Source organism: Pleuronectes platessa, chromosome 1 (assembly GCF_947347685.1).
Source record: "Pleuronectes platessa chromosome 1, fPlePla1.1, whole genome shotgun sequence".
In the NCBI taxonomy this organism is placed as follows: domain Eukaryota; kingdom Metazoa; phylum Chordata; class Actinopteri; order Pleuronectiformes; family Pleuronectidae; genus Pleuronectes; species Pleuronectes platessa.
In genome coordinates this window covers 32,872,252-33,013,312 of record NC_070626.1, presented here as the reverse complement: position 1 = coordinate 33,013,312, position 141,061 = coordinate 32,872,252, and the positions used below count along the sequence as shown (strand labels likewise).

The window sequence follows — 141,061 nt, the reverse complement described above, 5'->3', positions numbered from 1 at the left end:
CACCTCGCCCCCCCGACATGGGCAACAGGTATTAGCAGCCTAATGAACTCGATGCTGATGAGGAGCAGCGGGAGCTCACACAGGAACAAGAATCAATGGAACTTCTCCTCATCTGTTTTCAACATCACATCAATATCAAATATTAATTACACAAGGTTCAATTAATCAGCGTCGCATGTTCGACACAAAAGACACAAACACTTGACAGCTCTGAACAGCTCATCCTGGAGCTAGTGACGGAGAAACCTCAGTTGACAACTCATTAACCTCCAGACTCAGGGCGGGGGGGCATGGAACAGGTTAACACAACCTTACACTACTAAACACAACAGTTTGTTAAACTCCAATCAAACTCATAAATATCCGTCCCATCAATGTGTCTGATTGATCAAGATACATACATTATTATGTAAATGTCTTAAGATAAAATGAATTATTTGTTGGCTTATTATGGGAAAATTCATTTATTAGTTTTTTAACTAACTAACTTACTAACTAACTAACTAACTAACTAACTTACTGACTACCTAGCCAACCAACAAACAAACAAACAAACTAGCTAACTAACTAACTAAGAAAGTCTCCTGTGAATCAGCTGTTTCACACTCGTGGGCTCAGCAGACGTTCGATTCCCTTCACACAGACTCAGCTACTTTATCAACAAGCTCTTCTAAACTCAACCTTCACTCAGAGCTTCACCCTGAGAGTCACTCTCAACCAGTCACCCCTGAAAACTGGAGCAGCCGGGGATCAAACCAGCGACATTCTGATTAGTGGACAACCCGCTCTACCTCATGAACCACAGCTAGAGTATTAACCTGTGATGACGTCACTCACTGGTTCCTGAGCCGCTGCTCTGAAGCCTCACTTTGACGTCGTGTTCAGCGCCATCTTGGATTGATGAAACCAGAAGTCACCATATTTGGAGGAGCAGGGGGTGGAGCCTGACAGAGCTACAGGACACGCCCACTTACACCTGCCACCTGCACCCATTGGACAGTGCTAGCCGTTAATCACACTGTGGTTTCACACCCCCAATTCCTTATGGTCTATTCGATTCTAAATGGACCATAATCCAACATTTTTATTTTATTATAATTATTATTATTATTAGAAGTAATAACAGTAGTGGTGGTGGTTGTAATAGTAACAGTATTAGATATGTGTGTGTCTGTTTGTGTTTGTGTGTCTGCGTGTGTGAGTGTGTGTGTGTGTGTGTTTGTGTGAGCAGCCCAAGAGGTGAACAACACTTAAATACAAAGTGTGACTTATTAAAAATCTGCTTGTTTGAGTGTTTTGAAACCACAGAGTTCAGGACGTGAGTCAGAATCTGGTTTTAAACTCCAGCAGAGTTCTTGTTCAGCTGTTTGCTGGTCGGTTCTGATTCCTCCACTCAGGCTTTCACTCGAGTTCTGACCTTGTCCAAGTCGTGAGCGGTGATAAAGACTCCAGGTATCTTCTCCCCTCTCATAATTAACTCTGTTTCATTACTCATTCACGCTCACGGCAGTTTCCAGCTTCCTGCTCCGTCCAGCTCTCAGTTGAAAGCAGTTTGGACTGGAACCTTCCGGAGGGAGTCGTCCTTGAACTTCACAACCTCCCAGACGCCAGGAACACTAAACAACAGGTGAGTGAGCCCCGGAGTCTGATTCTAATAAGTCATCTTCATGAGAGGCCACACTGCACTCGGCTCCCAGGGGCTCCTTCTCCTGTCGAGTCTCCATTAGCCAATCAGCTCTGACTGGGAGCTGAGTTCATCCTCTGCCCCCCCCCCCCCCCCGGCTCCAAGAGGACGGACCACCTTCCCATCGCACTCAGCCCAGCAGAGTCACTGGCTGTGTCCCAGTGGGGCTGAAAACTCATCTCTTCAAGAAACATGTCACGTCCGTCTCTGCCTCACCCCAACCCCCCCCCCCCCAACCCCCCCCCCCCCCCCCCCACAGACTCACAACTTTACTATATAATAAAATAGAAAGAGAACACAACATTGCAAACACACGTTTACACCCGGGCTGGTTTTCTTTAAAAGCTGTGCACACGTGATGAATTCCTATTTTAACATCATATAGTTCATTTGTTGGAGAAAGTTTTCAGCGGCGGATCAATACAGAGTGTTTGTGGCAGTGTTGTGTGTTTGTGGTGATGAAGGAACACATCCCATAATGATGTGTGTGTGATAGACTGGATCTTTGAATCAGAACATGGGAGGTTGTTACTCGTGGTGTGATGGAGCTGGTCAGGCGCTCTCTCTCTCTCTCTCTCTCCTCACGTCTCTGTTGGTTATCACTTTACACTTCACTGAAGTTACAGTTCTGTGACACAACAGACATGTGAGCACATGTTGTTCAACAATCTACCAAAGTCCAATTGTCACTTTCTCCTCCACAGGAAATGAAATCATGCTGCAAAGATCAATATGAATGAGTTCAGAACAAATGATTGTAAAGAACAACTGGAACCGAGTCGGAGCAGCAGCCGGTGAATTCAAGAGATATGAGCCGGGTCAGAACCTGAGTGTCGGTGTGGTCATAACTGTAGGAAATACAACAATTCAGAAATAATGTGCATATATGTTTAAATTCTCTGTGAGAATTCATTAGTGTAAGAATATCGGTATATTCAATTCTTTACTTGAGTCTGGATCCGGTGAATTGGACCTGAACAAGATGCAACGGCTGTAATCTGTGTTTCTGATGTTGTCAATGCAGAAAATATTTTCAATTATCCTCCAACTCTCACTGGAGCCGATCAAAAAACCAGTGAGGACAGAGTGAGACTGGAAACATCCACTGGTGAGTGAAGTCGGAGTGTCGGGAACAAACAGACACGAGAAGCTGAGGCCGAGTGGCACTGAGATGGATCTGTGTGGATTCTGTGGAGTGGAGCTGAGGAGTGGAGATAAGCTGAGAGGCTCACACAGATAAACAGAGAGAGCAGCAGCTGAGAGAGAGCAGCACGCTGCTGCTGCTCTGGCTCAGCTGCTGCTCTGGCTCTGCTGCTGCTGCTCCTTCACAAGATTTCACCCTCATTTCGCCAGCAGGAAACAAACTGGGAAATCTGGCTCCAGTGGGAACATGTGGCAGCGAGAAGAAGCAAAACCAAAACTGTGTGTGTGTTTGTGCGGGTGTCTGAGTGTGAGTGTTAGTGTTAGTGTGAGTGTGAGTGTTATTGTTAGTGTGATTGTGTGTGTGAGTGTGTGTGTGTGTGTATGTGTGTGTGAGTGTGTGTGTGTGTGAGAGTGTGAGTATGTTTGTGAGTGTGTATGTCTGTGAGTGTGTGTATGTGAGTGTGTGTGTGAGTGTGTGTGTGAGCGTGTGAGCGTTTGTGTGTGAGCGTGTGTGTGTGTGTGTCAGAGTGTGAGTGTGTGTGTGTGTTTGAGTAGGAGTGTGTGAGTGTGAGTGTGTGTGTGAGTGTGTGTGTGTGTGTGAGTGTGAGTGTGTGTATGTGTGTCAGAGTGTGAGTGTGAGTGTGTGTGTGTGTTTGAGTTTTAATGCACTGCTCCTTTTTGGAGATGTTGAGTTATTTTGAAAACATCCCATAAACCTGTTGAGATTTTATTTCACTTTAATTTCCTGTTTCCTCTGCAGATGAAATTCACAGAGACAAATATTCGAAGGTTCTTTTCTCAAAATGAGGTTTTTCTCTGACATTGAGACAAAAATCTCCTCTTGAGTGAAACTCACATTCAGTCAAACTCTCCACTTGAATTCCCATTAATATTCCGAAGGTTTTTACTGACGTGTTTGTTTATGTTTGATTTATTGAGCATTTCGTTGTTAAACATGGTGCAGATGGATTTTCTTGAAGCTGTTTACTCTGTTTGCTGATTTATAAAATCGCTGAAAAAAGGAATCAAGAGTAAAATCAAATCAGATTTGTTGACTGAATGCAACGAGGTTTATTTTTCCAATGTTCTGATTTCTGTTCTGGAAATGTTGGTTAATTAGAACATTTGTATATGTGCATATTGAAATACTCACGTGGACGTAACGTGATTTGAAATGTTTTCAGTTTCTACAGTTTGGTTTTAGAACACGTGCTTTTCTCCGTGTGATTATCGTCATATATTGAAACTGCGTCAAGCAAATATAAATACAAATCAGCAGGTTTTTAATAAGTAACCCGTCACCTCTGGAATCCTTTAAAGAGTGAAGACTGATGATTCACTTCTCAAAGTGCAGATGAAGCATTTTGCTTAACTCCTAAATCTCCCTCACATTAAACTCTTTGCAAAGTTCTTTCATGTTATCTCATCCGTCTCCTTCTTGATCATCTCGTCACAATCATCATCTTCACACGATAATTCTCGTCCTTATCTCCTGCCTCTTCGTTTGAGGCCTCGTCTTCGGCGTCTCCTCTGTTCGTCTGTGCCGTCACGTCCTCCTCTTCCTCCGCTGGCTTCTCCTCGCTCCGGTCCAAGCTGTTTACGTCTCCTGGCAGAGCAACAAAGTCCTTCAACTGGACTGAGGCTTGGAGAAGAGGCTCAAGCTAATCTGGTTAGCTGCAGCTGCAGGAGACAGGAGACAGAGGACGGACAGTGGACGTCTCTTCCTCTCCTGTCTCACGTACAGAGGTTCGAGGCACAAACAGCTCTGCCCACACCAGGCCTGTTCTTCTGGTTGCAGAGTAGCTACAGACTTTAATCAGGTAAAAATAGATCCAAAGATTCTTTATATTCAAACTCCTGCATGCAGTGGAATTGATTTGCCACTAAATGGTTTTGGGACTGTGCAGAAAATGTAAAAGCCGTGATCATGTTCCCTTCACATGAAGAGGAGACGCCTGGAGAGAGAGACCTGCTCTGTTCCTCTCAACACGTGCTTCAGGTTCTGAGTTTCAAACACTTTCCTTTACAGCCGTGTGTCTCAGTGGAGAAGTGGATCCATGTTCCTCTCGTTTCTCCAGCTCTGACGTTTCCATGATCTTATTCATGATGTGCTTGACACTGAGAAAGAAAATCGGAGCGAGGCCGACCAATCAGAGAAGAGCCTCAGCCACTGTCACCGCCTCAAAATCCAGAACCACTGGGGGGCAGCGTAGGGACGGACGTGTTCCGGGTGTGAACATGGAGCAGAAACACTCAACACCAACATGAAGGTAGTTTCACTGGTGAACATCTCACATTCAGACCAGAAGAGGCTCCAGGACCTGAAGCTTCCACTGATCAGGATCCAGAACGTTCTGAAGCTCCTCCTCCACGCTGCTGCAGCTCCACTACTTGTTCACAAGGAGACACGCTGCTCTCACCCGGAGCCGCAGGACATTAGAAAGACTACAGAACGTGGGACAGGATTCACGTCCTCTGTCCAATCAGCTGAGAGCATGAAATCAAACACTGGATAACGCTGCAGGACACAGAGTCCACTGTGCAGCGTCCTCCACAGAGCTGCTGCAGGGACGTGAAGATCTTCACACTGGAGAATGAATCCAACATGATTTATTATTGGTCCAGACGTCAGATAGACTTCTCTGACAGGCGTGTTGTCTGCAGAGAGGAAGCTGCTGCAGCCAATCAGATCCGTCTCTGAGACGAACAAGAGGGAGACAAGAGGTGGACGAGGAATCGATGGACACCAGAGGAGGTGCAGAGGAACCGAGTCACATCCAAGTTCCAGAGTGAAGCCGACACTGTTTACCACAGAGACGTGACTGAGCTTCATCCTCCTCTTCCTCCTCTTCCTCCTCCTCCTCTACCCCCCACACACACACACAGCTTCATGTCAGTGATGAAGATGAGTGTCTGTTGTTCTGCACAATGAAGCTGAACTTAATAAGAGTATAAATACATATCAGTGTGTGGACCCTGGGACAGTTAATACGCAGCATGTGAGGAGGACAGTTTATGAACCCAGCCTTCTCCTCTGGTCCCAGGTCTGCAGTGTCATGACCTCACTTCATTGAAGAACAACAGTGTGTGTTTCCAACCAACTGATCCGTGTCACTCAGTTTCCCATGAATCATCCAGACTGTGGCAGATGATCATATTCCAATGAGTCGGCAAAATAACGTTTTATCCTTTATCTCTAACTTGGTGTTTTGCTCTTCCATGTGCAGCTCTATGTATGTTCCATAAAGTGGGAACTGTCCACGCAGACAGTCCCACCTCAGTGTCACCAGCAGCTGTGGACAAACAGAGCAGATCTGTCCCTCACGTGAGGACGTGTCTTTCACTCTTCTGTCTCTTTTTGAACCTGTTACTCAGAATCTGTCGTGCACCGTCCCTGCTGCCACTGATTGGATGAACACCATGAGCCTGAAGGTTTGAAATCACAGCACGCCACCTACACCTGCTCCCATTGGACGGTACCAGCTGTCAATCACACTGTGGTATCCACCCCCCCGAACACATCCGGTGCTTTATGGTCTGTTTGACTCTAAATTATCACAATTCACTAAATGAACATCAGCTGTTTGAAGAAGACTTGAAACTAGAGACTGAGACGTGAGCAGAGTGTGGAGTCTCAGGTTTCAGTCACTTCCTGGTTGGCTTCACTTCCTGGTTGGCTTCACTTCCTGGTTGGCTTCACTTCCTGGTTGGCTTCACTTCCTGGTGGGCTTCACTTCCTGGTGGGCTTCACTTCCTGGTTGGCTTCACTTTCCGGGTGTAACTTAAACAAACTGCAGCATTTTGCTCTGAAGCTAAACGGGTGAATCTTTGTCCCTCTGTTGTGTTTCTGTGTGAGTCAGCCTGATGGGCCTCGACTGTGAAAGTGTGTTTTAGTTTCATCAGCAGGTGAACGTCAGAGGAGCCGAGCCTCCGTCACTGATCATCTAACTCAGCTGCAGCTCCACCGGTGGTCTGAGCACATGGTGAAGAGCAGGAGCTGCTGTTCACTGGTTCATCTGCAGCAGGTGTCGAACAACTACACCTGTTTACCTTTATATAAACTAAATCATTGTAGTGTGGGATCTGATCACATGTTGTGAGGGATCTGAACACACGTTGGGTACTCACCACTGGAGCAGTCCAGTCCCCCCCAGCCCGGCTCACACTGGCAGGTATCAGGAGAGACGCAGCGTCCGTGGGAACATTCGTCGGTGCAAAGCGCTGCAGGAGAAACAACTTGTGTTAATATCACATCACACAGAGGTTGTGTAGCTGTTCAGAAGTTGTGTAGCTGTGTAGCCGTTATTCACCTGTTCCTCTGCTTTTAATTTGGTTTAACCGGCTGGGTGGTTATGTTGTTGTATTTTGTATGTTTTTATATATACATATGCTTTTCATTTTATATTTTTATTATTTGGTTTGAGTATTTCATTTCTTTAAAGAACAAATCAGAGTGAAAGTTGCTTTATTATCTTGTCAGAGGACAAGTGTCCACAGACAGAGCAAGACCAGACACGATGGATGGATGATGGTTGGATGATGGATGGATGAGTAACTTGGATGGATGTATAAATTGATAATTGGCAGATTGATGAGCAGAAGTTCAGAGCAGGACCATGAAAGGACGGATCAGACTCTGGATCTGCTCGGGGGGGGGGGGGGGGGGGTGCTTCCTCCTCTCTTATGACGCAATGACGCAATAATTGAAAGTGAAAAGTCAAGTTTATATTATTAAAGTTATTTCTGAAGTGCCACCAGGTTAAACTTTGATGTTGTGTTCCTCTTTGAAGTCAGTGGGGGGGGGGACCATTTTCTTCCTAAATGTATTTATTACAGTGTCTCTTTGTTTTCCCTTTCTCTCTTCAGGTCTCGTCCTCCTCTTCCCTCGCTCCTTCTCGCCTCCACCTCTGAACTCTCGGCTAATCGCTGCGCAGGATAACGACCGTGTGAGAAACGCTGCATCGTTCATCAGGTAGTGATGGAGGCGTTTGTTTGGAACCTGCAGATAGTGTTTGACAGGTCTCCGCTGTAAGGTCGTGTCATATTGAAATATTACAGCCGCTGCAGAAGCTTAAGGTGAAAATGAAGATGTCAGAGCTGCGTTATCTGTGGTGTGTACGAGGGAGATAATGGAGCCTATCGGGCGCCGGCTCGTGGCATCGCAGCGGATCTGAGCCCCAGTGGATTCTTCTAAGGTTAGTGAATAAATAAATATAAACAGCAGGTCACAGTTTGTGTCTCGATGGATTCACCTCACTGGAATATGAACGTGTCAAACCACAAACAACTGAGGCAATGGAAGGGTTAAACTGACAACAGGTCACCGGGTTAAAACCTGAGAACACCAACTCCTTTATTTTACTATTCTCATTTTAAAATCTGTCGACTCAAAGACCTTTTGTTCTGAGTCCAGAGCTTTTTATTTAACTTCTACTAAAAAAAAACATGATGATTGATGTTCAGCTCTCAGAGAAAATAAAGCGAGAAATGGAAATTCAGCCCGGCGCCGCGTCTGCAGGTTTTTCATTCGATGCTACAGCTCGGTCTCAATTCAGGTTTGATCCTCAGACGACATCAGCTGCGTCTCCACCGGCTGCGCAGACAACATCTGCTGCGTCTCCACCGGCTGCGCAGACGACATCAGCTGCGTCTCCACCGGCTGCGCAGACGACATCAGCTGCGTCTCCACCGGCTGCGCAGACGACATCAGCTGCGTCTCAACCGGCTGCGCAGACGACATCAGCTGCGTCTCAACCGGCTGCGCAGACAACATCTGCTGCGTCTCCACCGGCTGCGCAGACGACATCAGCTGCGTCTCAACCGGCTGCGCAGACGACATCAGCTGCGTCTCAACCGGCTGCGCAGACAACATCTGCTGTGTCTCCACCGGCTGCGCAGACGACATCAGCTGCGTCTCAACCGGCTTCGCAGACAACATCTGCTGTGTCTCCACCGGCTGCGCAGACGACATCAACACGTACAGATGTCGCCAACCAACCAGGCTTCAAACGAGAACGTTCTCAGGTGATTAAAAACCGTGAACAGATGTTTTTTAAAATATGAACCATCAGTTGTTTGGTTGCATTTAAAAATACATCCCCTAAAAATAAATTATTCTGATGTTTTCACTTCACGTTTACAGCTATTGTATCTTTTAAAAAAGTTTATCACTGAAGCGCAATGAATCATGGGAAACAGAGATGGGGAAATGTTGAAGCATCGTACCAGAAGCTTAACATTATCGTATTTTGAGGAAAATTATCATACTCCAGGAGAGTAGGTGTGAGCCGTGTCGAGATTCTGAACTGATTTAGTTCCAGAAATATGCACAAGACTCTTATTTTGAAACATGGAACAGGAAAGACTGAACACGTTCATCATCACAACAACGATTGGCTGGAAAGATGACACGTGCGTTAACAAATGGTTAAAATATTACGGCTGATAATCAAAACTGAGAAACAGTTTTTCACTCCAGGAACCTCAGTGTTGAGTTTCATTTCTGTGAGGACACAGAAACGTCTTCTTGGATTAAAATCAGGACACAAACAATCCAACAGCTCATAAATAAAAAACTGTCATTTAACCAGACTCACTAAAAACATTAAACTGTTTAATGGAGAGTCAAAGTGTCTTCATCCGACTTGTTAGAGGAACTTTATCAGCTCCGAGTCCTTTATGAGCATCACATGAATCCTCCATCAGGCTGGGATGTGCCTGGAGGAGCCGGCTGACAGCTCGGAGACTTACTCCATCACACAACTGAATCCTCTGGTAACACAAACAGGTGGCCTGAGCCTGACGTACATAAATATGTGCAAAGGCACAAATGAAGATCACATAAATGAAGGAGAGGCTCCCTGTGGATTCACTGTGTCTGACGCACACAGCAGCAGATCCGTTCAGCTCAGGGAGGGTGGAGGTCTGAAAGGTGCAGAGACGTATGTGAGCAGCAGTGAAGGTGGAGGCCGTCCTCAGTGAAGCTTTATGGGTTTTATGGTGTTTTAGCCACTGAAGGGTCGTGCTGTCTAAATTTATAGTGGCAGCGCGTTAACGTTTTACAGCTTTTTCTTCCCCTCACACATTAGGACACGAATCCTCGCAGCCACAAACACTTGGCAGAGCACTCTGGGTAAAGATTTATCCTCGCGCAGAGGAGGTGGAGTTTCTGCCTGTTAAACAGAAAACAGCACATTAACTCTGGAAGACGACACTGTGAACTGAAACGTCTGTTTCCCGTCTGTCTGTGATGAGATGTAAGATATCAGAGGTTTCTACATCAAAAAACTGTTGAATATTAGAAATATTAACGAGTGAATTCCTTTTGTTCTGTGACTTTCGCAAAAGCAACGTTCATACATGGCATTGAAATATTAATGCTCCAAAGAATCTGCATTGAGACACGATGCTTGATGACAACAGAAATAAACAACACAAGCAGTTTGTGTGTCCTTCAGTGAAGCTGCTGAACACAAGCAGATGAAAACATGAGCTCCTCTGCAGACGTCACTTTAAACATCTGTCAACTCAGTTCTGCTGCTGATCTGAGATCAGGAGGCAGGAAGTCGAGCAGAGAAACGTTCAGCTCGTCCTGTGAGATCCTGAGTCGCCTGCTGAACGAGGCCTGAACAGATCCAATCAAAGCACCAGGACTCGTCTGGATCAGAACCTCCAGCTCAGCTGAACTCTGCCTCCGGCTCTCTGAGCGGCTCTGAGGCGGAGCTCCCCTGGACGAGGACACTCGTCTCATTCCCTTCAATCACTGATCTCATTCTTCCGGTCACTTCCCAAAGCTCATGGACGAAGGACGACTGGTGAATCAAGAACTTCCAGTCCAGTGCCCCCCCCCCCCCCCCGCTCAGTGATCCTCTGACATCGTGATGACATCAGAATAAGTTCACGAGGAACATTTCCAGACTTCAGGTCTGAAAAAGGTTTATTGAAAATCAAAAAGGCATTCCACTCTGAGTTTTGCTGGAAGCTTAATCATTTGATCTAAAACTGCTCTGGTAGAAGACATTTAAACTGCAGGTTTCACTTTGTGTTATTGAAACAAACACCTCAAGCTCCTTGTTCTGCTTCTTCACTGAGGATTAGGTGGAAGAACGTGTGTAGAAAGAGAACACAGTGAAACTTGACCGAGTATGCATGGAGCTTCCTGCAGTCGTTAAAAAGAATAAAGCCAGAAGATACACTTCTTCATAAACGTCTGGTCGGGACCTTTGTGTCCAGCGGAGAAAGAGAAAGAGATAAAACACAGGCTCAGATTTTAATAAGAGCCAAAGACACGTGCTCTTGTCATCCTGAAGGAGAGTTGATCAATCATTTAACAGGAGCTTCATCCTTTCATCCTGCGGATCGGAGCTGAAACGCTACGAGGACGATTACATCAGCAGCCGCTGCAGCCAGATTAATAGATATCAAATTAATAATCACTACCTAATTCCAGCTATTGTCTCAGCATGCTGAAGTAGTCTTTAGTGCCCTTCAAGCTCCTGATGAGCTGCTGGAAGAGCGAGAGCTGATGGAAGAGCGAGAGCTGACGGAAGAGCGAGAGCTGACGGAAGAGCGAGAGCAGAACTGACGGAAGAGCAAGAGCAGACGGAAGAGCGAGAGCAGAACTGACGGAAGAGCAAGAGCTGATGGAAGAGCGAGAGCTGATGGAAGAGCGAGAGCTGACGGAAGAGCGAGAGCTGACGGAAGAGCAAGAGCAGACGGAAGAGCGAGAGCTGATGGAAGAGCGAGAGCTGACGGAAGAGCAAGAGCTGACGGAAGAGCAAGAGCAGACGGAAGAGCGAGAGCTGATGGAAGAGCGAGAGCTGACGGAAGAGCGAGAGCTGACGGAAGAGCAAGAGCAGACGGAAGAGCGAGAGCAGAACTGATGGAAGAGCAAGAGCTGACGGAAGAGCGAGAGCTGACGGAAGAGCGAGAGCTGACGGAAGAGCAAGAGCAGACGGAAGAGCGAGAGCAGAACTGACGGAAGAGCAAGAGCTGATGGAAGAGCAAGAGCTGACGGAAGAGCGAGAGCTGACGGAAGAGCGAGAGCTGACGGAAGAGCAAGAGCAGACGGAAGAGCGAGAGCAGAACTGACGGAAGAGCAAGAGCTGACGGAAGAGCGAGAGCTGACGGAAGAGAGAGAGCAGACGGAAGAGCGAGAGCAGACGGAAGAGCGAGAGCTGAAGGAAGAGCGAGAGCAGACAGAAGAGCGAGAGCAGAAGGAAGAGCGAGAGCAGACGGAAGAGCAAGAGCAGACGGAAGAGCGAGAGCAGAAGGAAGAGCGAGAGCTGAAGGAAGAGCGAGAGCAGACAGAAGAGCGAGAGCAGAAGGAAGAGCGAGAGCAGACAGAAGAGCGAGAGCAGAAGGAAGAGCGAGAGCTGACAGAAGAGCGAGAGCAGATGGAAGAGCGAGAGCTGACGGAAGAGCGAGAGCAGACGGAAGAGCGAGAGCTGATGGAAGAGCGAGAGCAGACGGAAGAGCGAGAGCTGATGGAAGAGCGAGAGCTGATGGAAGAGCGAGAGCTGACGGAAGAGCAAGAGCAGACGGGAAGAGCGAGATCGGACGGAAGAGCGAGAGCAGACGGAAGAGCGAGAGCTGATGGAAGAGCGAGAGCTGACGGAAGTGTGAGAGCTGATGGAAGAGCGAGAGCTGACGGAAGAGCAAGAGCAGACAGAAGAGCAAGAGCTGAAGGAAAAGCGAGAGCAGACGGAAGAGCGAGAGCAGACGGAAAAGCGAGAGCTGACAGAAGAGCAAGAGCAGACGGAAGAGCGAGAGCTGACGGGAGAGCGAGAGCAGACGGAAGAGCGAGAGCAGACGGAAGGGCGAGAGCAGACGGAAGAGTGAGAGCTGATGGAAGAGCGAGAGCAGACGGAAAAGCAAGAGCAGACGAAAGAGCGAGAGCAGACGGAAGAGCGAGAGCAGACGGAAGAGCGAGAGCAGACTGAAAAGCAAGAGCAGACAAAAGAGCGAGAGCTGACGGAAGAGCAAGAGCAGACGGAAGAGCGAGAGCTGAAGGAAGAGCGAAAGCAGACAGAAGAGCGAGAGCAGAAGGAAGAGCGAGAGCAGACAGAAGAGCGAGAGCAGAAGGAAGAGCGAGAGCAGACGGAAGAGCGAGAGCAGAAGGAAGAGCGAGAGCAGACGGAAGAGCGAGAGCAGAAGGAAGAGCGAGAGCAGACGGAAGAGCGAGAGCAGAAGGAAGAGCGAGAGCAGAAGGAAGAGCGAGAGCAGACAGAAGAGCGAGAGCAGAAGGAAGAGCGAGAGCTGACGGAAGAGCGAGAGCAGACGGAAGGGTGAGAGCAGACAGAAGAGCGAGAGCAGACGGAAGAGCGAGAGCAGACGGAAAAGCAAGAGCAGACAGAAGAGCGAGAGCAGACGGAAGAGTGAGAGCAGTGAAAGAGTGAGAGCAGTGAAAAGCTATAAGAACAAATGTCAGTGTGACAACGGTTTTAAATCAGAGAATGAGGCAGTTTTAATGATTTCGGATGTTAATACAGATATCTGTGAAATAATCAGATACATGCTCTGTTAAAATACAGGCTCAACTGATTTAATATGGTTTTTTGTCTTATAGCACATGATAAAAGACCCCCCCCCCCCCCCCCCCCCCCCCCCACAGTTATTTCCATCAGTGGAGCAGTAGTGAGCGGCAGAGGGAGCTGAGGGGTTAAAGGTCGAGGCGGGTTGATGGCTGATGAGGTCACAGACGGCCGAGCTGCTCAGGATCAACGATCGGGGGGGAGGGAGGACTGAGGATGGAAAATGAAAAATGAAGACGAGTGGAGGAGAAATCGTTGTGACAACAGAAAACGTCCCGAGGCCGAGACGAACAGAAAAAGGATTCGACCGTCAGCGAGGCCCGAGCAGACGGTCGATTCAGGGAGTTTACTCCGGTTTGAAGAAGCAGAAAACACGTTCTACAGGTGGAACATGGAGAGAATACCGTTGAGCAGGAAATGAAAAAATGGAGGCTGATATAACAGCAAACAGAGAGAGGGAAGCCCTCTGATCTGATTAGCAGCCTCCGCTCTCGCTCGCTCTGCAGGACAGGAAACCTTTTATTTATCTCAAGCTGTGCGTATCACACAACAAAAGACCCGTCCGGGGCCGTTAGCCTGATCGGAGCAGGCGTCGCCTTCGCCTCCAGCGCTCACACGACTGTGTGTCGCTCAATGGAGGTCGTCTCCGCCCCCCGGGGCAACTTAATAAAGTTGTTTACAAGCAGATGTTGAATAAAGACGCACAATACACACCCTCTTTACCCTCCGCACCCCCGAGGAAAACCCATTCACCTCCTGTGTCCAATAAGAAAAGGCGACGCGGCTCTATAGAGTTTACCATCTAGAGTGGATAATTGATTTCTCTCGCTGGATCGGGGAGAGAGTCGGTCTCAACACGGAGAGTTTCTCTCATGTGATAAGATTCTGTTCCTGATCCTCACGTGTTCATCGCAGGTCGACTGTCAATTCTTTCAAAAGGATTTTCCTCTGAGCAACGTTCAAAATTTTTATGACAAAAACAATCTTAGTCCAAATGAGCATTTCAGCTCCGTATCAGAAACTAGAGCTTCACTCAGTGGAGCTCAGACCTGCACCATCACAAACCACATCTCAGTTCACTAGAACCTGGTTTTCATTTGGATCTGCAGCAAGTTAACGTCAGTCCTCTAAATATGTCCAGTACTTTTATCAAGATCCAGGAAATGTTCTCTGAGAAATCAGTGAAAATGTTGAGGGTGAAAGAAATTCCTTGATATATTCACACAAAGACTGAATTCCTTCCTGGACCCGTAACTTGGTGAAAGAATACATCTCAATAACAACAGGAGAATTGGGCCACTGATCCAATCAGAGCAGGCGGTTGACATTAGACCCCGCCTCCTGCTGCATTAAGGACCAGGCTACACTCAGCACGTACTTTTATTACAAGTAAGTACTTATTTAAATTCAAGTCCAAAAGTAAAGTGGTACTTTTACTAGATTACTTCTTTCGTCTCTTTCCTTCTGAGGACGTCCTCGTGGGAGATAAATGTTCAGTCTAATAAACGTCTGTGTCAAACATCTGTCCTCTCATCTGTTCAGTCCCACTCTTTTATTTTCTTGATCTGGAAAATCACCAAGAACTTCAAACTAAAATATATTGAGCTGAGAAATTATGTTTCTAACGTCTCACTGACTAAACTCTGCAGCCAAAGATCCGTCAGGAAACAAATGTCCACACGAGAGGTTCTGCTCCTCTGGTGTGAAACTATCACAGAGACACTTTCTCTCAAAGAAAGATAGAAGAGAGAACGAGTGTGATGGACGAGAGACATCAGCAGATTTCTGATATTAGCAGAAGTTCGATCTGATTCTTCTACTTTTCACCGTCTCTGTGTTCGTCGGGTTTTCAGCTGTTTGGTCAAAGTTGGAGCTGAAATCCTCGACTCAGTAACAGAGACGTGTTGATCAGACTCTTAACGTCTCGAGCAGCAGATACAGAAACCGCCTGGTGCAAGTGAAGAGATAACGACAGAGGTCCAATCACTGCTCCTCACCAGATGCTCTGCAATTTGAACCAGGCTGGACGCTCTGTGTGTGTCGGGAGGAAAAGGTTTGAAAATAACAACGCAGCTGACAGGAAAATTATTGTTTTGATGCACAGTGAACACAAGAGGACGGAATATTTCACATCCCAGAGAAAAGGTCCGTGCCGAGGAAACAACACTGAGATGGAACCCAGGATGTGATTCCTTTTATAAAACCACAGAAACCAGAGCAGAGATGAAATCTGTCTTCAGTCAGGAAGAGAAACAAGTCGATTCTCTGGTTTTTATATCATCCTCATATCTGATCGCTGAGGCTGTTTGTACAGTTTCTTCAATCGGCTCAAAAAATCTAATTTACTAAACTGATCGTAAAACAAAGTGTTTGTAAAAAACATGTAGAGAAAGAAAGAGAGAGTCTGAATCAGATTCAGGTTCCATAGTTTCATCTGATCTGTTAGTTCTGGTTTCACATCGTGATTTAGAGACTAAAGAATTTAATCTGACGTACGTCCTGTGGTCATCACCTACATGGGCGGAGTCTACCTGTCTACATACTGGACTCTGATTGGCTTATATATATATATTTGTATTAAATAAAATGTATTGCTTCATTCATCCAAAGTGTAAAGTTGTTAGAACTTACGAGCACACAGGTCTCCGCTCTCAAAGAAACCCGGGCAGCACTGAGAGCGACGTCTGTACATGGTCCTCACACCTCGTCTGTAGGCCGTCTTATAGCTGATCCTACTCACAGACACACACAGACACACACAGACACACACACACACACACACACACACACAGACACACACACAGACACACACAGACACACAGACACACACACAGACGCACACACAGACACACAGACACACACACAGACACACACACACACACAGACACACACACACACACAGACGCACACACAGACACACACACACACACACACACACACACAGACACACACACACACACACAGACGCACACACAGACACACAGACACACACACAGACGCACACACAGACACACAGACACACACACAGACACACACACACACACAGACACACACACACACACACACACACACACAGACGCACACACAGACACACACACACACACACACACACACACACACACACACACACACACACTCACACAGACACACACAGACACACACACAGACACACACACACACACACACACACACACACACACACACACACACACACACACACACACACACACACACACAGAGTGAGAAACAGCAGAAGCAGCAGAAATGTCACATAATCATAATAAGGATATTTTGGCTTCATTTCTTGAATGCATCGTTATTTACAGTCGGTGGCTTCCTGAGTTTTCTCGTTTGTGAATATTAATTGAAAAATGATATTTACTCATTTCACAAAGGAACAAAATAACCTCAACTCTACATCAGTGGTTTGCACGTCAGCAGACAGATTCACCAGAACGTGTGTTTCACCTGAAGAGATAAACTGAGAATGAGAGAACCGCTCTACACGTTTGTTCACGCCGCTCTACCTCCAGAGGACGAGCACCTCTTATGTTTCAGATAGTTTCTCCCACTCACTCAAGGACGCCCATGTTTTCCGACATTTCAGTTTAAGATCAAGGACTCAGCTCTTAGCTGGAGGAGCTAAACTGGTGCCCATAAAGCTTAATGGGCTCATTAAAGCCGATACGCCGACAGTCGCTCATCAGAACGACCACATCAGGCTGAGCTGCCGGAGGCGGGAGGAGACACCAGAGGCCTCCGACCATCAGCTGCTCAGGAACCTCCTCTATCAGAACTCATGACTCCAGAGGATTCAGATGATAAAACTCCATCAGTTTTATAATGTTCTGTTTATATGATCATCAAACTCAAGATTCCTTTTCTCCTCAGAACGTCTTGTAATAATAATAATCATTTTGGTTTAAAGGAGATTCACACTGATCACCTTCTGATCATCAACCGAGGATCAAAGGCAGATTTCAAACATCACAAACATTGCTCTCTCCCTTTATTTCTATTCCTGCATAACAAGAGAATAAATAGAGTTGAATTTGTAACCTGATCATTTCCCAGTTGTCCTGCTTCATGACAAACAGTCAGAAAAACAATCAGCTCAACATTTTGAAACCTGTGTGTGTGTGTGTGTGTGTGTGTGATTCTGTTTGGTTGTTAACTTGTGATCTTCAGCACGTAGATGAATGATGAGGAGGATCAGAGTCTTTCTCCTTCCTGTCTTCTCACCTGTGTCTGGTGCATTTGAACCAGTTGAGGATGTCGGTGCAGCGGGTGTAGTAGACCTGGTCGAAGGGATGAGCGTAGGACTCCTGCACCGTCACCGCGTAGCTGCAGGGACACAAACACACAACTCACTGTGCAATCCTTTGTTTCTCATCCAGTAAAGAAGCATCACAGGATTTCACTCTCCGGCCTTTGGAGGAAAACGCTGCTGGTGGAGGAGGGAACATTTCTAAAAGGTGAACTTTTCTCCTGAAGACACCAAATCGATAGCGTTTACTTTAAAAAACCAATCATCAGGATGAGGAGGATCGATCACAGGATGTGGAGCTGGGACACGATCAATTCTCTCAGAGACGATTGGATTTCCATACAAACTTCAGGATTCTCAAAAGTCATGAGACGACTCAACCTCTGAATTCTGTGTTTGTGCTGATTTGATTCTCCTGTCACAGTGTGTGTGTGTGTGTGTGTGTGTGTGTGTGTGTGTGTGTGTGTGTGTGTGTTTACTGAACACACTCTAACCTTTAGAGCAGTGAAAGCTCTAATAATCATCAGTGATAGAAACACATATGCAGTGAATACACAGAGAGCATCGATCACAGCAGCTCAGAGGAAACACGCTTCCACTCAGCGTCGAGTGCTGCGGCCAATCAGGCGCTCCGATCCGCTCGGCGCTGGATTTACAGCCGCAGAACTTCCCCCCCGGGAGTAAAACCCTTTTCACTTCTGATTATTGGAAACCCCTCAGTGTTGATTTGCGACGGGGACTCCATTAGTTCAGAGTCTGAGCTGAGTTATGTTTCAGGTTGAGAAGCAGAGGGGGGGCGGAGACTGACCTCTCCCAGTGGCTGCACACGTTGGGGTCGTCCGGGTTGAGGCCCAGAGAGGAGGAGATGAAGCCGAGCAGGTTGATCCACAGCAGCGCCCGAGGGGGGACACCGCCGGGCGCCATGGTCCTCCTCACCCGACCTGCAGGGGGGCAGAGAGACGTGACACCTCTGAGGCTCTGGTGATGGGTTCGTGACCCAGAGAAGAAACACGACAAGTCAAAGAAAAACCTGAGGAGGCTTAAAGAATGAAACATGAAACTGAAAAACAGAGACTGAGTGGATCTGATACCATCACAGTACATTTACTGGAGGTGAAGTACTTTAGACTGATGATACTGACCATCTGATTTCTACTGCACAGCTGAGTCTACTTTTATAATATAAATAAAAAGATTTTCATTTTGTATACAGACGTATAGAATAAATCAGTGACTTCCAATATCATTTTTTTCTTAACTGATATAAGAAACTTTATTGATCCCACGCTGAGGAAATTCACCTGCAGCAGATAAATAGAGGAAGACAAGAGATCGAGTGAAAGTACTAAATTAAATACAAATAGATGATAAAATGTAAAAATAAATATATAGATATGTTCATAATATACACATTAATGTTTCAAATGTTCCTGTTTCTATAAAAACTAATTTGATTTATTATCTAAAATTAATTTTATTTCAATATATTTAAAAGTAAAAACAGGTAAATTCACAAATAATTCACAAAAATAATAAGAGAAATGTTTCATTCGATTGGACATTTAGCAGCAGAGACCGGGGACGTGTGGAGCACGTGGATCGGTCTGTAGTTAAATGTCTGTAGCTGTTCATCCCACAGGAGGTGAAGAGGAGGGTGGACATGTGCAGGGAGGAGAGGAGAGTGATGAAGGCTCAGAGTGGATCACTGAGAACAACACATCAGAACCAGGGACCAAAGAGAAAAGTGACACGAGCAGTAAGAAGAACATCAGCAGGTTGAGTCACCGTCCGAGGACAAAGAACACGGAAGCAACAGGAGACGAAGACATCCGACAATATGGACATGTCTTCATATGTGAGGGGGGGGGGGGGGGGGGGGGGTCCTGTGTTATTTGTCAGGACCACGTGGAAACCCCCTGAACCTTATGCTAAATAGCAAAAGCAATCTCCTCCCCCCAGAACCCCCCCCCCCCCCCGCTGCTTTACATAAACATTAACCACAGTCACACAACCCCCCCCCCCACCCCCCACCCCCCCGAGCCGGCAGCTCGTTGCTCACAAAGACCAAACTGCTGAATCTCAGCTGCGACACGAGGGGAGAATTTAAGGCGACGCAGGTGGAAGCTTCTGGCAGATTTACCACAAAGACGTTTCTCAGTCTGATGTCTCCACTGAGGACATGTGTGCAGTCTGGATGTCTCCACTGAGGACATGTCTCCACTGAGGACATGTGTGCAGTCTGGATGTCTCCACTGAGGACATGTGTGCAGTCTGGATGTCTCAGGGACAGAAGACTCAACAGAACACACTGACATCCCTGCAGGATCATGGGGATGATGAATAAACCCCTGAGTGACAGAGGACAGACGCGTCCTCCCACTCCGTCCCGTAAAGGACTGACACCACGCCGGTGGACGACCGGTGGCATGTCCTCATTAGCTGTGAGACGAGGACGAGACGGACAGGCTGAGGCTTGGTGTTGGTCTTCGTCTGCTGTGAGGAGGCTGCAGACGACTCAGCTCATAAAGTCACAAGGAGGTTAAACACACAGGAGAGAGATGAGGGGGCAGATTCAGGGGTCAAGTTTAACATGTAGTTATCAATGAACTGTTGATTTAATACAACATTTTATCAATCTATTTTATTTATATTCACATTATGGCCCAAACAAAAAAATGTAACTTAAAGTAGAGAAAATGTCATCTTAAATTTCAAGATGTGGAAATGTTTGATTTAATAAATTCTAAGAAATGTATGAAAACCAGTTCGGCTGCAGGATCATTAGTGTTTATGTGTTTTATTTAATCATGTTTAACTGTAAAATATCAAGTTTCAATTAAATGTTTTGTCATTCGGGTTAAATTAAATATTTAGATTTGACCGATGATATTGGTATTGTTCCCAAAATTCAATATTGATTGAGCTCTTGTGCTTTTCTATGTTTCATAAATATTATTGGAAGAATTCAGGCATCAGAAATGTTAAAAAAAAAACAGTTTACCTGCAGCAGAAAGAAGCTGAACCAGTTTCAACCAGTCGTCAAACTGGATCTGAAGAAAAATCCACTCAGAGAAACGAAGGAGGACGAGCTGGACGTCAGGGAACCTGTTAGAACAGAGAGGAGGGACAGAGAGGACATTTACATATAACATGTACAAGTAAACAAGGTATACACATATAACATGTACATGTAAACAAGGTATACACATATAACATGTACATGTAAACAAGGTATACACATATAACATGTACAAGTAAACAACGTATACACATATAACATGTACATGTAAACAAGGTATACACATATAACATGTACATGTAAACAACGTATACACATATAACATGTACATGTAAACAACGTATACACATATAACATGTACATGTAAACAACGTATACACATATAACATTTACATGTAAACCTGTGTTCAAACAGGGGATGAACATATATAACTAAACTAAGTGAAGAGGGAGCGTTGTGTTATTTTCTCTTTGCATTGATCCACTGAATCACATTGAGACATTTTTCACGGCCGATTCTTTAGTTTTCTTCATCTTCTTCATCATCACATTTTACTTCGATGCTCCTGAGGACACAAAAACTGAAGAATCTCCTTCTACAGATTAATTCACCTTCAGCACAAACAGGTGGAAGCTTCCATCTGATTCTCCTCAGGATGAAACCGGGAGATAATTCATCAAACGCTCACTTTTACCTGAGCTCTGCCATATTTTATCAGCGCTTCACGAAAAGTAAAAACAGAACAGAATCTGTAATGTGTGCACGTGACGTGCGGCCACGTGCACGTGACGTGCAGGCTGTGCTCAGCTGAGGCCGTTTCTCATGAGCAGACACTCAGAGCGACAGTGAATCAATAAAAACACAGTTATTGTTAGTCAAACAATATTTAATCTGCTGAACGTGGTGCAGAGAGAAGCTGAAGCTCCACAGACCCACTGGGAGTTCACACTGGACGATGATGGGATGAATCACAGACCAGTGTGAAGCTCCACAGACCCACTGGGACTTCACACTGGGCGATGATGGGATGAATCACAGAGCAACTCAGAAACCATCAGATCAGTTTATCTTTCACTGCTTCGGACAAAGATCTCAGGAAATCAAACTTTAATTCACCGGAGGAAACAAGGCTGCTCTGGAAGTCTCCACTGGTTTCCAGAGGGAGTTCACACTGGTTTCCAGAGGGAGTTCATACTGGTTTCCAGGGGGAGTTCCCAAACCACTCGAAAGAGAAGAGGCAACTAACAGCCGTTTATGTTTTGACTGTTTCTTTCTTCTCAGGTCTCTTCATCTCTTCATCTCTTCATCTCTTCATCTCTTCATCTCTTCATCTCTTCATCTCTTCATCTCAATGAGACCGATTCAGTAAAGACTAAATAAATAAAATTATAAAGATGTCATTTATATTAGTCTTTAATTAACAAAGTTCTGAACAGATTAGCATCAAACTTGAGATCAGGGACTCGAGTCCACGTTGAACTCACTCAATGTTGGTTTGGATCCAGTAAAAAGAAAATCCAGGATTCTTCTAGAGTAAAGTAGAAATACATTTGAGTTTCACCTCATCAGACCTTTTGTTTTCTCTTCTCAGCTTGAGACGTGTTTCACTGAAGAGAAGAAGAATTCATGTCACTGCTCAGAATCCTCTCTGAGGTTTCTCCATTAGTAAATGAGAGCGTCTCACTCGGTGCTGTGTGAGAGCAGAGATGTGATTACTGTGTCTTTCACACCAGATAAATAACAGCCTGCTTCTCTTCAGGTTTAATTAATGTTCTGTCGTTGTTGTGGTGAGTTATCAGAGCGCTGCACGGCTTATTCTCTTCAGGAAGCTCAGAACCACAAATCACAGCAGGTGACAGCTTCTAGAGAGCGTGATTCTAGATATGGAACTTTAATCAAATAAATGTGGAAACTTCAGGAGACAGAGCTTCAGCTGCTGAGACACAAACATGAACAAATACCTGGGATGAAACTACGAGTACAAAGGAAACTCAAAGGAAGATTAATATTTACTACGTGAGAGAAGTCTCTGTGTGAACGTGAAGAATGTGGTTCTGGTTCTGTTTTCATAAACAACAGAATCCTGGTTGTCTCCTCAGCTCCAGACGATCTCCAGCTCCAGGACTTTGAGTGAGAAGCTTCACAGACTCTGAGGAAACGTCTCTTCAGTCGAGTGCGACCTGGTCGTCACATCGGGAGCAGGTTCTAAGAACTAAGAGTTTCTCAACTAGCAGATTGTTGAAGACCCTCATGCACCACTGATCAGTGAGTGATCACACACATGAAGGTTAAACTACTGAGCGACTCAGATCTGATCAGAGAACAGCAACAACAAACCAGTCTACATATCTCACCTCATTCTGTTGTAATTATTCTGTATTAATTTCTATAGATGTGATTTGACTCATGTTGGACCCCTGATGTGATGGGACTTTCAAATATCAGCCAGTTGTATGAGCAGCCTGACTGGTATTCATCAGCTGTGGTTCCCAGCAGGGAACTGGGCAGATTCAATGACCATTAGTTCAGAACGTTCTTAAAACAGGGGGGGGGGGTATAATGTACTCTAAGTACCAGAACCTATACTTGAGTATGACTTTTTCAGAACTCTTTTCACCTGAGTAAAGAACATATGAAAATATGATAAATCTGAATTAGACACTAAGTCACGTTAATTCGATTAGACTTGAATCTTGTTTTTAACTCCTCTACAGCAGATTTATGAAAACTGTATAAGATCTATAAAAGATTAAGCTTTCATCAGGCGGCCTGATACTTCAGCTGCAGATGATTGAGCTATGATTCATATTTTCTTTCATTTATCAGATCTCTGTCTTGGTTCTGAACCTTTCAGTTTGGACGATGTATATTTTGTCCGGTGCTCTTCACTTCAGATGTTCACCAGTGAAACAGATTAATAATGATGTTCACACGTGAAACAGATTAATAATGATGTTCACCAGTGAAACAGATTATTAATGATGTTCACCAGTGAAACAGATTAATAATGATGTTCACCAGTGAAACAGATTAATAATGATGTTCACCAGTGAAGCAGATTAATAATGATGTTCACCAGTGAAACAGATTAATAATGATGTTCACCAGTGAAACAGATTAATAATGATGTTCACCAGTGAAGCAGATTAATAATGATGTTCACCAGTGAAACAGATTAATAATGATGTTCACCAGTGAAACAGATTATTAATGATGTTCACCAGTGAAACAGATTAATAATGATGTTCACCAGTGAAACAGATTAATAATGATGTTCACCAGTGAAACAGATTAATAATGATGTTCACCAGTGAAACAGATTATTAATGATGTTCACCAGTGAAACAGATTAATAATGATGTTCAACAGTGAAACAGATTAATAATGATGTTCACCAGTGAAACAGATTAATAATGATGTTCACCAGTGAAACAGATTAATAATGATGTTCACACGTGAAACAGATTATTAATGATGTTCACCAGTGAAACAGATTAATAATGATGTTCACCAGTGAAACAGATTAATAATGATGTTCACCAGTGAAACAGATTAATAATGATGTTCACCAGTGAAACAGATTATTAATGATGTTCACCAGTGAAACAGATTATTAATGATGTTCACCAGTGAAACAGATTAATAATGATGTTCACCAGTGAAACAGATTAATAATGATGTTCACCAGTGAAGCAGATTAATAATGATGTTCACCAGTGAAACAGATTAATAAAGATGTTCACCAGTGAAACAGATTAATAATGATGTTCACCAGTGAAACAGATTAATAATGATGTTCACCAGTGAAGCAGATTAATAATGATGTTCACCAGTGAAACAGATTAATAATGATGTTCACCAGTGAAACAGATTATTAATGATGTTCACCAGTGAAACAGATTAACAATGATGTTCAACAGTGAAACAGATTAATAATGATGTTCACCAGTGAAACAGATTAATAATGATGTTCACCAGTGAAACAGATTAATAATGATGTTCACCAGTGAAACAGATTAATAATGATGTTCACCAGTGAAACAGATTAATAATGATGTTCACCAGTGAAACAGATTAATAATGATGTTCACCAGTGAAACAGATTAATAAAGATGTTCACCAGTGAAACAGATTAATAATGATGTTCACCAGTGAAACAGATTAATAATGATGTTCACCAGTGAAACAGATTAATAATGATGTTCACCAGTGAAACAGATTAATAATGATGTTCACCAGTGAAACAGATTATTAATGATGTTCACCAGTGAAACAGATTAATAATGATGTTCAACAGTGAAACAGATTAATAATGATGTTCACCAGTGAAACAGATTAATAATGATGTTCACCAGTGAAACAGATTAATAATGATGTTCACACGTGAAACAGATTATTAATGATGTTCACCAGTGAAACAGATTAATAATGATGTTCACCAGTGAAACAGATTATTAATGATGTTCACCAGTGAAACAGATTAATAATGATGTTCAACAGTGAAACAGATTAATAATGATGTTCACCAGTGAAACAGATTAATAATGATGTTCACCAGTGAAACAGATTAATAATGATGTTCACCAGTGAAACAGATTAATAATGATGTTCACACGTGAAACAGATTATTAATGATGTTCACCAGTGAAACAGATTAATAATGATGTTCACCAGTGAAACAGATTAATAATGATGTTCACCAGTGAAACAGATTAATAATGATGTTCAACAGTGAAACAGATTAATAATGACGTCTCTTCTTCTGCCTCCAACAGGTTCAGTGAAATCTGGGGTCGCTTGGCTGAACTCTGATTCTTACTCAAGTTCTGCGACAAATTGATTTAGAAAGAAAACACTTCAATGCAGAATATTTAAGTCTCATTGTTGCTGTTTATAGAAAATTCTCCCGGGACCTTTTATTATTTTATATCAATGACAAAATGTCTCCATGTAAATGAAGCAGGGATCCAGGAGGTTGTGTTTCTCCCGCGGGGACAGGAAACACTTTCTAATAACAAAATGAAACGCCAACAAAATAAAACGTTTTCTTATCATCTGACACTCATGAAACCTGAGCATCATAAAAATGACTGTTAAAAATCCATCAGTGCCACAGCACAGTCCACATAGTTTATCTATTTGAATTATTGTTATTATTAACTATTAAAGAAAACACAGCTTCTCTCTGCTCAGAGGGCACTGACGATATTTACACTATTAACAATATTAATAGTGAGCGGTCAGTTCCCACATTCAGCCCATAATCATGAGGCTGATCAGATGGACGCCTCGGTCTGATTGACAGATGATGTGTCATGTTTCTGAGCGTGAAGTTACGCAGCTTGTTTTAATGTCTTTGTTTTTAATGACAGTGCAGTTTTAGTTAAGTTATAGTTTCCACACCAGACCAAGGCAATTTCCTTTATGTGCAAATATACATGGCAATAAAAATAATTCTGATTCTGATTCTGAAGCTCCTGGTGTGTTTCTGCTCTTTGCACCAAACGGTTTGTGACGTTCTCGCTTTGAAACAGAGGAACCGCTGGTTGAGCTTTAAAGAAGAATAAAATAAAAACAGGTGGAAAGAAGAAAATAGAGTCGGCTCCTGGAGACAAAGGAGAAGGTCCAGGTTCATTACTCGACTCAATACAGACGAACAAACACATCTTTCTCCTGAAGGAGCGACTGCACGACACAAAGGACGTCTCCATCCCACGGGCTGCTTCCTGTAATGAAGCTGAGCAAAGGTCACCCCCCCCCCCCCCCCCCACAGTTTAATTAACCACGTCGATCTCAGGTTCATCCACACAGCAGCCACAGGAACCAATGATCACAAGCACAGGACGGAATGAGTCTCCTGCTCCTGCTCCTCCTGCTCCTGCTGCTCCGTTTGCTCCTGCTGCTCCTGCTGCTCCTCCTGCTCCTGCTGCTCCTCCTGCTCCTCCTGCTCCTGCTGCCCCTCCTGCTCCTGCTGCCCCTCCTGCTGCTCCTCCTGCTCCTGCTGCTCCTCCTGCTCCTCCTGCTCCTGCTGCTCCTCCTGCTCCTCCTGCTCCTGCTGCCCCTCCTGCTCCTCCTGCTCCTGCTGCCTCTCCTGCTCCTGCTGAGCCTCCTGCTCCTGCTGCTCCTCCTGCTCCTCCTGCTCCTCCTGCTCCTGCTGCTCCTCCTGCTCCTGCTGCTCCTCCTGCTCCTCCTGCTCCTCCTGCTCCTGCTGCCCCTCCTGCTCCTGCTGCCCCTCCTGCTGCTCCTCCTGCTCCTGCTGCTCCTCCTGCTCCTGCTGCTCCTGCTGCCCCTCCTGCTCCTGCTGCCCCTCCTGCTCCTGCTGCCTCCCACTGTGAGGACATGCAGAGGTTTAATATGAGACTCAGAGCTTCATGGACCAGAGGACGCTCCCTGTGGTCAACCCTCAGCTGCTGCTGGAGAGTTACAGCTCTGCTGACGCTCCAGAGGAGACCAGTCGATCTCCTCCGGTCTCCAGAGGCTGTTTGAGAAGCGCTCACTGCAGCTGACACAGGTTGAAGAGTCAGAGCTGTCAACACCGACCAACAGACCTGTGGCTTCCATTCAGATCCAGCAGAGAGCAGCTGGCTCCTCAGGAGACAGAGTCACAGAGCGGCTGATGTGGAAACATCATGAGAAGTGGGAGTGAGAGAGGAGTGAAACCTATCATGAGCAAAACTCTATGGAACTCAAATCATCATCATGTTCAAAGACATGTCAGAGGAGACATGTGAGTCTCTTCTGAAAACACTGAATCGTCCATCACATGCTTCCTCATCATGGTGAGGTCACATGACGTCACCGGAGCAGCATTCAGCCCAATCAAAACACAGGAACATGACACAGAGGCTGAAGAGAGGAGCTGACAGCAGGAGTTTGAGACAGAGGCTGAAGAGAGGAGCTGCAGCAGGAGTATGAGACAGAGGCTGAAGAGAGGAGCTGCAGCAGGAGTTTGAGACAGAGGCTGAAGAGAGGAGCTGCAGCAGGAGTTTGAGACAGAGGCTGAAGAGAGGAGCTAACAGCAGGAGTTTGAGACAGAGGCTGAAGAGAGGAGCTGCAGCAGGAGTTTGAGACAGAGGCTGAAGAGAGGAGCTGACAGCAGGAGTTTGAGACAGAGGCTGAAGAGAGGAGCTAACAGCAGGAGTTTGAGACAGAGGCTGAAGAGAGGAGCTGCAGCAGGAGTATGAGACAGAGGCTGAAGAGAGGAGCTGCAGCAGGAGTTTGAGACAGAGGCTGAAGAGAGGAGCTGCAGCAGGAGTTTGAGACAGAGGCTGAAGAGAGGAGCTAACAGCAGGAGTTTGAGACAGAGGCTGAAGAGAGGAGCTGCAGCAGGAGTTTGAGACAGAGGCTGAAGAGAGGAGCTGACAGCAGGAGTTTGAGACAGAGGCTGAAGAGAGGAGCTGCAGCAGGAGTTTGAGACAGAGGCTGAAGAGAGGAGCTGCAGCAGGAGTTTGAGACAGAGGATGAAGAGAGGAGCTGCAGCAGGAGTTTGAGACAGAGGATGAAGAGAGGAGCTGACAGCAGGAGTATGAGACAGAGGATGAAGAGAGGAGCTGCAGCAGGAGTATGAGACAGAGGATGAAGAGAGGAGCTGCAGCAGGAGTTTGAGACAGAGGATGAAGAGAGGAGCTGCAGCAGGAGTTTGAGACAGAGGCTGACAAGAGGAGCTGCAGCAGGAGTTTGAGACAGAGGCTGAAGAGAGGAGCTGACAGCAGGAGTTTGAGACAGAGGCTGACAAGAGGAGCTGCAGCAGGAGTTTGAGACAGAGGATGAAGAGAGGAGCTAACAGCAGGAGTTTGAGACAGAGGCTGACAAGAGGAGCTGCAGCAGGAGTTTGAGACAGAGGATGAAGAGAGGAGCTGACAGCAGGAGTTTGAGACAGAGGCTGACAAGAGGAGCTGCAGCAGGAGTTTGAGACAGAGGCTGAAGAGAGGAGCTAACAGCAGGAGTTTGAGACAGAGGCTGACAAGAGGAGCTGCAGCAGGAGTTTGAGACAGAGGATGAAGAGAGGAGCTGACAGCAGGAGTTTGAGACAGAGGCTGAAGAGAGGAGCTAACAGCAGGAGTTTGAGACAGAGGCTGAAGAGAGGAGCTGCAGCAGGAGTTTGAGACAGAGGATGAAGAGAGGAGCTGCAGCAGGAGTTTGAGACAGAGGATGAAGAGAGGAGCTGCAGCAGGAGTTTGAGACAGAGGCTGAAGAGAGGAGCTGCAGCAGGAGTTTGAGACAGAGGCTGAAGAGAGGAGCTAACAGCAGGAGTTTGAGACAGAGGATGAAGAGAGGAGCTGACAGCAGGAGTTTGAGACAGAGGCTGAAGAGAGGAGCTGCAGCGCTGACAGTCCGAGGAACGGGAGGTTTAATGAACATTAGAGCACGAGAATGTTTTACTGTAATAACACAAATTAACATGATGAACCTGAAGATGAACACAGTATGAATATCTCCCCACAGACACGCTGACCTTCAGCCGGAGCCATTTCTTTCTTCTGGAGTAATTTCAGTAAGAGCACATTTTTGATAATCAACGCAGTCGTTATGTTTTCAGCTGAACGCGGCTGACTCATCACCACTCGGCACATGGCCGCGGTTCAAAAACATGAGCAGCTGTTATTATAATGGAGGAGATGGTGGACTGTGACCCCAGTGACCCACAAGACCCCCCCCCCCCCACCCCCGTGTCTTTAACGGCTTCGCTCAATTGGCAAAGCACCAATCTGTGAAATCACCCTAATCCTCCCATTCCCCCTTCATCCCGCCCTGATCAATGGTCACCTGAGGGAGCGGGGGAGGCTGGGGGGGAGGCTGGGGGGGAGGCCGGGGGGGAGGGAGGATATTGATGGTCATGGAACCTCGTCGATAAATGATCACTTTAGTCCTTCTATCCTTGAGATGTGCTACTTTTCTTGATTAAGACGAAGGTTTCCAGATGTCAGCTCATATTAAACGTGCGATGAGGTTTGAGATCAGAACTCTCTGCACAGATCAGGAAGTGAGAACTTAATAATAATAACGAACGCTCCTGCAGAATCCATAATGAGCCAAGAGACTTAAAGGATCAGCCTCTGCCGACATTTCATTATCGTCAAACAAATCCCAGGAATAAAACAGCAGGTTCCTCAACGATCGTTCACGACACCGAGCGGCTTCTCCCCGAGTCAGCTCCTCGTAAATCAGGCTCCAGCCGGAGGAGATCACTGGACCGCTCGGTTCTCTAGAGTCTGGAAACACCTCAGAACAGGATCAGGTTCTAAAGTCAGGTCTCCACAGAGAGGAGGCCCAAACCCTCCAGATCCCTGCGTCGCCATCTTATCGCTCACTTTGGACACAAGCTGGAGAAAATTAAGAAAATGGAAAATATGGAGAAGCAATAATTGACTTCTTTGGGCCATTTCAGAAACTTATATTATGGAGGAGAACTTGATACTGATACTGAGTTATTTTTAAACACTTATAATAAGAAATGTGGATATTTTACATTTTAACCACACATTTTACTATAATTAACTATAAATAAAAAGAAAGCACATGCATCTAAATATATAAACCTTGAATTGAGGTAAATATATATTCTTCATAATAAGAGTTTTCTGAATTGCTTATTTTTGAAACTCTAAATTAAACGTTAGTCCCGATATGAACCTGTCAGTGAAAGCATCAGCTGACAGAAGCGACTCTGCTCATTGGCTCTCTGGTGTTCAGGAGATCAGTCACATGATGAAACCCGGCCGTCACACATCACCTCTGTTGTCTCCACGTCTCTAATATCCACGACCTTCACTTCTCAATAGAGACGTCGTGTTTACAACTTTTGTGTTGAATCAGTAAACTGCTGCACACTCTCTTTCTTTAAGGCTTTAACACAAGAGACAAACACAAGCCTGAGATTTAGTGTGAGGCAGAAATAATCTATATTTCAAGATGTAACGTTGAAGTCTTTTTAGAGGCAGACTGCCCCCCCCCCCCCCCCCCTCCTACAAGCCCTTGCTGTCTGTAATGTCTTTGGCTCCTGGGGCCATTTAACTTGAACTTAATGTATAATTATCTCCAGGAAAACCCGAGCTCTCCTTGTTCTGCCGCTCCCTCTTGGTCTCAAGGACAACCAGCTAATAGAGTTTTCTGGAGGAGCTGAGGAAGCAGTTCACAGGACAGACGTCTCTGTGAGGACGCTGGGGGGGCCATCCATCATCCATGTAAACATGCTACGCTACAACAACACCACCGTCTCTTAACTAAGAGACAAATCTCATCTCAAAGAGCGCGACAGTTATATTAGAAAGAAGCGTCCCCGAACATTCAGGACATTCTGCCAGAGCAGCTTTCTGAAAGTTCACTGAGGACAACGTGTCCCTCCGAGAAGGAAAGGTTCAGAAAGTTTATTCACAGAAACTCTGGTTAAGACACGGAAGTTCAGGATCTAACCACCGATCAGGGGCTACGCTGTGTCCTCTCAGGGTGTGTGTCCTCTCAGGGTGTGTGTCCTCTCATGGTGTGTGTCCTCTCAGGGTGTGTGTCCTCTCAGGGTGTGTGTCCTCTCAGGGTGTGTGTCCTCTCAGGGTGTGTGTCCTCTCATGGTGTGTGTCCTCTCAGGGTGTGTGTCCTCTCAGGGTGTGTGTCCTCTCAGAGTGTGTGTCCTCTCAGGGTGTGTGTCCTCTCAAGGTGTGTGTCCTCTCAGGGTGTGTGTCCTCTCAGGGTGTGTGTCCTCTTGGAGTGTATGTCCTCTCAGGGTGTGTGTCCTCTCAAAGTGTGTGTCCTCTCAGAGTGTGTGTCCTCTCAGAGTGTGTGTCCTCTCAGGGTGTGTGTCCTCTCAGAGTGTGTGTCCTCTCAGAGTGTGTGTCCTCTCAGGGTGTGTGTCCTCTCAGAGTGTGTGTCCTCTTGGAGTGTATGTCCTCTCAGGGTGTGTGTCCTCTTGGAGTGTATGTCCTCTCAGGGTGTGTGTCCTCTCAAGGTGTGTGTCCTCTCAGGGTGTGTGTCCTCTCAGAGTGTGTGTCCTCTTAGAGTGTGTGTCCTCTCAGGGTGTGTGTCCTCTCAGAGTGTGTGTCCTCTCAGGGTGTGTGTCCTCTCAGGGGAAGTGTCCTCTTAGAGTGTGTGTCCTCTCAGAGTGTGTGTCCTCTCAGGGTGTGTGTCCTCTCAGGGTCTCCTCGACAGGATTCACAACATGAGAAGATCCAGTTTGTAACTTAAAGTGTTTATACATAAAGTCTGATGGAGGTGAAGGAGCAGATGAACTGAGGAGTTCCTGATGGTAGAAGATGTGAGGAGACATGTTGTATATGAAGCTGTGTTGGTGTGATCATAGTTTACGATCAGCTGACCCCATAAGGACCAGGATCAGGACCAGGATCAGGATCAGGACCAGCTGACAGCATCAGGTTCTGTGGTCCATGATCACATTTTAACATCTTTTTAACTTGATGAGCTGCTCGCCTGACTCTCACTCCCTGTCCACTTTATTAGGTACACCTGCACAATCTAAAATAACACAAAACTCTGCTCTGATGAAGTTAATGAATTCTCAGATTTCGCTGACACTGTCAGAATGATGATAATTCTTTGTTTACTGCTGAGATGTGAGTGGGAGGTGATGTTCCTCTGAACTGAATTATAGGTGGAACACGCTGATGAGGATGTTATGAGATCTTCTGGTGATAAGAGCTGAAGTCACTGGAGCTCTGGACGTCTCCTCTCGTCTGCTGCAGCACCTGAACCTCCTGCTGCCTGAGAACCTCCTGCTGCCTCCTCCATGTGTGAAGGGGTGAAACCTTCAGATACCAGACCATCAGACTGTGGAGCCAGGTCCACGCTCAACGAGGAACCAGGAGAACAGGTGATCAGACTCTGTCTCTGCTTCTCAGAGGATATCCGTGTCCTGGAGAGTCATCAGTTATTTCCACGTTGTTCTCTTTCACTGACTCGGAACAGGAAGCAGAACGATACTTAACCTGAAGGACGACTTCCTGCCAACACACGGCTCCACTGGTTCCAGTTCAAACCACAGATCCATCAACTGTGATTAGAGAAGTAACCCCCTCAATAACTGGCCTGCTTTCAGACGACACATTGAGCCGTGACTAAAATCCTCCAGACTCTCCACGTATCTGTGGTAATTAATATACAAACTAGTACACGTGCTGCAAATGAAGGAGGATCAATGTACAACACTGCATAATGAGGAGCAGCTGGATAACGACTGGTTACTTCCTTTGATTGTGCGTCTGAATGAGGCTGCGGCCGGCCGAGCATGAATACTTGATGTGACCTGAGTCGCACACACACACTGAGTGTCACACACACACTGAGTGTCACACACACACACTGAGTCTCACACACACAATGAGTCTCACACACACACTGAGTCTCACACACACAATGAGTCTCACACACACACTGAGTCTCACACACACACTGAGTCGCACACGCACACTGAGTCTCACACGCACACTGAGTCTCACACGCACACTGAGTCTCACACGCACACTGAGTCGCACACGCACACTGAGTCTCACACACACACTGAGTCTCACACACACACACTGAGTCTCACACACACACTGAAGGGCTGGAGACTCGTGGGCGTCCTAGTTTATGCTTTTCTATTATGATGAATAAGCGGGGGGGGGGGGGTGAAGAGGACTGAATAAGAGGGGGGGAGGGCGTCCAGGTCAACAGCGGAAACATGTGACCTTCAACATGGTCACACATGTAATATAACATCTACAGAGAATTACATGAACATAGATGTACAATGATTTGTGTGTAACTCTGTGGACTCACACATCCACATCGATCCAAACACACAATAAGAAGCTGTAACACTTTTAAAAACACTTTCACAAACGCACACAGATGGTTTTCAGGTTGAGAAGATCCGGGGACGTTATTCTGTCCCACTGCCCAAAGTGTCACGAAGAAACGACTTCTCAGGACACAAATCAACACAATCACTTCCATATTCACACCACACGCCCTGCTCCCCTCGTCAAGACGACTGTATTTAAACACACACACTCACACACAGACACACACACACACACACACACAGAGGAGGAGGAGGAGGAGGAGGAGGAGGTGAGTCGAGAGCAAACAACTGATGCAAACTGACGACATCCCAGCAGGACCTCTTCTTCTCTGGAGAGGCCGTGCTGTCAGCTGTGTGATTCATGAGTGAAGCCCGTCAGCTGCTCTGAGGTCTGTCTGAGGCTCGCACACAACGCCCCCCCCCCCCCCCTCCACCTCCACCCACACCTTTACATTGATTAGAAGCCTCAGTCTCGTGCTGAGTCAGCACAAAGCTTTAAAAAGGTTCAATCAGGAATGAGTCCCGATACATTTTGTGTAGCGCTGCATCTCAAGTTGTGTGTCTGTTTGACTTAAGAGACTCTTCACACACGTCATCACACAAAGTGGAGGTCAGATGTTTAACTTGTGTTTCACAGTAAAAGTCACAGTCACACATTCATACAGGGAGGAGGACTCAGGGAGCAGAGATGGTTTGTAAAATGTGTGGGAGGAGATTTTATTTTATAACAAGTCCTTAGAAACAAGTGTCCCCATGTGGACACACACGTGGAGAAGAGACTCGGAGACAATTGTGTTTCTGCATGAAAACATCTGTGCAGGAGTTTTCATCAGCAGATAGATAAACAAGAGCTTTTTCCTCAGACTGAGCCGATATGACACAACAGGAGGAGGAACATGGTGGGAGGACGAGGGAAACCATTCCTCTACTGGTGGGACAGTGGAGCAGCGCTCACAGCAGACATGTACCTGGAGGACGCTCTAACCAGTGCCACCAGTAACCGGACAGAACCAGAGCTCGTCTGTCTGAAGGACACATGGGAGGTTTTCTTCCTCCACTTTGTCAGAAGGTTCTTTTGAAGCCAGAAGTTCTGCAAAGTTAAAAACTTTGTGGAGAAGGTTGAAACCAGTGAAGCTCCTCAAACACCTCGACAGAAGTCAGGACATCACGAAGCTCCGTCACTGCATAATTCATCTGGTCTGTCTCGCCCCCCCGACAAACCAGGTGAAGCTAAACCCCAGGACGACGTCTCCTACACCAATCACAACCGAGTGGACCGGCTGACCAATCAGAGCGGGGCTTTATCAGGAGGGGGGGTGGCAACACCGAGGTGACCAATTACAGGCCAGAAGACAAAACCTTTAAAAGTCTGTTCACTCCCAATGAGGCTGTTTCCATCAGGACTGTTAATGTTTAACACAGAATAGAAAACCTTCTCCTTCCAGCTGAGGCTCCTCACAACTTTCACTTCTCCAGGTCTCAGAGGACACATCGTCCTCATCCAATCAGGAGACATTCCTCAACCCACTCTCATTTATACACATAAAGCCTGATCCTCCGGAGACAAGTGAGAGCAGAAGATTCAGTTTAAAGAAGGGAAGTTTGTTATTGTTCTGACCAACTCATTTTTTGGTGCAAAATCTGAATTAAACACATCGACTGTGACATAATCAATATAATCGTTCCAGTCTTCACTACAGCTGCAGCTCTTTTACTCAAAGTGAATAAAACATATTAACTTCCCTCAGATTCTGATGTTTCACTTATTAAAGATGAATGTATAACACATGATAGAGTTCTGCTCACCACACACGAACCAGTTGATTGAACACTTCTAGTTCAGAGGAAGTCCTGTGGACCTTCTCTGGAGTTCATGTTCTTATTATTCAGAAGGTTGGTCCTGATGTTCAGAAAACACATCATCACTCCTCTCGTCAGCCTCAGACTCCAGACCCAGATCATGTGACTCCTACAGGTCCGTGCAGCTTCGAGTCATGGCTGCACTGCGGCTGCATGGAAACACGTCTACCTGCTGCAGGCGGGGGTTCGGCCCCTGAAGGCGGCGGCTCCTCGGAGCCTATTGAGCGACAGTGGGGGGGGGGGGGGGGTTAAGCCAGGAGGCGGCGAGCTGGAGGGGAACTCCCCCGGGTGAGCTGGCACGCACCACAACTGATATCAGCACTATTTGTAAAAAGTCACACTCAGCCCCAGAGAGGGCGGTCCGCTTGTCATCGAGACAAACCGGTTCATTATCGATCTTCACAGAAATGAGGGGGGGGGGGGGGGGGGTTACAGAAAAGCCTTCAGTTATTTTGTGATGGGAGGCGAGAGTTCAGCTCCGTTAGATGTTGTGTGATTCGTTTAATGAAAGACTTATTGTGTGTCGGAGCAGCTGCAGTAACAACACAATGGAGTGTGAGGTGGTCGACACTGGAGCTGTGAGTCGGATCCGATTCAGAAGAACACAAGTTGTTTGGTTTACAGACACTGTAGTGATGTGTGAGGTTTCATCCTCACAACCTGAAGCTGCTGTCCAACTGAAGACCAGGTCTCTTGTGACTTAGAATTCAAAATGAAGTCTGTATTAATATATTAATGTATCAAAACAATTGAACTGAATGAACAATGAGCTCAGAGCTGATTTAACAACGTCTCCTTTTTAACAATGAACGTGAATGAAAGACGTCCAGAGTCGTGTGTGTCCCTCTACTGGACCACACGTCCCTGTTCCCTGACACAGAGCTCGTCCCTGTGAGACAAACGTCCTTCACGTGGACCTGGTTTGGGTTTGGATCAGGAAACTGCTGCAAAACATCTGGAACTCAACGTGTTAATTTGTACTTTTTTAAAATCCTAATAAGCCAAATGCTTAAATTCCTTCTTAACTTCACGGGAAACTAATCCTGAACTAAACGTGAGCCTGTCCCAGCACCAGGGTTCATCAGCCGTCTGCTCATTAAACACATGTTTCCCTCTGAGGACTGTCAGTCAGAATTAGTATGTTGCTGCCGCCCTGCTGCGAACATTAAAGCAAGAGAAAGCACATTTATTTCCTTCAGATATTAGCTTTAAGATTCTCATCAGAGCACATGAAGGTGTTTCCGATGCACGGCAGCACAATCAGCTCTGTGCTTCATTAGCAGAGTGAAGGTCATCACAACGTGGTTCAGCAGATTCTGAAAGAAGGTTCAGACGAGAGGTTTCAGGAGGAGAACCGTGACGTAACACTTCTGTTGTGAGGAGAAATCCTTCATGTGTGAGATGATAGTGATCCAGACTGAGCTGCTCCATGTTGGATCTGAGCCTCAGGCTGCAGACACACAGCCTGTCGATCAATGATCATCAGCTACACACAATCATCCAGTTTCATGTGGTTGCTGACTTCATCCATTTTTAATTCTCATCACACAATATTATTGTTTGTGTGAAACATCTTTGTTTGCAAGGCATTGTGGTTAGGATTACCCAGAAATCATTTCTTCTATCCAATCCCTACGTCAAACTCTTAACATTTTAAAACTCTCTGTGCATCGAGTCCACTCACGTCATCAGAGGCTCTTTGTTATCTCCACCACACACGTTAGGTTTCAGTTTTGTGTGTGTGTCTGTTAATTAGCAGAGAAACACACAAACTACTGAACAGATTGATATGAAACTTTGCATCTGAATAAACAAGAGGATCAAGTTTAGTTTCACTTCTCTGCAGCAGAGCTCATTCAGTCTGTGGCCGGTCACCGACTCTTCAGGTGGAAAAAAAGGGACAGATTACAAAATGGCGTCCGTCACAGAGGAGATGATTATGGGATGTTTGGACATGTAGCGATATAGAATTAGTCTTGGCAGAGGTACGAGCTCTCACAGTGAACTTCTTGTATTTATATATCTTTATCAAACCCGTATATTTATTACATGCACATGAAAACCTCCATGAGCAGCAGCCGGGTCAGTAACTAACCCACAGACACTCTGGTGACTGACAGAACAGACACATCTCTGCAGAGGGAGCTGCTGTGCTCGGCTGGACTTGGTATAATCCTCGAGAAGGCGTCCATGTGGGGGGGGCATCATGTCTCCGTCTCCTGTCCTCAGTGACAGACGCTCTCCTCATGAACGGGACGGCTTCACAATAAATGCAGCAGCAGCATCTCTGAGTCCCCCCCCCCCCAGAGCACACAGGATCATTACTTATTACCAGGAACATGATTCACATTGTTTGTCTTCAGGCTCTCGTGTTTAATGAAAGCTCTGGGAGATGCCACCAAGAAATATAAATATATATCCCACAAATTCCCCCGTGTCATCATTGGAGGCTTTTTGGTGAGTTCACAACTTCAAAAGATATGAACTCTGCAGAAGGAGCCGATGGTGGAATTTAATTTTTTATCTGCACGTCAGAGTCGCCAGAAGCAGAGAGTTGCTTTCCAGTGTTTGAGCAAAATATCTGCAGAGCATTAAATGTGGATTTGATTGGACAACAATCGAGGACGATAACAGTACGGTGGGAAAAATGAGTTTTCTAATACGTCTCCATAAATGATGTTTATGGGATGTAAAGCTTGTATTGTTCAGGAGAGTGTTCCCCATCATATGACATCATGAATGACATCACGCATAGTTACAATAACCTCTGCCTCCTTTAAAGACACAATTTAAAGTTTATACAGATTTATCAATGAGGCCTGGTCTCATCATGACGTCATTATAAAGTCAGAAAATCACAGAATCCTTATCATGAGAAACAGAATCTGGTTGATCAGAGAAACTCAACAGCACAGAAAAAAATATACATTATTTGATTAAATAACGTTTCATTGCTGAGGCTCAGAAAATCCTCAGGATCAACAACCCAGCTTCAGTTTCAGTTTCCCATCAACACCTGATTTCCAGCTTCAAGTTCCCCAGTCAAACCACAGCCGAGTTTCCCAGCGTCTCTGGTTCTGATGCTTTTCGGTGCAGTTTGGGTGAAACCAGTTTGACCCAGTTTGACCCAGTTTGACCCAGTTTGACCCAGTTCCCAACTCGTCACTAAACACATCTTTCTGATGTCTCTGGGACGATGAGGAGTTTTTCACTTCAACACAAACCAAACTGAACATGTGTACGATCCTGGTCTGTTATGAATTTTACAGAAAATGAATTATTCTGGGGATTTGATGCTTTTCTTTTTTTAACCCACATGATGTCAAATGAAATCTGAGTAAATGGACAATCATCTGAGCCTCTGAAGAAGCTGCTGAGTGGAACCTCGATGGACTGAACCAACGAGTCCGAGCTTGTTGCTGTGAAAACTGTCAGAGCTGAAACTAACGATTATTGATTCACACGTCAATTATTTTCCTCATTAATCTCAATCGATCGTCTGTTGTTTGAAATCTTGTCAGAACTCTTCTCAAGGTTAACACGTTTAGATTTGAAAAAATCATAAAGACAAATATTGAGCTACACACACACACACACACACATACACACAGGGTGTCAAGGTCATCAGGTTCTATCACATCTGGATACGAGACACGTTTTAATTCCAGATGTTGTCTCTCCATTTGTTCCAGGTGCGTCTGTACAACCCGGAAACGTCACTGGTCGATCCCCTGGTGTACTTCCACACAGTAACCACCGCTCTGCCTCTGTGCCACAGCCCCTGTCTGGTTCATGTGTAATGTTACTTATCCATCTGCCCTGAGGAGAACACTCATGATGTGTGGTAATGGTCAGCCCCCCCCCCCCCACACTCCAGGCAGAAGCTCTTAATGCTCTTTCTTGTCTCTGTCCTTCCTGCTGCTCGTCTCTGTCCTCCTCTCCGTCTTTGTTGCAGGATGAATAAGACGCTCGGGGCTCGGGCCTTAATGGGTTCTCTACCTCGCTCTGAGGAGCTGTTTGAGTTTCAGGCCCGATGTTTACTGTTGTCTCGTCCTGAGAGCGAGAGAACAGAACTCACAACTTCTCTACTCTCTCCAAAATTCATAACACACACACACACACACAGACAGACACACACACACACCTTCTCAGCCGGTGAGGATGTGGAACACCATTAATAAAAACCTGGATTATCATCTCTTCCGACGTGATGAACTAAACATATGCACACACACGAGCAGCGAAATCTACAAACAGCTTTTAAGAACAGACGGATGAGAGTCCAGAGCTCCACCAGCTTCCTCCCAGTCAGGATTCACTCCACCCGTCTCCTGACACCACCAGAGCACGAGGCTGAAGGAAAACAGAACCTCCACCACAACATGTCCTTGAGAAACAGCAGCCGGTGTCAGGGCTGATTACTGGTATTGATCTGACGGAACATGGACGATTCCCAGTTCAAAGAGTTCAGCAGACTGGAAACACAGCGGCTGCCCCGGGGATCATGCCCCCCCCCCCCCCCCCCCCCCCGCCCCCCCGAGGAGAGCAACTGACCGATTCAGACTCAAAGTTCACCGTCAGTTATGAGATGAGGACGATGTCAGACTATTATAAGTATTATTGAGTAAATATGCAACAGTACTTTTGTTTTTTTCATGAGTCCTCTGTTTATATATGTTTGTGAGATAATAAAAATCTGGATTAATGCAAAATGTGGATTTGTAGATTTCCTGACCAGAACAAATTAACAGATTCATAATCACATCAATGCACATTTTACATCTTAGTTTCATAAAGATTTTAAAATCTTTTCTGCCAAAAATCATTTCCCATCCCCCCCAAGTGAATATGAATAGTAAACTGGGATGAAGTGGGAATGAAAGTCCAGTGTAATGTGTTGGTGGCCTGATGAATCCTTCTTCCACACGCTTCAGTGAACTTCAGGGACAAAGAAGAAAAGGTTTGTAACAAAGCCCCGAGCGGCCGAGCCTCCTCCTGCATTCTGAACCACATCAGGTGCTTAATGGTTCTGTGGAGCGGTGGACTGGGAGAGTGAGGAACTGCTTTCTCCTGGCGACACACTTCAACGCTCTGCCTGTTATTCTTTAAACAGCGATTAGAAATATGTTTAAAGTGAAAGGGATGAATCAGGGGAGCGTGGCGGGAGCGGTTATTAGGACCTGGCCCACAGAGCGGTTATTAGGACCTGGCCCACAGAGCGGTTATTAGGACCTGGCCCACAGAGCGGTACATGGGTCTGAAGGAACCTTTCATCACTCATACTTTAATATCAATACAATCTCCAGAATCCTGTTGCCTTTCCAAGTTCTGTCTTTTCATCGTGAGTTACATTTATTCTGTCTGTTTAGATCTGGGCTCAATCAGACAATATACAGAGGATGAATATATCACTTGATAAAATGTGATAATAAATTAACACTATTACATAGAGAGTGAGCTGTCATACCATAGTTACTATGTGATTTCATCCCTATGACATGTTTAGAGACTGATGAGGATGAGTGAGTTAAAGCAGCTTCATTGGATGAAGGGACGGTCACTGTGGTGTGAGCACACACACACACACACACACACACAGTCTCTCTCTCTCTCTCTCTCTCTCTCTCTCTCTCTCTCTCTCTCTCTCTCTCTCTTCATCTGAACCGATGACCCTCCAGCAGAAACCACCTCAGCAGCTGCATCATCTCAAAAACTAAAACACTTTTAATTAAAGTGAGAGCTCAGGAGTCGGTGGAGCTGCATTACTATTATTGCGAAGGCACGTTTGTGACAAATGTCTCTGTGACACATCGCACAGCACATTCTCTCTCTCTCTCTCTCTCTCTCTCTCTCTCTCTCTCTCTCTCTCTCTCTCTCTCTCTCTCTCTCTTTCTTCTCTTCTCTCCTCTTCTCCTTACATGTCTTGATTCATCCACTCCGGAGCATTGAGGAGAAACCAGCAGCTCAGCCTCCATGTCTCCTGCTCAACATCACCATCTAGTGCACCGGCACCTCCTCACTGAGGAAAGGGAGGAGGTGCCTCAGGGGCATCAATAGAAATACTACAACAGAGATGATCCTCCTGACTCATCTGATTAGCATCAAACACTGGGTTCACTCTGCAGAGTGTGGCCCTCACACTGGAGCTCAGGACAGAGCTGCTGCTGCTCCTCCTCCTCCTCCTCCTGCTCCTCCTCCTCCTCCTCACTTTCCTCTGTCACCACATCCCTGAATACGGTTAATTGCGTTCACCCGTCGGCCAAGGTCGACTGCATCCAGATTAGATGAGTGGAATAAAGAAGAAGGAGCAGAAGGTGAAATCTGGACGAACGAGTGAGAGACTGAGAATAAAATGAGAAGAAGTAAAAAGCTTAAGAAGGATGAACCAGGTCCGGTTCCCCCCCCCCCCCCCCCCCCCGGGGTCGAGCATTAAGAGCAGAGGCTGTCACACCAAGTTAAACACCAAGAGGAGAATCCATTGAGCTTTACACAAGTCTAAATTGATTGATTGAAAATCAGAGTTTAAAAAGAAAGAATCCCTCAAATCAAAGAAACCAATCAGAAGAATCTGCTTCATGAAAACAACAATAAGACTGAAAAAATCACTTCAACATAAACAACTTTTCTTTTCATTTCAAATTTAGATTTTGAAAGTAAATATTCTTCACATTGACAAAATGTAAAAAGCGGATTTCTCACAGTTAACAAAGTCCTGATATGAAATCCTTTAAACGAGCTGCAGCAGTTCAGTGAACAACAAAGCTCCCGACGAGCAGAACATTAATATTATATTAATATACTATTAATATAATATTAATATAATATAATCTGTTACAACGCGTGAGATGAGTGAACACGAGTCTTACCTGAATAAAGTTCATCGCAGTGGTTCAACCTGAAGACGGAGTCACAGCAGCAGCCGAGCGGGACTCGAACCACAGCAGAACAGATGAGCGGCACTGTGGTCCAGGAGCAGCGGTAAAGTGGTCCCGCGGTGAAGTTGGTGTGAGCGCCTCCTCTCAGCTGCTGCTGCAGCGGCTCTGCACCGAAGAGCCGCGGACACCGGGAGAGGAGCAGCCCCCCCCCTCCAGACACACACACACACACACACACACACACACACACACACGAACAGTTAGCCTGATGTTAGCAGCTGTTCAGGTGTTCCAGCAGCTGCAGGTCAGAATGTAGAGAACACAACCCAAATAATATTATAAATTTAAAAAATTGTATGAACATGATATACATCTTTCATTAAGTGCTTTAAAGGAAGAGTCCCAAGTTCCTGTGTGTATGTTCTAATGTTTTCAACAAATACAAAAATGAACAGTGGCAACAAAAACTCAAATATTCTTACTTTCAGGTGATTAAACAATAATTAAATCATTATGAATTACTATATTCAATATAATAATAGTACATGGTTTAATTAAGACAGTAGCTTTTGATATAAAGCAACGTTGTGTATTTAATGTAAGACAATAATCCCTGATGTCCGAATGCACGTGAACGCAGCAGGAGACGGGAGCCGCCTTTGCGTCGTGACGTCATCAGACTGCACGTGCTCGCTCCCTGTGTCACTTCCGGAAGTTCGGTGAGGAGGAGGATCGTTTCCCGCCCTGTGATGAACAGCTGATCGAGCAGGCGGTTTCCGAACTTCACCGAAACGCGACGATGATCAAAACCGAGAAGGTTCTGCACCTGAAGAGCAGCCGAGGCCGGAAAGTCCGAGTGGTCCGTGAACACTACCTGAGGGAGCGTGTGCCCTGCTGCAGCTGCGCGTGTCAGGCGGCTTGTGACAACGGTACACAACACAACACAACAATAACACACTGTCAGACACACATAAACAAACACACACAGTCAGACACACACACTCTCACTCCCAGTCAGACACACACACTCACAGGCAGACACACACACTCACAGTCAGACACACTCACACACTCAAAGTCAGACACACTCACAGTCAGACACACACACACATGCACAGTCAGACAAACTCACAGTCAGACACACACACGCACAGTCAGACACACTCAAAGTCAGACAAACACAGTCAGACACACAAACGAACACACAGTAAGAAACACACACAAACACACACTCACAGTCACACAGTCACACACACACACTCAAAGTCAGACACACTCACAGTCAGACACACACACACATGCACAGTCAGACAAACTCACAGTCAGACACACACACGCACAGTCAGACACACTCAAAGTCAGACAAACACAGTCAGACACACAAACGAACACACAGTAAGAAACACACACAAACACACACTCACAGTCACACACACACACTAACAGTCAGACACACTCACACACTCAAAGTCAGACACACACACACACAAACAAACACACAGTCAGACACACACTTTCTTCCTCTGTAAACGTTTCAACCAGCAGGATTCACTTTGTGTAGAAAATGAAGCTAAAGTCAAAATGTCTAGTTGTGTGTCTGTTTGTTAAATGAAACATAGAAACTGTTAAAGTGTATGAATCTTTATTAAACGTGTGGAGCGTGTTACACTGTGTGAATGTGTATTGAAGTTATGAATGTGTCCTCATGGATCAGAGGGGAAGCTGCTCCCTGATGACCTCACTCACTACGTGGTGCCGGACGTGGGGGTGGTGGTGGACTACCTGGAGGTCCTGGAGTTCAGAGAGCTGCAGGGAATCATCTTCACACAGACCTCGTGTCAGGCTGTGCAGCACAGCAAAGGACGCAGGTAACACACACACACACACACACACAGAGACACACACACACACACACACACACACAGAGACACACACACACATCAGAACCTAAAATCAACCTGTGAATCCAACGTTCGGACACAATACAAGATGCTGAGTCCCAGACACTGATCTCAGTGTTCTTACTGAACTCAGTTGCAAGTTGTGATATTTAATAAGTACTCCGAGTACTCGGAGTACTCAGAGTACTCAGAGTATTTCTGTGTCAGGATCCAGACGTTCTGTTTCAGCCTCTAACGACCGAGCGGTTCAGAGGTCGACCTCATTAACTGGAGGCTCTGCTGATCCAGCAGGGGGGGGGGGGGGGGGGCTCTGATAGACCTGATGAACAGTGTACATAAGGAGTCGCACACGACCCCCCCGCTTTCCATTTCTGCTGAAGACGCCATTTTAAAATGTTGCATCATTAATGTGATGAGGTTTCACTTCTGGTAATGTCGGGCAGACAGAACGTTAGCTGAGGCCAGGCTGTGTCAGTACTGATGGTTCACTTCAACACACAGGTGTGTGTGTGTGTGTGTGTGTCTGTGTGATGACCGATGAGGTTTTGCAGATTTGATTTTCTATGAGCTCTGAAAGTCTCTATCAACACTGATAAGCTTTAGTTTTAAAGGTTCAGTGTGTAGAATGTAGTGACATCTAGTGGTGAAGTGTCATGTTGCAGTTGAATCCTGCAGGTTGTGATCTGAACAGAAACAGACGTTTTATTTTGAAAGCTGCAGGTTGTGATCTGAACAGAAACAGACGTTTTATTTTGAAGCTGCAGGTTGTGATCTGAACAGAAACAGAAGCTTTATTTTGAAAGCTGCAGGTTGTGATCTGAACAGAAACAGACGTTTTATTTTGAAAGCTGCAGGTTGTGATCTGAACAGAAACAGACGTTTTATTTTGAAAGCTGCAGGTTGTGTTCTGAGCACAAACACACTCTTCTACTCGATGACCCACAGCGAGCTGAGGGAACCTGTAGCTCTGATCTTTTTGTTGAACTCTTCCAGGAAGTCCAACCTAAGTCCTGGGCTCTGTGGTGTCCCAGGATCAGTGTGTGTCTGTGTGCGGTGGACACGTCTGTGATGGTTCTTCTCTCTCCTCTCCTTTCTGTGCAGGCAGTACAACCGCCTGCGGAACCTGCTGAAGGACCCCCGACACGACTGCGTGCTGTTTGCCAACGAGTTCCAGGAGTACTCGTACTGCCCCCGGGAGAAGGGCGAGAGCCAGGACAAGTGGCAGAGCAGGTGAGACAACACAGAGACAGCTGGAGACAACTTGTTAAAGTCACCTGATTAACACTGTAAGGTGTGTGTGTGTGTTCAGGTGTGTGTACTCTGCAGCAGTGTGGTACTTTAACCACCTGGCAGGATTGATGGATATCGTGATGATCACAGACGACCAGGAAGCGGTGACTCGGTACAGCAGCCTCAACTCTGGAGTGTACGTGGTCTCCGTCCAGGTACGAGATGGATGGATGGATGGATGATGGATGATGGATGATGGATGGATGGATGATAGTTATATAGATAGTTTATTGATCCCGAGGGTAACGTTGTCATCCAGTAAAACACTAAACAGTCAAGAGGTCAAAATGAGTGACGGTCAGGTTCACTGCAGTGAGATGAAAGCTGTCACTGTAAAGACGTTTGTGCTCTTGAGGTATTGACAATACAGATATTTGAAGTATGAGTACAAGGTGATTGAAAGACACGAGTAACCGAGGGAGAGCATTGAAGACAAATATAAGTACAGACTCGTTCCTTCTGATCTTATCTGTTTAAATCTCTCACTTTCTGTTTCTCTCTGAATATTTTCCATCTTCATGGATCTGTCAGAGAGCTGAAGTTATTCTCTGCTGCCACACTGTGTACTTGCTGTGTATTTGTTGTGTACTTGCTGTGTATTTGTTGTGTACTTGCTGTGTATTTGTTGTGTACTTGCTGTGTATTTGTTGTGTACTTGCTGTGTATTTGTGTATTTGCTCTGTCACTTGGCTCCACTGAGCTCGACAGCTAATATTCCTCCTCGCGTTGGACACTTTGATGAAGTGACCACAGTTTGACTCACTGGAGCGAGAAGCTGAGAAGAGCTGTTAACAGTCAAATCAGTGAAGCTCTGAGTGGAGAAGCTTCATGAAGTCGTTTCAGGCTCCATCTTGTTATTTTCTTGGTTTTAAATAAAGATTGAAGGATCAAAATGTTTGAGCTACAACTCATGATCGGTCAGAACTGAACTCACATCACTCTGTCACCACTGAGCTCTACATGACGCTCGTTAGAACCTCCACCCCCTGATCAGATCCATAAGCCTGGTCCTGTCTGGGTCTTCTTCCTCCTGCCTCTGTGTTCCAGGAGTATTTGCAGAGCTTCTGGCCCGACCTGCCGGCAGCTCGCGAGCTGTACGTCTCCGTCCACCAGGCGCTGCAGGAGAAGGAGAGTGAGGGCAAGGAGGGGGAGTTCACCGAGCATCTCCCGCCTGAGGTCCTGGAGGCGGGCATCAAGTCCGGGCGCTACATCCAGGTACTCCATCTCCACCTGTCGGCTTTGTGTCCCGTGACTTCCTCATGCTCAGCAGGAAAACCAGGAAAAGGATTCTTTGAATTTCCAGTAAAACTGCAAATTTGTGCCGACTTCATCTTCTCAGCTGCTGCAGAAGTGAACCGTGGTTGAATCAGATCATTTAACAGGTTTTTAAAAGCCTTTTAGAGGAAGTGGTATAAATTAATTTCAGCTCAGGAAGGAGAGATGTTCCACACGTTTCCAAACGGCCTCCTGTCCCTCAGCTGAACCTCGGGACACCAGGACCTGCAGGGAGCTTTGAGCAGAGCCAACATAACTGAACATTCAACTGGACCTTTCTCCTCCGTCAGCTGAATTAAAGTCGTTAATATTCCTGAAATCAAAATACATCATATCTCTACTTTATCCTCAGGGGACTCTGAACGTCAGCAAACACCGAGCACAGTCGGAGGCTTTCATCAGGACGGAGGATTCCTCCAACAAGAGCACAGGTGCTACACCTCAGCAGCCGGCACATTCAGCCGGGAGCTCGTTTCTATCCTGACCCTCCTCCCTGTCCTCAGGCAGCTGGGGCGTGCTGGTGTCCGGAGACAAGAACCGGAACCGGGCCATGCACTGCGACGTGGTCGTGGTGGAGCTGCTGCCGAAGAACGAGTGGAGAGGGAAGACCTCCACCCTGACGGAGGCTCAGGGGGAGGAGAAGAGCGGAGAGGGCGGAGACAGTCAACCACTGCCGACAGGTCAGAACTCAGCACCAGTCTGACCAGTGGCCTCGTCAGTAGTTACCTCAGACCTCATTGAACTGGTCTTGAATTATAACTCATCAGACTATAATGGTAGAAATCTGAAACTGGAATCAGTCCTAATGCAGATATGATGTGATTCATATAGAAAGATGAAGCTGCTTCTTGAATAAACTGCTGGAAAGGATCAAATGTAGAAATTAAAAATGTTTCTGGTTGAAAGCTGAGAAAAGTAGTAAGTTTACTTTAAAGTTGAGATAATTCCTTCTGTTCAAAAGACTTTATTATTTATATAACATCATTTATATAAAGTTTTAGTGTCCGTGCAGAGTGAAGAAGCTGCAGTAACATTATAAACCTCTCAGGCCGCGTGGTCGGGATCCTGCAGAGGAGCTGGAGGGACTACGTGGTCACCTTCCCCCCCCGGGACGGGACTCAGCCCCAGAGCAGGAACTCCCAGAGGATCCTGGCTGTGCCGTGGGACCATCGCATCCCCAAGATCCGGATCAGCACGCAGCAGGCCGACGCTCTGCAGGTCTGAGAACCAGACATGTTATCAGATCTTTATCTTTGTTTTTGAGTTCTGACCGTCGACTGTAAACTGACGAGTCGTCTCCACTTCCTCCCGTTACACAAACTAATGAAGCTAGTAGATCCTGGATTCTGATGTTTTGGCTTCAGCTCTAGGAGCCGTCAGGGCGTCCATCTTTATTCCCAGTCGGTGTCGTGACACCGGGGTTTGAATCCGTCCTGTGTGACTCTCCGTTGTGCCTCAGGACCACAGGGTGATGGTGCGCATCGACTCGTGGGAAAGCTCGTCGCTCTACCCGAACGGCCACAGCGTGCGGGTCCTGGGTCGAGCTGGAGAGCTGGAGACCGAGGTCCAGACCATCCTCATCGAGAACTGCATCCACGTGCCTCCCTTCTCAGACGCTCAGGTGACAGAACACATTATAATAAATTACTACATTACAACTTCTGTCATTTGAACTTCTACCAGTTCCTCAGCAAAACTTTCACTCATGAAGAATTAATGAAATGAAACCGGGATGGACGCAGATTAAATCTTTCTTAAAATCAACTCTACATGAAAATGTGTTGACGGTTCATAGACTAAACAATCAAAAATAATCTGATCAGATTTACTGATAATTTTAATAATTTGTCCGCAGCCCCTAAATAAATAATTTTTAATTAATGCCTGATAAAGAAAGATTTTATCAGGAGGGAAATGTTTGAATTTTTCGTTTTTTCAGCCTTAACAGATTTTCATGTGTTTCTGTGGACGTGAACAGAACTTTTATTTTAAATAGTGATAATGAGGCAGCAGACACTGCCCCCTAGAGGCCCCTCAGCAGTAGTTCAGAGCTGGAGTGTCTGCGGGTAGATTGAGGACAATAAGGACAAATGTTTAAAAGGTTAATAGTAAATTATTCATTCAAGACATTTCTTTGTCTCACCAGAAGTAAATCACCTTTTCTTTTCACTTAGATTCACATACATTGTGGTTTTATTTAAAAAAAGAAAAGAAGAGACATCGAGAAGTTTCTTAAAGTTCAAACATGAATTATTTGTACCTGTTGCTGTTTGTGTGTAGATCTGAATATGTGTGTGTCTGTCCTCAGCTGAAGGAGATGCCGGTCAGCTCCCCTGAGAAGCCCTGGCAGGTGGATCCCGTCCAGGTGGCGGAGCGGCGGGACCTCAGGGACACTCACCTGGTGTTCAGCATCGACCCAAAGGGCTGCGAGGACGTGGACGACACGTTGTCGGTGAGAAGCTTCGCCGACGGGAAGCTGCTGGAGCTCGGTGTCCACATCGCTGACGTCACCCACTTCGTCAGGGAGGGGTCCCTCACCGACCTGGAGGCCCGGACCAGGTGAGAGGCTGGTTCACACCTTCACCAGCTGTTCACACCTTCACCTTCACCAGCTGTTCACACCTTCACCTTCACCAGCTGGTTCACACCTTCACCAGCTGTTCACACCTCCACCAGCTGTTCACACCTTCACCAGCTGTTCACACCTTCACCAGCTGGTTCACACCTTCACCAGCTGTTCACACCTTCACCTTCACCAGCTGTTCACACCTCCACCAGCTGTTCACACCTTCACCAGCTGTTCACACCTTCACCAGCTGTTCACACCTTCACCTTCACCAGCTGTTTGAACTTTTATAGGACAGAAATGATTCTGATAAACACGTAACACAGAGAAACATCGGGAAAGAAAGTAAGTTAAACTAAAGAAATAAATAGATTTTTAATAGTAAGGGAGAAGACACAGCTGAAGACTCAGGTGATGATGATGATGAGGTCAGGTGATGATGATGAGGTCATGATGAAGACATGTTCTTGGTTCCAGGGCCACGACCTACTACCTGGCGGACCGGCGGTACGACATGCTGCCGGCGGTGCTCAGCGCCGACCTCTGCTCTCTGCTGGGAGGAGTCGACAGGTCAGTGACCTCCCCCCCCCCCCCCCGCTCTATCAGCTGCAGGTTCCAACCCTCTGGATTCTCACCCTCGCTCTTGATTCCAGGTATGCGATGAGCGTGCTGTGGGAGCTCGACGCACAAACCCTCGCCGTCAACCAGGTGTGGTTCGGTCGCACAATAATCCGCTCGTCCTACCAGCTGCACTACGAGCTGGCCCAGGCGCTGCTCCACGGGGAGCGGGTGGAGGTGGCGGAGCTGGGGCAGCTGGGCCCTGAGGAGAAGGAGGTGAAGCTGTCCGAGCTCACCCAGGCTCTGGAGACGCTCACACATGTAGCCAGACACCTCCGGGCGCAGAGGGACCGAGGAGGAGCGCTGGAGCTGGAGGGGGTGGAGGTAAAGTATCCCAGACCTCCCCAGGCCAGATGGGAAGTGTAGTCCCTCCAGCAGGTTCTGGGTCTGCTGGCTCCACGTGGTGAGGTGCAGGGTAAAGCAGCTGGACGGTGTGAACCCACTTCCACCGCTGGACGGATCATCCTGTGAAATCTTCACCAGATCAAAAACTCCTGAGCTCTTGTTCTCTGTCTCGTTTCCACATTATAATAAAGATCTTTGTCTGTGGTTCCTCTCAGGTCCGCGCCCAGCTGGACGAGGGGGGGAACATCACGGCCCTGGTCCCCCGGCAGCCGCTGGAGGTCCACGAGACCGTGGCCGAGTGCATGATCTACGCCAACCACTGGGTGGCGCGCAAGATCCAGGAGTCCTTCCCTCATCAGGCGCTGCTGAGGTATCACCCGCCGCCACGGCAGGAGTTCTTCAGTCAGCTGGTGGAGAGCGCCAAGGCTGGAGGATACACCATCGACACCAGGTAACTGATTCAGGATCTGCTCCTGCTTCTCACCGGGTTGTTTTGGACCAATTAGAGAACGAGTCTCATCTTCTCCAGGACCAACAAGGCTCTAGCCGACTCCCTGGACCGAGCCGTGGATCCCCAGGACCCGCTGGTGAACAGGCTGCTGAGGATGATGACCACGCAGGCCATGTCCGAGGCTCTGTACTTCTCCACTGGGGCTCAGTCCGTGGACCAGTTCTACCATTACGGTACAACTGTCTTCATCCTGAGGTTCTGATTCGGTGATGAACATGGATCTGTTTAGAATCTAGAAATGAAAACTTCCTTCCTGTCTCTCAGGTCTGGCTCTGGACCGCTACACCCACTTCACCTCCCCCATCCGACGCTACGCCGACGTGGTGGTCCACCGCCTCCTCTCCGCCGCCCTCGCCGCGGAGGGGGGGGCGGGCCCCGGTAGAGCTTCATCCAGTAACAAGGAACTGGAAGAAATGGCTCAGCATATCAACAACAGGAATAGGGTCAGTGCTGATCTGTGATTTACTCTTACAGGATGAAGTGAACTCACTCTGACCTATGACCTGTGTGACCTCTGTGTGACCTCTGTGTGACCTCCAGGCAGCCAAGCAGGCGCAGAAGTTATCCACGGAGCTGTTCCAGTGTCTCTACTTCAAAGAGAGAGATCCTCAGACGGATCAGCGCTGCGTGGCCGACGCCGTCATCTACTCCATCAGAGACAACGGCGTGCTGGTGTTTGTCTCAGAGTGAGTCGAGTCCCAGAGGCAGCGAGTCCACTTCCTGAGTCCACTTCCTGTTCCCAGACCCACGGCTCTGACCTCACTGTGTTCCCTCCAGGTACGGCGTGAAGGGCCCGGTGTATCTGAAGAACCGGGAGGGGCAGGTGGTGGCGGCAGCACCGGACGGCAGCTGCGAGTGGCAGAGCGGCTCAGTGCGACGCTTCTCCGACCACATCAGCACCACCTCTGGCTGCGGCACCTCCACCTTCAGACTGTTTGACCACGTCACGGTGAGTCTCAGCAGGTTTATGGTTTGGTTCTCATGGGGGGGGGACTGAGCTGTGATTTCACCTCATACTTCTTTACGAGTGTAAACTGCCTCTGGAGGAGTCGTCCCACAACTGAGGCAGGAAACCTCCTGGAGCTGAGGAACCCTCATGGAGCTGAGGCAGGAACCCTCATGGAGCTGAGGCAGGAACCCTCATGGAGCTGAGGCAGGAACCCTCATGGAGCTGAGGCAGGAGCCCTCATGGAGCTGAGGCAGGAACCCTCATGGAGCTGAGGAACCCTCATTGAGCTGAGGCAGGAGCCCTCATGGAGCTGAGGAGCCCTCATGGAGCTGAGGCAGGAACCCTCATGGAGCTGAGGACCACAGTGAAACCTGCTGTCTGAAGGTTTGTCCGTCTCATGAAGCTGCTGCTGACGTTCACCTCCTCCTCTCCACAGGTCCGTATCTCTGTCCACTCGTCCCAGTGCCACGCCGACCGGCTCAACCTGGAGGTGGTCAGCAGCCGGCCGTACCGCAGCGCCGCCCCCCCGCAGCCCAGCTCCCAGGGCCGCAGCCAGCTGGTGCAGGAGGTGGTGCGTCTGGCCGAGGAGGCGCACCAGCAGGCCCAGGAGAAGGCGGCCCGGCGGCCCAAGCTCTCCAGAGAGGAGAGAGAGTTCAGTCAGAGCAGAACTCCCAATCTGTACTCGCTGCTGGAGGAGGTTCGAGAACTGGCTCTGATGGACCCGGACATGATCCCTCAGGTCTGTGCGTCCACGGCTTAGAGCAGCAGAGACAAGAGGGACGAGGACGACTGAGGACGGACTTTACAGATCAGTGAAGATCTCATGAAGCAGAAGAGACTTTATTATCTTTCTTTTTAGAATCAGCACCAGTGTTTTTAATGTGTAAACTTTTATCAACCAAATAAAGATGTTTGACATGAGGTGCACACGAGACTGAGTTTATAGAGACGATCAGTGACTTTATATAAAGCTGATTAACAAGTGTGTATGAAGTTATTTACAAACACTGTGATGGTGGAGCTGTGGTATCAAGTCCAACTCCAAGTTAATGAACCATGAAAATCATTCTGCTCCACACACATCTTAAAAACCACAACAGAAAATATGGAATCATTCTTTAATCATGTCTCAGATAAAAATAAGTTTTGAACAGTTTGTATTTGAAAGCACACAGAAACACACACACTAGTCTGTGTCCTCAGGCTCGTTGCTGATTGGCTGCTGGCTGGTCTCTTCCTCGCGCTGACTGGACTCGGGTGAAGCCTCAGGGTCGGTGGGTGGAGTCTGGCTGGGTGGGTCTGTGGGTGGAGTCTGGCTGGGTGGGTCGGTGGGTGGAGCCTGGCTGGGTGGGTCTGTGGGTGGAGTCTGGCTGGGTGGGTCGGGGGGTGGAGCCTGGCTGGGTGGGTCGGGGGGTGGAGCCTGGCTGGGTGGTTGTGTGCTGCTGCCGTCCGGCTCCAGGTTCAAACGCTCCGTCCCCTCCTCGTCCTCGTTGGACTTGTTGAGGACATTTGCAGAAGACACAGACGCTGGTTCGTCTGCTGACGTGTCCACGGCCTGAGAGTGGGTGGAGTCTAGAGAGGAAGAGACAAACATGACATCATGATTAGAGACAGTTTGAAATCACGTCCACGCTGCCTCGTTTGAGTTTGAAACTCCGGGTTTATGTTTTATTCTGGACGAACAAGATGTTTATCAACTTAAGTAACAAGTGAACGTACGTTGACAATCAATACAAATTCTTTTATCTTAAACATTTTATGATTCCAGCTTCGTTGCCTGTGAATTAATATTTTTAGGAATTTCACGTTATGTCTTTGACTGAATCACTTTCAGATCTGATGCACACGGACGGACTCACAGATCACTGGCTTCATGTTGCTGGATCTGTTTGGCTGACGGGTCTGAGGCGTCTCACCTGCTTCCTGCTTGGTGTGGCGGGCGAGCCTCCTCTCCAGAGCTCGCTGTCGGTTCAGCTCCATGCGCCGCTGCTGCTCCTCGGTGAGGGAGGGGGGGGCGGCTGGCGGAGGAGCAGCTGGAGCGGGCGTAGAGTGGACGGGTCTCTGGACCTCGTTCCTGAAGCTCCCTCCACTAAATGGATCAGGATCTTCAAAGAGGGGCCGTTGAGCTGCTGCCTCTTCTTCACCTGCAACACAACATTTATAAAAGACTCAATTCATTCTGTAAATTTGAACCTGTCTCACGTTTGTCATAATAACATCAGTTTCATCTGGTCTGGTCTTTACTAATATTTACTCATTGGATTCACTGCCCAGTTTTCAGCAGCTTAAATAACTTTCTAAGAGTCTTGCTGTGCAACAGAGGCTGTGACTAAAGATGGACGACATGACGGCTCCTGAAAGTGAGCCAATCATCTTACATCGCCCCCTGGGGGCTGGCTACAGTATGAGTCATAAAAGTGTTCATGTTCCTGATAAGTTTGGTTCTAATTAGTTATTTGATTATATAGAAAGGGGCTGAGGTGTCCTGACTGACGGATGAACCTGACTCGGGGGGGGGGGGGGGGGGGGGGGGGAATCGGACCTGTGTAACAGCAGGACCTCGACAACACAAACAAACAATGGTGACTGAGGGATTTTATTCTCTTACCCTCGTTACCGAAGTCTTCGTGTGTCAGTGGCATGTCCAGTCGAATCCGTTTGAGACAGGTCTGCAGATTAAAAGCAGATTAAAAACCATATCCACTGATGATTGACCAACACTCAGCCTCCAGTTCCCACCTGCACTTCTTTCTTGTTGCCCAGTTTCTCCACTTTGTCGATAAAGTCTTCAAACTGCAGTTTGGGAAACAGCCTGTGAGCCCAGTTCTCCATCTTCTGCATCAGCAGCCTCAGATCTGCAGCCTGAACAGACACAACGCCGTCACGCTCTCTTCTACACATCCTGCTGCTGCGTGTTCACTGCTGCGTCCTCAGCTCTTACCTCGTGTCCTTTGCCCTTGAAGTGGACGTCGTCAAACATGGTCCTCAGAGCTGGAAGTCCTCTCGCTGAGATCAGCCTGAAGAGAAACGTTTTCAATCTCATCAGCAACTGAAGAGAACAGGAAGTCCTCTACTGTCCAGCAGGTGTGGGATTAAATGATGTTTGTGGCGTCTTCATCAGCTGACAACACTATTTACTTTTTAAACATCTTGACTGTAAAGGAAGTGATGTGATACCTCTGAGAGTCCAGTTTGGGCTGCGGCCTCTTCACTCCCTTCCTTTTGGCAGCAGGAACCTCATCCAGCTTGGACACGTTGCCTTCATCGTCCTCTTCTTCATCAGCAGGAGAACAGAGCAGGACAACATCACGTCACGTGTGGACACAAACCCTGCTCTCTCAAATCAATTCTCAAACTGATCTAAAGCGTTGAGTCATCTCTAAAGAGGCTTCATGTCTGGAACAGGCCATCAGAGAGTGAAGACTCAAGGTTCAGGACAGGAAACATACTAAATCCTTTTCTTTAAATCTGTTCTAATGGTGCTGACGTGTTGATGGTTCATGTCTGTGGACAGCTTAAAGAGAAAGACTCCTCCTTCTTCTCACCGTTTCCAGAAGGGTCTCTGTCCTCGTGTCCCCCCTGTCCCGGGGAGTGAGGCGGGGGGAGGGGAGGGAAGGCCTCGTCCTCTGTGCGGTGGACGTAGGACATGTCCGGGTCAAACATGGTGAGAAGCTCCTGCAGGACAAATAAGAGTCAATCTCCAGAGAATTAAAGTTAGAATGAAGCTCACATGAAGCTAGAAACAAGCACTTTACATTTAAAAGGTTTCTATTGGTCTTTTATTATTCTACTTGAAATATAAAAATTCATTGATTAGAGAAGAAAAAGTTGTGTTCATCAGCCGCCAGGTTTTTAATACCGAACCATATTCTCAAAATCAGGTAACAGCCCTTTTATTAGCTAGTTATTATCTGTAATACATCACACGTGCTCCGTACAGATCAGCTGTCACTCCAAATCATATGTCATCAGTTCATCTGCTCCTTTATCTCCATCAGACTTTATGTATAAACAATTTAAACATGAAGTGACAAACTGGTTCTTCTCATGTAGTGAATCCTGTTGTTGTGTTGTTGTGTTGAGTTCCACCAGCATTTGTGTGTCCTGGGAGAGGATCCTCACATGAGACTGAGCTTCATCACTGATCATTAAGTTGATCTGTAGTTTGACTCGTGTTGAGTTAAGAACAGGAAGTTGATCCTTTTAACATCTGTGAGACAAACTGGGATTTGTGAATATGATACTCTACAAATAAAATATCATTAATTGATATATATATATATATATATTTTTTTTTGTATTATTATATTTCTTCCTGTCTGTGTTTCTACACTTGTCTCTTGCTGCTTCTACAGTTTAAAAACCACATCAAGTGTTAATTATAAAATGAATCAGGGGATGTAATCGAGTATCGATCCTGATATCAGTTATCGATCCTCTGGGGTTCGGTATCGACACCGGGGGGGAAACCGTATCGGTGGAGCAGCGAAGCTTCCGGTGCACGACGCGGGAAATTCAACAGGCTGTCAAAATAAAAGTTTGACAAACAAACGATCTGTTGTTTCCGCTGCAGCTCAGAGACGGAAATAAAATAACTTTGAATAAAACCAACAGTCTGAGAGAAGCGTGTTTATTATACTAACTTAAATAACTTTGAATAAATCCACATGTATATCTGTGAAACGCGCTAAACGGAGGAACTCCATGCTAACCCTGCTGGGCTAACCGCTAGCTGGGGCTAGGTCAGTTAGCTAACACGTCAGATAATAACAACAACAGCTGTTAAACAGGAAAACTACTCAAACCACGAGTCCGCAGCTTCAACACACACACAGACACACACACATTAGAGGTCAAGTATTTTAAAGGACATCTCCTCTTTATTTTATATTTACCAGTCACGAGCTGCGTAGACAGGAACCTGCGGGATACCCTCTTCCGGTACACAGTGGAACCGCTTTCAAAATAAAGTCCACCGGAAACGAGCGCAGACTAAATAAGAGCAGTTAAAGTGAAATAATGAAATATAATAATCTCAGATTTATTCCTCAGGAGAATTGGAACTACTCTAAACTCTCTGCTCATCTTATATCCACACTGCAGGTTCACTCACTGGTCTCTTGTTCATAGTTTGTCATCATCTTATTCGTTGTTCTAAATTATTTTGTACTTGACTGTTTATTCCAGTACTTTATTGTGTATCATTTACTTAGTTTACGGAGTAATTCATGCAAATATCTGTATATAATGAAGTAAAAATATAAGATTATTGGTTTCAAGTTTAAAGTCAGGTTTGGACTCAGTCTTTCTAAAATCCTTGATAGGATAAGAACTTAGAGTTGTTCAGTGTGCGTCTACAATAGTTTCTATTCTAAAGCAGCTTCACCATGAGAGTTATCCTGAGCACATCATCAGGCTAAGAAAACCCAGCTGCATGTGAACACACCACACAGAGACGTCTTCACCTCCATCATCCTCAGTTCTTTATTGATTCTTCTGTGACAGTGAAGCAGCTCCTCTCTGCAGCCAGAAGCTGAAGTCCAACTTCTGCTTCATCCAAAACCACACAAGAGCAGTGTGTTGAAAACAGTAATAAATAACCATCATCATCTTAATCATCCTCTTCTTCATCATTATCATCATCATCTTCATCCTCTTCTTCATCATCATCATCATACACCAAACTCAAATGAATTCCTCAAGAGTCGTGATGAGTTCAGGCTGTTTATAAAAACGAGCAGCCGCACAGTTACATCAACAAAATGAAGCTTTACAGAAGTGGAGTCCCTATTTGTGTGTGTGTGTGTGTGTGTGTGTGTGTGTGTGTGTGTGTGTGTGTGTGTGTGTGTGTGTGTGTGTGTGTTTCAGAGGCGTCCACGCAGCAGGAACATGAGGAAGACGGCGCTGAGCAGGATGCAGAGCGTGCACACGGTGGGAACCACGATCTCTGTGACCATCTCCATGTGACCGATCAACGGATCTGAAGCACAAACACACAAGTGGGAAAGTTGTTAGACTTGTGTGTTCACATATTTTGACACACAGGCTTGATCTTGAGTTTTTGAGGTATGAGTTTATTCATTCACAGAAATGTCTTCAGGTGACATTTTTGATTTCAAGTTAGAGAAATGTGATTATGCAATGATTGTTGTGATTTTAATGTTGAAGCAGAACCAGTGAGTTTTCAGGTTGTGACGTTTGAGCAGTGAAGTCACAAACTGCTGCTTTGGGTCATTTCATGACGTTTGAGTGTTTCCAGGTTTATCGTTGACAGAACAGCAGTTTTAAATGTTTGTTCTCACACAGAATCAGTCTTGTACCTAAACCTCATCATGCACAGGCCAAGCCCTTTGCATCCCTGCATGTTCCTGACCTCCCTTGGACTCTCTCGTAGCTGCAGGAGCGAAACAAAGAAAAACTCTGTTAGAGAGCGAATCACAAGCTTGAGACTTTTCCTTTGTTTGGCTCCAGCAGCTTCTCCCAGACGTGATCCACCCACCTGCAGCCAGGAGCTGGTTACTGGAGGAGCAGGTCTCCACAGCTTTCCTCTTCCAGCTCTCCACCTGCACACACACACACAACGGCAGAGTTCTAACATGTAACTTAACAACAGGACATGTTGAAGAACAAACACATGTGTCGCTGTGATACTGTGGATGTGGACAAATTATGAAAAGAGCAACACAAAAAAGAATGTGTGATTGGATCTGTGTTGTTACTTTCTTATGATGTGGGTCTTTAACTTAATTTAATTTAAACTGCTACCTATGTTATATCTAAAGCTGACTTCTTGCATTCTATTTTAAAGCCTGCAGAAACCTGTAGTTCTTAGTACTTTTTCACATTTTACACTTGGATCTTGGAGGTGTTTAACTCTGTGTTTGAAGCCGATCTGAAGGATCTGAAGTTTTCAGAGAAACGCGTTGTGAACGTGAGCCAATCAGAGACGAGTCAGAGAAACACTGAGTTTAACATGAAGCTGTTTGTTTCAGAGGAGGAGACGTCTGAGGAGGATCCAGATAAAAACCTCCTGAACCATCTGGAATCTAACCAGGAGGAGACTACAACTCCCATCATCCCTCACTGCTTCACCACCACCTGCTCCCCTCCAGAGGGATTTGATCAGGTGTTGCTCACCTCTCTCTGGTTGGGAAAGCCGTTGGAGCTGATGATGCGTTTATAGAACTGGACCGAGGCCTTGGGGTAACGTGTCTTGTTCTTGTTCCTGAAGTCCACGTAGTACAGGCCGAACCGCTCGGAGTATCCTTCGTCCCACTCAAAGTTGTCCAGCAGCGACCAGGCTGTGTAGCCCTTGATGTTGACCCCGTCTTTAACCGCTGTGATCCAGAGAAGAAGACAAGCACGAGACAACAGCATGAAGCTTCAAGTCAGAAGACATCACTGAGACATAAACCAGACGGGGATCCTCCTCCGCTGGGACCTGGTCTGTGGTTTCACCTTTGAGCATCTCGTTGATGTAATCTTTGAAGTACTGCATCCTCCAGTCGTCACAGAGGTCGGTGCAGAGCATCTTCTCCGAGACGCCGTTCTCTGTCACGTAGAGCATCGGGTTCCCATACTGAGTCTGTGGAGAGAGGTGTGTTACCTTCCAGTGAGATGTTCATGTTAACCCTGTCTGTTTGTGTGTTTGTCTGTTTGTGTGTTTGTAAGCAGGATGAGGCGATAACTACTGTACAGATTTCCATAGATCTTGGTGGAAAGATGAGATTTCTTGTTCATGAGAACGGGACAAACAGAAAACCTGAGAGCATCATACCTCCGGTCACTAGGGGTCACCGGCGCGGAGACACACAAACTCCCACAGTGTTGGTTTTATTCTGTTTGCATCACCTGCTACAGCACTATATCTGTGCATGTTGTGTTCACTTCTCTAAAGACCCAGTGGGAACTTGAGGATAAACCTCCCACAGCAGCTGCAGATCTGAATCCATTGTGATCGGTGTTCTGCACCTTGACAAAGTTCAGCAGGCGTCTGAAACCCCAGGGGACCGAGTAGAGCCACTCGGAGCCGGGGTCGGGCCACTTGGGGTCAACCAGCTCAGCCAGGTCACGGTCAGCGAAGTAGCTGTCCCCCACGCCCGACGGGTAATTCTTCTGGGTGATGTAGCGGGTGGTGAAATGTCCGAGGCCCAGGAAGTCACAGGTTCCTCGGATGTAAGTCTTCTCCTGAGGTGAGAAGACGGGGAGGCGCGAAACTCCCAGGCCCTGCTGGCCGCTCTTCCTGCCTACAGGTCAAAGGTCAACACAAACAAAGCATGGTAAAGTCTCCGACCAGGCGCGTGAACTGTGAAGCTGCTTTCAGACTGAAGTCTTTACTATTACACACGACTATATATACACTGTTTCCTCTGGAGTGAGAAGCTCCAGATCATCTGCAGTCTGTATAAATCCAGGAGAAGTGCATGTGTGAACACAACAAGCTGTTGTGCGTCTGTGGAGAAAACCTCCTGCTGGGTTGTGTATGTGAGAAACTCGGAGGAAACTCTGGAGACGATTCTCCGACTCTACCTGACGTGACGGCATCAAACTACTTCCACAACTCAAACACAAGAGGCTGGTTCGACAGCTGAAGTGTTTGAATGATGCTTTTGTTTTCCACACATAAAATATCCCGTGACGAGTTGAACACGCGTGTGTGACGATGACGTACCGACGTAATCTTTCATAACTTGAGGATAATCCCCGTTGAAGATGGGAGTCGCGAACCAGCCCATGTAGAACTGGATGTATCTCTCTGCTGCTTCGATGTCCCTCTGGTTGGTGACGTCCACTGGTTCCCCCCAGTCCGCTGTCAGAGAGATCCCCACCAGGCCTGACGCACACACACACACACAGACACACAATCTACTTTACTGTCCAGCAGGGTGGAAGAAGACACAAATATGAAGTGTAAAGTTTCCTTTGGACCTTTTTGTTTGCTCCTCCACTGTGTGTCATACGTGTGCCAGACCTTAGCATGAGCCTGGAACACAGAGGCACCGTCGTTAACTCAGTGGATTTAATCCCAGAGATTACTCAAAATAACAAATGATAAAGAACATGATGAGCGTGAACCCTTGAGTGTCCAAAGTAAAGTTGACAGGTTATGAAGCAAACAGAAGTGTGCCCCCCCCCCTTACTTTGATGATGTGGTGGGCAGCCCTGTACGCTCCGGTTCCCTTCAGCTTCAGCCCCGGTGCATGTTCCCCTGTCTCATATCCCTCCACAGCAATCGACTGCAGACAACACAAGAGGGCGCTCTCTGATAAATGGGTCAACATGACATCTGATCACTGAGTGTAGATGAGCTTTAATCTACTTTATCAACTACTTGATTATTTACTTATTTGCCGTGTTATTCACTCTGTGAGTTAAAAACCTCATTAACGTTCTCTGAGACTGTTTCTCTTTACTGGAAACAACTGCATCAGATCCAATAGATTGAAACAGGAAGTGCCACAGGTGGACGCAGGAAGTAACTCAGAACGTTAGAGCGCTGACATCGACAGTTTAAAAATGAAGCTTAACGTTATACCATCACAAAAAGAACCAATCACAGATGGCTGAAGACTGGAGGAAGTCCAGCGTATAAAAGAGGATGTTTTCATAGATGTTCCTCAGACTCAGGTTTATTTTGTTTGGTTAAAACTCGTGTGGTTTTTCTTTGAGAACTTTCCCGACTCCAGGGACCGGAGCAGCAGAACTTTACCACCGTGACGGCTCCGCTCCTCTCCGACCTCACGTACCCACGGGTTGTTGAAGGTGATCCAGTTCCTCACTCGGTTTCCAAATCGCTCGAAGCACAAGTTGGCAAAGTCGTTGAAGTAGTCGACCATGCTGACGTTCTGCCAGCCGCCGTATTTCTCCTGTAGGACCTGAACGGTTGGAGAGTTAGTTTGTGTCAGCACTGGACGTCCAATCAGCAAAGAGAAGAGACTCAGCTGTGCTTCTCACCTGAGGTAAGTCCCAGTGGTACAGAGTGACCACAGGTGTGATCTTATTGGCCAGCAGCATGTTGATCAGGTCGTTGTAATATTTGATTCCTTTCTCATTGATGTGTTCACCTGAAAAACATGGAATTCATTTGAACATTCATCTAAAGAACAATGCTCATCATAAGTCATTGTGTCCATCCACTGAAACACAAAGTATTTGATTTACAACAGAATATAAAGAAAATGTGTTTTGCTCCATAATCACTTCAGTAAATGGTTGTTTTTACATTTTGCTTATTATTTTTCTGCCGTTCGACTCATTCACTTATCAACAATTCTAATGAAAGTAAACTTATTGAACAATGTGATTCCACTAACACACAGTAAAAAAAGCTTTTCATTAATTGAATAGAAAGATGAAGCATTTCTGACTTTTCAGTCCGCTTGGTAAGATCCTCGGCCAGGAGACGGAGAAACGATAATGATTCAGCTTCATGTCTTTCATCAAGGTGACGTCGTCCTGGAGGACAAAGGACAAGACTTTTCAAATCACTCAAACAAAAACACACTGGTTTTCAAACCTGTCAGTTTCACGCTCGTAATTCAACAGAATGCAAATTGAATTTAAAGGAACATTATGAAGTTTACCAGTTGATACCGAGCTGTGGCCTCTACGTTCATTTCATGGTGATCAACCCTGTTATCTTGTGTTTTATTAATAAAGTTGAGTCACCTTGAATTTGTAGTATCCCTCACACGACGAGTCTCCGGTGTCGTTCAGGAATATCTTCCCCTTCCTGTGGGCGAACGAATCCCAGATGCTCGCTCCTTTTCCATCGATGTTCCACGCTCCTTCAGTCTGATAGGCCGAGCTGCCCACCCCCCACGAGAAACCTGCACCGAGAGAGAGAGGGTGAGAGAGAGGGTGAGAGAGAGGGTGAGAGAGAGAGAGAGAGAGAGAGAGAGCGAGAGAGAGAGAGAGAGAGAGAGAGAGGTTGGTAGGATGCTAGAAGGCTAGGATGCTAGGATGGTAAGTAGAATTGTAGGATGGTAGGTAGGATGCTAGGTAGGATGGTAGGTAGAATGGTAGGATGGTAGGTAGGATGCTAGGTAGGATGGGAGGTAGGAGGGTAGGATGGTAAGTTGGATGGTAGGATTGTAGGATAGTAGGATAGTAGGATAGTAGGATGGTAAGTAGGATGGTAGGTAGGATGGTAGGATGGTAGGTAGGAGGGTAGGATGGTAGGATGGTAAGTAGGATGGTAGGTAGGAGGGTAGGGTGGTAGGATGGTAGGATGGTAGGATGGCAAGTAGGATGGTAAGTAGGATGGTAGGTAGGAGGGTAGGATGGTAGGATGGTAGGTAGGATGGTAGGATGGTAAGTAGGATGGTAGGTAGGAGGGTAGGATGGTAGGATGGTAGGTAGGATGGTAGGATGGTAAGTAGGATGGTAGGTAGGAGGGTAGGGTGGTAGGATGGTAGGAAGACAAGTAGGATGGTAGGTAGGAGGGTAGCTAGGTAGGATGGTAAGTAGGAGGGTAGGATGGTAAGTAGGATGGTCGGTAGGAGGGTAGCTAGGTAGGATGGTAAGTAGGAGGGTAGGATGGTAAGTTGGATGGTAGGATTGTAGGATAGTAGGATAGTAGGATGGTAAGTAGGATGAAAAGTGTGATGGTAGGTAGGATGGTAAGTAGGATGGTAGGTAGGATGGTAGGATGGTAGGAAGGTAGGAGGGTAGGATGGTAAATAGGATGGTAGGTAGGAGGGTAGGAAGGTAGAATGGTAAGTAGGAGGGTAGGTAGGATTCTAGGATGGTAGGTAGGAGGGTAGAATGGTAGGATTGTAGGATGGTAGGTATAATGGTAGGAAGGTGGGGTGGTAGGATGGTAGAAAGGTAGGAAGGTAGGACCGTAAGTAGGATGGTAAGTAGGATGGAAGGTAGGATGGTAGGAGGGTAGGATGGTAGGATGCTAGGTAGGAGGGTAGGATGCTAGGATGCTAGGTACCAGTAGGGAAGGTTCCATAGTAGAAAGACGTTCTCTCGTTCTTGGTCCAGTCGAAGTCTTCAGAGGCTGAAACCCACAGCACCAGTGTGAACACATGGTGCGTCCTCAGGAGGAACTGCATCGTGTCTCACTGAGGACAAATCACAAAAACACATTTAATTCCATGTCTCTACACACAGTGACAACACAACACAAAGAAACACATGATCGGTTCAAGTGAAAGGTTAAAAGCAGGTGAAGAGACAAAGACACACCAAGCAGACTAGTGAGGGATGGATGAGATGTTGTGTTACTTTGATTCACTCACTCTCAGGTGTGTTGTATTTTTCTGCCGACTAGAGACTAAAGATGTAAACTCTCAGTGAGACATATTAAATAAAGATGAACTCTTACGTGTGATGTGGAGCCGACGTCCCCTCACAGGACCGGTCCCAGCAGACGGTCTCGGGTTTTCAGTAAAAACTCAAAAACGTCCAGTAGCTCATCTGTCAGATTTATGATCTTTGTCAGAGCTTCATTTCAACCAGCCTGAAGACACAGAGACACAAAACGCCATCAGAGACAGGAAGGACGTCAGCTTGTCCAGCACAGTGAGGATGAGACACATCTCAGGCTGCGCTCCAGACCAGATCAGACAGAAAGGTGCAGCTGCCTCTGAGTCCTGAGATCGTGTGTGTGTCACGACCACAACTACACAACATCTGACCTGCTGCTGGAAGCTGCTCCACAACACCAGAACCGTCCCCGAGCTTCTGGATCTGCTGCTCCAAGCTCCACTCCGTCACCGACTGGGTCCTGCCACAAGCACACATCCAGGGTGTTCTCTGCTATTCACACAGACACACACACACACACACACACACACACACACACACACACACACACACACTCTATTGGAGGTCAGTGATGTGTGAATTTGCTGGAACAAACAGATCTTTTACATGAAGAACAGATTTTGATGCTGTCAGCAAAGTTCACGTCCATGCTGCTGCTGCTGTGGCTTTGTGTTGTGTAGCTGTGAAGCACAACACATACATTGTCCCTAATGGCATGTGTGTGGTGTGTGTCTGTGTCTGTGTAAAAGACAGAAACTTTACAGATGAAACTTTATAAACACAAGTTCACATTCTGCACTGATTTTCAAATTGTCCTCAACACTTTTGAAGTAATAATAATAAAGACGACCTGTTGAGATCTGACAGGAAACATCTTCTGAATTCTTCTGGAAACATTTGTTGTGTCTTATTTTCATGTGTAACTTTAATGTACATTTGATCCTCCTCTGTCTTATCAACTGATTTTGTCTCGTTTTCTTTGCTGCTCTTTTTTAATTTTTCTTTATTTCTCTTTCTGAAGAAAAGTTCTGAACCAATAAAGTGTTTTGTTATCATCATTATCAATCCTCTGAAGAAAAAACACACACACACATATATATACAGTATATATATTGTATAAAATGTCACTTAGTTAATTTATCAATTTAATCAATAGAAATTTAATTTGCCACTATAATTTTTATCAACAACGAATTTTATAATCTAATGATCATCAGAGAATCAGTGAAATGACGTCTTCACAATAAAGAAATAAAAAATGATTTCACAGAAAGTGTAAAAGTGAAAACTTAACAAACGACTAATCAACTGAATATTCATCATTATTGAACGAGTAGTTAACACAATAAAACACGACACAGCAGAAACAACAGATGAGTCAAGGAAAACAACACAAGTGAATTATTAACTCAACAACTGAACACAACCAGAATTTAGACTTTAATAGGAAGGAAATTTACAAAATGACTTATTATTGTGATTCTGTTACTACGACAACTCTCTGCTCTGTAAATATGGACCCTGTCATTTTATACTTCAGAGGTCAGGGGTCAGAGGTCAGAGGTCAGAGGTCAGGGGTAGTCTATGCAGCTCAGACACGACTTGATGATTAAATAACAATAAAATAAAGCGTGTCATTAAACTCCATGTGAGATATGAACAGCTGTTCAGACTGACGCCCCCTGCAGGACGACAGGCTGAGGTCCCTGCTTCAGGTTCAGGTTCAGGTTCACAGGTGAAGGCGTCAGTGCAGGGTCGTGACCTCTGCTGTGAACACACTGTGTCGCACAAAGCTTCAACACAACCATCAACATCAGCTGCTTTGTTTACGGAGGCCGTCACACAAAGAGAAAAACGCTGAACGCTTCAAAGCCAAAACTGTTGGCACTGCACTCTGTGCACACACACACCCACACACACACACTAACATGTGAGTGTGTGTGTGTGTGTGTGTACAGAAACTGAACTCCATACATGCACATGTTTATTTCGGTTGCAGTTTGTGTGTTTGAATGTGTTTGTGCTCTGTGTGCAGTTGCAGTGTTTGAAGCTGGTGTGTTTGTGTGATTGTGTGTGTGTGTGTGTGTGCTCAGAGAGCACTACATGTTCATGCCTTTGTGTGTGTGTGTTTGTATGTGTGTGTTTAGCATATGAATGCGGCCTGTGCAGAAGCCCTGTGAGCCTTCTGGTACCTGAGCTCACCTCCACTCTGCGTATTTAAGCGTTTCTCTCCCTGCGTCCCCGAGCTGACATGAACATCTTCACTAAGGTCCCAGGATTAGCCCAACAAACCAGGTACGTCCACAGAGCGCAGCCCCCCCGCCCAGAGGGCACCTCCTGCTGCTCCTCTGTGACGCCTCCGGCTCCAGGTTCCCTGAATCACCTGCAGAGAGATGATGGTTGATGGAGACGTGCACATAAACATTTTAAACTGTAACAATAATCTGATCTGGATCAAATTCTGAAATGGCTCCGTTACAATCATCTGCACTTCTTTTCTTCTGAGTGATGGTTCTGTTTGATCCCATGATCCTGTGTCCACAGCAAGCTGGGGTCTGTGCTCCAACGCGCCTTCTACGGGTCCAGTGGGCGGGTGAGTCCAACCAGCAGCGCTCTGCTGAAACAAACTGGGAACCAGTAGAATCTGAGTCTGGTTGTTATCGTGGAAACGTTTTCTGTTCCTGTTCATCAGACGTTATGATTCTGATGAGAAATGTGTCTCAGTTTGGGTTTAATGGATTTTTTTAATTAGGATTGAAAACATTAAGATCAATCTATTTTAATCTTTTCATGAATTTGATGTTGAACAGAAACAGTTTTTCTGTATCCTGGTTCAACATCATGGAAATATTAGTTTTGTGTTTTTTTGCTGAGACCCAGATGAGAAGTCTCTCTCTGTGTGTTCAGGTAGTTAGCCTTTAGCTTAGCATCAAAACTACAAACCACAGCTTTGATTCCAAATGAAAAAAACAAACAAAAAAACATGTTGTATCTCAACTGTTTGATCTTCACAAACCGAATCTGTTCATAAAACATATCACAGCTCGTTACTCAGGTGGTTTCATGTGTGTGAACGAGTGAACGAGTGATTCTCAGTGTGTGAACGTGTGATTCTCAGTGTGTTAAGGTGTGATTCTCAGTGTGTTAAGGTGTGATTCCCTCAGTGTGTGAAGGTGTGATTCTCTCAGTGTGTGAAGGTGTGATTCTCTCAGTGTGTGAACGTGTGATTCTCAGTGTGTGAACGTGTGATTCTCAGTGTGTGAAGGTGTGATTCTCAGTGTGTGAACGAGTGATTCTCTCAGTGTGTGAACGTGTGATTCTCAGTGTGTGAACGTGTGATTCTCAGTGTGTGAACGTGTGATTCTCAGTGTGTGAAGGTGTGATTCCCTCAGTGTGTGAAGGTGTGATTCCCTCTGACCCAGGTGACCCTGTTCGAGCAGAGGAACTTCGCCGGCCGGAGACTGGACCTGAGTTCTGACTGCGCCCGACTCAGTGACAAGAACTTCCCCGAGAGATGCAACTCTGTGCAGGTGGAGAGCGGAGCGTGAGTCCACAGCGCCTCCTGCAGTTCAGCACACGTCACTGCCACACACCAGAGAAATGATCCACCTGAACTCTTCAGCTGAGCATCAGGGAGATTTCATAGAATGAGGTCGACAAGAGAACATATGAAAGATCAATATTAGAAAATAAGCAATTAAATAGAAATACAATGAATTAGAAATACAGGGAAATATAAATTATAAAATATAAACCTTTCAACACAGATGTACATATCTGACTCTCTGACTCTCTGACTATCTGACTCTTTGACTCTCTGTCTCTTTGTCTCTTTGACTCTCTGACTCTGACTCTGACTCTTTGACTCTCTGACTCTGTGACTCTCTGTCTCTTTGACTCTCTGTCTCTTTGACTCTCTGACTCTTTGACTCTTTGACTCTCTGTCTCTTTGTCTCTTTGACTCTCTGACTCTGACTCTGACTCTTTGACTCTCTGACTCTGTGACTCTCTGTCTCTTTGACTCTCTGACTCTCTGACACTTTGACTTTTTTGCTCTTTGACTCTCTGACTCTTTGACTCTTTGGCTCTTTGACTCTTTTGCTCTTTGACTCTCTGACTCTTTGACTCTTTGACTCTTTGACTCTTTTGCTCTTTGACTCTCTGACTCTTTGACTCTTTGACTCTTTGACTCTTTGACTCTGTGACTCTCTGACTCTTTGACTCTGACTCTCTGACTCGTTGACTCTCTGTCTCTCTGTCTCTTTGACTCTCTGACTCTCTGACTCGTTGACTCTCTGTCTCTCTGACTCTCTGTCTCTTTGACTCTCTGTCTCTTTGACTCCTCTCCTCAGCTGGATCGGTTATGAGCATGAGAACTTCCGGGGCCGTCAGTACCTGTGGGACATGTCTGAACGAGGAGAGTACAACTGCTACGACAAGTGGTGCGCTCAGGTGGACCACGTGTCCTCGGTGCGCTCCGTCAAACAGGTGAAGACATGAACGGGATCCAATCAGATCGATGCGACACACACAGTTATAGTTGGTGACAGACAGTTAAACACTTGTGTAACCTCCAGGACACCAACCCAGCCAAAGCTCACCTGTTTGAGCGAGCTGGTTACTCCGGTAAGAAGATGGAGGTCCAGGACGACATCCCCAACCTGATGAGCCGCTACAGCCTCAACCGAGTCGCCTCCATCCGCGTCCTGGGAGGAGCGTGAGTGCAGCCGCCGCAGCTCGTCTCTGCTGGTGGAGTCACAGACATCCTCTCATCCAACTGCTCTGTGTGTGTCTGTGTGTGTGTAGGTGGGTGGTGTACCAGGAGCCGAACTACAGAGGGCCTCACTACATCCTGGAGAAACGTGACTACAACAACTTCTCTGACTGGGGCAGCCAGAACAACACGGTGGGCTCCATGCGCCGCGTCCGCTTCACCTGAGCATCAGTTCCATCTTCATCTTCATCACCAGCATCATCATCATCATCATCGTGATGCTGGGAACACGACTTCCACACATCATGACCCCGTCAGCTCTACACACAATAAAACTTATTTTAGTAATAAACCTTCAAAAGACAAATGTTCTGCGTCTTGAGTCTTTATTTAAAAGTTCTTGAATTGTGGAAATATTACATAATTATCTAAGAGCGGTTCGTCAAGTTGTGTGTCAGAGAGAAATCTCTTATCAACGGACGCTTTGCTTTTCTTTGTTGTGTGTCTGTCCCATGAAGATCAGCAGATTGTTCATTGTGTTGTTTCTGCTCCACCTGATATGATGAGGGACGTTCTGATGGTGTCACCTTTCTCTCCTCCTCTCACTCGCTGGAGCAAAGCTCCTCACAGGTCACCAGAGGTCACCTCTTCTTTGAATCTCTGAGTTTCCCAGAAACCGATTTGATCTAGAAATTATCTGGAGATGAGATCACGTCTGAATAATGTGACTCCACCCGTCTCTTAGCTTCTCTGGTAATCTCCTTTGTAATAATAATAGCGTACAAAGATAGTTATGTACTCTCATAACACGAAGCAGGGACATGAGTTTCGTTTCATGTGATTCTCATTCACTTCATTCAGTCGTCATCAAAGGAGTGAAGGACAGAGGATGTCTCACAAGGTTAAAGCCCCAAGAGACAAATTGTGATTTGTGAATATGGGCTATACAAATAAAGTTTGATTGATTGATTGAATATATTTTCCAAACAAATTCAGATTTTACATTTAAAGCAAATATTGATAACAATCCTTAGAAGTTATATTAGAGTGCATCATATGCATACAAACTGTATATTGTTCTTGCTGCTTTCTATTGAACATCAGAGTGATTTTAATAACAGGTTTCTATAAACTGAAGTAAGTTTCATGTACGATCTTAATCTTTAATTCTGAAAACTGACAGAAAAATGTTTTAGATGACAAAATAATATGGAAATGTAAATACTATAAAACACAATAACTGAGTCATTAGTTAGTAAAGTTGTTCTGAAATAAGAACAAATCCAAATATATGAAACAGAGTGACTGATGATACTAAACATTTTAAACTTCTTTACAACCGAACACTGCTCTTCATCTTCAGTTTGAAATCATCATCATCATCATCATCTTCATCATCGTCATTAATTCCACACAAAACCAGTAAAAACAGCTTTTTATTATGTTTCTCCAGAAGAACTCACTTCCCTCTGAGATGGTTCATGTGTTTTTATTATAACTGTTTGTACAGAGTCAACGCTGCTCTGCAGATCAGCAGCTGAATTAAAATCACGTCTACAAAGACCTGATGAATCTGAGGAAAAGTGTGAACAGACAAAAAGAGCCGAGTGCGTCTGGACTCCGGTGAACAGACGAGTCTCTGGGCCGAATGAAACCAGACGCTCAGCGAGATCATCCTCTAACATCTCAGTGGTTTAAGGTCTTTGTCATGTTTCTGGAGGACGTTAGTTAAATCCTGATATTTATTTAACACCTGGACCTGGTTCCCTCAGCATCAGTTCAGGTTTAGTAAAAATCTGATCAAACAAACCTCAACATCTTTTAAACAATCACAGAATTCATACAAATGAGATAAAACCTTTTTATTCGTCAGAAACGAAAGTCACCGTCCTGCAGTCGCACGTCTCCTCCAATCAGAGCCTCCCTCTACACACGCTTATCTCCCAGACTCATGGGTTCACTGTGACCTTTGACCTCTGGAATCTAATCACGACATGTTCGAGTCCAAACTGGTGAAACTGTGAAGAAATTCCCTAAAGACAGATTTGAACAAAAACATTGTTTATGAGGTCGAACACTAGCGGATGGTTTGGAGATGATTTACTGAAACAATCAGTTTTCGTTTTTGTTCGTCTGCTGGAACTCGTTGTGTAACTTCTCCTGAGCCTCGTAGAGTTTACGCAGCTTCTTAGCTTGACCTTTGCTCAGCTCCTTGCCCTCTGCGTCGTGCGTGGGGAAACCCTGTGCACACCAACCACAGACAACTCAGCTCATCCAATCATCTGAAGTTTCTAAAATCAATATTTGAACCGAGAGGTAATAAGAGGTGTGAACGAGTGACTTACCGTTTCATCAAACTTGGAATATTTGTCCGTTTCTAAACGAAACATGTCACATGGAGGGATTTTCATCTTGGCGAGCTTCGCCATCTGAAACAGGAAAAGCAGCGAGTCAGTGACGAGTGACTCACTCGAGTCCGACTCCATCAGAACAACAGACGGTCTGTTGTTATGTTTTCAAGCTCCAGAAACTTCTGGAAACGTTGGTGGTTTTACTTTGAAAACTCTGGAGTTGTGAGAACAGAATGAAAGACTTTAGGAGACGAAGAGGCAGAAACACACGTCCTCTTCCTGAGAGGCTTCATCAGCTCCATCACATGAGGGGGAGGATGTTAAAATGAGGTTTTCTGATACAGAGGCTGGTCTGGATTCTAACAGGAAAACGTTTTAGTGTGGACACGGAGCCACCTGACCTCTTGTTCCTGTTTCTTTCTGGCAGCTTCTTCCTTCTTCTTCTTCTTCTCTTCTTCCATCTGTGAAGGAAGAAGACCTCAGGTCAAAGATCAAACCATTTCGAGCCCAAGACCCTAAGCCCAGATCTACCACCCTGATATCTTCTGAGAAACCCACTTAGGAGTCATATTTATAAGTTTTGCAATTTCTGTTAGAGGCTGAATGTACGAGCATAAATAAACACAAAGAAAGTCCAGTTGTGCAACTTCATCTATTCAATGCACAATATTCACATTAATATGAATTCATATTAACAGCATCTGTTTAGTTCAACCTCAGCACAAAGTGTTCAATGGGCTTTGATTTGAATAATGAATTGAAAGAAGTCCATTGTACTCAAAGAAATACAAGTACTACACAGTATGAAGCCGTGCGTCTACCGCTCCTGCAAATATTCACTTTTTAAACAAAAGAATGGATCCATAAACAGAAACGCTGGAGTGCTTTTATTTTGAAATGCACACAGAAAGTGGTTTTAACATTTTAAAATGCATGTTTGTGACATAAGATCAAAAGATAAATATTAAAACTCTGGTAAAAGTAAATTTTCTCTGTTTATTCTTCTGTGAAACACAACGTTTATCTTTCTATGACACAAACGTCTTTACAACACCTCCTGCTCCCGTTTCAAAGTAAAAGCACTTCAGCTTTTCACTTTCTGAATCATTCATTTGATCTCACGGGGCTTTGATGGCTTTGATTGTTATGTCAGAGGTCAGATAATCTCCTGCTGGTTTCTCACGTGGACTCACTGAGATCAGGAGATTATCTGGAGATGAGTTCAGGTCTGAATAATGTGTCTCCACTCGTCTCTTACCTTCTTCTTCTCCTCTCTCTCCTTCAGTAACGTCTCCTTGTCCACCAGTTTCACCACAGTAGGCAAACCTGTGAAACACTTCCAGTTACTGTCGAGTCCCAGACGCTGGTCTAACTGTAGGACTCTATCTACTCCACATTTTAAAATTCAACCTGGTTAAAAAAATATGAAACTAAACAAAGAGAAAACGTTTTTCTTCCAAAAAAATACATAAAACGCTTGTTTGAGTGTTTGAATATTGAAGATTCAGAAGCAGCGTTACCTTCATGATCCTCCAGCCGCACGCCGAGCTCCGGTAGAGTGTCGTCCCGCACGGTGTCACAGAGCTGCAGCAGCTCCGTCACTGTAGAGCGTTTCATAACAGAGCTTTAACAGAGCAGGTCAAATGATCCCACCTCCCATAATGTCACACTTAAATATCAGGAGATATAAAAGGAACAGAAAGTTCAGGTTCCAACCTTTCAGTTCTCTGGCGATTCTTCTGACCCGCTCTCTGAAATCCGACAGCACCGACAGATACGGCATCACCGTGCTCTCCAGCTGGAAGACAGCAACACTTCACACTCACAGACTCACAACCTGAACTCATCCGCTCAATGAGCAGGAGATCGTCACACGTCACAAACAGACACGTTTCCTCCGACAATGAAAAGTGGAAACAGAAAAGTGTCACTTTACTCACGTCAATACTTTGACCTTGCCCCCCCACAGGGAAACCAACGGGATCGGATCCTTCAATCGTGCCAAAGATCTGAAGGACGAAAACAACCATGAGTGAGAACCAGACCACTTGAGATGAGGAGGAGCTTCAGGAGCTGGCTGGTCCGCTGCCCCCTGTGGTTCATCATCGGCATCGAACGTGTGGAGGGAGAAGGAGGTGCTCACCTTCAGCATGTTGGTGAGATACACCGCCACGCTCTCCACCAGCAGGCGGTTGGGCCTCAGCTTGCTGCTCTTCCTGCTGGCGATGTAGCTGTTGCTCTGGTTGACCAGCTGTCTCATCTCCTCCATGGCCGTGCGAGTGTCCATGTTGTCGCACAGCGCCTCGTGCACGGCCGACTTCCTGTCGTAGAAACTGGACGACACGAGAAACCAGTGCTTTGAGTCTCAAACTGGTTTTTAACTGGATTAAATGAGGTGTGTGCAGGTGAATCTCCACAAGTTCATTCAGAGGTTCAGTGAATAATCAAAATAATAATAATAAAGCAGCTTCCTGTTAAACTCAGTGTTTCTCCGAGTTGTCTCTGATTGGCTGAGAGTCGAGCTGCCGCTATCAGCTTGTTACCTTGATAAACCTGCTCATGCTCGATCACTCACCTGTCGTTGAGCTCCATCTCGGCCGCCTCCCACTTCTCAAACCGACCAGTGACGTCGGTCGGAGCTCGAAGTAAGTCCTTCACATTGAGGAAGAACTCCTGAAGAAGAAAAGGATGAAGAAGAAGATCAGAACAGATCTCAGGATTAAGTCTCTGGTGATATGATCATAAGTCATGGATATATGGGGTTTTCCATCTCTTTATTCAAGAGCCTCTGCTTGTGCTCTAACTGTGAGCTTGCACTCAGATATTTACTGCTTGGACAGATATCCTTAGCTTCAGCTCTTCTCCTCTCTTTGCTTCTGTGCTCATCTGAAACTCTGTGGTTTTTTCTCTGTGATTTGTTTGTGCAGTACGTCTGAGAGAACTCCTCAACCAATAGAAAGAAAGGTGTAGTGATGACAAGTAGAGGAGGAGATGAGCTGCAGCGATTTGAGTGCAAGCGCAGTTTCTTTTGTTAAATTCATTACAAGACCTGAGTGTGAAATCAAGTCCTGCTCTCAAACATAAAGAGAGAAAAACAAGTGGCTGCTAACACCAGGCCTGAACAGGAGCTGGACTCCACCTACATTCAGAAACTTCTCGTACTGGACGGCCGACTCCATCGTGTTGGAGGAGTAGTCCAGCGTGTCTTTCCAGGAATGCATCAGGAAAGCCAGGCGGAGCTGTCGCGCTGCAGGAGGAGGAGCAGACGTTTATCTGACAGCAACAAACCCTCTGCTTGTTATCGAGCTTCTTCTCTCTACAGACTCTGAACACCAGAAACAAGATGTGATCTCTGCTGGAGCTTCAGAGGAGCTGGACTGGGGTCAGGGTTCTGTGACCGTTCACCGGTGAATCACCTGTGTTCTTTGCCAACGCGTCCTTGATGGTGATGAAGTTCTTCAGAGACTTGGACATCTTGCAGCCGGCGATGGTCAGGTGTCCGGTGTGCAGGAAGTACCGCACCCAGCAGTCGTTATCAAAGAAAGCCTGAGAGGGAAGAAACCCACAAACATCAGTGTCTGTACTTTACTTTACAGGAAAAGGCTTTTAAAAGGGACACACACACAGACACACACAGACACACACAGACACACACAGACACACACAGACACACACACCTCAGACTGAGCCAGCTCGTTGTCGTGATGAGGGAATCGCAGATCGAATCCCCCCCCGTGGATGTCCATGGACTCTCCCAGGATCGACCCGGCCATGGCCGAGCACTCGATGTGCCAGCCAGGTCGTCCCTATGGAGACATCCAAAAGACAAACATTCATTTGATAAATCAAAAACGTTTTGGTGATAAGAGCTGATGAGTGTTGATGTGCTGTCAACCAAACACAAACAAAACCATGTGACCTGTGCAGTGGAATCTATTCGACTCTAACTAACACCTTCCTCTTAGAGGAGTTAAATGAGCTGATGTTGCTGCTGGTCTTCAGACTTCAGATGAACGGATCAGAACCTCCTCCTGTGACCCTCTGAGCTCTCACCTTGCCCCAGGGAGAGTCCCAGGACGGCTCCCCTGGTTTGGAGGCTTTCCACAAGGCGAAGTCGTTCTGGGACTTCTTCTCACTCAGTCTGTCGGCGGAGATGCTCAGGTCACCTGCAGGGTCGGACAGGAGGAGGAATCAGAAGAGACCAGCATGACTCTGACCTCAGTCACATGAAGATAAGACAAAGAGTCAAAGAATGAATCCTTCTTCAGCTTTATATTAAGATTTGAACAATATCCAGGACAACACCACGGGAGATGAATGAAGTTAAAGAGAAAACACAGATTTACACTCGAGACACTGACGTCTCTCTGTGTTTAGCTAAAGTCAATAAATAATTTGAAAGGGTATTTAATAAAAAAAGTTCTACACGTTAGAGTTTGAAGAATTAAAGGTGAATTCTATTATTTTTCCACTTGTCTCCAGAGGTTGTAAATGTCTGTGTGTAAATGGACATTTCCTGGACTGTCATAGTTTTCAGAATAGACAACATCACTGCTGGAGACGACCGATTCTAAACTTTACATTCACACGTTTAACACTGTGGGGCTCAGTTTGAAAAATGAATTCCCCTTTAACATCTAGAAAAGGAAAGGTGTGGATGTACCTTCTCCCTCTTGCAAAGCTTTCTGATCCCCGACGGCCTCTGGCACCAGCTTGGCGTACGAGTGCTGCTGACTGGAATCGAACTTGGACGTGTTGAAGTACACGGACCCGTTGGACTCGTACCTGAAAACATCACAAAACCAAACAGTGGAAACGAAGCCGCGGTGACGGAGTGTTTGTTCAAACAGCGACGTCACGCTCCTCCTCACCCGTAACCGTTTGAGACGACCTTCTTCACAAAGTCCACGATCTCAGGCACGTACTCGCTGACCCGGGTGAGGACATCAGGGGGAAGAACCTGGAGGTCGCACAGAGGTGAGGGTCAGTGACCACACAAGGGAGTTCAAACCTTCACGACTCCTGTTTCTTCACTCCTCTCTGTCTGAGCAGGACTTTAGAAACCTGTTCCACTTACGTTCAGAGCTTCCATGTCTTTGTGGTATTCTCCTTCCCAGTATTTAGGGAGAATGGAGAAGATCGAGTTCTCTGTGACTTGACTTCCAAACTGTGTGTCCAACCAATCAGAAAGCAGGTCTTTGGAACTCTCCAGCAGGGCCTTCGGGAGAAAGAAAGACGTTTTCAGCGTTTACCTTTTACTGAGAAGAACACAGGAGCGTCTGCTTCCTTTATGGCTTCTCTTTCTCATCCTGACATTTATATTCTTTTAGTTTCTTTCAGTTTTATTCCATTAAATGTTAGAAACATCATCCACACGTCAGATCCTCCTGAGAATCTCCAGTTGTTTTTTTCTGGACTTGGACATTATCCAGAGTTGTTTCTCGGGGGCTTGTAGGAGAAGCTCCGGAGAAACGTTTATAAATCATATTCTTAATTTTTAATGCCAGGAAATATAAATGATCATTTAAATGTCATAATTCGATACTGCAATGTAATTTTCAAATTTGGATTTAGATGAAATGAGGAGTGTTCAGTGTTACCTGGGCCAGAGGCTGCACCGCCTCGGAGCCGCTCTCCATCGCGGCCTGCAGAGGCTTCAGGGCGGCAGTGACCGCGGCGTCCAGCCGCTCCAGCATCTGCTTCTTGTCCTGGTCTGTGGTCGCAGCCAAGAGAACCTGGAAGGGCTGGAAACAGAAAAACAGAAACACGTCACACACGACAGGACAGGACTGAGATCAGTGCTTCAGAGGCAGCGACGCAGCGCCTCTCACAGAGCGGCGTGAGGAAGCAGAGGTGAACAGGACACAGAGCGGCGTGAGGAAGCAGAGGTGAACAGGACACAGAGCAGCGTGAGGAAGCAGAGGTGAACAGGACACAGAGCGGCGTGAGGAAGCAGAGGTGAACAGAACACAGAGCGGCGTGAGGAAGCAGAGGTGAACAGGACACAGAGCGGCGTGAGGAAGCAGAGGTGAACAGGACACAGAGCGGCGTGAGGAAGCAGAGGTGAACAGAACACAGAGCGGCGTGATGAAGCAGAGGTGAACAGGACACAGAGCGGCGTGAGGAAGCAGAGGTGAACAGGACACAGAGCGGCGTGAGGAAGCAGAGGTGAACAGGACACAGAGCGGCGTGAGGAAGCAGAGGTGAAAAGGACACAGAGCGGCGTGATGAAGCAGAGGTGAACAGGACACAGAGCGGCTTGAGGAAGCAGAGGTGAACAGGACACAGAGCGGCGTGAGGAAGCAGAGGTGAAAAGGACACAGAGCGGCGTGATGAAGCAGAGGTGAACAGGACACAGAGCGGCGTGAGGAAGCAGAGGTGAACAGGACACAGAGCGGCGTGATGAAGCAGAGGTGAACAGGACACAGAGCGGCGTGATGAAGCAGAGGTGAACAGAACACAGAGCGGCGTGATGAAGCAGAGGTGAACAGGACACAGAGCGGCGTGAGGAAGCAGAGGTGAACAGGACACAGAGCGGCGTGAGGAAGCAGAGGTGAACAGGACACAGAGCGGCGTGAGGAAGCAGAGGTGAACAGGACACAGAGCGGCGTGAGGAAGCAGAGGTGAACAGGACACAGAGCGGCGTGAGGAAGCAGAGGTGAACAGGACACAGAGCGGCGTGAGGAAGCAGAGGTGAACAGGACACAGAGCGGCGTGAGGAAGCAGAGGTGAACAGGACACAGAGCGGCGTGAGGAAGCAGAGGTGAACAGGACACAGAGCGGCGTGAGGAAGCAGAGGTGAACAGGACACAGAGCGGCGTGAGGAAGCAGAGGTGAACAGGACACAGAGCGGCGTGAGGAAGCAGAGGTGAACAGGACACAGAGCGGCGTGAGGAAGCAGAGGTGAACAGGACACAGAGCGGCGTGAGGAAGCAGAGGTGAACAGGACACAGAGCGGCGTGAGGAAGCAGAGGTGAACAGGACACAGAGCGGCGTGATGAAGCAGAGGTGAACAGGACACAGAGCGGCGTGATGAAGCAGAGGTGAACAGGACACAGAGCGGCGTGAGGAAGCAGAGGTGAACAGGACACAGAGCGGCGTGATGAAGCAGAGGTGAACAGGACACAGAGCGGCGTGAGGAAGCAGAGGTGAACAGGACACAGAGCGGCGTGATGAAGCAGAGGTGAACAGGACACAGAGTGGCGTGAGGAAGCAGAGGTGAACAGGACACAGAGCGGCGTGAGGAAGCAGAGGTGAACAGGACACAGAGCGGCGTGAGGAAGCAGAGGTGAACAGAACACAGAGCGGCGTGAGGAAGCAGAAGTGAACAGGACACAGAGCGGCGTGAGGAAGCAGAGGTGAACAGGACACAGAGCGGCGTGAGGAAGCAGAGGTGAACAGAACATAGAGTGGCGTGAGGAAGCAGAGGTGAACAGGACACAGAGCGGCGTGATGAAGCAGAGGTGAACAGGACACAGAGCGGCGTGATGAAGCAGAGGTGAACAGAACACAGAGCGGCGTGATGAAGCAGAGGTGAACAGGACACAGAGCGGCGTGAGGAAGCAGAGGTGAACAGGACACAGAGCGGCGTGAGGAAGCAGAGGTGAACAGGACACAGAGCGGCGTGAGGAAGCAGAGGTGAACAGGACACAGAGCGGCGTGAGGAAGCAGAGGTGAACAGGACACAGAGCGGCGTGAGGAAGCAGAGGTGAACAGGACACAGAGCGGCGTGAGGAAGCAGAGGTGAACAGGACACAGAGCGGCGTGATGAAGCAGAGGTGAACAGGACACAGAGCGGCGTGAGGAAGCAGAGGTGAACAGGACACAGAGCGGCGTGAGGAAGCAGAGGTGAACAGGACACAGAGCGGCGTGAGGAAGCAGAGGTGAACAGGACACAGAGCGGCGTGATGAAGCAGAGGTGAACAGGACACAGAGCGGCGTGAGGAAGCAGAGGTGAACAGGACACAGAGTGGCGTGAGGAAGCAGAGGTGAACAGGACACAGAGCGGCGTGAGGAAGCAGAGGTGAACAGGACACAGAGCGGCGTGAGGAAGCAGAGGTGAACAGAACACAGAGCGGCGTGAGGAAGCAGAGGTGAACAGGACACAGAGCGGCGTGAGGAAGCAGAGGTGAACAGGACACAGAGCGGCGTGAGGAAGGAGAGGTGAACAGGACACAGAGCGGCATTAGGAAGCAGAGGTGAACAGAACACAGAGCGGCGTGAGGAAGCAGAGGTGAACAGGACACAGAGCGGCGTGAGGAAGGAGAGGTGAACAGGACACAGAGCGGCATGAGGAAGCAGAGGTGAACAGGACACAGAGCGGCGTGAGGAAGCAGAGGTGAACAGGACACAGAGCGGCGTGAGGAAGCAGAGGTGAACAGAACATAGAGCGGCGTGAGGAAGCAGAGGTGAACAGGACACAGAGCGGCGTGAGGAAGGAGAGATGAACAGGACACAGAGCGGCATGAGGAAGCAGAGGTGAACAGGACACAGAGCGGCGTGAGGAAGCAGAGGTGAACAGGACACAGAGCGGCGTGAGGAAGCAGAGGTGAACAGAACATAGAGCGGCGTGAGGAAGCAGAGGTGAACAGGACACAGAGCGGCGTGAGGAAGGAGAGGTGAACAGGACACAGAGCGGCATGAGGAAGCAGAGGTGAACAGGACACAGAGCGGCGTGAGGAAGCAGAGGTGAACAGGACACAGAGCGGCGTGAGGAAGCAGAGGTGAACAGGACACAGAGCGGCGTGAGGAAGCAGAGGTGAACAGAACACAGAGCGGCGTGAGGTAGCAGAGGTGAACAGGACACAGAGCGGCGTGAGGAAGCAGAGGTGAACAGAACACAGAGCGGCGTGAGGAAGCAGAGGTGAACAGAACACAGAGCGGCGTGGAGCGACCACCGGTGAATAAACACATACAGAAGAAGCGAGCCTGGAGGAGAAAGTGGGCGGAGACTTGATCTATTCTTCAGATTTGAACCGTCAGGTACAGAATGAGTCCTCAGCCACTGCTCTGTTGTCTCTGTCTCTTGTCTCTTGTCTCCTGAGGTAGTTTTTACTTCTGTGTGTGAAGTTGAACTCACGTCTCTGGCACTCAGGACGTCCTGAAGGATCTGAGCAGCTGTCGGCTGCTTCTCCTTGTATTGGTCCAGGAGGTAGTTCTGTCGAGCCCGTTTAATGATCTGGCAAAAAAATACAAGCATGAAGCCCAGGTAAACATAATTACAAATAAATAAAGACATAAATAATGACAGATCCGTCCTGATTCATGGACTTTAGACACAGATGCTCATATCAACCCTTTTTAATGCTTTTGAAGGAAGCATATATTTAAAATCCACTATAAAACCACAAACATGCTGAGATATCACAAGAACCTGTGAACATGCTGCCTCAGAGGAATGAATATGTTCTAGTGAAGGAAAGTGAAACCTCACTCACTTTGTCGTCGATGTCTGTGATGTTGATGCAGTACAGGACGTCGAACTTGAAGTAGTCCCTGAGAATCCTCCGCAGAATATCGAATGATATGTAGGATCTGAAGAGGGAGAAATCATTTCTGTTAAAACAGACAAACTTGTAACTTTACTCTAAGTGAATTCATTTATGATGAGTTGACCTGGCGTGTCCCATGTGCGAGGCGTCGTAGACGGTGGGTCCACAGCAGTACCACGTCACCTTGTTCCCCTTCTGAGGAACAAACGGCTCCTGAAACATCCACACAACAGATCAGGAATCAGATAACTTCTTCAGGTTTATGATTCAACATCTGTGATGGTTTTACAGTTTTCAGGATTTCTCCCGTCAAAAGAAAAGTGACCATCAACAAACTTTGATCCAAACTGACGTCGAACAAAGAGTCCAACAAAAATAAATCTTCTTTTTAATCAGAACATCTGTTTCCTGAGATAAACGAGGATTTGAAATGTGCCTCTCACGCACCTTCGCTCTGGTCAGACTGTTGTAGAGCAGCAGCTGTGGAACATCTGTCCCTGCTGGTGGAGACCAGGGAGGCTGAACCCGCTTTGCCTTCACTGTGAATGAAAGTGACACAAACACATAAAGAACTTTATATAAGGAGAAAACATTTATTAAATACAAGAAATTAAAGCATCTACATGCAAATCCGTAAAATATCTGAATTTAGAAACTCTATCAAAACAGATGCAGTTCCAGCGATTATGGCTTTGCAAAATTAAATCACGATAAATTAATTTAATACGTCCACATTGATATTTATCTCAATCAATGATGACTTCAGAGTTGAAAGACTGATGTTTTGCACCAGAGTGAAAGTTGTGGTGAAAGCCGGGGGACACACACATCGTACACAAACAGACACACACACACGTCGGGGATATCAATTGATATCACTTGATGATTAGATATTGTTTCTAAACTTGAAACAATATCCAGTTTCCTGAAAACGGTTCAGGTCTGTGTTTCTTCAACATGTTCTTCAGTTTCTCTTTGAGTCTGGATCACTCGGTCACAGCTGTCACGCTGCTCTGTTTGAACAGTGATAAACTGAGCGACAAGTTCCAGTCCTCAAACACAGCGACACACAAGAAAAGAGAAAGTTCAAACTGAGTTCATTCAAATGTCTGTGACACGCCTGTGTTGGCAGAGCTGCAGGTTAGAGATGACTCAGCACTAATGGACGAGGGTTTCTCAGGGAGCCGCGAGACCGAGAACACGTTGTTCATGCCTTCACCCGTCTACTCACTGCTGCTCTGAGGGGGGACGTCCCTCTGCAGGGCGGCTACGTGTCTGTACCAGCGCAGAGCGTGGACATGCTGGGGGTCTGGGGGCCTGTGGAGGAGCCTAAAGGCTTCGAGGTCGGCCTGGGAGAAGCTGAACCCAGCCAGGTAGCTGCGTGAGGTTAGGAAGTCATTCAGGGCCACGGCCAGCGTGGCCTCCTCATGTATCTGTAGCAAGAAGCCATATTCACAGGCTGCAGAAACAAGAGGGCAAACGTGCGCACAGAATTACAGACGAGGCCACAACAGCCAGAGACAACAACACTGACAAGCTGGATCACCACAGACCAGGAGCATTACAGACACTGAGCAAGTCAGTGCATTCTCAACTCAATGATGTTAAAAAGATCAAACTGAAAAACTACAGATATGTGTCATCAACTCCTGGTGTCCATAAAACAGACATGCACAGTTAACTGAGTAATATTTCTGTTAGATATGACAGGACACATGAACTAGATTCTGAGTTTCCTCCTGTTCCAGAAACATCCTGCTCTCTGGGTCAAAGGACAAGTCCTGGGATTCTTCTAGCAACAGGGACAATGATGAGGCTTTGACAGGTGAGTCACATGACCAGCGGGGGTCACATGGTCTCCGGCCTCGGTGCTGGACGAACAGAGTCTGATAGAGTGGGCATCAGGCTGGATGGGATTCAAAGGACAAACTAATAAATAGAGCAACACAAAAAAAATATCCAAAATCCTTTTGTCCAGATCAATTAACGATTCTCTGGAATTTTCCAAACACGCGCGGTGAAATCCTCAAACTCCACAGAGTCGACATTAAACTACTGAGCAGGACGTCAATACTGAGACTGAAAGAAGAGTCGTACAGAGCGACGCTGCGACGGAAGTGAAACCACAGAGCGACGGCAGGAAGACAAGTGAAACCACAGAGCGACGGCAGGAGGACGGAGGACAAGTGAAACCACAGAGCGACGGCAGGAGGACGGAGGAGACGTGAAACCACAGAGCGACGTAAGGAGGACGGAGGAGACGTGAAACCACAGAGCGACAGAAGGAGGACGGAGGAGACGTGAAACCACAGAGCGACGGCAGGAGGATGGAGGACAAGTCAAACCACAGAGCGATGGCAGGAGGATGGAGGAGACGTGAAACCACAGAGCGACATAAGGAGGACGGAGGAGACATGAAACCACAGAGCGACAGAAGGAGGACGGAGGAGACGTGAAACCACAGAGCGATGGAAGGAAGACGGAGGAGACGTGAAACCACAGAGCGACAGAAGGAGGACGGAGGACAAGTGAAACCACAGAGCGACAGAAGGAGGACGGAGGACAAGTGAAACCACAGAGCAACAGCAGGAGGACGGAGGAGACGTGAAACCACAGAGCGACGGCAGGAGGACGGAGGAGACGTGAAACCACAGAGCGACGGCAGGAGGACGGAGGAGACAGACAAACTGAAGTCTTGATGCTCTTGAATGATTCACAAATGTTTGAACATGAGACAGAGGTGAATGTGTTGCTTGTCTCTTCTAGAGCTCCACTTGAGGTGTGGACAGACAGCCGCTCTGTATCCACACCACATGGGCGCAGAACCCTCTGGACAGATTCCCACGCGATCCTGGATCTGAATCAAACCCCTGTAGCCTCAGAGCATCCTGACCCCCCCCCCCCCCCCCCCGTGGTTATGAACGTGTTAAAGAAGAATGAATCAGCTGCTGATCTGTGATGAGGAACACATCCACTGTCTTCATCACAGGTCAAACCAGAGGTCAAAGGTCAGAGCCAATCAAAACACTTGACGCGTGGGACTCATTAATAAAACCATGTTCCCTGAAACACTCAGGACCTTCAGGATGTGGTCGGTTGTCCTGTGAGTGTCTGTCGGTTCCTCGCGGTCAGTTTCCTGTCGGTTTAAATAGCAGCTTTTTGAAAAGGGGCTTCGGTCTGTGACTGGCTGACAGGGTTAGCTTAGCGGCTAACGAAGCTAACGTCAGCTCCCGGTGGGACCGCGCGTGGAAAACACGTTAAACCTGTCGCTGCCTCTGCGTCGGTTTCCTGTGTGGACGCGATGAAGCGTGTTTCTGTACCTGGATCTGCGGCGGACGACATCACAGCTGAGGTTCGATGCTGATGCAACAATAACGTGTCCGGAAGAAGAAGAAGAGGAGGGTGTTACATGCTAACAGCAGGAACCGGAACCAATGCGTTCCATCAACACAGCTGGGGGGACGCAAATGACCGGCGGACCGTGTAGCCCGGAAGTGTGTGATTTGTGTTTTGAACGAGCAGCGGAACGTGAGACTCGACAGCAGCTGAGTTCAAGTGGGATTCGAACGTTTCTGGGGAAATGTCGCACTTTAAAGATCACGTGGACAAACTGACCCGCGTCTACCAGCGTTACACCGAGTACGTGAGGAGGAACCCGGCCGCCACGGCCCAGCTGGAGTCCACCGTGAGGACCATGTCCTACCTGATCGCAGGTCCCACCTCTTCATTAACTCCACCACATGTCCCACAGCCCAGAGCTCGAGCTGCACTGGTCCCACTGGGGGGAGGCACTGGTCCCACTGGGGGGAAGCACGAGAGACGCAATAGGCACCATAAGTCATAATAAGTCCTACTTGAGTGTTAGGAATATGAATGAATTAAACTGAAGACGATAACAGAAGTTTTAAAACATTAAGAGAAAATCAAAGAGTCAGGATTTGTTCACGTGCATCAATAATAATCTGGATCAACACAACTGAGCTGAGTCACGTGAAGAAGAAGAAGAAGTCAATTAAATCCTAATCCTCAGTAAACACTCTGTTTAGTGTTCAGACACTTAAAGCCTTTATTAAACCACCTGTCAGTCACAGTCCAGGGATTTGATGTCATTTCACAGATTCCCACGAGTTCAGATGTTAAAGTGAAACGAGTGATAACAGGCGACTCTTGTGTTTCAGGGCGATTTGCTGATTCCCATGAAATCTCTGAACTGGGTGAGTGAAGCTGAATGTTCTGTTTTCAGTCTTTACAGTTAAAGTGAATCGTTAGAAACTGAGTGGAGATCAGTTTCTGCAGCCGCTCAGATGGATCCTGTTTAATCAATGTGTGGTTCCTGTAGAGCAAAGTGAACCTCATCTCTACGGCCTTGTGTCCTTTTCAGTTTACTCGGCCTCCAACCTCCTGGTTCTGTTCAACGACAGCATTCTGCGTAAAGAGCTGAGATGTTCCCTCCCTGCGGTGAGTTCCTCCAGATGTTCTTCACCTTCACCTCACATCTGAATCACCAGAGAAACAAACGCCCCTGAGGGAGCGAGGCTTCTCAGTTATGGCGACAGAATTCAGAGTTTCCCTGAAGGAACGTGTTGGAGCTCCGCCCACAGGGACAATCACCTGACACGTCTCAGTCAGCAGGAACCACATATAAGTACATCAACAAATACAAATACTTCACAATGATTCAATTGAATCTGTTCAGTCTGCATGTTGGCAGATTGAATCAGACAGAAGCAGGAAACCTCCCTGAACCGTCTGAGGCGTGTTCAGGTCTCCTCCAGGTCCTGACCTTGAGCAGGGGCTGAAGGTCATTAGGGCCGATGCAGCTGGTTCTTATTTGTGAGGGTAGATGAAAGGCACCAGCAGGTAGAAGAGAAAGTAAGAACACATCTGACAAAACAGGAATAAAGCTTTTGATAAAGTATTAATTCATTAAAACAGCGGCCTGTGACCAACAGGGTCGTGATCAGGGTCGTCAGTGAACTTATTAAATAACGCCCCCCCCCCAGGACGTCAGATGAAACGCCTCTGACCTTCACATGTTGTGACCTTGAGTCTGAAAGTCTTCAGTTAGTCTCAGTTGAGATGTTGTGTTGTTTCTGTGTGAAGGTGAGAAGGTTTGTGTGTCCCTGTCCAGACTCTGTCTCAGCAGAGACTCCAGACCTGGCTCTCGGTGCTGGAGTCCGTGGAGGTCTTCCTGGAGATGGGAGCCGGCAAGCTGTGGGGGGAGGTCGGCCGCTGGCTGGTGATCGCACTCGTCCAGATTTTTAAGTATGGTTCAAAACTTGAGAAATCAAATCAACAGTCACATGTGTGTGTTACGTTTAATTGTGTCACATCCTCGTGGCCACGTAGCATGAAGTATTTGTTAACCTTTGACACACAACACAGAGTGCTTTGATGTTTTTATGGTTAAATGTGTCACACGTATGCGATTTGATTCAGATTTTGGAATCATAATAATATTAATAATTCAAAAGAGTAAAGTGAGGAGTCTCATGCTTCTTGTTTCCCTCTGACATCACCAGGACAATCTTTCGCTTCGTTCTTCTTCTGTGGTACAAATCCGGGATCCAGACTTCCCCCCCCATAATCCCCCTGGACAGAGGGGCGGAGCCTGGCAGTGAAGGTCAGTTCTATAAAACTGACCATGACCTAAGGCCACAGCTTGTGTGTACAAAGTGTGTAGAAACAAGTTGTGTGTTTCTTGTTTCCTCCACAGACGAGGACGGCGAGCTGGAAGATGCAACCTGCTTCGTGGGTCAGAGGTCAGGACGAGTCATCAGGCCGCTGGGCACCGGTGAGACCACCAACAAGTAGTTTGATGTCGTTGTGTTTCTGTCAGTCACTTAACGCCCCCCCCCCCCCTTCACCTTCTCGTGGCAGGTCCGTCCCTGCAGGCCCGGCTGTGGGGAGCAGCGAGTCAGAAGAAGAGCAGCGGCAGCTTGAAGGAGAAGCTCCAGAGCAAACCCACCCAGCTCCGGCTCCAGCAGAGCATCGCGGAGACGGTGTACATCGGTCGGCCGCTCGTCCACCGTATCCTTCACTAGCTCCTAGAAGGAAATACTCCTGAGAACTTCAGGATTCCTTCAATTCATCCTAGTCTGCATCAAAATGCTGGAAGAGAAATGGCAGCTGTGCACGAGAGAAGACTCGGACGCTGAACTTTATTATAACAGGAGATTTAGTATTTTGATTTAAGTCTTTGGAGGTTTTCACAGGATCTTGTTTTTCTCAGAGGTGAAGAGTGTGAGTGTGTGTGGGGGGGGGGTGGAAGGGTGGGTGAGAGAGAATGTTTGAGTGTGTGTGTAAGTGTGTGTGTTAGTGCGTGTGCATGTGCAGAGATGGAATGATGACGACTGTGTCACATGAGCAGTGAAATGAGAGAATCTCTCATTTAAAAATTCCAAATTGAAAAAACAGCACAGAAGGATTATAATAAACTAATAGATACAAAATGAAGAATAAATCAGATAAAAATAGAAATGCAATCTACAACGTATGTGCAATATAAAGATAAAAGTTGTATAATTGTGCAAATTTGTATTTATTTTAAATTATTTTATATACAATATGTGCAAATATGTGAGGGAATCGACTCAGGAAAGAGTGAAATGTTCATTTAAATGTTTTTGTTCTTTTACTCAAAACCAACAAATTACTTTTTATCCCCAGAACTCAAATATTTAATGTCTATGATATTGTCAGAAAAGTCTTAAATGAAAAATAACTCATGACAAATTAAAACTCAATCAAAGTCTAAATCTTTGATCTGAGGTGAAAGATGAAGCCTTCAGAGTTTATTCCATGTGTTTGAGGTTCTGTTGCATTTATCAGGTTCTGAGTAGAAACAGGTTGGAAGTGTTTCCTTAAATCTGACCTGTGGTCAGTGCTCTGCCTCGGACTCTGTGGGAAACAGTCCTGGAAGCCGTGGATCGTCTCCGCTGTCCTGGAACTCTCCAGGTGACTAACCTTCTAAATATCAAACTATTCTATTACATCATATATCATGTCTGTTCTTCCCACGCAGAGACGGGGAGAACATGCAAATACTGTGACTGGTTGTTTGACTCTGTACGTCTGCCCTGTGATTGGCTGTCGACCGCTCCAGGTCCACCGCACCCCCCCCCCGCCTGTCGGCTGAGCTCTAGAGATAATGGAGGATTTTCTTTTGAAAGAGTTTGTGCTCTGTTATTATTCATGCAGACGTTCTACGTTAATTGTTCTGTTGAGTTGATTTTCTTTGTTGTAAGATGATCTGCACTGAACTCAGCCCGATAATAAGGGCCCTGAAGGGCTCATGCAAAACTTGAAGGAATTCAAGACGCGTCACATTCATGAGAATCCGACGAGCGGCCGCCCGGAGGCGGAGACGTCATAGATCACAGATCGTCCTGAGGCCGAAGCTGCAGTCAGAGAAACTCACTCGTCTCTGAGCTGCCAACTGAACTCTGATGGTTATGAAGCAAAGTTCAGAAACATTGCATCAGGACGTCCTTCTCCTGCTTGTGTCTCTGAGAAGCTCCAAACGAGTCCCGTGAACAGTTGAATGAAACGAGTCTGTTGCTCTTCTCTCTTCTCTCTTCTCTCTTCTCTCTTCCCTCTCCTCTCTTCCCTCTTCCCTCTTTTATTTTCTTCTCTACCCTCTCCTCTCTTCTCTCTTCCCTCTTCCCTCTTCTCTCTTCCCTCTTCAGCTTCGCCGTCCTGAACGAGAGCAGATTTGAGAATCGCTGGGAGCGAGCGGAGATGAGGAGGAGAACGTTCCTCCTGCTCTACTACCTCCTGCGCTCACCTTTCTATGACAAGTTCTCTGAGTGAGTTTCTGTGCAGGAGTCAGCAACACACTCAGCATCCTTATTCAGCTGATTCATATGTTCTATTCATCATGATCTAATTGATTGACAAATTCATATTTTATTTGGATTATAAAAATAAAGATAAATTTAAAATAAAAATAAAAACCTTCACTATTTAAGAAAAGACAATCAGCAAAGATTGAAAATATTGTTTTTTTTGTTTACGTCAATAAGGTTTAGTCGATGAATGGTTTCAGTTCCTGGGGAAGATTTCAGATTAAAAGATTTGTTGTTAAATTGCAGTTTAATAAACGTGATTGTGTTTCTTCACCTTCAGAGAAAAGATTCTCTTCCTGCTCCGGGTCCTCGCGGATCACGTCCCGGGAATCGGGCTTATTGCACGTAAGTTCTCCACATGAAACATCGGAGACAAAGAAAACATCATTAGAATCATGTTGTCTGTGCTGTTTGTCAGTTTGTCAGTTGTGTGTTTGTCAGTCAGCAGGAATCACCACCACACCTGGAATAAATCCACTCCACTAAATATAACGAGCTCTTCTCCTTCCACCAAGTTTCAATCCAATCTGTTCAGCGGTTGTTGTGAGAACCTGGAGTTAAAGCTGCTTCTCTCCTCAGGTCCTCTGATGGACTATCTCCCCACCTGGCAGAAGATCTACTTCTACAACTGGGGATAAACCGGACTGGGTTCAGGATCTTGTGATTTCTTTGGAGATGTTCTGGGGCAGCCGTGATAAAGGACGTTGGGGGTCGTCACTCCAGGTTCAGCCACAGATTCCTGCTGTAATTCCCCAGTAACCAGAGAAAACGCTGTGGAGACGACTTCAACGGCTGCACCTTCTTCTAACGACACTTCCTGTTTCCTGTCAGAGATGAAACGTGACCTGACGACATCTCAAAGAATCTGATTCTCTCCGACGCTACAAAGAGGTTCAGCGAACGAGGACAAGATTTCCTTTAAGACCTGAATAACTGAGTTCTTGATTTACGCACGTCTGTGTGATGAAGACACAGATGAAGCTGTTTTTTATTGTCTTGTTTCATTATCTCTATTCTTGCCTGAAGCGCTGTCAGTGATTTGTCAGTGGTTCGTTGGCTGAGAGAAAACTTGAGAGCGAGCAGCAACGAGTGAGGAGTTCACCAGCAGATCAGAAGAAGCCACAGAGTGTCAGGGTCCAACGGAAGAAGACATGTGAGGAGGGAGAATCTTCTTCCTTTTGCATTTCAAGAATAAAGTAGAACTAAATCAGATGATATATAATCTAATGAGGTCGTTTGTTCAGACGTTTACTTTCTTAAATGTTCCATTTTAATCTTGAGGTAAATCTCGACATGCTCAGATTTGTTTTGTCTTTGTGTTTGTCCTTTAAATCCAGAGACATCATCCTCTGTTCATTTGTACGTCTCTGCGTGAGGGACACTCAGTGTCCAGATTGTCAAACGTCACTGAACTCAAAACCCGTCAGAGACACAAAGTACAACTGCAGGTGATGCCTCAGACAACACAACAAAGAGGTTCCAGTCAACTTGTGTCAGTCAATGACTTGAAGGCAGCGGAGGTTTTAAATCTTTATTAACATACTGAATAAGTTTCTTTTTGTAGCCTACAAATAAATAGTTGAATGTTTTCAATCTGCGTTGTTGGTCATTTCTTGTGTTGGGGAACAGTCATGGAAAATCTTCCTATAAGTTGTGCGTTTAACGCGTCAGTACAGTGGGATGGTGTTCACTTGCATGCGACCTGGTCAGTGTTACACAGGAACTGAACTGGCTCTTTTTCTTTTCATCGGCCAACATGTCTGAAAAGTAAAAGATAAACATGTAAACTGACATCGGCCTTTCAAAATAAAAGGTTAGTCTGAGGAGGTAGGGAAACCGGAGGTTCCACAGAACGTGTTGAGCTTCAGTCGAGTCGTTGTTTAATGAGCCGGGATTCACGTCGACTTCAACACTCATCGGGGTTAAAGTTGAAATGTCCAACAAAGCTCAAGTCTCCGCTTCCTGGGTTCAACGCTCAGGAGACAATAAATAACCAGCGAGGACATCGGATGTTTGACTGTCCAGTGTCTCAGTGAAGTCCTCACCCTGACAGACACAAGGATCCAGACCAACAACCACTGGATTCACTGAACGCTTAAAGATGAAAATATATACTGTGACTTTTTTAATATGATAAAAACAAGAGATGAAGAATTTCATAATAATCATCAATAACAACACTTTGATTCATGTAGAAGGAATAAAATATAGAAGAGTAAACTCTTTGAAAATCTAAGACCAAAAAATCCTCGGTGGTATTTTACAACATGACTCCTGGTTTAAAAAAAGACGACACTGCGATGGCTTCCTGTCCGAAGAGAAGACGAGTCTGCTAATGAGCCAAATACTGTCCCACTGTCTCTGAACGAGGGATGAGAGAGAAGAGGTGTCTTCTCCATGCAACCGTCTCTCCCGTGTCCCCGTCCAGATGCTCGTGGTCTTCAGGACGCTCGTACGTCCCCCCCCCCCCCCCCCCCCCACCGATCAGTAGGAGCCGTAACGATCCTGAAGGGAAACAGAAGAACTCGTGTTAGCGTCGTGGAGGCGGATGAGGTTTGAGAATCATCAAAGAGCTTTGCCGACTCACCTGGATCGTGTTCATGACCCCGTTGGCGAGGACGGCCATCTTGCCCGCTACGCTCTTCACTCCCTGTTTGAACTGTGCGATGTCGGGGCCCGAGGGGAGCACGCCGTCATATCCAGCTGCACTCCCTGAGGAGGAGGAGGAGGAGGAGGAGGAGGAGGAGGAGGAGGAGGAGGAGGAGGAGGAGGAGGATTAAATGAATGTACAGACTCTACCTCAGTTTCACCCCCGTGAAGAGGTTTGTAACTAATGCGATGAAGTGCTTCAGAAACACATTTCCAATCCTCCACTGAATTCACAGAGAACGAAGTGAACGTCTCTTTCTAACAAGAACGACGTGTTCTTCAGAAACCTGAGGAACCTGCTCGCTGCCACTTGCTTTTCACTTCTCATCAGCTTTCCTTCTGCTTCTTCATGTCACCCAGACGAGCAGCTCTTACCTTTATGGTCTCCGTCTTCTCCAAACAGGTCAGCCGAGCTGATGGAGGTGCTGTTGGACATGCTCTCCAGTCTCGTCTTAGCATCGTACTGAGAGGAGCAGAGATTTAAAGGTTCAGTGACAGATCTCTGTTCCACACAGAAGATCTCTGCAGGATTCATTGATTGCAAACAGAGTTGCAATCAATGAGCCCGAGCTGCTTTTAGTGTTGGTTTGAAACTGAAGTGCAGAGGAGGCTCCTCACCTCGGCGGTGCTCTCCCGACCAAAGAACATGTCGGACGAGATGGCCTTTGCGTTGGCGAACTTCTCCCGAGCTTCACTGGACTCCGACACCGGAGCCGACACCTCAGCTTTCCTCCTGCTGGGAAGTCTGGAGTAAACACGAGACCTCACATCAGAGCTGCACCAACTATTTTATAGTTTTGAAATGAGAAGAAATACTGAGCGTCGACGTGAATACCTCTCTCCAATTGGCTGAATACTAGAGATGGTGACCTCCTCTTTGGGGTCCTCCTTCTCCAGAGCCCAGGAGGTGGTGAAGGAGGAGCCTCCTCCCTCAGTGTCCCACCGCGATCCGAAGCTATCACCCACCGTGAACGGGTTGTCCTTATACCTGAAACATCAACACAGCAGATCTAGTTCTTCTCCTTCACTCGTCCTGTCTGACCTGATCCTCTGTGTGTTGTGTACTTCGGCGGTCCAGACGTGAAGCCCGGCTCATCAAACAGGTCCAGTTTGGAGCGAGAGGAGGATTTGGCTCCAACGGGAGTTTCCTGCTCGATCACCTGCATCTCTGACATCACGGAGTGAGACACGGCACTGAAACAGGAAGAGGGGACCAGTTAGAGACGCTCTCTTTCAGGAGTCAGTCAGATCAATGTGTCATGAGACACTTTAGAGGCTCTACACGACTAAAGACATGAACTCAGGACAATGTCTGCACAATGGGGGAGAGTTAGTCTTTCACACATGTAGAACACAAGGGGAGAGGACTGGTGGGACACGTTCAGAGTGTCCAGGTGAGGGGGGGGGGGGGGCGTGTGAATTCTGCTGCAGAGATCACGTGTTTTAGTTTTCAGCAAATTCACACTTGTGACGTCTCTTATCATCAAAAGCTCTCAAATTTCAACATCTTGTAACTGAGTCTTTTACATCATGAGATATTTTAATTATTTTAGATTTTCAGGTTTGCGTTTCAGGATCATCATCAAAACGATGACTCATCCTCCAGATGATCTGCCATCTTCTCACTTGGGCTCTCCAGGACATTATCCAGAGTTTCTCCTCGGGGCGGCAGGAGAAACTCCGGAGACTCAGTTTCTGAATTCTTCAGATGTGATCCTCTCACTGATCTCAGTGTAGGTGCTGCACGGTTACCTTCTCTGTCCGAAGCCCATGCCCAGTCTCTCGGCCTGCTCTCTCTTCTTGCCCTCCATATTCTGGATTTTCTTTTCCTCCATCTTCCTGTCGATCTCCAGTTCTTTGTAAGCCAAGCGCATGGACGTCACACTGCCACAGGTGAGACGGATGTCAAGAGGTTTTCAAACACATGGAATGGAAATAAGCAACAGCAGCATAAAACCCAACCGTTACTGAATTTAATAAGTTCAGATAAACAAATCTTACATGGATTCCTCGGCTTGTTTCTTTGCATCGGCCACCTGCTCCTCTCGGAGCTTCTCGGCTACTTGTGCCTGTTTCTCCACCTCAGAGAAACTCTTGCTGCTCACCTTCTGGGCTCCCAGGCCCTTCTTGGCCCCCAGCTGCATCAGAGGGAGAAGATGTGGAGCACATTAGACACAGTGAGAGATCCAGACCTTCACAAATCAAGAGTGGGTTTGACTGTTTGTATGTGCACCATTTGTTTTCTCATTCATCTGCTGAAGGAGCAAAGTTTCACATTAAACCTGAGTCCCTGCAACTAAGATGAGAAGGTCTAATGCACAAACAGGGAGAACTTATTAAAACCTTTTTAAAACAATGACGTTAAATTTAAGACCAAACTTTAAGACCAACGCCCTATTGGACTCGCCTCGACCCCATTGGCCCAAGTTTGAACCACTCACATCCCACACAGCACAGTTTGCATCATCAGCACTTCCAGGCTTCACCACCACGAGCTCTCGTCATTCTCAAGCCATTCACTGTGAGACTTGCATTCCTATAATTCAGCTTCACTGATAAACAGAACCAGCAGAACCAGCAGAACCAACAGAGCCAACAGTGAAGCTCAGAGCGATAATCCTTATTCTTCGGACGGGAGAAAAGAGACGTGCAAAGTCAACATCAATCAAATCTACTTCTAATCAAATCTGTAAAAAATCTAAATTACAAACAAACAAAACCTATATTTTATTTATGTTATTTACCAAGTTTATGTGCATTCGTCTAATTTCATCTCCGTCTTCCACCAGTCATATAAATCCCTTCTAATACAAAGCGTTGACTCCACATGTCAATAAACCTCATCAATATCCAAAGCAGAAGATTTTTAAATGTCTAAATGTCATATTTTTAAAATATGTTCAACTTCAAGCTGAGTGATGAAGTAACATTATTTTACTGAATATTTTTGGGGTCTCCACTTGGGGATTTTTCAGGGAATTTAGAAATGGTGATTAATCTGAATGAAAAAAGTTAATAGTTTGATATATATGTATTTATATATATTTTGGGCTTCGTGGTTTCTCTGCTGTTCCCTCAGCGATCAGGATATGAGGTCGTGGTTTGGGTGAAAGTAGGACTCACCCCTTTCTTGGCAGCCATGGGCTTCTTCTTTCCAATGAGGGACGTTTTCACATCTGTAAAACAAGAAGACATTTGTAAAAACTGCAACATATTTTACTTTCACAAGAAATGGTAGAGGAGTGTGTTTCTATTGTGCGACACACAGGCTGTAAATAAAGATGGACGACATGACAGATTCCCAAATGTGAAGCCAACTCCTCTTGATCACCCCTGGTGGTTGGCTGCAGTACAGGTCATAAACAACTTCTCCATGTTAACAAATGGGACATGAACAAAACGATGTATCAAAGCAGACTCCAAAAGACGTCGTTGGTGCAAGATGGCCGTGTTCATGTATTTGATATTTTGCTTCATTTTTTCACATCTGGAGGAAGTGGAGACGTGTCGTCCATCTTTATTTACAGTCGACGAGCTGATCAATCAAACCAGCACAGAGAGCGACACTCGGCCATTCAGGTTTTTTCACCTCAGCTTCACTGAACCTCAGATACGGAACTCCTCTGTCTTTGCTCACTTGTTTTGACAGAGACAGATGAACGCTTCCCGCTCACATAGCACTGATGTGACTCAGCTCCCAGAAGAACATGTCAGGCAGAAACATGACAATAACAAATATTTGAGCGAAGGGTAGGAATTCAAATTATAGATGTATTTTCTGTTTTTCCACTTGTCAGTGTTAACCTGAGGTGTGTCTGTGGTTCTCACCACACTGATGAGCTGCAGGTATGTGACACAGCTCCACAATGACTGCTTTACTTTTACATAACCTCAATTAAAAGACTTTGTCCCAACCAGAGACACTTGTTCAAAACAGCAGCTGCTAACCAAAAATCTAATATCACCAGTTCAGCTGTTTCCACTGCGTCATGAGCAGAGAGGAGAGCGGCTGTTATGATGTGAGTGAAGCAACACAGCCATGCGTCTGCAGGAACCAGTGCAAACCAGTGAGAAATCAGTGAAAACCAGTGCAAACCAGTGCAAACTGAAGGCAAATCACCTCCAAGTGTTCGTCCTTCCTGGGACGACAAACGCATGGAGTCGTCTACAGGACGAGACAAACCAGTCGCCACCATCATGGTCCAGACACACAAGGGGCGGATTTTACACAATAATAAAAACACGACATAATAAGTATTTTCTTTAGATAAAACTGTGAAGATTAGATTATTATAACAGTTCCCCTGAAAGAAAATAAACAACAACTAGTAACTCCTATTTATTCATATTCATAATTCTATGACTTTTAGAGCCAGTTCAGGGTCAGTTTTGAAAATCAAATTAAGTTTCGTGAAATGTGACATTTACAAGACAATACATCTATTCATTGTGTTTTAAAGCTCTAGTTCGATTCCCTTGAATTCTCTCAGCTTAATTTCTTGTTTGTCTATTTTGTGATGCACGTTGTACTGCATCTTTGTTTTCAAATGTTGCATCAATAAAGTTCTACTATGATTAATAATTGAGACTAAAGAAAATAAGGAAACCAACTTGTTTCAGACCTTTTCTTAACTGGTTGGATTTAATAAGTGAGACTCATTACATGTTGGAAAGCGTGAGACTGAGAAACCTTCCCACTTCTTTTTAATCGGTGTTGACAGAAATGATCTCTTGATCGTTTACGGCTTGTGTGCATGTGACAAGCTGTCAATCATGAAGATGTGAGCAGGTATTTATGAGCAGATAATAATCCTGTGCGTGACTTTTGGCTCTGTGGAGAACTAGATTCACTACCTCAGCTGTCGGGAGATTACTATGTCGAAACAAGAGACAAATGTTTGTGCACAACAACTACTAATCCACAGGTGTGTTATGACCAAAGTCTCATTAGACATATGTTCAATAGTGGGATGTGCAGCATTTAAATATTTATATTACATGTATTTAATTGTCCTGACATAAGATTTATTTATTCTCTACAGATACCAAGCTGCAGAGAGGGAGTGAGGCGAGTTAAACCCACTGGCAGGTCGTGCACGTCTGACATGAGGGGACATTCTAGAGGACAGCGCAGGACGATGCTCGTGTCTTTACTCAAAGACACTGAATCAAACAGACTCACCCATGGAGGCTTTGGGAGACGTGCTCAGACCCTCGATGCTGGGTCCTTCCTCCAGCTCTGGAAAAGGATAATAACGGATTAAAAGACCAAACTTCTGAAGGGATCCAGTCACTTGGATTCTCTAAACTGAGTCATCTCTGGCTGATGCTGTTTTATGTTTACAGCTGAATCTCTACAGTTCCAACTCTGAACGGAGGAAGCCTACTCAACTCCCAGCACCTAATCATTTACACTACATCCATATGATTTCATTACAAATCAAAGTAGTAGAACCTGAACATCACACTTCTAATAGTAGCGTCCTCTCATTCGATTCCCTGAAGGAGGACATCACTAGGACATAACTCAGACCACATCAAACCAACACCTGCAGAGAATTCCTTTGACATGACTCAACACAGAATGTAACAGGTCTGGTTTACTGACGGGAGCCATCCTGGACTTTGGGTGTCGTGTCTGTGAGCTGGGAGAGGTTGGCTCCGTTCTGCTCGGGCTCGGAGGGCGGCGCCATACTCCAGTCGTTAGCAGCCTGGAAGTATAAACAAATATATCTTCAATTTGAGCGAAGAAGAATTTAACGGAACCACGTTAAACCTTTTTGTCATTTATAGATAGATCATATTATTTCAGATGGGGGAAAGAAACCGAAGGAATGTTAACAAAACAGGCACGTCACACACCACCTCATTTTGAGCAACATATTTCATTACTTACAGTTTAGCCCTAACTTGTCCAACCTCAGCTTCATGTATATTTATGATCTATTCATGTTAATGTTTTTTAGACTAATTTAGATCCAATTCAAACTCACAGTAATATGTGTCATTCAATAAACTGTAAAATGTCCAGCTCTGTTCACATCTTGTTCTAGTATCAAATCAATGAGATCCTTATTTAAATATCAGTTTGTGTTGTGCATTCACAATAAAAGAATATTGGTTATTGCATCATTAGTGAAATAACTCAAAATGTCCGTGTATGATCTGCCTCAAAACATGAACTGACACTCAGACTCTAGTAGAAATAATATTCCTGTATTGGAGATGTCAGACGTGTGGTGAAGGTTTTCTATCGCTGACGTGTTAGTGGACGATGGCTTCGACTTTATCACAAACAAACAAACCTGTGTATGCTCGGCAAAAAAATCGGTCTCCTTCTTCTCGGGAGCAGCTGGGGTGCTTCCTGCAGAAGAGTCGATCCAGAGCTGCAGCACATAGAGAGGAGTGTGTGTTATATTAGACAGACACACACACACACACTCACAGATTCACAAAGGATGTCCTCATTAACACAACGTGTGGACTCTGAGCTACACATGCTATCAGACAGAGATAATGTCAGTGATCAATAGGACACCAGATAATCACAGTTATTATGTTTGGCATCTGTGGGGAACAAAAATTAAACCAAAATATATATATTTATATATAAATAAAAAGATATATCAAACAATTTACTTTTTTTAATTCAGATTAATCACAGGGTAGCTCTGATTAATCACCATTTCTATATTCCATGTTTGTCTGTGAGGACTCATTCCATAAAGAATTTCATGATACTCACATCGGAGCCATATTTAGACAACGCAGCATTAGCTTGCTGCCGAACCTTCTCCCTGTACATCTGGGCTGCTCGGCTATTATACTTGGCATTGGTGTCGTTTGTAGAGCAGCCATGCTGGCGGAAGAAAGACGTCTTCAGACCAGAGGAGAAGGGGAGTTTATTAATTAAAGGTAATTACAAAACCTTTAAATATGTCATCCTGATGAAACACACAGAATCTTGTTTCTAATGGATTTTCCTTTGGGCCACACAGCCTCATTAACTCACCGCGTTGGCGTTGCCTCCAACCTGCATACATCTGAGCTGAAACCAGTTCCAGTTGGAGTCTAGCTCAGTGGACCTGAGGGGAACAGAAGAGATGTCAGCTCTCCAGTGTGACGGGCACAGGAACCACTCTGGACATCATGTGTAAATGGTTGAGCTGATCTCAACAGTAGAAGATCAGAGTGGAAGGCTGAGAGAGGAGATGTGATCATGCTTCAATGTTCATGGCGTTGCACTTGTCTGACATACAGTGCCTTGCATAAGTATTCACCCCCTTTGGACTTTTCTACATTTTGTCATGGTATAACCACAGATTAAAATTTATTTCATCGTGAGTTTATGTAATGGACCAACACAAAATAGTGCATCATTTGGAAGTGGGGGGAAATATTACATGGATTTCACAATTATTTACAAATAAAAATCTGAAAAGTGTTGAGTGCATATGTATTCACCCCCTTTACTGTGAAACCCCTAACAAAGATCTGGTGCGACCAATTGCATTCACAAGTCACATTTGCAAGTCACATAATTAGTAAATAGGGTCCACCTGTCTGCAATTTAATCTCAGTATAAATACACCTGTTCTGTGACGGACTCAGAGTTTGTTGGAGATCATTACTGAACAAACAGCATCATGAAGACCAAGGAGCTCACCAAACAGGTCAGGGAGAAAGTTGTGGAGAAATATGAAGCAGGGTTAGGTTATACAAAAATATCCAGAGCTTTGAACATCTCTCTGAGCACCATAAAATCCATCATAAGAAAATGGAAAGATTATGGCACAACCGCAAACCTACCAAGAGGAGGCCGTCCACCCAAACCGAAGAGTCGGACAAGGAGAAAATGAATCAGAGAAGCAACCAGGAGGCCCATGGTTACTCTGGAGGAGTTGCAGAGATCCACAGCTGAGGTGGGAGAATCTGTCCACAGGACAACTATTAGTCGTCTACTCCACAAATCTGGCCTTTATGGAAGAGTGGCAAGAAGAAAGCCATTGTTGAAAGGGATCCATAAAAAATCCCGTTTGGAGTTTGCCAGAAGCCATGTGGGAGACACAGCAAACATGTGGAAGAAGGTGCTCTGGTCAGATGAGACCAAAATTGAACTTTTTGGCCTCAATGCAAAACGCTATGTGTGGCGAAAACCCAACACTGCCCATCACCCTGAGCACACCATCCCAACAGTGAAACATGGTGGTGGTAGCATCATGCTGTGGGGATGCTTCTCTTCAGCAGGTACAGGGAAACTGGTCAGAATAGAGGGAAAGATGGATGGAGCCAAATACAGGGAAATCCTTGAAGAAAATCTGATGCAGTCTGCAAAAGACTTGAGACTGGGGCAGAGGTTCATCTTCCAGCAGGACAATGACCCTAAACATACAGCCAGAGCTACAAAGGAATGGTTTGGATTAAAGAATGTTAATGTCTTAAAATGGCCCAGTCAAAGCCCAGACCTCAATCCAATAGAGAATCTATGGCAAGACTTGAAGATTGCGGTTCACAGACGGTCTCCATCCAATCTGACTGAGCTTCATCTTTTTTGCCAAGAAGAATGGACAAACCTTTCCATCTCTAGATGTGCAGAGCTGCTAGAGACATACCCCAAAAGACTTGCAGCTGTAATTGCAGCGAAAGGGGGTTCTACCAAGTATTGACACAGGGGGGTGAATACTTATGCACCCAACAGATGTCAACTTTTTTGTTCTCATTATTGTTTGTGTCACAATAAAATTTATTTTGCACCTCCAAAGTACTATGCATGTTTTGTTGATCAAACGGGAAAAAGTTTATTTAAGTCTATTTGAATTCCAGTTAGTAACAGTACATAATGGGAAAAAGTCCACGGGGGGTGAATACTTATGCAAGGCACTGTAGTTGTGTTACAGATGAGACAAGGGAGAGAAGAACCAACCCTGGCCACTCTCCACTCACTGGGGCTGTCAGAGAAGTAAGCAGCAGGACTATGAGATCACCAGCCACGTTGTTACTGAACTGACCTGATGAAGCTGAGGTGCACGCCCAGGGAGCGGTGGATGCCCGAGCAGTCGATGCACAGGAACACGCCGTAGGGGATACTCGCCCAGCTGGGGTTCTTAGCAGCGCAGTCGAAACATGCCTGCGTGAAAACACCACATTTGAATACTGTTGTTACTGGGATAACTCCAGTGGGATCTGTAAGAGCCCAACATCAGAAAAGGAACTGACCCGCCTTCCTCCCCCTCTAACTGGACCGGTACTTCCTGTTTGAATCACGACTGAGAGAAATTACAAAACACCATTACAGTGCAGATATAACTTTCTTTAATGAACACTGAGGACATTAATGATAACTCTTGTTCTGCCATTCAATGCACTAATTACCTATAATCTAATCAATTTGTTTATTAATATCAAGATGCAGCATATCTAATTACAACCTCCGCTCCTGTGTTACGTTGAATAATGATGTCACAGCGAGTGAACCTTTGACCTGCTCTGGACAATCTGCATTCTGCACTGCACAGTTCAGCTGTTTGGTTAGAAATGACCATAAAGTTATTGAATTGAATTGATCCCATTGGACCAGTGTGTTAAATTCTATCTTAATCAGCGTGTGAAGGATCCAGTTGGGACAGGACACTAGGAACCTAATCTTGACCTTTGACCTCCACACTCCAGTTAGGAAACCACTACAATAGATCCTACACAGGGAACCTTCTGTGGGTACTTCTTAAAATGAGAACAGTAAAACCTCCATAGAAATATTATTGGTACTTTAAATGACCAAACTCACCAAAGAGTATAGAAGAGAATTCAGCCATGTATAGTTACTTCACTAAGATATTTATAAAGTAAGTTCATCTCTTTTCTGAACATTTTACTACACTAAGTGTTTTTTCACAGGCTCTGATCTTACTGAGTATTTAAATAATTAAAAATGTATTTATTTGTTTACATCCATACAATTTGTATTCTTCTATTTGTGCCCTAATGTCGTGATTCTCTTGTTTCTCTTATTATTGGCCTTCAATTGTTCATTTATAACTATGTTTAGAAAGGTTCTACATTAAGTGATGTTATCATTACTTTTATTGGCACATGGTTATTTCCTTACACTTGGTTACACACGACCCTGAGAAATCTGCACGACAACAGTGATCGCACACATAACTCACAGGCCACAGAAACACAGCGACAACCAGAGGAAGAGCACACAATGAACATTTCAACACAACAGGACGAGGAATCAATTCACCTCAACTTTGAAACAAGGACCACAAGTGAAGGCTTCACCAGACTTCAACCAGGACCAGTGACATGTTGGTTAGAGCTGAACAGTTAGTCACCTCATCTAGAATCAAACCCTTTCATAATCATTTCATCACATGAACCAGATGTTGTGTGTCTGCAGTGAGAAGCTCAGTAAAGTGATGTCACGTGAGACAAGTCAGTGAAGAAGTAACGAGGACGTTGACTCGCAGCTTCACAGAGGAACACAAACCACCTGGTGTCCAGGGACTCGTTGTGTTGTTTAGTTTAAAGCTGAGAACAGAAGCACTGAGGAGCTGCTCGGTGGGTTCGGGTTCGGTTCGGGTTCTACATGAGGAGCAGGCGCTGAGCCCGGGTGCTAGACAGACGCTTCCCGGGTGGAGGTTCCAGGAGCATGAACGTGTAGCTGCTCGTGATGTGGTCACAGATCCGGTGCGAGCTCCACCTCATCCCGGGGAGACGTGGCCTTCAGCTGCTTCACCGGCAGCTAGCCGCCGCTAGCCGCCGTGTAGCCGGGCCTAGCTAGGGAGCAGCTAGCCTGCCGAGCTAACCGCTGCGTACCGGACACACACACCGACCGACCGACTGACCGACCAACCGACCAACCGACCGACCGACACAGCGAAGGACCCGGTTACCTTGTTGGTGGGAACAGATCTCAGCCTCTTGAAGATGGTGAGGATCTCTGTCTTATTTGGTTCCGTCGCCATCTTGCCACTCTGACACTTTCCATGAGCTGACGTCACTACGGGTCCTCGCCTGAGCCACATCCGAATGACCTTCGCTCTCGATCCGTGAATTCAGACCGAGTTCACCAGTTTGGTCTATTTACAGATGTTAACGTTAAACCTGCCCCAGCTCAACCAATCAGCATCGACCTTATTCATCTGACTTGTTTATTTTATTAAGAACTTTTCCAAATCTGAGTTTCAAAGAAATCAGAATCAGAATCAGAAAGTATTTATTGCCAAGTAGGTTTACAACTACAAGGAATTTGCTCCGGTTATTGGTGCATACAATGAACATAGAAACATAAAAACACAATAAAAACAACACACATAAGAAAAGCAATAAAAATAATCAATATATATGTACTCACTATTTACTTCTTATTTACTCCCTTTTTCTAATATTTATACAAGGTAACACTTATTTAGACATAAACATATCTAAATAAAAGATATATAATAGATAAAATATATAAAAAGTGAAGTAAAAAGTGAAATGCAAGATGCAAGACAGTGAACAGTGTAAAATTACAATATGCAATGTAATGCAGTATAATATAATATAATATAATGTGTTATAAAGGCAGGTAATGGAAACATGAGGACGGCAAAAATCAGGGATTCACAAATATTAAAAGACAATATTACATTTTAGGAACACTAAAATAAATTAAATCCTTTTAAATTGATTTTTTATTTTTCTTATTCTATTAGATAAAATTAAAAGGTTAAATCAGGAAAGGCACTCTCATAAAAGTATGTTTTTAACATCTTCTATCTGCCTGCCTGTCTGTCTGTCTGTCTATCTGCCTGCCTGTCTGTCTGTCTGTCTGTCTGTCTGTCTATCTATCTATCCATCCATCCATCCATCCATCCATCCATCCATCCATCAGTGTAATAATAGCTGCAGTCGGGCCTCAGATCTGGTTATTCCTGTTTGGTGGAAACAAAGAGAAACACCTCTGGTCTCCACCTGTGACGGAGAGCCACTGTGCGATCAGACTGGTGTGAGACATGATGGAGGCAGGAGCACTGGTTCTGCTGCTGTTGGCTTTGCTGGGCTCTGCGTCCACTCTCAGCTTCTATGGAGACAGTTTGAGCTTCATGTCTCCAAAGAAGAACAAGGACGGCACTTTTACGGTACAGTCTCTTAAAATCTACTCAGGCTGATTTTTTTGAATCAGTGGAATATGACTGTAGTTAAAGCGAGTCAGTGTAAATGCAAACAGTGAGATGTCTCAGATTAAAACGTTCTGATGATTTGATAATCGAGGGTTTCTTTATAGGGTTGGTTTTTATACGTATCAAATTAACTGCAGCCAACAATGAGTTCTCTGTATTTTTCCTACGTACTTGCTTCGTTGTTCTTGTGTTCGGGTTCCTGAGCCGGGCCTCCCAGCATGCTCTCTGTTAAAGCTCTACATGGTTCTGGTCGTGTTCTGTGTTTTTTTTTGCACCATCAGAGAAGTTTGGGGTCAGATAGGACAGTAAAATCCTTCCATGTCTCACAGGATCACTTATCGCCAGGAGAGAAATATGATCACGCAGCTTTTAATTTGAAATTTCTGCCCTAACTCACCTGATAGATCATATAGTTCACTTCAGATGACAGAAGATAAAGTTCAAGCAGATTGTTACTTCTGGTTCACCAGTCGATGTCTCATATACAGAAGTGGACATGAAGGAACATGAGTCTGATGGGAGCAACATGCAGGAGATGAAGAAACGTCCTCAGCGTACAGAACCAAAGAGAGTTTCTGACTCCAACAAAACTTTCGCGGATTTTTAGAAGCAGCGCAGAGGAATTTGTTTTTTCATTTTTTTTTAAAACCAGCCCGACCGCATTGACTCACTCTTCCTGTTTTTGTTTCCACTGTTCTTAATGTACGAGGAAACTGAAAGCTCTTTATCGACTCTGCTCTTCCCCGAATGCTGCAGGTGAACTTCACCCACAGACAGAACGGCCGGAGCAGCTGCCAGGACCAGTCGTCCTTCTCTTGTGACGGAGACGTCTGCACCAGCTTCAGTAAGTCAGGTGTCCTGCAGACGGACCAGGATGCAACGGGCCTGGGCCGCTGGTGCCAGACTGAAGGACACACGACGGCGACCATCTCCACCAATGAAACCTCCTTCACCATGAGGTCAGTCAAGGTGGCAGCACAACAGGCCTGAAGGGGAATGTCCCTAATGTGGGACGGAGACAGGATCATTTGATCCACATGTGGTTAATCTGGGTCTCAAAATGGGTAAAAGATGTTATCTGAAATAGGGTCAAAGACACATTTGTGCTAAGATATATATATATATAAGAATAATAATCTTAATATTTTCTTTCATATTAATTTCAGATTCACCATCTTTGTTATTTCTTGTAGAGCTGAACTGACGATTAATGTGACCTTTGTTATAAAGCAACTCATATATGTTTGAATGTTCGCTCAGAGGAAACCATTCGTTTATATATGTACAAAATATTTGACTGGTTTTAGAAATTCCCTCAATTTTGTGAAAAATGAAAATCAAGTGACTAGTGTTTGACCTCATTTTGTTTTAATACAAAAGGTCAATAATAATAATGATGATAATAATAGACCAATGTGTTTGAATTTGAAGTGGTTCAAACTAAAATTTATTTGATATTTGACTCTGACAAGAAAAGTTTAGCAAGAAAAAAAACTAATAAAACACAAAGACCCTAGCCCCGGTCTGAGTGAGCTGTTCTCAGACTGTCCCCCCCCCCCCCCCTCTCGTCCAGGGGCTCCGGCTGCTGCTGGGAGTCCAACGTCAACGGACAAACGAAGTGGACGAGTGTGGCAGAGTTGGACCTGGGAACTCGCTCCGACTCACGTGCCATCAACAGCTGTCCTGTGACCACGACAGTGTCCCTGATAAGGTACCAGCTCCTCTGCTCATGCTGGGTTCAGGTGTGACGGCCGTAGAACAACTCTGTCTCTTTTACTTCATTTTATCATCTCAGACATTTTTTGTTTTGTTTTAATGGTCCTTTTATTTTCTTCATTGCTCCGAATGTTCCTTAAATATGTGACACAGAACTTAAACAGAAAATTACAGCTTATAATAGTTTTTTTCTTTTCGACTTGCAATAAGTGCTTCAACCACGAGGGTTTTCAATTTTTAGTATCGGTATTCACTCATTTATGTTTTAATGTTTAATGATCAGATCAGTGCAGGAAATATCTAAAACATCTGTAATTCTTCTTCTGTAAATCCCATGAGGTACCAAAGGAAACCAAACAAACAAAAAAGCTTAAACAAGATGTCAAGGGATATAGTTTCTACAAAACTACATGAATGATAATATGTGTTTAGTAAAGTAAAACTCACTTATATTGGTTTTCTATGGGTTTTAACATCATCATTATGTGTATAAATATTTTTCTCTGTTTTAAGTCGGATGAGCAAATTGTGTCATTTTTCATCAAATCAAAATCACTAACTTTAAAATTAGATTGGAAAAGAAAATAATCTTGCTGGTCGGTGTTGTGTTTCCACTCAGGGTTCCTCAGAACTGTTTTTCAAGGATTCCTCTTCTGGCTCATGATCCAGACGGAGACGACGTGAGATGCAGCTTCAGCTCAGGGTTCACGGTTCCCTCCAACTTTACTCTGGACAAGGTGAACCATCACTAAACCAGTGATTAATACACGGCAGAGCTCCAGGGGCCTTGATATTCTTATTATTCATCCTTTATTTGTATTCGAATGAATGAACATTTGACTATTGACCGTTTGTATGAATCATTTATTTATTTGGTCTTTCCAAGAATGAAAAATGAGCAGAAAGAAGAAACGTCTTGTATTAACATGCTAATTCATATAAATGATCATTAATACAGATGTTCATCCCTTTTTTCTCAAAATCACATGACACTGCCTCAAGAAGTAATTTAGTATCTGATGAGTCACCTGAAGAAAAAGTCTTCTTTTTCTTTTAAATCTTAAAAGCTAAAGATTTTGATTTGATATTTTTTACATTTTTTTTTATAATATTTATTTTCACTGACAAGTTGAAGGACGACTGTGTTTTTAAATCAATAACAATGTTCAGAAAATGATTGAATTCCTTTTCTGCGGAGATCAAAGTCCAAAGAGACCCAGACCTTCTGAAAATGAACCATGGAACTGTTGCTGTGTTTCCAGGACGCGTGCATGCTGACACAAGCGGGTGGCGTCTCCGCTGGCGTCCACGTGTTTGAGTTGATGCTGGAGGACTTTCCTTCTAAGAACATCACTGTGTCGTACGCAGACGGCTCGTCAGAGTTCCACAGCGTCTCCGGCGTGAAGTCCTCACCTCTCTGCACAGTCAAGCTGCAGTTCACAGTGGAGGGTGAGTGGTCCTTTAAATTTACATCTGTAATCAACCGATTTAAGAAAAACAAGGCTATTAAACCTGATAACCATAAAACAGCTTTCCTGTCAAACAGACGTTACAATATTAAGCCTGAGTCACAGTATAACAATATGTTTGTAAACCAGAATAATTAAGTAAAAGTAGAAGATAATAGAGTTGAAATTTAAGTAGAATTGTCACAATTATATGACAAATTGTTGATCATCAAAAACAAGTCACCTCAGTTTTACCTTGTGTCCCATTATGCTAGTCTGTATATTATATTCATTTCATTATATTCTTTCTAACTATATTGAGGCTTTGTGAACATGATATTTTATCCTCTCATAATTTCACTGAATATTGGCTTCACTGACTTTTTCTCATAATTAGTTTCAGATAATATATAAAAGACTCCGGTGGTTTACTTTGCCACAAGCTAAATAATACTGCTTGATTAAATGTAAACGTTCTTTTTTTTTTTACTACTGAAAGATGTATTAAAATCTTTATCTTTCTTATTGTTACCTGGTGAATTTACATAAATGTCTTTACAATAATAACTGACCTGTAAAGGCGTTCATGAATGAGCAAAGTCATTTGTATCTTTGGCTGCACGGAATTAAAAAGTAAATCATTTTTCTGTGAATTGTGATGGAGTAGAGGTAAAATGTTACAAGTAACATTAAGTAAAGTGCAAGTACATAAATACTTTTCTCAAGTAGGCTGCTAATTTATTTACTTCAGTCGATTGCTTCCAATTTATTTTTCATTCACTGTAAAATCAAATATTGTCACAGTTGGTCTTCTGTACTATTCTCAAAGCAGAAGTACAAAAGTTCGTAAACGTACAAACTGAAGATCTGAGTTTAGCTTTAACCTGGACCACATCATGTTAATAAAGATGCTGATCCTGGGTCAGGGGCTTCATCGATGACAACATGTAAAAAGAAAGAAGAGGATGTCCTGCTCACAGCCGGTGGTGTTTTGTTTCAGTCCTTGCTCCAGTGCCAAGGTGTGACGTTGGTCATGTGCAGCCCGTGTTCTTGTCTAAGACTCCGTCACATGGGGACGTTCTTCACGCCACCGTGGGTCAGCCGTTCACGCTCTACGCCCAAGCACAGGCTTCCCACAGCAGGTATGTACTTCACACATGTGTTAGCCAATCATACGTGTCAAATAAAGATCATAGTTTCAAGTTTCTCCTGCTCTGTCCCCATTTGTCCTGCAGCATCCATGACTTCCAGGTCAGCGGCCCTCAGAACATGAGCAAAACCTTCAAGGATGACACACTGGGAAAAGCCGAGGTCAGCGTGCAGTGGACGCCACAGAGCGGCGATCTGTACAGATTTGTCCCGTTCTGCTTCACCGCAGAGACCAATGAAACGTTAGTGTTTCCACGTGAATGTAATTCTATAAATCTCTGTTTATCGTTTTGTGAATCTGAATCATCTTTTCTTTCTTATGTCCTTCAGCCAGTCGGAGATGAGGTGTGTTGTTGTCATGGTGACCCAATCATCTATCACTCAAGGTTGGTTCATCTCCAGTTTGAATAATAATTAAAAAAACCCGTAATGACTGAATATAAAACAATCTATGACTGGAAGCAGTGAATGAATTCAAACGTCAAAAGCTTTCTGAATCCTCTGAACAAAAACGTCACATCTGAGCTTTATTATGCTTTTCCTTAATTTTCTGGATCGCCCCCTGGTGTCGGGCTACAGTATTTTTCATAAACCCCTCCTCCTCCATGGAAAAACAAGCAGAGATGTCATGATTGACAGCTGAGACTGACTCAGGATTGGTTGAGTCTGTTTATCGGGCGGAAACTCGATACCACAGCTCCACCCCAAGATCACACAGACTCTTACTGCAGATGATGTCAAAAGCAGAAGAAGGCAGCGTTTACTGAATATCCGAGTGGCAGGAAGTGGATGGGAGGCTGCACAACAGGCAGTTTGAGATAGATACGAGCTTTCAGCCATAATTCTTTTAATTCTGCTCTCGTTGAGTCCCATAACACAAATATAGATCAGGAAATGAGCATAACAGCGACCCTGTGATGCTCTGAACCAATATTTCACTTCTTGATAAGGAGTTAATGTGGATTCTGATTTAAAGGCAAGGCCAACGTTGAGTGCTCACCCAACAAGATGACGGTGACCCTGTACGCTGCCTCCATGCCTGGCATCGACGAGAAGTTCCTGCAGCTGAGCGACCCTTCGTGCTCCCTCACCTCCAACGGATCACAGATCACTGGCACCATGTCGTTCTCCGCCTGTGGCACAAAAGTTGAGGTGTGGAGGGACATTTACCTTTTATGTAAAAATCCACATGATCCAATCTGTGTTTTTAAGAGATTAATTAAGAATGAAAGCATCAGTTTGTTCTGCTCTCAGCTGTTAATGGCCTTTCTACCACGTCTGTTTGTCATTAATCAAGGATTCAGGGGACTACATCACCTTCAAGAATGAGATCAACTCCTTCGAGCTGCCCAACGAGATCATAACCCGCAGGAAGAAGGTTAAGATTGGCTTCTCCTGCCAGTTTCCCAAAACCATCAGCATCTCCAGTTACTTTAACCTCGACAAGTCCGATTACATTTTCACAGAGTCCAGCTTCGGCAGCTTTGGCTACACCTTTGAAATATTCCCCGATAGCAACTTCACAAATAAGGTGGAGGCCAAGGCCTATCCAGTGGAGGTCAAGCTGTTGGACATGATCTACATGGGCATTCAAGCTCAGACGGAACTTCCAGATGTGAAAATATTTGTTGAATCCTGCAAAGCCACTCCTGATGACAACCCTGAGAACCCCCTCTTCTATGACCTCATCAAGAACGGGTGAGGGCTAATGCCAAAATCCTTTGATTAGTACACATGGAAGATATTAACTAATTGTTCTCATGCAATGTCTTGATTGTGTGTCCTTTGTTTGTAACAGGTGTCTGAAAGATGAGACAATTAAAGTCTTCTCCTCTACTGGGCCTACGTTCAAATTTGGTGTTCAGGCCTTCAAATTTACAGGAAACTATGACCAGGTAACTCAGGATGAAGCTGAAACTTTAAATATTAGATTAGGCAGTTTTCCAATGAAATGGCTCAATAAAGGTTTTTTTAAATGTAAACTCAACGTACAACACAAACAACATATTAATTTGAATCTCATTTATGAATCATTTGATTACTTCAGGAACTCTAAACACTCTCTCCTGCCACCTTACAGGTGTACATCACCTGCTCCGTCATCATGTGTGAGGGAGACAGTCCATTTTCCAGATGTGCCCAGGGCTGTCTGTCCAGTGCAACCCGCAGACGCAGGCGAGATGTGAGCAAGGAGACTGCTGGCCACGACATTACCCAGGGTCCTTGGCAGTTTATCGGAATGACTGCTCCCAAAGAGGCAATGGCAGATAACACTGTGATCATAAAGAGTGGCAAGCCCCCTGCAGGTTAATATGAACCTAACAACTCTAACCATTCTACCTACCTTCTTACCGACTCTTCTCTACTCTACGGACCGACCTACCTACCTACGTATCTACCTATATATCTACCAACTCTCCCCTATCCATCTATCTATCTATCTATCTATCTATCTATCTACCTGCCAGCCAGCCGACCTATCAACTCTACCCTATCTATCTATCTATCTATCTATCTATCTATCTATCTATCTATCTACCTATCTATCTATCTTTCTATCTATCTATCTACCTACCTTCTTACCGACTCTTCTCTACTCTACGGACCGACCTACCTACCTACGTATCTACCTATATATCTACCAACTCTCCCCTATCCATCTATCTATCTATCTATCTATCTACCTGCCAGCCAGCCGACCTATCAACTCTACCCTATCTATCTATCTATCTATCTATCTATCTATCTATCTACCTATCTATCTATCTACCTACCTATCTACCTACCTTCTTACCGACTCTTCTCTACTCTATGGACCGACCTACCTACCTACGTATCTACCTATATATCTACCAACTCTCCCCTATCCATCTATCTATCTATCTATCTATCTACCTGCCAGCCAGCCGACCTATCAACTCTACCCTATCTATCTATCTATCTATCTATCTATCTATCTATCTATCTACCTTCTTACCGACTCTTCTCTACTCTATGGACCGACCTACCTACCTACGTATCTACCTATATATCTACCAACTCTATCTATCTATCTATCTATCTATCTACCTGCCAACCTACCTACTTACCCACCTACATATTTTCTGTCTGCCTGTAAACTGCTGTATTATTGTCTTTCAGTGACTCCTCCACCTGTTTCTTCAGACACCAAATCAAGCGTAGACGACTGGCAAATCCAGAAGATCCTTAACACCAACGGCAGCAGCATCTTCTTCGGCTGTGCCTTCTTGTTATCCGTGGTGTTGATGGCTGTGGCTGTTAACTACTTCAGGCGGAGGAGAAAGGAAGACGACCGCCACGCTCTCATAATTTCAGGCATTGATAACTAAAAGTAAAAGATTAAATGCATCCAGTGGTGAAGTTGCAGGAAGTCTTATATTACAGGGCACAAGCCATGAAGCATAACTTCAAGAAAAGCTGAGGAACATAAGAATCGGTGACTTCTTTCTCAGCATTGATTTTATTTGTAGCTGCACAAATCTTTTAGACTTGTCCAACTGGTTTTCTGTTGTATCTGGTGTTGGAATTGTTTTAAGAATTACTGGTGCGTGAAACGAGTGAGGCGAGGCCCAATAGTCAGTAAGGTATGACCGTATGAAACACAGGTGTATTCAAACAATGAGGATGCTGAAATACTTAATACTCTACAGGCCTGGTTACTCTTTGTAATTACATGGTTTACCTGTGTGAACAAAACATCAACAGATTCAGACCTAATCTGCCTATTAAAGAACTGGTCAAACTATCTGGGCATGATTCTACAAATCCAGTTTCATTTAATGTGATAAATGGTTTTTCCACTGAAAGTTAAAATACCTTCACACCTGATAAAAATGCGCAAGATTTTGAGCATGATGAAATAAAATAGTGTCACATCAGCAAAACTTTACCAACAGCTAAATATATCACTGCTGTAATGGTGAAATCATATATTTCTGCAATTTAAATGGGATTTTTTTTACGATAAATGTATGATGAAGACATTCGCTGATTGAAGCCTTAATCACATTATAATAAACCTAATTCTGTGTGAGTTTATTCTGTGTTTGTTATCATTTAATTGGACAATTTTTTTTAATTTTCTTATCGCCTTCTTTATAATTTTGAAGTAGGACATTTATTTGGAATTGATTTCGCAGAGAATAACTCGTGAATCTTGATGAAAAGATCTTGTTTCTTATATTTAGGAGTGTGGTTCAGATCCCCAAAAAATCTTGATCTGTTGAATTGAAATGTGGTTCTTGAGGAGGCCCCGGCAGACAGATGAACTCTGCATGATGCTCCAGTTCATTTCTTTCCTAAGTTGAGTACAGTTCCTCTACATTCTCCTACATGTTTTCCACAAAAGTTCAGCGCAGGTGACCTGAAGGTGGCACTACACTTATATACGTAGTTACAATTTATTTTTAAAGTTAAGTTCCAATTATCAGGATTGATCATATATTTTACATTTTAATTATAATGTAAAACGATGATATGTAATGTACAAGTATCCATAATGGTTGATGAAGTCCACTAAACTTAAAGGGTTGTTTGTGTTTTCCAACATCAAAAGATACATCTGTAAGATATTCTACCTTCTTTCATTACCAAAGCAAACCAAAGAGCTGATTTTGGCGTACCAGAAGATCTCAGGTGGCTGACGTACCATCATAAGTGTCCACATCTCTCAGGACCAGGAACAGTTGTGTAATGTTGGGATTTTAAATTTTGTCTGTGTGTGTGTGTCTCTGCAGTAGAACTGAACTCTTAACAAATGCAGGAGGGTGGGGGCAGGAGCAGTTTGGACCAGATATATGGCCTTCACACTATGACTTAATAACCTTTGCTGCTTGGTGTTAATCTTGAAGTTGGTTAGAATGAGTGTACGTCACATCGCTGGTCAGTCTCACACCTGTTTATAAGAGGTCTGATAAGAGCCGCTGCCTGTTGTGGAGACTGTTAATCTGTGGCATACGATACACTGAACTTTAACTTGTTCTCACACCTAACTTTCCTGTATTAAAGCATAACTCCCTTAGCTTCAGTCAACATCACACAGAGAGCTGCCCCAGGTTCTGACGGGTAGATAGAAAGGCCTTGTTTTGTTTGGAGGATGCACATGTTTACACAAACAGAACATACAGCCGATAGAGCAGGAACACAATATTCTTTACTCTAATGAACAATAGCACAGACCCACAAGGCGTCAGCTGAGTCAAGGCTTGTTTATGTGAAGATTTGCCCAGCAACTATCAGAGGAGGAGCGAGACTGGGAGCAGCTCCTCAATCCCTTCCTGATTCCAGTGCCAAGAGGCCTGGACTACGGTGAACCATCGAGGAAGAAGCAGGTCTCGACTCCCCTTCATTATTGACCAATCAAATTATACCTACTGTTATAAAATATTACCACCGCCGTCCGTGCGGTGCGACTCTTGACTGCCCGGTGCTGCTAGAGTGCCGGGCTGTGTGTTGGGTGCCCATTGCTTTGGTGTAACTTTTCATACCTTTTTATTGCTTCTAAATAAATACTTGATTGAACCAAACCGAGACCGAATCTTCTCATATTTGAGATAAAAGAACACGACAGTAACCATCACGTTTCAACTCAGACTGTTATAATGAAACAATAAGAGAGATAAATAATGAGCAGTAATTATTAGTAATTATAGATAGAATGTGCAGCCAGCCACGACGCCCAATTCGAGACGCTGATGATGCTCTTGCCCACCTCACTGTGTTCTCCACTTCTTTGCTGCAGTTGGTTTCATACAGAGCTTCAGTATCTGTGTCCGCCTCCAGTCGGACCTGCTCTCACTTTTTGTTTTCACATTTCGCCAACTAAAATATATAAATATAAGCTATTAGGGTGCAGCTACATCATTTTATTTATTTCAAAATAGGGTACTTCTTATTTCATACATTTCCCACAAATACGGGGAGGACTCAAATAGCCCTACATAGTTCTGTGTTTAATTTATTTCAAAGTAGGCTGACACTTGCCTGTGTATTTTCTTCTCCTCTTCAGAGGGTCCCTGGGCCTGAGAAGGGAAGAAAAGGATTTAATGTGGCTATTAAATGTGACTCAAATGATCTGAGTTTTCGTCGACGAAAACTAGACTAAAACTAAGAAGGATAAAAATGACTAAATGTGACTAAAACTAATGCATTTTCGTCTAAAGACCAAGACTAAGACTAATTCAAAAATAGCTGCCAAAATTAACACTGGTGCCAGTTTAGAACATAGGACAAGATGGAGAAGACGCAATGTACGTTCTGCCGCACTAGTTAACGCCTACCGCCAGTTGATGTTATTGTTCATTTTATGTTCTGGAGCAGGATCTGTAGCCAACCTCCACAGGGCAAACTATTAAAGTTGTTTTGTGCAATAGTAGTAGACTTGACGATGGCGAATTATTAATAATCATGAAATATGATTATTAAAATAATACAATTATTTATTAGAATTAAAAATTCATTAAAAATTATAAAGCTATCAATTAAGAAGAGTTAAATAATTAATGACAACAATAAAAATATCAATTAAGAATAATACAATCTGTAATTATTACTTGTCGTCCCGGGGCACCACCCTGGTTACAGGGACCAACAAATCAATCTGTAAAGATCAGTCTAAATTAATAATCTCAATATTTAATCTTAACGATTATTTAATGAACAATGAAGTGTTTTAAGTTCGAGCACAGGCTAAAGTTATCCAGCTGTATTCACAAACATATGCACAAATATACACAAGATACAGATACTTTATTTACAAAAGGATTTATTAAAAAGGGAAATAAAGTTAATGTTATTCAATGATTCTTCAATTGACAAACTCCAATATTTCAAAGATAACAGCAGCAGCAGCACATATCACAATTTAGAACACATGTGTGTGTGTGTGTGTGTGTGTGTGTGTGTGAGGGAGAGAGAACAGTAGTCTAGGCTTGAGATTACCAGAACCTGGATCAGAACCTGCGCCGCCTTCTGAGTTGCATGTATTTACACGAGCGGGTTGCTGCAGTAACGTTGGCAGTAAGAGAGAGTTGACTGTCGAGTGTCACCAGGTTCATAGCAGTCTGGCTGGTGGTTACCACATAGTTCTCTATGGTATTTATGAGAGTGTGACATCCACTTGGCCACTGAGCCAACAGTTTATAGACTGAGACTATTTATTAATTACCTGTTGCAACATATTCTTGTCAAGCTATGCTCATAAAGAAGTGATGGGTGAACTATTTTAATCCCTGTGACTGTATGAGCCTGGGGCATATTAGTCTAATCATGTGAGTCTAATCAGAGTGACATGTACTAGATTGAATGCAACCTTTCAATCTAGTACACCCTTTAAATTTCTGAACAAAGGGTGTTGTTCAGAAATTGTATTGTTCGGCTGTTAATTTGAATCGAAAGTTGTTTTATATATTTTTTAAATAAAAGGTTAGTGTGGAACAGATGTGTCACGCGAGCAGAACTAAGCTGTTGGTTTTAATGTAAATGATGATTTGGATCAATAATCTGCTTCAGTTCATCACCTCACGTCTGCATCGCCACTTTCCCATCTCCAAAACGTTTGTACGCATGGGTCAGAGTTTGTGTGTAAATAAATCACGTTTGCGTGAGAAGTGGCGTTCGCACATTTAAGGCCCTGTTTTGTGCGCACGCAACGGTTATAAATAAGACCCCTGTTCTCTCTTGGAACTCCCTGTTGAAGAGTTCCTCATAGAAACTGACAGCATATCTGCGAATCTCTGCAGACTCCTGCAGAAGTCGCCCTGTGTTGGAGCGCAGGGAGGTCATGAGTCTTTTTTGCCCGTTCTTATGTTCAAGGCCAAAGAAGAAGTGAGAGGGAGCATCCATCTTGGCAACATGCTGGAACCGGGAGCGAACCAGAGCACCTTGAGCAGAAAAACCCAACAGGTCTGACAGAGCTGACCTTTTGCTCTTGAGAACTTTAATTTGTTCTCCGTCTCAGGCGGATTCTGCTCGATCTTGCAGATTTACTATTCTCTCTCCAGAGCTTTCATAGACCTGGTCATGTCCCTTTTGACATTGAGAGTGTACTGTAGGCACAGATGCTTAATTTGACCCTTTCCTATATCCCACCACTGTTGTAATGAGGTGTAATAAGATTTAGTTTTTGAATAATTGTTCCAAAACAAACTGAATGCATTTTTGAAAACATTGTCTGAAAGCAGCACTTCATTGAAATGTCAGTAACTACTGCTGCATTTATTATTTTTGATAGAAACTGAGACCTGAACAAGTGAATGGTCTGAAATGCCAACTGGGTGGATGGAGCAACTCTGACGAGCATTGGCTTGATGTTTGAAACAATAGAATCTGTCCAGCCGAGACATATATAGAGTTAACAACAGAGTTTAGAGTGTTTAGCAGAGTTACTCTTTCTGTGCCTACAGTCGGAGCATACACATTAATAAATGTTATTTTTACATTTTCTTGCTTGTTCTTTTCTTTTCCAAGCTGTTCTAAGGCGTTCTGCTTGCCTCTTGGTTGTCAGTCATCTCTTGATGTTCTCCTGCTGTATGTTCATTTCCTCTTTCTGTTCCTCTGATGCCTTCTTCCACTGCTTTGAAGCTGCATCCTCTCTTGTACCAGGCATTTTATTTCCAGCTGTCTTCTGGACTCTGGAGTCACAGATGACTTTACCCATTCTTTCAAGTTTTGTCTCATCTGTGCCCTCTATCTTTTCCAGGATAGTGCTTAGGTCTGCATCGATGGCCTCCCATTTTGATTTTTCTGATGCTCCAGGCCAGTTTACTTTTGGTTTGTTTGCTAAAGGTTTCTTCTCCCTTGTTGCTATTCCTGGCAGAGTGGGCTCTATAGGCACTTATCTTACTGCCTATGTGCTTGAGATAACTTCCTCAGATACAGGGGGACTGATGACCTGCGAACTTCGGGTTGAGTCCGGTCGCTGGACTTCACTCGACTGATTTGATTGACTAATCAATGCGAGATCCCTGCTCTCTTTCGATCAAGCACTCTTTCTTTCCTTGGTGTATTTTTAGGCCCTTTGCCGATGTTGTTCTTATAATCAAGGATACAGTCTGAACTTGAGGGGACACTGAGGCCAAAGGTAAATCTGACTGGCTACGGGCTTGTATGGCAGAACTATGAAACCCATGTGGTCACTCTGAAGATCAGACATCGTTACCTCTTTGCCTTTTTAAACTAAACACTGTGCCAGTTTAGAACATAGGACAAGATGGAGAAGACGCAATGTACGTTCTGCCGCACTAATTAATGCCTACCGCCAGTTGATGTTATTGTTAATCTTATGGTCTGGAGCAGGATCTGTAGCTAACTTCCACAGGGCAAACTATTAAAGTAGTCTAGGCGTGAGTTACAGAACCTGGACCAGAACCTGGATCAGAACCTGCGCCGCCTTCTGAGTTGCATGTATTTACACGAGCGGGTTGCTGCAGTAATGTTGGCAGTAAGAGAGAGTTGACTGTCGAGTGTCACCAGGTTCATAGCGGTATGGCTGTTGGCTACCACATAGTTGTCTATGGTATTTATGAGAGTGTGACATCCACTTGGCCACTGAGCAAACAGTTTATAGACTGAGACTATTTATTAATTACCTGTTGCAACATATTCTTGTCAAGCTATGCTCATAAAGAAGTGATGGCTTCGACTTCAATCCCTGTGACTGTATGAGCCTGGGGCAAATTAGTCTAATCATGTGAGAAGCTTGATTGAACACACCTGAGTATCTGCCACTCCCACAGGATTTCAGAACACACTTGATAAGTGACACGTACTAGATTGAATGCCTGTCACACCCTTTACCTTTCTGAAGAAAGGGTATTGTTTCAAAGGATTAAGAAGAAATGCAGTGAGAGAACATCCCATAAACATCTACTAATCTTAATCAATAAAGCTTATTGAATGTTTTAATAAGCGTTGATCTCAAACCCACTCCTGTAAAGTTCTGTGACTTTGTCTGGACTAGTTTCTGTGAATACACCTGCATCGATGTATGAACTTCTTCTATTGTCGATTGTTGATGGCTGTGGCTGTTAACTACTTCAGGCGGAGGAGAAAGGAAGACGACCGCCACGCTCTCATAATTTCAGGCATTGATAACTAAAAGTAAAAGATTAAATGCATCCAGTGGTGAAGTTGCAGGAAGTCTTATATTACAGGGCACAAGCCATGAAGCATAACTTCAAGAAAAGCTGAGGAACATAAGAATCGGTGACTTCTTTCTCAGCATTGATTTTATTTGTAGCTGCACAAATCTTTTAGACTTGTCCAACTGGTTTTCTGTTGTATCTGGTGTTGGAATTGTTTTAAGAATTACTGGTGCGTGAAACGAGTGAGGCGAGGCCCAATAGTCAGTAAGGTATGACCTTATGAAACACAGGTGTATTCAAACAATGAGGATGCTGAAATACTTAATACTCTACAGGCCTGGTTACTCTTTGTAATTACATGGTTTACCTGTGTGAACAAAACATCAACAGATTCAGACCTAATCTGCCTATTAAAGAACTGGTCAAACTATCTGGGCATGATTCTACAAATCCAGTTTCATTTAATGTGATAAATGGTTTTTCCACTGAAAGTTAAAATACCTTCACACCTGATAAAAATGCGCAAGATTTTGAAAATGATGAAATAAAATAGTGTCACATCAGCAAAACTTTACCAACAGCTAAATATATCACTGCTGTAATGGTGAAATCATATATTTCTGCAATTTAAATGGGATTTTATTTACGATAAATGTATGATGAAGACATTCGCTGATTGAAGCCTTAATCACATTATAATAAACCTAATTCTGTGTGAGTTTATTCTGTGTTTGTTATCATTTAATTGGACAATTTTTTTTAATTTTCTTATCGCCTTCTTTATAATTTTGAAGTAGGACATTTATTTGGAATTGATTTCGCAGAGAATAACTCGTGAATCTTGATGAAAAGATCTTGTTTCTTATATTTAGGAGTGTGGTTCAGATCCCCAAAAAATCTTGATCTGTTGAATTGAAATGTGGTTCTTGAGGAGGCCCCGGCAGACAGATGAACTCTGCATGATGCTCCAGTTCATTTCTTTCCTAAGTTGAGTACAGTTCCTCTACATTCTCCTACATGTTTTCCACAAAAGTTCAGCGCAGGTGACCTGAAGGTGGCACTACACTTATATACGTAGTTACAATTTATTTTTAAAGTTAAGTTCCAATTATCAGGATTGATCATATATTTTACATTTTAATTATAATGTAAAACGATGATATGTAATGTACAAGTATCCATAATGGTTGATGAAGTCCACTAAACTTAAAGGGTTGTTTGTGTTTTCCAACATCAAAAGATACATCTGTAAGATATTCTACCTTCTTTCATTACCAAAGCAAACCAAAGAGCTGATTTTGGCGTACCAGAAGATCTCAGGTGGCTGACGTACCATCATAAGTGTCCACATCTCTCAGGACCAGGAACAGTTGTGTAATGTTGGGATTTTAAATTTTGTCTGTGTGTGTGTGTCTCTGCAGTAGAACTGAACTCTAAACAAATGCAGGAGGGTGGGGGCAGGAGCAGTTTGGACCAGATATATGGCCTTCACACTATGACTTAATAACCTTTGCTGCTTGGTGTTAATCTTGAAGTTGGTTAGAATGAGTGTACGTCACATCGCTGGTCAGTCTCACACCTGTTTATAAGAGGTCTGATAAGAGCCGCTGCCTGTTGTGGAGACTGTTAATCTGTGGCATACGATACACTGAACTTTAACTTGTTCTCACACCTAACTTTCCTGTATTAAAGCATAACTCCCTTAGCTTCAGTCAACATCACACAGAGAGCTGCCCCAGGTTCTGGGGGACGGATATAAAGGCCTTGTTTTGATTGGAGGATGCACATGTTTACACAAACAGAACATACAGCCGATAGAGCAGGAACACAATATTCTTTACTCTAATGAACAATAGCACAGACCCACAAGGCGTCAGCTGAGTCAAGGCTTGTTTATGTGAAGATTTGCCCAGCAACTATCAGAGGAGGAGCGAGACTGGGAGCAGCTCCTCAATCCCTTCCTGATTCCAGTGCCAAGAGAAGAGTTCCTCATAGAAACTGACAGCATATCTGCGAATCTCTGCAGACTCCTGCAGAAGTCGCCCTGTGTTGGAGCGCAGGGAGGTCATGAGTCTTTTTTGCCCGTTCTTATGTTCAAGGCCAAAGAAGAAGTGAGAGGGAGCATCCATCTTGGCAACATGCTGGAACCGGGAGCGAACCAGAGCACCTTGAGCAGAAAAACCCAACAGGTCTGACAGAGCTGACCTTTTGTTCTTGACAACTTTAATTTGTTCTCCGTTTCCGGCGGATTCTGCTCGATCTTGCAGATTTACTATTCTCTCTCCAGAGCTTTCATAGACCTGGTCATGTCCCTTTTGACATTGAGAGTGTACTGTAGGCACAGATGCTTAATTTGACCCTTTCCTATATCCCACCACTGTTGTAATGAGGTGTAATAAGATTTAGTTTTTGAATAATTGTTCCAAAACAAACTGAATGCATTTTTGAAAACATTGTCTGAAAGCAGCACTTCATTGAAATGTCAGTAACTACTGCTGCATTTATTATTTTTGATAGAAACTGAGACCTGAACAAGTGAATGGTCTGAAATGCCAACTGGGTGGATGGAGCAACTCTGACGAGCATTGGCTTGATGTTTGAAACAATAGAATCTGTCCAGCCGAGACATATATAGAGTTAACAACAGAGTTTAGAGTGTTTAGCAGAGTTACTCTTTCTGTGCCTACAGTCGGAGCATACACATTAATAAATGTTATTTTTACATTTTCTTGCTTGTTCTTTTCTTTTCCAAGCTGTTCTAAGGCGTTCTGCTTGCCTCTTGGTTGTCAGTCATCTCTTGATGTTCTCCTGCTGTATGTTCATTTCCTCTTTCTGTTCCTCTGATGCCTTCTTCCACTGCTTTGAAGCTGCATCCTCTCTTGTACCAGGCATTTTATTTCCAGCTGTCTTCTGGACTCTGGAGTCACAGATGACTTTACCCATTCTTTCAAGTTTTGTCTCATCTGTGCCCTCTATCTTTTCCAGGATAGTGCTTAGGTCTGCATCGATGGCCTCCCATTTTGATTTTTCTGATGCTCCAGGCCAGTTTACTTTTGGTTTGTTTGCTAAAGGTTTATTCTCCCTTGTTGCTATTCCTGGCAGAGTGGGCTCTATAGGCACTTATCTTACTGCCTATGTGCTTGAGATAACTTCCTCAGATACAGGGGGACTGATGACCTGCGAACTTCGGGTTGAGTCCGGTCGCTGGACTTCACTCGACTGATTTGATTGACTAATCAATGCGAGATCCCTGCTCTCTTTCGATCAAGCACTCTTTCTTTCCTTGGTGTATTTTTAGGCCCTTTGCCGATGTTGTTCTTATAATCAAGGATACAGTCTGAACTTGAGGGGACACTGAGGCCAAAGGTAAATCTGACTAATTATCAGAACCTGCGCCGCCTTCTGAGTTGCATGTATTTACACGAGCGGGTTGCTGCAGTAACGTTGGCAGTAAGAGAGAATTGACTGTCGAGTGTCACCAGGTTCATAGCGGTATGGCTGTTGGCTACCACATAGTTGTCTATGGTATTTATGAGAGTGTGACATCCACTTGGCCACTGAGCAAACAGTTTATAGACTGAGACTATTTATTAATTACCTGTTGCAACATATTCTTGTCAAGCTATGCTCATAAAGAAGTGATGGCTTCGACTTCAATCCCTGTGACTGTATGAGCCTGGGGCAAATTAGTCTAATCATGTGAGAAGCTTGATTGAACACACCTGAGTATCTGCCACTCCAACAGGATTTCAGAACACACTTGATAAGTGACACGTACTAGATTGAATGCCTGTCACACCCTTTACCTTTCTGAAGAAAGGGTATTGTTTCAAAGGATTAAGAAGAAATGCAGTGAGAGAACATCCCATAAACATCTACTAATCTTAATCAATAAAGCTTATTGAATGTTTTAATAAGCGTTGATCTCAAACCCACTCCTGTAAAGTTCTGTGACTTTGTCTGGACTAGTTTCTGTGAATACACCTGCATCGATGTATGAACTTCTTCTATTGTCAATTCATTCATATAAGAAGTGTGAACCAGCAGCTCTGTCCTGACAGTCAGAACTTTAACTTCATTCGAAATCAGGAAAACAATAAAAATCATGTCCCAATAATTAATGTTCAAACCGGTTTTACTTTTTTATTTAATCAATTCCCTCTAAAGTTGTACTTTCTTGTCTTCATTTGAAAGAAGCAGCAGAGATAGAGTGCATGGCTGTGTCCTCATTCATTTATAGAGAAGAGAAGAGAAGAGAAGAGCTAATAGATAATACATTGTTTTAACCCGTCATGGTGCGCAGTGTGTTACAGGAGGCATTTTTTTACTTTAACAAAAAACCTTCATATTTAAAGACAGGAATAATGTTTACATCAGGAAGAGGATCACTGGTGTCCGGCTGAATGAGTCCATCACAGTGAGCAGTGATCAACAGAAGTTCAGGGTGTGTCAGCTGCTGTTTCCAGCCGGAGCCGAGTCCCGTGAACCACTGGCTCTTTGAGGAGCCAGAGCAGAGAGTCAGAGTTCTTCAGTCTGTCCTTATGGAACAGTCCCCACACTTTGAGCAGTCCTTTGTAAAAAACTGGATGTTGTCCAACTTATATCCATTTACATACATGAGAAACAACGATTCAGCCAGGCCCAGCCCACCACACCGCTCTAGTAAGGCACAGGCTACTGGTCTCCAGACCAGGTCCCCGGGTCCAGACAGGAGTCTTTGGAAGAACTGGAGCCTGAAGATGGCTCCCCTGCTCACCAAGTGGACAAGTCTATGTCCCCCCTCCTCCTTAGGCAGAAGGAGGACACTCTGTGGGACCCAGCAGACGGTCCCAGAAGAAGTCCACCATCACAGCCTGTATTCTGGCCAGCAGACGTGCTGGGGGGTCCACACATATCAGTCGGTGCCATATTATGGAGGAAACCAGGTTGTTAATGATGAGGGTGCGGCCTTTAAACGACATGTGTGGGTGAAGCCACTTCCATATTGTAAGTCGTCCCTCTACCTTCTCTAAAGCATTGTCCCAATTTGAACTCATGAAGGTTTCATCCCCAAGATAAATACCCAGATATTTTAGACCTTCTTTATTTCAGGTCAACCTCCCCGGTAACAAAAGCATTCTGCTCAGCTCAGTTCCCACTGCTAAAGCTTCACTTTTTCCCCAGTTAGTTTTTACAGGTGATATTTTGCTGAAACAATCGACAGCTTCAACCAGTATTTCGATGTCATCTTGTTTTTGAACAAAGACCATGACATCGTCAGCATAAGCAGAGACTTTCACAGCTTGTGGACACCCTGTGAGATTTGCACCTGACAGCTGTTCCCTCAGTCTGTGCAGGAGCGGCTGCACAGACTATGGCTAGGGAGTACAGCATGCCAGATATGGAGCAGCCCTGTCTGATTCCTCTCTGGACTTTAAAAGGAGAGTTTAACCCGCCATTAATCTTTAAAACACTCTCAATGTCACTGTACTCGGAGCTGAGACACTGGCCAGAGAAGAAAACACTTGGAATTTGTTGCTTGTTTGGTCTGCATATGAGTGCCATGAGTGATGGGTAACGTAGTGCGAAGTCGAGTTAGTTGGTCTAGGTTAGGCTACATCGCGGACATTTTACGGGCACTGAGCAACGACATGGTGCAAGCATTCGATTTAGACAGTGTTTGACGGTGCGCACGGCGAAATGTGCGACTGCAAAACAACACGTACTCAAGTTCCTGCTCACAGGACAGAACCAATACCTGACGTGACCAATAAAGGGCTTGTACACCAGATGATATCACTACCATACCAAATCGTACTAAGAAGAGACAGTTAATCAAATTGTATTTGTATAGACCTTATTCATAAATTACCATTTGTCTCACTGGGCTGGACAAAGCCATCAACTGCCTTTTACCTTCATCAAGATTGAAGAAAAACCACCAAGAAAACCTCAGACCAGGAAGAGAAGGTAGAGACCTCAGAGGACGTCACATGTCAGGGAAGCTTCTCCCAGGTCGGACAATAAAGCTTAATCAATAAAGCTTATTAAATGTTTTAATAAGCTTTGAAAGACCCGAACCACTGGATTCTATTTGGTTTCCCAACAGAAATACAGTTGCTCTCTTCTTGCATGAGTCCACACATGAGTTTACTGTAGATGAGTTGGTCCACACACCGAACTGAAACTTCATGGGATCTCAAACCCACTTCTGTAAAGTTCTGTGACCTTATCTGGACTAGTTTCTGTGAATACACCTGCATCCATGTACTAACTTCTTCTAATGTCAATTCACTCATATAAGAAGTGTGAAGCAACTTTAACTTCATATGAAATCAGGAAAACCTGTTCCTCTGCTCAGACGATTCTAAAGTATTGTTGGAGCTTGTTACGTGTAAATGTGCTCAATAACAATCACGTAACAAAAGTTTACGTTCAAACCGGTTCTGCAGGTGCTGCATTGTTTTCAACCCGAATGTACATTCCATCAAACTCCAGCTTATATAGTATAGAGTATATCCAGAGTATATAAGATGCTGCAGGTGGATGTGAGAGGCACCCGGGACACAGACCAGTTCTCTGCATCATGGCTTCCACAGCGGTGCTCCTACTTCAGCTGCTCCTGGTCTCACTGGCGTCTGCATCACATCTATTAGGGACAAGTGCGACCTACACCTACAGAGGACAAAACCCTGATGGAACCTACAAGGTGAGAGATACAATGATGACATCGAGACAATGTGTGAATCTGGTCCGTGATAGAAATGTCTTATTCGTCTTCATTATTACTGATGTCTTTTGTTTGTGGGAGCTTTATTTCTTTGGTTTGATTTTCTAGTTAAGGATCAAGGCCACAAAAAAATTAATTGATTTAATAATAATAGTAGTTTTAGAAATTTTACATTTGAAATTGATAAAGATTTGGATACACTTCCGACTCTCGCCCCTAAATAGCTTTTCAACAAGACAAAGTAATAATAACAACAATAATAATTATTATAATTGTTGAGCACTTATCTAGACAGGGTTACAGAGTCCTTGACAAATTACATGAGAATAAAACAATAATAAGACAGATGAAATCGATTAAACATGTTCACGGTTAGTTACTGGCTTTAGTTACTGGCCCTAGTTCCTGGACTTAGTTACCAGCCTTAGTTACTGGCTTTAGTTACTGGCTTTAGTTACTGGCCCTAGTTACTGGACTTAGTTACTGGCTTTAGTTACCAGCCTTAGTTACCAGCCTTAGTTACTGGCTTTAGTTACTGGCTTTAGTTACTGGCTTTAGTTACCGGCCTTAGTTACCGGCCTTAGTTACTGGCCTTAGTTACTGGCTTTAGTTACTGGCCTAAGATACTGGCCCTAGTTACTGGACTTAGTTACTGGACTTAGTTACTGGCTTTAGTTACCGACCTTAGTTACTTCACTAAGTTACCAGCCTTAGTTACTGGACTTAGTTCCAGAGCAGCCACCTGGAAGCACAGTGTTGATTCTGATCTTTCCCTGCAGGTGGACCTTCACAGCAGGTCAATCTTCAAGACCTGTGACTACCTGTCGTGGAGTTGCTCTGGGAGCAACTGTCTCAATGTCGTTAAAAGTCCGTCGGGTGTGATTGACAAAAACACCAACACGCCAGTAACGACTTGTGAGACTGAAACAGTTTTCACGACTAATGTTAGCAGTGACAAACCTTTTCAGATGAGGTGAGTCTTTTACAAGCTACTTAACTTTCACTTGCTGATTAGTGAGACTAAGTTAAAACTGGTTTTATTCCAGTACAATTGACAACTGCGATGGACTTGTTTGCTGGTACTGTCCCTTGTACTGTTTATGGTTTGGGACGTCCTCGGAATCAGGGGGATACATCTCAAAGAGTTAAAAACATGACGATATATTTCAAACTATAAAAACATATTGAATTTGGTCTTTAAGCAGCACCTTGAATCTTCTTCTGTGTATGAAATGTCCTTCATAAATAAACCTGCTTCACCTTTCTGCTCTTAACATGTATTCACTGAATACACTTTGTGGAGCATTCTTTTATTTATCATCGCTGCTTGACAACAGTCATGTTCACACACCTCGATCTGCTCCACACACACCAGGGCAAGTGGCTGCTGTTGGCGCTCAACGGCCAATAATGTTGGCAGCTGGTATCTGCTCACTGAGGTAGATCTTGGAAAGAGGTCTGACACCGGGAAACCAAACAGATCACCAGACATCGGCCTCCTACCTTTCCTCCGGTAAGTCTCCTGCAGATACCTGGAAACCTGTCGACCTTTCACCCTTTTATCACAAACACTGGAGAATTTGAATTTGTTTTAAACACTGATGATTCAATCTTTTGTTATTTTCACTAACTCCTGTTATCGTGTCCATTCAAGAGTTCCTCAGAACTGCCCTCGGACATACAAGCTCACGTCTTTTGATCCTGATGGGGACAAAGTTCAATGTCGATATGGAAAGGTCAGCGGGACGGAATGCGACAAGTGCAACCTGCCACCAGGCTTCCTCTTAGACCAGGTCAGCTGAGGAATGTGAATCTCCATACTTTGTACTCTAATGTATTGATGCTTGGCCTCCCATTAATAATAAATATTCACATTGTAGGGATCTTGCACATTGCACTACAACTACACCCAAGCCAACAGCAACGCTTTTGGACTTGAGTTGATGGTGGAGGATTTCCCACAAGGCCACATCAATCTGCAATACGCAGACGGATCCAGATCCTACAGGGTTCCGAGGACCGCGAGGACCCCACCCCCAACCACAGCTCCTCTCAGCAAACTTCCTATGCAATTCTCTTTTCTTGGTAAGTAAGTTTTTACTTTTCCTGACACTTGACAATATATTTAATGAGCCAATTCTTTTTAAGTCCTACCAAGCAAAGGTCCTTTTGCTGCTGCTCTGGGCTCAGTGAGATAAAAGTCTTTATAAGTGTTGGACCTCTAAGAACGCCCTAATGTGTGACACATGTTCACAAAATACTGAGACCATGGCTTCCTGTACTTGATAGAATAGAGTTTTTTGATTCAATCACTTCCTCAGTGTTTTTCTGATCTTTTATACTCGTACAACCCTTCATGTACTTTGAGAGCCTCTGGCAGAAGCCTTGAGCTGATACAGATTCTGGGTGGAGGACTTCAGGGAACACAGGTATAGAGAAGAGCTCTGAAGCTCTGGAGCATCCTGTCTGAGGAAATACAGCAGAAAGAGTCTTACTGTAACACATCGCATGATTTTCATCATTACATTTCTGTCAAACGTTTCGTGTTTATGTTATTTTTGTAATTTATTTTTACTTTTTACATTTGTTTTATTCGTGAGAAGTTTAATTTCTTCACTAAGAAAATCTTTGCATTTCCCTAAACTTTGCATTTCTTGCTTTAGAACAACATGTTCTTCATTTAATAAAAAAATTACAATTTAGTCGTAGCTGTGACTTTATTTAGATTTTACAACGAATAAAAGACTCAGTAGCAGTTTGCTAATTGCTGTTCAATAATTCCAGTGGACCCCCCGCTCCATCCTGTCAGGAGGGAGATTTCCTGCCCAAGCTTCTGCCCCCAACACCTGCAAATGGAGCTCATTTCCTAGCAGAGGTCAACAAGGAATTGGAAATCAGAGTCAAAGCTCAGGCCAAACATGCAACGTAAGTGAGAACCAACGAGTTCGCTGAGGCCTTGTGGCAACAAAACATCTCAGCAAGCAAGATAACTGTGTTCTGTTTTCACACAGAATAAATAATATCATCGTCAGTGGGCCGGCGAACATCAGCAAGCACCAGACCACACCGGGAGAGTTTGTCCTCAGGTGGACGCCGCTCCCAGATGACCACGGACAACATTTTGTGATCTGCTTTGCTGTTGAAGCAGTCAAACCGTGAGTCTCGGACTTCAGTTCTCTGTCGACACGATCATGTGCATAAGAAACCATCGTTTAACTTCTCACATGTATTCACAAATGTTTTTCAGGCCTGCCGTCTATCAGTCCGAGATGAGGTGTGTTCTTGTGGAAGCCAGGAGTGAAAAAGGTGAGTCACCAGGATACATCACTGTCAAGAGCAGTGTTAATTTTGGCAGCTATTTTTGATTTAGTCTCAGTTTTAGTCTTTTGACGAAAATGAAAATAAGTTTGTCACATTTAGTCATTTTTATCCTTCTTAGTTTTAGTGTAGTTTTAGTCGACGAAAACAAATTACATTTTAGTCTAGTTTTAGTCACATTTAATAGCCACATTAAACGCCTTTTCTATAAAAACATATAGCTGCAGCCTAATAGCTTAAAAATATATATTTAGTTTTAAATGTGAAAACAAAAAGTGAGAGCAGGTCAGACTGGAGGGGGACACAGAAACTGCAGCTCGGTAGAAACCAACTGCAGCTTCTGCTCTGATCAAGAAGCTGCGGCGCTGATCTCTGAGCAGCTGAAACCAGAGAAACTCTGTGTTTTCACTGTTTCCATAGTTAAGAAGCAGTCGGTCACTGAGAGGCTGCTCCACGAGAACGAGCTCTGCTCTAACTGTGTCTCTCTGAGCGACTGCGCGGGGCGGAGCTACGGACCGGTGCGCTATCTGGGAGCGCGCAGACACACACACACACACACACACACACACACACACACACACACACACACACACACACACACACACACACACACACACACACACACACACACACACACACACACACACACACACACACACACACACACACACACACACACACACACACACACACACGCACGCACGCCCGCTACTGATACTTCATGACAGCCTGATACGATGATGTTTTAAAAAAATTTGTGACTTAGTCAACCACCAACATTTTCGTCTCGTCTCATCTCGTCAACGAAAGTTAAAATAGATTTATTCATAGTTTTTATTTTCAAAGATCCGTTTTCGTTATGTCTTCGTCTCGTCTTCGTCATGGGAAAAGGTTCGTCAACGAATATTTTTCGTTATAGTTTTCGTCAACGAAATTAACACTGGTCAAGAGTCTATGTTGTTTTAGCACAACTGAAAGCTGCATTAAGCAATTTTTGACCAGCAGAGGGCAGAAAAACACCGGCCTGAACTACACACCGTACAATAAGGCTGATGTCGTCATGGTTATCCTGTCAACAACAAAATAATAGCAGAATTAACATCTAAAAAACATCAATATGAAATATAGACTAAATATCAGTAATCATGGTTTAAAATGTACTTGTTTTGTTCCAGTTAAATCCCATGTGATCTGCAACGAGTCCTCAATGACAGTATCGGTTGAGAAAGCCTCATTCCCTCGACTCCATGAGGATCATATGCAGCTCAATGATCCCTCCAACACGGCCTGCAGCCTCCAGAGACACTCCAACAGCACTCACATCATCGCCATCATCCCCCTCAACGCCTGCGGCACTCAGATCGAGGTAGCGAGGGCCTCGTGTCATCTCACTACACACTCAGTTACCAGTGCTGCTTCTTGTTTGTCGGTTACTGCATGAGGACTGAATTCGTAACTTTCTGTCCTGCAGGAAGACGAGGAGAACCTCATCTTCAAGAACGAAATCACCACGGTGGACAACCCCGGAGACCTGATCACCAGAAAGCACCAGCTGGAGGTGCAGTTCTACTGCCAGTACCCAAAACAAGGAAAAGTGTCAATGAGCTTCGTGGCACACAGGAAGAACATCACTGTGTGGGAGAAGGGCTTCGGCACGTTCACCTACCAGTTTGAGTTCTACCCTAACAACCAGTTCCAAACCATGATTGATCCAGCAGCATATCCTCTAGAGTACGACATTGGGAACAGGATTTACATGAAGATCAAGGCCACCTCCTCGGTCAACAACACACAGCTGTTTTTGGAGTCCTGCCGCGCTGCACCATACGACAACCCCAACTACCGCCCAACCTACTCCATCTTTGAAAATGGGTATGAAAACACACTCTACTGTTTGAAGGTAGATGTTGGTTGTCAGGGTAAAGGTGCCTTCAAGAAAGGACGTAAAATATAAGAGATTTGCAGCTAGCTGGGCCTTTGAATGACGGTGTGAGTCTCTTTGTCACCTATGCTCCCCCCAGTGGCATTTAAGTGCAGGGGCACTGTTCTTACCGAGTTTTTTCCTTTCTTCTTCCTTTGAAAAGGTGTCAAATGGATCCAACTCTTCAGATCCACTCCCCCGCTGCCCAGAAAGAATTCAAGTTCAGCATGGAGGCCTTCAAGTTCATCGGACTGCACAATCAGGTCAGCTTTGGATTAGAACTTCTTTTGTTTATTAAAAAGGGACAGTGTACATGAATTAATATATTCAGTATATCCGTTCAAACGTTTGGGGTCACTTAGATATGTCCTTATTTTTCAAAGAAAAGCACTGTTTTTTTCAATGAAGATAACATTAAATTTATCAGAAATACACTCTATACATTGTTGATGTGGTAAATGAGTATTCTAGGTGGAAACATCTGGTTTTTAATGAAATATCTACATATGTGTTTAGAGGCCCATTTCCAGCAACTATCACTCCAGTGTTCTAATGGTACATTGTTTTGCTAATCGCCTTAGAAGACTAATGGATGATTAGAAAACCCTTGAAGAAAACCCTTTTGCAATTATGTTAGCACAGCTGAAAACTGTTTAGCTGCTGAGAGAAGCTATAAAACTGGCCTTCCTTTGAGCTGGTTAAGTATCTGGAGCATCACATTTGTGGGTTCCATTATACTCTCAAAATGGCCAGAAAAAGTACTAGAACTTTCACGTGAAACTCCCAAGTCTATTCTTGTTCTTAGAAATGAGGGCTATTCCATGCGAGAAATTGCGAAGAAACTGAAACTGTCCTACAACGGTGTGAACTACTCCGTTCAGAGAACAGCACAAACGGGCTCTAACCAGAGTAGAAAGAGAAGTGGGAGGCCCCGGTGCACAACTCAGCAAGACGACAAGTATATTAGAATCTCTAGTTTGAGAAATAGACGCCTCACAAGTCCTCAACTGGCAGCTTCTTTAAATGGAACCTGCAAAAGGCCAATGTGAACGTCTACAGTGAAGAGGCGACTCCAGGATGCTGGCCTTCTAAGCAGAGTGGCAAAGAATAAGCCATATCTGAGACTGGCCGATAAAAAGAAAAGATTGATATGGGCAAAAGAACACAGACATTGGACAGAGGAAGATTGGAAAAGTGTTATGGACAGACGAATCATAGTTTGAGGTGTTAGGATCACACAGAAGAACTTTTATGAGACGCAGAACAGGTGAAAAGATGCTGGAAGAGTCCTGACGCCACCTGTCCAGCATGGTGGAGGTCATGTGATGGTCTGTGGCTGCTTTGGTGCTGGTAAAGTGGGAGATTTGTACAAGGTAAAAGGAATTTTAAATAAGGAAGGCTATCACTCCATGTTGCAACACCATGCCATACCCTGTTGACAGCGCTTGATTGTAGCCAATCTCCTCCTACAACAGGACAATGACCCAGAGCACACCTCCACATTATTAAAGGACTATTTAGGGGAGAAGCAGGCAGCTGGTGAGCTGTCTGTAATGGAGTGGCCAGCGCAGTCACCAGATCTCAACCCCATTGAGCTGTTGTGTGAGCAGCTTGACCGTATGGTACGCAAGAAGTACCCATCAAGCCAATCCAACTTGTGGGAGGGGCTTCAGGAAGTGTGGGGTGACATTTCTATAGATTACCTCAACAAATTAACAGCTAGAAGGCCAAAGGTCTGCAATGCTGTGATTACTGCAAATGGAGCATTCTTTGACGAAAGCAAAGTTTGAAGAACAAAATTTATATTTCAAAGAAAAATCATTATTTCTAACCTTGTAAATGTCTTGACTATATTTTCTATTAATTTTGCAACTCATTTGATAAAGAAAAGTGTGAGTTTTCATGGAAAACACGAAATTGTCTGGGTGACACCAAACTTTTGAATGGTAGTATATATATACATATATTTATACATATATATATGTATAAATATATATATATAAATATATATTACCCTTGTACCTATAGTTCAGGGAAACAAAGCATTTAGTCAGGTGCAGAGATGCTTCAGTTTTGATCTTGTTTCTACGGACAGAGCCAGATAAGCTGTTTCCCTCTATTTCATTTCTATATACTGATCTAGGCTAACAAGCTCCTGTCAGATCGAACTAAATGGTTTAATAAATTTATTTTTCTCATGGGACAAGTTTAGGGCTGCCGTGATTAGTCGACGTCATCGATGACGTAGACGCTGAAAATGCTTCAACATCAATATTTTAAACCAAAGCATCTTTTTTTTTGTTTTATTGATCACGTCAACGTTAACGCGTGCGATTAATCTGGAAACGTCTACCTGCCTGTGGGTGAAGAAGTAGTGAAGTGATGAGTGAGGAGATGGGCCCGGTGTGCTTAACGGCAAATTTAGATTCAAAAAGCTTCGGAATGGCAGTTTAGATAAAACTAAAGTTGTGTGTACATACTGCAGTGATGAACTGTCTTTCCATAGTAGTACAACAAGTCTGAAGTATCATCTTCTTGCAAAGCACATCTTTGCTAACACAGACGCTAACACTGAGACAAGATCAAGCTGTGCTCGTCAAGCTACACTGGCGGAGTGCAGCAGAGCCGGCTCTGTCAACAAAACAAAAACAACTAAGCTAACTAATAGCTAATAGCTAAATGGGTCGCAATAGACTGCAGACCCATCAACTTAGTGAAGATAAGGGGCTTCGAAACATTATCCAGAATGTCTCAGGGGACTCATCCTACAAAACGCCTTCGAGGGGAACTATTGTCACAAGAATCCATGAACTCTATGGAAGTGAAAAGGCAACGAAAGTGGAGCATCTGGCACGAGCTTCATTTATTGCACTGACAGGAGACCACTGGACATCAGTAAGCAACCATAACTACCTCGGCATAACAGCTCATCTAATAGATAAACTGCTTAAAAGTACAGATCCTCTGCAGTGGTGGATAGCAAATGAGGCAAGGGTTCCCTCTCTTGCTGTTCTGGCAAAGTCTTATTTGTGTGTACCTGCCACATCAACACCTTCCAAGCGTCTCTTCTCTGAAGCTGGAAACATAGTTTCTAAGAAAAGAGCTAGCCTGAGTTTCTTTACATTTTGTTTTGTGCTGCATTATACAATGACATATACAGTTTGTTGTTGTCAAAATAAAATGAACTGAAATGGTAAATTTTGTTTTGGGAGGGAAATTACAGTTTAGATTAATCAACTAATCAGTAAAATAATCGACAGATTAATCGATGGAAAAATAGTCGTTAGTGGCAGCACTATACAGGTTCTAAAAACCTGACACAGTTACTGAGGATAAAGTAGAGCAGAGGTTTGACTCTACATCTGTACGTCTGCTGACATATCAGGGGCGTGTCTTGTTGTGTTCAGGTGTACATCAGCTGCTCGGTCATGATGTGTGAAGCAGGGAACTCCAACACCAGGTGTTCCAAAGGTTGCATCAACTCTACGTCGACAAGCCCCCCACGTTCCAAGAGAGAGGCTGTCATCCAGAGTGCCAGTCACTTCGTTTCCCAGGGGCCATTGCGCTTACGGAGATCGGCAGAGAGCGTCAGAGCCACAGGTATGACCCGCCTGGAGCCCACCTGCCTCGTCAGAATCCCAGCCTGATTTTGGCCAAAGCTCGACTCACATTGTGTTTCTCTTTTCTTCAGCGACCAACCTGAATCTGAACCTGGTGTTCATCGCTGGATGTGTTCTGGCAGCCGTCGGCATGGTCTGCGGAGTGGTCATGTACAGAGCCAAAGTGTCAAAGGTCAAATACCAGCCTTTGCCAACATTTGAGAGTTAAATCAGCAGCGTGTGGGAAATACCTGTTTTATATTGATCACTTCAGACTGTACCAAGTCTTCTTTCATGGTTTTTGGTGGGGGTTTATGTCTCTAATCAGGTGCAAATGTGAGCAGACAGATTTCATATAAACATCCTTGTGAATATCTGCAGCTTTTTGTAAGGTTTAACTTTTATATTGAACAAATCTGAAAGGTGTGTGGTGTTTACAGGTGGGATCTGATTTGGTTTTATAACTGTTCCATTTGTGATGTGTTACAATATGATTTAAACAAGTATTCTGATTGAAATGTGTGTTTCCACTTTCCAACACACACATTTCTTATGTGTCTGATTACATATGAGGTATATATACTGTATCTCTGTTTCACACACTGAAGTGTGTGTCAATGCAAAGTCATTCAGGGAAGTGTCAGATGGTTGAGTGTGGTTGATGTCGCTCTGAGTTGTATATGTACATTAAATATCAAGTTGCAAACATGTGACCTCCTGATAAGAGTCATCGCCAAACCTCAATTTACAAACTGCACAATCCAAATGTTAGTCACCTGGAGGAATGAAGCAACAGCATGTGATGCTCTTCAGGTCCAGGGTTGGTCTCCATGGTCATTCAGGCTTCAGCTTCATCATCATCATTTCTTCCTCTGACCATTATTTTATCAATTCATAGAAAATTCTCGTATATCAATTTTTGTTTGATCAACAGTCTAAAGCTGAGATGTGTTTTTGTCACTTTGGGAAACTGGAACTGAATCCGTTGTTTGGTGTTTGGCTCAAAAATAAAAAACAAATACTAAATCAAAGTAATTTCCTGTGAGTTCTTTTCAACTCAAATACGACTCAGTCTACCTACTTATGCTTTAGTAGTTTATTTCACCTGAATAGTACCTTCTGGTTTCCAATTCAAATAAGACTTAGAGAATGCTTTGAGTTGCGTGGCAGGATATTTATGCAATTAGCATAATCCGCAGATTATCTGGTCAATAAGTAGGAATCCACCCAGTCTGTCCTGGGGTCAAACTCCCTGCAGTTGGCCTGAAGAGCAGCTGAGTCACAAAACTCACTGAACTCTCAAGGTAAGTAACCTTGAAACTATACAACAAAACCTATAGCTTTATCTATCATCATAATCATTTGCTTACATGCCTCAAGTGGTTTTTAATATGTAATCGTTATAAAAGTTACCATTTATTTAACATGTCTAATGAACAGATTGAAGCAAGTTAACTACAGTCTGTTACGACTTGAGGAAAGGAGATGGACCCAGTAGCAGAGGTATATAACAAAAGGTGTATTTAATGCAAAAAGAGACTTTAACTTAACAAAACGCAAAACAAACACTAAAGGAATTGAAACACTGAAAAGACAAGAACTAGAACAAGAAGACAAAAACACAAGGAAGCTTACTAGACTCAGGAGAACAGGACATGGCAGGAACGCAGGACAGGAAAGCACCAAAAACACAGCAGGAAAAACAGCAACATGGAACACAGCTTGAAAAACAGACAACCCGACAGCGGACAAGGGGAAGGACAGAGGCTTAAATACACACAGGGAAGGCAGGGGTAATTGGCCACAGGTGCAACACATGAGGAGTTAGAAACACAATCACCAAGACAGGAAGTGAAGACAGAAACCACCCACAAGGAACAGAGACTACAAAATAAAACAGGAAACAGAAAACACAGAGGCAGAAATACACAAACTAAACTGACAGAACCTGACACAGTCGTGTGTTTGGCTGTGACTTGATTTTTTATTTTAATAAGTTAATATCAATACGCTACATGTGTAAGTTTCATGTGATAGTAACTATGTTTCACAAATGTTCTGATACAGGCTGGTAAATCCACCATTACTATTGCCACCTCGTTTATTTAGCCTGTTATGGAATTTTAGAGTGAATTAGACAGTTATAATCTCCACACACCAGTGACGTAAACAGTTCTCATATTAATTATATAATTATGTTTTCACACTGAGGGAAGTAGAAAGACATTTTATCTATTTGTACAATGTTTTATTTCTTTCAGTACTTTTATCCAAACCGACTTACAATATGTGCATTTAACCATGAGGGTACAAACCCAGAGCCCAGAACATCGGTTCTGTCTGAAATCTGTGGAGCTTCATACACAACACAAAACATTCTTTAACAGTGGAGTTTCTTCTTCTCATTAGATGAAGCACTGCAGCACCTGATGTCCTCAGCCACAACATGGTGGAGATCTGAGCTTCAGGCTGGTCAACATGAGGACGACCTTCACCAGCTTCATCTGCACAACACTTAATGTTTTCCTCCCTTAACTAAAGATGGCCTGCAACAGTTTAGAGTTGGCTCATTGCTAAGTGTCATGGATAATAGAGTACATTTCTATATTCATTATGGTTGGTTAAAAAAAAATTACACTTATTAGAACAATGTTTATCTTTTCATTTCTGATTTGATACACTTTAGATAAGAACCCAGTGTTTTATTTTTCTTCTTTGCCTTAAGAGACAGAGCATGGTCAGCACAGCTGTGTCCTTCAGGCTCGTCCGTCCCTAATAAAATGATAAGAAACATAAAAGTATGGCATTATTGTAGACAAAGTGCTACTTATGTTGTGCAATAATGCTTAAAATGTATACCATAGAATGGTGTGCCTTTAGGCATTCAATAAATTTGGTTATCAAAATAAAATATATAACATTAATTTTTAAATTATTAATATTAAATCATAACTTTAATTGGTTAAAGTTACCTCGGGGCACCACCCTTCAAAGGAAGGGAAAAGATACCCAATTTATCGATTAAGATCAGTCTCATTTAGATTTAGTTCAATTAGAAATCTGAATATTTACTATTAAAGATTATATAATGAACAGTGAAGGTTATGGAGTTCTTGAGAGTGTAGCGGTTGGCAAAATTCACTTATGCGACATTAATAAAAGAACATTTGTGAAAGAAAAACATTTATTATGAATTTATAAACTCCACTCAGAATCAAATAAACAGTCTTGCTCCGCCTTGTATAATTATTAAGCCCAGATTATGTTACCAATCCTTAGAAAGGGGAAAAGGGAGTTGCAGTTCTGTTCGCAATTCTGTGACGTCTTGGTTCTGTGTTCGCGGTTCTGTGGAGCTGTGGGGCTCGGTTGCAGGTTGAAACTTACCTGCAGGACATCGAGTCGCTGCTAGGAGTTTGGAAAAACTTGAGATGTGTGGCAGTTTCCTTGAAGAGATGAGTTGGAAGCTGCACCTCTGACCTCCGGTTGTTGGGTGGGAAGAGAAGATTTGAGCTGGACCAGCCCGGCCCCCCCTCAGCGATGAAGGAGAAAAGGGCTGGCCGCTTGCTGTCCTTGAAGGGTTGATGGAAAAAGGAAGAATTGGGGCAGACCTTGGCTTATATTGGCCTGGGGACCTCACAGGTCATGGGCCAGAGGGAGCAATTGGAGCTGACACTTGTGGTTTTTCACACCTCTGTGTGAAGTTGTCTGGAACAAAAGGACCACCTGCATCCTGCGAGACTGAGTTCCTTGGCTTTCTCAAGAACAAAGAGAACATGTTGCACCCTGGGAGACTGAGTTCGGGAGGCTTGCTCCAGAACAAAAGAACATACGGCATCAGGCTTTGTCTACATGTGGCCGAACTTTGGTTTCACAAAATCTATGTCCCAACACTTATGAACCAAGTTTGTATCCTTATTTTCTGTGGATATTCAACTATGTATTTGAATATGCTTTTGGATTAAACTGTGCACCACCAAGACAATGAATGTACAGTATGGAGTTCTTACACATTAAAAGTATTGCATATATTATTTAATACATTATTTATTATGTGCAATACTTTGCTTTGATTGTTTGTAAGTAATAAAAACAGGTCTGTACCTGGAGTCAGTGTTGAAGTGATGACTCAGTGTTCAGTCTGGTTGGATTCCAGTTGTGTCTCATGTTGGACATCCTAGAGGAACATTCAACACAAATACACAGATATGTCAAGTCATACATGTGCCAGGTTAACTCCTTAACGGACTTATATTGTAAAAATAAAAGTTTATTATTTGAAGTTCATCAGATCAAAATCATTTCAGCTTAGTAAAGTTTCATTTTTTTCATAATTTATTTATATTTAACACAATAATTCAGTGAAGTATTCCTAAGATTAACGATGTAAAAACTGAAGGTAAAAGGCAATTTTAGTTTTCACTGTAACACGTTACGACACATCAACAACAATACTCTGAATAAAGAGCTTTAGGAGACGTAATGCTACTTTAAAGTCACAACTGCTCTTAGAATGCAGATGTGAGTTTAAATGTGTGTAGCGTGTGACAGTTTTAGTATTGAATGTGTGTGGCAAAGGGGTGACCTCACCTCAACTGCAAAACATTGCTGTTCTCTGACATGGTGATGTTAGTGGTGCCACTCTGTGTATAATGATGTCTGAAAGGGAAGTGGGGTGCATGAATCCCAGACTCACTTCCAATTAAGGGAACCACAGTGTGTTCCCTGGAGTCCTGAATCGGATTGAGGGCAGAATAGGAAACAGGTCCTCAGGAAGCCCCTCACCACGGAGAGGTTGATCAGCCGATGCTCTGCTGGTCCGAGGGCTTTGACTTTGGTATAGATTATCACACATGATCAATTTGTCGAATCTCTTTATAAGCGTTAGCTGCCTGAGAGGATTTTTAAAAAACGTCACATTCGCCCTCATTTCCATCATAGCGGGAGAAGCAGGAATAGATGAGGCTTAGTGTCGTTTCCCCTTCTTCTCTATGTGATGTGTAATATCGCCGCTCTCAACCACACGCCACAACCAATCTCCTGGGGACCTGCTCCAGTGACAGAGATGGTAAACAGTAAGAAATTGTCACATAAAACAGCGGTGTCCCCTTCATGTGAGAGAAACAGCCCTGGATAATGTTATCTGAAACAACTTTACATAACATTAGATATCTTACGTGGTAGAGCTTATTCTCCGGACACACACAGTCTCCTGTCTCAGATTCATCCTCATAAACTCTAACGCTTCTCTTTGGCTAATGTCGGTTCATGTCCGTACGGTCCCGTTAGCATCGCCATTACTGCTGGTATCTTGCCTAAGGGCTAGCGAAGCTAAGCTAAAAAGCCAGGTACATACACTGATACCTGCGAATCACTACTAACACATAATTAAAATACTAAACTTTACCTACCATAGAAACGGAAGCGCAAACGTCTTTAAATTCTCCATCTGGAGAACAAGTCGAGGACCAAACCGTGTTATTCATCCGATATGTGTGTGGAAGCCTCTCCCCGGTGTCATGAGTTGTTCACTGACCGGGGGCTAGCCTGTTAGCTCAGGTAGAGCCGAGCAGGCAGCACGCTAGGAGCGGCAGTCGTCGTGCTGACTGTGACTTCACGTGAAATTACTCATAATTTCAAACCTCTTTATCTCTTAAACGAGGGAGTTAAAAAAAAATTCCCCCCCCTCGGAGATGTCATATAGAAAGAACCTCCCGATTGAGACTAAAACCTTTTTTTTAACCAGGCTGTAAACAGGTTTAATTCTGCTCTAAAGTCTGGCTTTTTAACATGGGGGTAATGGGAACTATCTGCTTCTTGGAGCCAGCCTCAAGTGGCCACCCAGTGAACTGCAGCTTTTTTTAACTTCCTTATTGGCCTCATCGCTCAGACCAGGATGTTGCCCCTTGGTCCTACTACACCGTGGAGTGAAGAACGTGGAAGTCGAGTTTCTCTGAAAGATCTTTAGGTTGGCTCTCCATCCAGTTAACTGAAATCTCTTTCCTTGAGAATTATTTTCTTTACCAAAAACCTGACCTATAGACAGGTCACACATGCATATGGAATGTCATCCACACAAAGTTATATCTTGACCATATCTGCTAACATGAACAATTGCTCATATATCAAAACAGCCTCCACTTCAAGTTATGGCCTATTGGTTGTACAACAACATTTTTTTTTTTTAGATCAAACTCAATGCTAAATTAAATTAGAATACTATAAAGTTCAAGTATTAGTATCCAGCAGAATCACATTGACTTAAGGCATACATTCATACACATATTATCATATTTTTATGCAAAGGCACATACTGGCTACATGCTAATACTGAAGATCAATGAGTAGAAACTCCACAGCTATTGGACAAAAGTAAACAAACATGGAATATCAATCAATCAATCAAATTTTATTTGTACAGCCCATATTCACAAATTACAATTCGTCTCATAGGGCTTTAACAGGGTGTGACATCCTCTGTCCTTAACCCTCAGCAAGAGTAAGGAAAAACTACTAAAAACCCTTTTAACAGGTAAAAATATGTAGAAACCTCAGAGAGAGCCACATGTGAGGGATCCCTCTCCCAGGACGGACAGAAGTGCAATAGATGCCAAGTGCAGGAAAACATCATCAAGATTGAAGTCTTCAAGATTAAAGATTAAAATCTCTAGCAGCATTTGATGAGGGTAGACATCCCGAAGGACAACCCCAACATGACATGCCAAGCAGTCCCGCTGCGATCACAGTCCATGGTCAGCAACCAGCAGGACCACGATCCACCATCCAGACCAGAACACCACGCCAGTCCTCAGGAATAGTGCTGTAAATCTGCCCTAATAACCTCTATAAACAACATAGCTAGCAAGGGTAGCTTTTGATATTCACTAATGCTATTAGCGAATGACAGTGGAATTTTTTATTGTAACCGTTAGCCTAGCAGCTACCACACTTGTTTTCGATCTCACATGCTAACGCTATTAATAATAATAATAATAATACATTTTATTTGGAGGCGCCTTTCAAGTCACCCAAGGTCAGCTTACAATAAAATAATACAGGATAAAAGATAAAAGCATGAAAGATAGAAACAACATTAAAACAGAACATCAACATAAAAAACAAGTGAATTGCACAGGGTCCAGTTTGAACAGGTGAGTTTTGAGTTGAGACTTGAATGATGTGATGGAGTCTGATTGTCTTATGTGTGGGGGGAGGGAGTTCCAGAGCCTGGGTGCTGAGCAGCTGAAGGCTCGGGCACCCATGGTACTGAGGCGTGACGTGGGGATGGTTAGCAGTCCAGAAGAGGATGAGCGGAGGGTGCGGGGGGGAGTGTATTCCTGAAGGAGGTCGTAAAAGTAAGTGGGGGCTAGATTGTGGAGAGCTTTATAGGTGAGGAGAAGGTTTTTGTAGTCGATGCGGTATTAGCGAAAGACAGTGGGATTTACATTGTAACCGTTAGCCTAGCGGCTAGCAGACTTTTTTTCACTCACATACTAACACTATTAGCCAATGACAGTGGGATTTTACATTGTAACCGTGTCCTAGTGGCTAGCAGACTTTTTTCGCTGCGTGTTCTACTGTATATCTCCTCTTAATCAGCAACTACGGATGTCTTACTATGGTTTCTACTTGAATCATAAGAAACCCTGCACCTTTCCAGAGGTCAGCAGGGTTACCTCACACATCGACACGAAATATCAGATAACGACCGGAACAAAGCAGGGAGCAGCTTCTAGCTTGAGCGGCAAAATGGCCGAAAGGGTGCAAACAGGTAAAAAAAGTGGACACACAGTAGATTAGGAGGATGGCTGGTACCTCCCCCTACTGGCTAGACAATTTAAAAATATGTCACCCAATGAGTCACTACAGTGTCATATAAAGTGTACACACTCTCTCTCTCAATGTATTTTCACTGCTTTTCCAATGTGGGCTACATCAGCAACAGCTTTCTCTAGGATTTTGGAAATGAAGGTTTGA

General features: G+C 44.7%; 11 protein-coding genes across 12 annotated transcripts in view; 6 read left to right on the top strand and 5 right to left on the bottom strand.

The window, feature by feature from the left end:
* Nucleotides 1-16,066, bottom strand: part of LOC128436813 (multiple epidermal growth factor-like domains protein 11) — a 51,473-nt gene extending 35,407 nt beyond the window's left edge. The window contains exons 1-2 of the mRNA XM_053418722.1: nt 15,991-16,066; nt 6,956-7,048 (exon numbers count right to left, since the gene is read on the bottom strand). Coding sequence (XP_053274697.1) covers nt 6,956-7,048; nt 15,991-16,051 — 154 coding nt within the window. The 5' untranslated portion in view covers nt 16,052-16,066. The remainder of the gene's footprint in view (nt 1-6,955; nt 7,049-15,990) is intronic.
* Nucleotides 16,067-42,887: 26,821 nt separating this feature from the next.
* Nucleotides 42,888-52,548, top strand: dis3l (DIS3 like exosome 3'-5' exoribonuclease). The gene is made up of 18 exons (XM_053426986.1): nt 42,888-43,100; nt 43,886-44,039; nt 45,174-45,302; nt 45,382-45,517; nt 46,410-46,577; nt 46,990-47,068; nt 47,141-47,317; nt 47,686-47,855; nt 48,097-48,258; nt 48,946-49,196; nt 49,681-49,773; nt 49,857-50,145; nt 50,382-50,617; nt 50,696-50,850; nt 50,942-51,120; nt 51,218-51,363; nt 51,455-51,626; nt 52,063-52,548. The coding sequence occupies exons 1-18, from the start codon at nt 42,971-42,973 to the stop codon at nt 52,384-52,386; spliced, it is 3,150 nt and encodes a 1,049-aa protein (XP_053282961.1). The 5' UTR covers nt 42,888-42,970; the 3' UTR covers nt 52,387-52,548.
* Nucleotides 52,549-52,812: 264 nt separating this feature from the next.
* Nucleotides 52,813-56,577, bottom strand: tipin (timeless interacting protein). Its single transcript, XM_053418600.1, has 8 exons — nt 56,522-56,577; nt 55,172-55,301; nt 54,804-54,900; nt 54,568-54,643; nt 54,366-54,488; nt 54,235-54,295; nt 53,543-53,770; nt 52,813-53,198 (listed from the first exon to the last, which is right to left on the bottom strand). The coding sequence occupies exons 2-8, from the start codon at nt 55,287-55,289 to the stop codon at nt 52,813-52,815; spliced, it is 1,089 nt and encodes a 362-aa protein (XP_053274575.1). The 5' UTR covers nt 55,290-55,301; nt 56,522-56,577.
* Nucleotides 56,578-57,490: 913 nt separating this feature from the next.
* lctla (lactase-like a) lies at nt 57,491-63,688 on the bottom strand. Its single transcript, XM_053418477.1, has 13 exons — nt 63,568-63,688; nt 62,295-62,455; nt 61,994-62,081; nt 61,581-61,690; nt 61,373-61,501; nt 60,767-60,862; nt 60,555-60,609; nt 60,298-60,459; nt 59,598-59,872; nt 59,085-59,211; nt 58,764-58,963; nt 58,126-58,189; nt 57,491-57,606 (listed from the first exon to the last, which is right to left on the bottom strand). The coding sequence occupies exons 1-13, from the start codon at nt 63,686-63,688 to the stop codon at nt 57,491-57,493; spliced, it is 1,704 nt and encodes a 567-aa protein (XP_053274452.1).
* Nucleotides 63,689-65,890: 2,202 nt separating this feature from the next.
* crybgx (crystallin beta gamma X) lies at nt 65,891-68,983 on the top strand. Its single transcript, XM_053426974.1, has 6 exons — nt 65,891-66,197; nt 66,447-66,495; nt 67,325-67,446; nt 68,255-68,390; nt 68,480-68,619; nt 68,709-68,983. Exons 1-6 carry the CDS (start codon nt 66,154-66,156, stop codon nt 68,839-68,841), a joined length of 624 nt encoding a protein of 207 aa, XP_053282949.1. The 5' UTR covers nt 65,891-66,153; the 3' UTR covers nt 68,842-68,983.
* A 1,103-nt stretch (nt 68,984-70,086) lies between these two features.
* cars1 (cysteinyl-tRNA synthetase 1) lies at nt 70,087-83,918 on the bottom strand. Its single transcript, XM_053426876.1, has 22 exons — nt 83,779-83,918; nt 80,906-80,997; nt 80,583-80,671; nt 80,405-80,501; nt 80,047-80,145; nt 76,568-76,711; nt 76,045-76,185; nt 75,839-75,927; nt 75,631-75,752; nt 75,021-75,133; nt 74,645-74,773; nt 74,384-74,513; nt 74,111-74,214; nt 73,543-73,640; nt 73,111-73,300; nt 72,908-72,976; nt 72,684-72,765; nt 72,488-72,568; nt 72,226-72,293; nt 71,369-71,428; nt 70,962-71,045; nt 70,087-70,857 (listed from the first exon to the last, which is right to left on the bottom strand). The coding sequence occupies exons 1-22, from the start codon at nt 83,798-83,800 to the stop codon at nt 70,729-70,731; spliced, it is 2,232 nt and encodes a 743-aa protein (XP_053282851.1). The 5' UTR covers nt 83,801-83,918; the 3' UTR covers nt 70,087-70,728.
* pex16 (peroxisomal biogenesis factor 16) lies at nt 83,056-89,898 on the top strand. The gene is made up of 11 exons (XM_053426939.1): nt 83,056-84,171; nt 84,637-84,672; nt 84,840-84,916; nt 85,590-85,723; nt 85,981-86,081; nt 86,175-86,252; nt 86,339-86,488; nt 87,343-87,415; nt 88,147-88,266; nt 88,586-88,650; nt 88,885-89,898. The coding sequence occupies exons 1-11, from the start codon at nt 84,039-84,041 to the stop codon at nt 88,941-88,943; spliced, it is 1,026 nt and encodes a 341-aa protein (XP_053282914.1). The 5' UTR covers nt 83,056-84,038; the 3' UTR covers nt 88,944-89,898.
* On the bottom strand, nt 89,823-101,973 carry arfgap2 (ADP-ribosylation factor GTPase activating protein 2). Of its 2 annotated transcripts, XM_053426887.1 has the most exons (17): nt 101,853-101,973; nt 99,963-100,081; nt 97,967-98,039; nt 97,700-97,831; nt 97,260-97,340; nt 96,563-96,665; nt 96,137-96,193; nt 95,075-95,119; nt 94,078-94,130; nt 92,956-93,092; nt 92,707-92,838; nt 92,020-92,148; nt 91,790-91,942; nt 91,573-91,699; nt 91,330-91,417; nt 90,893-91,017; nt 89,823-90,810 (listed from the first exon to the last, which is right to left on the bottom strand). In XM_053426887.1, the coding sequence occupies exons 1-17, from the start codon at nt 101,922-101,924 to the stop codon at nt 90,790-90,792; spliced, it is 1,647 nt and encodes a 548-aa protein (XP_053282862.1). In that variant the 5' UTR covers nt 101,925-101,973; the 3' UTR covers nt 89,823-90,789. The 2 variants fall into 2 exon arrangements, with proteins under 2 accessions (XP_053282862.1, XP_053282871.1); XM_053426896.1 differs by lacking the exon at nt 95,075-95,119.
* A 935-nt stretch (nt 101,974-102,908) lies between these two features.
* Nucleotides 102,909-111,496, top strand: LOC128444388 (uncharacterized). Its single transcript, XM_053426865.1, has 13 exons — nt 102,909-103,082; nt 103,881-104,083; nt 104,698-104,835; nt 105,460-105,577; nt 106,103-106,289; nt 107,289-107,430; nt 107,524-107,679; nt 107,768-107,823; nt 108,414-108,589; nt 108,735-109,135; nt 109,236-109,332; nt 109,518-109,743; nt 110,579-111,496. The coding sequence occupies exons 1-13, from the start codon at nt 102,957-102,959 to the stop codon at nt 110,785-110,787; spliced, it is 2,235 nt and encodes a 744-aa protein (XP_053282840.1). The 5' UTR covers nt 102,909-102,956; the 3' UTR covers nt 110,788-111,496.
* Nucleotides 111,497-119,587: 8,091 nt separating this feature from the next.
* LOC128436559 (uncharacterized) lies at nt 119,588-128,595 on the top strand. The gene is made up of 9 exons (XM_053418363.1): nt 119,588-119,729; nt 123,972-124,228; nt 125,029-125,222; nt 125,625-125,762; nt 125,904-126,042; nt 127,059-127,174; nt 127,261-127,404; nt 127,497-127,555; nt 128,573-128,595. The coding sequence occupies exons 2-9, from the start codon at nt 124,106-124,108 to the stop codon at nt 128,593-128,595; spliced, it is 936 nt and encodes a 311-aa protein (XP_053274338.1). The 5' UTR covers nt 119,588-119,729; nt 123,972-124,105.
* Nucleotides 128,596-128,735: 140 nt separating this feature from the next.
* Nucleotides 128,736-133,797, top strand: LOC128444449 (CUB and zona pellucida-like domain-containing protein 1). Its single transcript, XM_053426949.1, has 5 exons — nt 128,736-128,933; nt 129,039-129,439; nt 129,652-129,751; nt 132,896-133,088; nt 133,180-133,797. The coding sequence occupies exons 1-5, from the start codon at nt 128,775-128,777 to the stop codon at nt 133,314-133,316; spliced, it is 990 nt and encodes a 329-aa protein (XP_053282924.1). The 5' UTR covers nt 128,736-128,774; the 3' UTR covers nt 133,317-133,797.
* Nucleotides 133,798-141,061: the final 7,264 nt, after the last annotated feature.

Coding starts and splice junctions, on each gene's coding strand:
- pex16 (XM_053426939.1), top strand. CDS start 84,039: ATGTCGCACTTTAAAGATCACGTGGACAAACTGACCCGCGTCTACCAG. Junction 84,917..85,589: donor TGAGATGTTCCCTCCCTGCG/GTGAGTTCCTCC, acceptor GTCCCTGTCCAG/ACTCTGTCTCAGCAGAGACT. Junction 87,416..88,146: donor GCTGTCCTGGAACTCTCCAG/GTGACTAACCTT, acceptor TTCCCTCTTCAG/CTTCGCCGTCCTGAACGAGA.
- LOC128444388 (XM_053426865.1), top strand. CDS start 102,957: ATGATGGAGGCAGGAGCACTGGTTCTGCTGCTGTTGGCTTTGCTGGGC. Junction 104,084..104,697: donor GAAACCTCCTTCACCATGAG/GTCAGTCAAGGT, acceptor CCTCTCGTCCAG/GGGCTCCGGCTGCTGCTGGG. Junction 105,578..106,102: donor CCAACTTTACTCTGGACAAG/GTGAACCATCAC, acceptor CTGTGTTTCCAG/GACGCGTGCATGCTGACACA.
- tipin (XM_053418600.1), bottom strand. CDS start 55,289: ATGTTTGACCCGGACATGTCCTACGTCCACCGCACAGAGGACGAGGCC. Junction 53,771..54,234: donor CGAAGACTTCGGTAACGAGG/GTAAGAGAATAA, acceptor GTTGTGTTGCAG/GTGAAGAAGAGGCAGCAGCT. Junction 53,199..53,542: donor CCACACCAAGCAGGAAGCAG/GTGAGACGCCTC, acceptor CTTCCTCTCTAG/ACTCCACCCACTCTCAGGCC.
- LOC128444449 (XM_053426949.1), top strand. CDS start 128,775: ATGACAGTATCGGTTGAGAAAGCCTCATTCCCTCGACTCCATGAGGAT. Junction 128,934..129,038: donor CCTGCGGCACTCAGATCGAG/GTAGCGAGGGCC, acceptor TCTGTCCTGCAG/GAAGACGAGGAGAACCTCAT. Junction 129,752..132,895: donor TCATCGGACTGCACAATCAG/GTCAGCTTTGGA, acceptor TGTTGTGTTCAG/GTGTACATCAGCTGCTCGGT.
- arfgap2 (XM_053426887.1), bottom strand. CDS start 101,924: ATGGCGACGGAACCAAATAAGACAGAGATCCTCACCATCTTCAAGAGG. Junction 97,341..97,699: donor TGTCTAAATATGGCTCCGAT/GTGAGTATCATG, acceptor TATGTGCTGCAG/CTCTGGATCGACTCTTCTGC. Junction 94,131..95,074: donor GGAAGGACGAACACTTGGAG/GTGATTTGCCTT, acceptor CTTGTTTTACAG/ATGTGAAAACGTCCCTCATT.
- lctla (XM_053418477.1), bottom strand. CDS start 63,688: ATGCAGTTCCTCCTGAGGACGCACCATGTGTTCACACTGGTGCTGTGG. Junction 62,082..62,294: donor AGGGATACTACAAATTCAAG/GTGACTCAACTT, acceptor TTTGTCCTCCAG/GACGACGTCACCTTGATGAA. Junction 60,610..60,766: donor CTGCCCACCACATCATCAAA/GTAAGGGGGGGG, acceptor TCTGTGTTCCAG/GCTCATGCTAAGGTCTGGCA.
- dis3l (XM_053426986.1), top strand. CDS start 42,971: ATGATCAAAACCGAGAAGGTTCTGCACCTGAAGAGCAGCCGAGGCCGG. Junction 50,618..50,695: donor GGATACACCATCGACACCAG/GTAACTGATTCA, acceptor CATCTTCTCCAG/GACCAACAAGGCTCTAGCCG. Junction 51,364..51,454: donor GTGCTGGTGTTTGTCTCAGA/GTGAGTCGAGTC, acceptor TGTTCCCTCCAG/GTACGGCGTGAAGGGCCCGG.
- cars1 (XM_053426876.1), bottom strand. CDS start 83,800: ATGTCGTCCGCCGCAGATCCAG. Junction 80,672..80,905: donor ACAGTCTGACCAGAGCGAAG/GTGCGTGAGAGG, acceptor TGGATGTTTCAG/GAGCCGTTTGTTCCTCAGAA. Junction 80,502..80,582: donor TCGCACATGGGACACGCCAG/GTCAACTCATCA, acceptor CTCCCTCTTCAG/ATCCTACATATCATTCGATA.
- crybgx (XM_053426974.1), top strand. CDS start 66,154: ATGAACATCTTCACTAAGGTCCCAGGATTAGCCCAACAAACCAG. Junction 66,496..67,324: donor TCTACGGGTCCAGTGGGCGG/GTGAGTCCAACC, acceptor CCTCTGACCCAG/GTGACCCTGTTCGAGCAGAG. Junction 67,447..68,254: donor GTGCAGGTGGAGAGCGGAGC/GTGAGTCCACAG, acceptor TCCTCTCCTCAG/CTGGATCGGTTATGAGCATG.
- LOC128436559 (XM_053418363.1), top strand. CDS start 124,106: ATGGCTTCCACAGCGGTGCTCCTACTTCAGCTGCTCCTGGTCTCACTG. Junction 126,043..127,058: donor CAGGCTTCCTCTTAGACCAG/GTCAGCTGAGGA, acceptor CCATCCTGTCAG/GAGGGAGATTTCCTGCCCAA. Junction 127,175..127,260: donor GCTCAGGCCAAACATGCAAC/GTAAGTGAGAAC, acceptor GTTTTCACACAG/AATAAATAATATCATCGTCA.